Raw genomic sequence first — 140,221 nt, forward strand, 5'->3', positions numbered from 1 at the left:
AGTCATAAACTTCCCTGAATCCCTCTCTGTTGGTGTTCCTGTCCTTTATACAGAAACAAAAAGTTTAAAAAAGGGGAAATGAGTCCTTCTTTAAAGTCCCTTTTAACTTATAGTCAATCAAGTCTGTTGTATTTCAGCTTATTTGTAACAAATCTTACTTCAATGGTGTTTTAATCTGTATGTAAAAACCTAAAGAAATGGCTGGGCATGGGGGCTCACACCTGTAATCCTAACACTTTGGGAGCCCGAGGCAGGTGGATTACCTGAGGTCAGGAGTTCAAGACCAGCCTGGCCAACATGGTGAAACCCCGTCTCTACTAAAAATACAAAAATTAGCCAGGCTTGGTGGTGGGCACCTTTAATCCCAGCTACTCGGTAGGCTGAGGCGGGAGAATAGCATGAAACTGGGAGGCAGAGGTTCCAGTGAGTCGAGATTGCGCCACTGTACTCTAGCCTGGGCAACAGAATGAGATTCCATCTCAAAAAAATAAAAATAAAAAATAAAAATAAAGAAAAATTTAAAAATAAATTTTAAAAAGATTTAAAAACTAAAGAAATGAAACATTCTTGTTCTCCTACCTAAAGAATGGGACAAACTTGTTTTACTTTATTTTAGTGCTTTGTTATAGTCTAAAATAGGCCTTTCCCTCAGTATGAGAGAAATTGATGAGGAAGGTTAAATAATCTTCTTAGATTTCTTGAGTAGGATCTTTACTGAGTGAATTTTTTATTTTAATTTGGAATATTGTGAATTCCAAGAATATCAGTTGATCTACCTTTAATTTTTTTTTTTTTCCAGAGACAGGGTCTTGGAATTCAGTGGTGTGATAATAGGTCATTGCAGCCTCATACTCCTGGTCTCAAGTTATCCCCCCACTTTAACCTCCTGAGGAGCTAACACTACAGGTGCATTCAATCATGCCTAGCTAATTTTTAAAAATTGTTTGTAGAGAGGGGGGTCTCAATGTCTTGCCCAGGCTGGCCTTGAACTCCTGGCCTCAAGTGGTCCTCCTGCCTTAGCCTCACAAAGTGCTGGGATTACAGATGTGAGCCACTGTACCAACTCCAAGCATAATACTAAACGGTAAAAAGCCAAAAATAAATAAGCTATGTGCCTGCCTTTGGGAGCTCACAACTGTGTTTGGAAAACTAACAAGTAAGGAAGAAAAAGACAGAATTTCATGTTATAATGATTGTAATTGATTTATGTACAAAGTTAATAGGCAGTTATAATGAGAACTGTGCCTGAGTGAGTCAGGGGAGGGGAAGGCTTCATAAAATAGGAGATGTTTGAGCAGAGCCTTGAAAGATTCTTAAGAGTTTGGGAGGAGGGATGTTCCAGGGAGAAAGACACTGCATAATTAGTTAAAAAAAATACTGTAGTCAGTTCTCTGATTATAATTCTCTATGAGTTTAGTGTAGAACTTGGGGCTGGAAGCAAGCATGAAGCATCCCGAGTGCTATTCTAAGAGGTTTGCATTTTATCTAGGCAATGGGGAACTTTTTATGGATGTTAATCAAGAAGTTGGATGAACAGGTTTATGTTTGGGGTTGATTCAGAATAACACATATAAGAGTGAACCTGAAAGTCTGGAGAACTAAGTGGAAGAATTTTGCAACATTCCATAGGAAAGATGATAGAGGTCTTAATAAATGCAGTAACAATGGAGCTAAAGAGCTAAACACAGGAAGGACCACAATTAGGGAAATAGAATCCAGTGTCAGGTTGGAACTGAGCAATGAAAAAGGAGGAAGAGCTCTAGAATAACTCATAGGTTTTTAGATCCTATGCACAAAGTTTTGAAACACATCAGGGTCCAGCATGGTGGCTCATGCTTGTAATCTCAGCACTTTGGGAGTCCAAGGCAGAAAGATCATTTAAGCCCAGTAGTTCTAGACCAGCATGGGCAACAGAGAGAGACCTTGTCTCTCTGAAAAATTAAAAAAAAAAAAAAACCCTGGTATGGTGGCACAAGCCTATAGTCTCAGCTACTCAGGAGGCTGAGGCAAGAGGATCACTTGAACCTGGGAGTTCTAGGTTGCAGTGAATCACGATTGTGCCACTGCACTCCAGCCTGGGCAACAGAGCAAGACCCTGTCTAAAAATAATTTTTTAACACATCAGCAGCATCACTCATGTTTATTGAAGGCATACTCTGTTCCAGATACTGTATCAGGCACTGCATTTCAAATCCTTTAATAATCGTATAAGACAGTTACCATTATTATTCCAACACTACAAAATGAATGAGTACTACAAAACTCCCTTGGAAAGATCACTGAAATGTAACTAACAGTTTCAACCTTGCACTAGAATCACTTTTCAATACATTTTGATATTTACTATTATTATTTATTAGTAATATTTATTATTACTTTCCCATATCCACATGAGTTAAGGACCAGATATTAAATCCACTTTAATATATGAGGAAATGTACTGACCTGGAAAAGAAAGATAGCAATTCAGGCATAAAAGTCTTAGTCTCATTGCTGCCAAGGTGGAGAGCTTTTCTGACTGGCTCTCATTGCACTACCATTATTAGGGAAGATATTGTCTTCAACTTGGCTTTGTGCTATTTCACAAATTTACAACTCTGCAACAGAGAGTCAAGGAAATATATAGATGAGTTAGGACTGTTTGTTTCAAGTGAAAAAAAAATCATCTCCAATTTAAGTGTAATGACTAAGGTATCTTACAGAACTCAAGAATATAAATGTCACTAAAGGCAGGAACAACTGGAACTAGGCTCTCCAGAAGTGTTAGCACTCCTCCTTTCTTCTGGTTCATTTAAATCTTCTTTCTTCCCCTCTCTGAAGACTAGCTTTTGTCAATGTAAGATTTTATTTTCTCTGAGGACATTTATACATACATATGGGCACATATGTATGTGCGTGTGTGTGTATATATATGTATATATGTATATATAAAAATCCAATTATGTTATATGTAATAGATATATTTTTACACCATAAGAACAAATCATGACTACTGAGATTTTCTTAAATTAATATTCAATTCGTCAAAGTAAAATGTTCTCAAATTTAGTTTATCTTAAGCCCTTAAATTTATATACATCATATAATTCTATTTATAAATTCAGTAAAATTTAACAATTACTCTCAAATTGTTCTTTGACTAAAGTTTGAGTAACTTGGATAGCAGAATGCACTAAGCAATCAGGCTTCTTACAATTTAGTTAATTTGATTGTCTTAAACATTTTAGATAGCACTTATAAAGTTAACGTATTTGATTTACTTTTTACTTGCCTAAGTTGATAAGCAAAACTTTCCAAGGTACTTGAATCACTCTAATAAACCAGACAAATTAAATTCATAAAAATGATAATTCTAAAGTTATCTCAAAAATCCCAATACTCTCTATAATCTTAGAACAATTCTCTTAGGTTTTTCACTCTAAATAACAAGTCAAAATCAAATTTTAAGTTATAATTTTGAATGGGATTCAAAGGTCTCAACTGTCAGGTTCTCTAATAAGCCAATATGCTATGTGGCCTCCAAGATATCCCCCCATGATCCTTGTCTCCTGATATCCACACTCCTACATAACCCCCCTCCCTTGAGTGTGTGCTGGATTTAGAGACTCCCTCCCAGAGAACAGGATGCATAAGAAACCACGTCACTTCCAAGATAAGGTTACAAAACAACAACAACAACAACAACAAAACCTAGCTTCTGTCTATGGTGACCATTCATCCTCTCTTGATTGCTGGATCTAATGAAGTAAGTTGCCCTCAGAGGGCCCTTGTGGCAAAGGACTGAACGAGGCCTTCAGCAAACAACTAGTGAGAAACTGAAGCATTCAGTACAACCACTCATGAGAAACTGAATTCTACTTACAACCATAAAATGAGCTTCACAACAGATCTTTTCCCAGTTGAGTCTTCAGATGAAACTGCAGCACCAGCCAACACCTTGACTGCGGCCTTGAAGAGACACTAAGGCAGAGGCATCCAACAAATATTTTCCTTGGTTCCTGACCCACAGAAACTATGAAATAATAAAGTTTTGTTACTTTAAGTCAATACATTTTGGGGTAATTTGTTTTATAACAATAGACAACTAATGTAGATAGCTATTAAACGTTATAAATAGTATATAATGAAATATGAATATATTGCTCTTATCTTAATACCAGAGCCTTAATACTATGGATTTTATATACTTAACTATTTCTATATTTAATTCTAAGCCCCCCTCAAAAGTAAATTTTGTTAACTGAAGAAGGAAATAATATTACCATCTCAGTATGTTAAAAGTGCTTATTGACTTCTGTGATTTGGGGCAAGGATGACAGACCTGAAAGAAGGGTCATGCAGATTGATACCTCTCCTGTCACTGACAACAGGGCTCAAGACACCCCTTTACTTAATATTTTCATTGAATTTGAATAAATGAATTCTGCTATCTGAGGGTTTAGCCAACTTTTTTCACCACCTAATTGCATTTCATATTTTTTATGTTTCTTATTAGAATTAAATGACATTTACTGGATCTTGAATATATTTTATGACTAGTTCAACTTAAATATCAGACTAGTGATGACTGCCACCTTCTCTCATCCACAGGGTAGAAAACATGGTCCTAATTGTTTCCAACACTCCTATCTTTATAGCTACATTCCTGGCATATTAAAAGATAGAAACTTCCGTTTCTGAGTTTCCATTTCTAAAATTTTTCTAAGGACTCCACTTGATACATTTCAGGGATTGTGCCTGTCCCTGGACCAATGAACAGTGCCAAGAGGAAGAGATTATAGGAAAGGTCCTCTGATTCTCAGGTATGAAAATGAGGGGAAAGGTGTCAGCCAGAAAATCCCTTAGATTTCCAGTACATAGCCATTAAAACTCATGGGGTTAGATTTATTTTGCTTTAATTTAAGTTGATGAAGAAATGATATTCTAATTCTCTACTGGAAAAAAAGGAAAATTTCATAGTCATTGGACTCTTCCCAACTCCTAACCTTTCTAACCCTTCTCTTCAAGGGCTGCTCTTATATCTACATGTTGTCACAGCAATGACACCCATGTCTGCCCTTCTGGGACAGTACGTAAAGCTCCACACAAATTCTCCCTTTTCAAAAGTTGAACTTTGTAGCATGTAGGTGAAGACAGACCCACAGCTAGGGCCAGAAGAGCAAAATCCAGCCATTTCACTTTCTAAGATTGAAACAATTATTGAATTTGCATATAAGTACCTGGAAATGTTTCTAACTGTAAGCTGTATTAAGGACTCTAAAAAGCAACTTGTTGGGACAAGGTTAAAGCAAATAAGCAATAAATGTACAGATAACAATTTTAGACACCAGAGCAAGGTAAACAGGTTATATTTGGGTAAAGAACCTCTGGTAGCAATAAAGTTGGGTGTTGGAATATGACAGCTGTAGGCTGTCACCACCAGGCAAGAAAATAGTTATTTCACCTTTACAAAATACACTCAGATTTTCCTTTAGAAATATTTCTTCCCCACTGTACTGTATCCAGGAACTTTGGAAGAACTGACTCTATCTCAACTTCAAGCTATATTATTTTACCTCACTTAAAACAGATATTGGTTCCATAAGAGCTTTTTCCCAAACCCAGATCAATCAGCATTTGTCTTCTTCATGGCCACAGTGATTGGCCTAATCAGAGTAAATCTCAAGACTTTTGTTCAATGATCATAGAATGTGACACCCTTTCTCTTCTTGGATGTGAACCAAGTAACCTGTTGGCCTGGTTGCTCTGTTATTGGCAACCATTTTGTGAATATGATGGGAGCCAGAATAGAAAGGAGGGAACAGCTGAGAGAATCACAGGAAACTGAGAGACTGCCTTGATCAAAATATACCTGGACTTTTCAGATATGTGAGCCAAAAAATCTAGTTTATGGTTTATGCTAATTTAAGTTGGGAATTTGTTACTTGCAACCAAAAGTATTACTACTAATATGTTAAGTATCTACTAGGTTGGTGCAAAAGCAATTGGAGTTTTCGCCATTTGAAAGTAATGTAGTATTCATCCGGGAAATGAACACTAGAAAATAGTGAAGGTTAAACTACTTACTATCACATATTTTCATTCACTATAGCATTTCATAGCTATAAGACAATCAGATGGAAATTCACACATACATAATCAACTAATAGTTGACAAGGGTGCCATAATACACAATGGGAAAAGTATAGCCCATTCAATTAGTGGTGTTGGGAAAATTGGATATCCACAAGTAAAAGCATGAAATTGGGCCGGGTGCGGTGGCTCACGCTTGTAATACCAGCACTTTGGGAGGCTGAGGCAGGTGGTTCATGAGATCAGGAGTTCAATAATGAAACTGGACCCTTCTCTTACACCATACGCAAAAATTAAAGCCTCAAATGGAAGATTTGAAGTCACAAAACTAGAAGAAAATGTAGGGGAAAAGCTCCTTGACGTTAGTCTTGGAAATGATATTTTAGATATGACATCCAAAGCACAGGCAACAAAAGCAAAAATGAACAAGTGAGACTACATCAAACAAAAAAGCTTCTGCGCAGCAAAGGAAACAATCAACAAAATGCAAGGGCAACCTACAGAATGGGGGAAATATTTGCAAATCACAGATCTGGTAAGAAGTTAATAACCAAAATATGTAAGGAACTCACACAACTCAAAAGCGAAAATCAAGTAACCTGATTAAAAAGTGGGCAAAGGATCCAAATAGATATTTTTCCAAAGAAGACATACAAATAGCCAACAGGTATATGAAAAGGTGCTCAACATCACCCATCACTAAGGAAATGTAAATCAAAACCACAATGAAATATCACCTTGCATCTGTTAGCATGATTGTCATAGAAAAGACAAGAGATAACAAGTATTGGCAAGAACGTGGAGAAAAGGGAACCCTTGTATGCTGTTGATGGAACTGTAAATTGATACAACCGTGTGGAAAACAGTATGGATGTTCCTCAAAAAATTAAAAATAGAACTACCACATGTACCAGCAATCTCTCTTCTAGGTATATAAACAAAGGAAATAAAATTAGTATTTAGAAGATGTATCTACACTCCTGTGTTCATTCAAGTGTTATTCACAATAGATGTGCTACATAAACAATGTAAGTGTTCATTGAAAGGTAAAGAAAACGTACACACACACACACACAAAGGAATATTATTCAGCCATTAAAAAAGGAAATCTTGCCTTTTGCAACAATGTGGATGAACTTGAAGGACATTATGCTTAGTGGAATTAGCTAGGAACAGAAAGACAAATACTGCAAATACTGAATGATCTCGCTTGTATGTGGAATCTTTAAAAGTTGAATTCATAAAAGCAGAGAGTAGAATGGTGGTTGCCGGAGGCTGTAGTATAGGGAAAATGTGGACATGTTAGTCAAAAGGACAAACTTTCAGTTATAAGATGAACAAGTTCTGGGGATCTAACATACAGCATGGTGACTATAGTTAATTATTGTACCTTATTGTATATATTTGAGATTTGATAAGAGAGAATATTTTAAGTGAACCTCACCACACATTCACACACACACACAAAAGGTAGCTATGGGTGATGATGGATGTGTTTATTAATTTGATTGTGGTGATCATTATAAAATGTGTAGGGATATAAAATTATCACACTGTACACTTTGAATATATACAATTTTTGTTTGCCAATTAAATATTTTAAAGTTAAGAAAAAAAATACCAAGTGGAAAAAACTATGAGTTAATTAGGACCAAGCTCTCTTTCAATGTTGCATATATTTAGTAGCTCATTCAACTGCTTTTTATAAGGTTTTGATGCCAACTTTGAAAGCCCTTGTTAAAAAATATGCCCAGAAAGCAACACGTTTCAGGGTTGCTTAGTCTAATATTTTCTCTGTACTAATCAGCTGCTCTATTTTATAAAATACTCAATCTTAGTCATTCTTTTGAGATAAAGCTTAACAAGATGCTAATATGTAAAATTATATTCTTAGATGGGCAAGGTAGAATTTATTATTTGTTATTAAACAACTCAGCAGATATTAGTTTATCAGATTAGCTTCAACAGAGATAAGAACCTTAAGGAAATTGAATACATGTATTATTAGGTCAAGGAAGTCCTGAAAGAAAGAGTTTTCTAGAGTGTGACGACCTATAGAGGAAGCAGGTCTGAGTGGGGAACAGATGCTAAGGACAGGTGAAGGTGAAGAAAGAGTAGTAGAGTGACAAAAATTATCCCCAAACTAACCTCACTTACTTTAGTTCCCCCCATACCAGTACTGTGTAGAGTGTTTATGAATTCTGTCTTAATGCTTGGACTGTGTATTTATATGACTATGAACCCTGACACCAACACTTGGCAAAGTAACCAGAACATGTCCTAGCACAAGAAGAGCTTTCAGGCCAGAAACTTGCTACAAACAACCCGAATAGATGCCATATTTTAAACCTTACACCCCGCCTCCCTACTCTCTTTCCCTACACCCTCGCTCTACCTTATACTGTGAGTCAGTGATTTTCTTGGCAATTAGTCCTTACAAGATATTTGTATGATATTTATTCTACACTTTCCATCCAAACTGGAAATAAACCAGCTTTGTAAAAAACTTATACTTGTCTCACTGGAAACAAACAAACAAAAAAAGCAATGATTAAGCACTAGAATTGCATCCAGACATAACCAAAGCTGATTTAGCTCTTATTTAATAAACTTGGCTTCTCCTAAAGCAATAGGGCTCTTCTTTTCCCTTCCATTCTGCTATCTGTCTACTACATCTTTGGCTGTGTTTTTTCTGACATATCAAATAAAAGATTGTTTGATTTAGGAGAGGTTTCCAAACATATCAAGTAAAAGATTATTTGATTTAGGAGAGGTTTCCAAATATTTATGGAGTAGCTTGAAAGAAAATCTTTGTAAAATCACTTTGGGAAAGATGTTTTCCTCCTACAGAATAAAGGTCTTAAATGTTTTCGTTTCTTTCTGTCTGAGAGAGAAAGAAAGATATTAAATGAAGGTGTATAACTACCATTTGTTATTGATCTAGTATTTTATTATAAGAAAATGCTTTCGTGTGTAAAGTTATAATATTAAGGAAATGTAATGTTTTGCATGGCTTTTAGAAATGAAAAATCCTGTTTTATACGTCTATGATTTGATCTCAGGGAAAGAAAAGAACACCACTCAAGCCTCATTTGAAGTACAGTACCAATTTACCAGTAGATTAATGTCAAATCCTTCCATGTTTGAAATTCTGACCTTTTACTTTCATTTTATTTTATTTAATGAGGAAATATTTTCAATTATACCGTTTAGGATTCTAGGTTTCAGATTAGCTCAGTCACCAGCAGCCTGTTCTTCTCCACTGGGGTTCTGGCAAAATGGACTAAGCCTGGTAGAATACCAAAGTTTATTGAACCACAGGAACTACAGAGTCTTAATTTTCCTCATCATTCTCCACTCCACATCCCCACTCCCACCATAAAAACTAGTAATACAATCCAGAAAAGAAACTTAGAGTTACTAACTCAAATAGAGTGTAGCAAAAAATCCCAGTCTCAGAAGCAAGATCAATTTACATTTGTTTATTTGATCTCTAACAAAACATTCATAAGTATGATGCCAAAAATTAAAATTCAGAAAGTCAGCTTAAACACACAAGTCATCATTCTTATGATGGTCCCGTGGCCAGTTGACAATTATGCTTCCTTCTTATAGCCAAAGGATCAGAATCCAATTTCTGCAAAGTATGTGAAGTACTTACCAGAAAGAACTTTTAAAAATGGCATGAAGCAAACTCCAGATCTTATTTTTTATTTCTCTCTGAAAATCTCTACTTCAAAGACAGAAGCTTTGATTGCCCAAGTGACAGCCTTAGAATATTATATTTGTTAAAAATCTTAAGGGAGCAAATTCTTCAGTATGACTTCTAACCTTCAGTGTACTGGTATAGTTCTAAGAGGGGGGGCGGAAAAAAAGAAACCTACAAAACTCTGAGATTGTATGTTGAAAAAATAGAGTGAATTTAAAAGATCTACCATGTTTTATTATTTGTAGCTTTCTAGCTCCCAAACATTGGTAGACAACTTCTAAATGTTAAAAAAAAAAAAAAAAAAAAAAAAAAAGGTATAAATAGTCTGTGTAGCTCAAGTGCAAGCTTCTGATTTTGAATATAAAATGTAAGAGGAATGAAATACATATGTTGGCCAGGTGCAGTGGCTCATTCCTATAATCCCAACACTTTGGGAGGCCAAAGCAGGAAGATAGTTTGAGCCTACGGGTTCAAGGCCAGCCTAGGGAACATAGTGAGACTTCACTTCTACAAATTTTTTGTTTTAATTGGCCAGGTGTGATGGTGCATGCCTGTACTTCCAGATACTTGGGAGGCTGAGGCAAGATGATCGCTTGAGCCTGGGAGTTCAAGGCTGCAGCAAGCCATGATTGTGCCACTGCACTATATAACCTGAGTAACAGATTGAAACCCTGTCTCAAAAAAAAAGAAAAAAAAGTATACATACACACACACACGCATATAATATATGTGTATAAAACAAATATTGGGTAATCTATTAACAATATAAGCTATATATATTTATATATTGTTACTTACATTGTTAGCTCTATATATATAGCTTACATTGTTAATTAAATATATGAAGCTCACATTGTTAATAAATTATATATAGCTTACATTGTTTATATATATTATTATATTATATATACTTATGTATATAAAATATATATACTTTTATATATATATATATATATATATATATATATAGCTTACGTTGTTAATAGATTACCCAATATTCTCATGACATATTGAAACTACTTGACTCACTAGTAGAGCTAAGACTAGGACCTAAGCCTCCCCTCCCACAGGACACATCTAAAGTTCATTCTACTAGGTTACATATTGGCCAATTCCTAAGGTACCCACCTCAGTGACATAGTGCAAAGGCCTCTAAATAATAGCAGAAAGTCACACCAGTAAAGGTAACTTTCCCTCTGGGTGTGAGCTCTGTTTCTTTATGATTAAGCTAATTTTGATTTTTAAAATTAGCTCATTGCTTGGCTCTATGTAATTATTAACTCAAGAAAACTGTCTGAGCTGCTGCCTTTGGGTCTACCTTTAGATCTGGTCACTTATCTACATGGCCTTTGATCTTGCCAAGTCTTTGTATGTTTCTTCCTATAAAGACAAGAAGGAAGTCTTTATCAAAACCTTGGGAAAGACCGGGCGTGGTGGCTCATGCCTATAATCCCAGCACTTTGGGAGGCCAAGGTGGGAGGATCACAAGGTCAGGAGTTCAAGACCAACCTGGCCAATATGGTGGTGAAACCCCACCTCTACTAAAAAAAATACAAAAATTAGCCCCGCATGGTGGTGGGTGCCTGTAGTCCCAGCTACTGGAGAGGCTGAGGCAGGAGGATCACTTGAACCCAGGAAGCAGAGGTTGCAGTGAGCCAAGATCGTGCCACTGCACTGCAGCCTGGACAACAGAAGGCACTCTATCAAAAAAAAAAAAAAAAAAAAAAAAAAAAAAACAGAAAAAATGCCTTGGGGAGACCTTATCAAAATCTTGATCAGGAAGCCAGATCTGTTGGCAATGAATAGTTGGTTTTCTGTTTAAGTAATTAACTTTCCTCAATTATTTTTTAACATGGAAATTTCACTGGACTGAATCAGGATTTCCACAATTCTAGTCAAGAAACAGATGGATTCATGAGACCCAAGAGTCTAACTCAGGTCTGAGCAGAGCAAGAATTAATTATATAGAACCAAATGAATTGATGAGGGATAGCTATGGGGTTTTGTTTGGAACACTATTGGTGTTTTAAAGTTCCATTTTTCTAGATATATGAATAGCCCCTTTCTCTGAAGCAATCTATCACTCATAACAATTTAGTGGACTATATCTTAATAAACTAAAATGTACATTTACAAATAATATACTTTTCTTCCTGCCTGATTCCTCCAGAATTTGGAAACTCTGAGTATCTAAATTTCATGGCAATGTAAGTGTTTGTGTATGTTTGATTAAAAACAAAAAAAGAAAATTGAGATAGTAAAACTAATAGTAACTATTATAGGATTACTGTGAGTTTAAAAAAGAAAAAAATATATAATGCATTTAGAACAGTCTCTGAGTTTAGTAAGTACTCAATAAAGTTTATTTTATTCTTATTTTTTATTTGTATTGTTTTATTTATCCGTTCTCTGTTAGCAATTATCCCAACAGATCCAATGCTGAACTCAAAACACCGACCAGGAGTGAACAACTGGCAGGTCCCAGCCCAGCCTGCCCAAGCCTTTGCTCCCCGCTCCACCCTATCCCTTCCAAAAATGGATCAAGAAATTCTATTTTGATGGTGCTAGCAACTTTAGCCAAAGCTGAAATTATTTGAATATCCTGACTATTCCTTATGTAAATATATATAGATTGTTATGAAAATGATTCATGAACTTTTCAATTCCATAGTCAGAATATTTCCTCATGTTTAAAGATTATGTGACTAGAATGTTCCGTGATAATATAATAAATGTGTATGAATTGCTGCATACAAAAGATTATTTTTTTTTTCTTTTCATCCTTTACTTTAGAATCAGGGGTATGCATAGAGGTTTGTTACAAAGCTATATTTCATGATTCTGAGGTTTGAAGTATAAATCAATCTGTCATGGAGGTAATGAGCATAGTACCCAATAGGTAGCTTTTTCAAACTTTACCCCTCTTTTTCTCTTTATTCTCCAGTGTCTGGTGTTCCCAACAAAAGACTATTATTCAAAGGAAAGAAGCATTTTTTTTTCATAGGGTTAATGAAATTCCTTTCAATATTCTAGTTTTAAATATGGTTTCCCATATAGTGTTTAGTATATGATACTATGCTTTTAAAGTGTCCATCCAAAATTCCCATCTTTAATGTTGTTTCATTCCATTCTTTCTTCTCAAAAAACTAGTTTGTTATAGTTAAGTTGTTGATATAGCCAAGATAAAACTGCAAAATCCTCAACTATTCTTTCAGTCTTTCTTGTTTAAATGTGGATATTGAGAACAAAAGAGCAAGTCTATGAACTACTTGCATATACTTCTGTTAAGAGATAAAATCCAAAAGGCTCTAAAAATACTGTACCGAACTTTATATCAGAAGGGAAAGGTTTAATTATAAGGGGCTAACAAGTTTTGTGTAAGTATAAATCAAGTTTGCTCCAAACTGTATGTGTCTGGATGTTGCTGAATATCTGCCCTTGGGTAAGCCTTTGTAGTCTTAATTTGCTTATTCATACTCTTTCTTTTATCTTTTGGTTTTAACTCAGAACATGTTCTTCTTAATGTATTATATAGTGAAGAATTTAGGACACTAGCTGTTTGCAAATATATTGGAGTTGAGATTACTGCAGGGGCTAGAGCTATGTATAAACTCAGACTGTGGTAAATCATGTAAACATTTCAGTCTTTGTTTGAAAGAAGTCATTTTTTATTATATGGTTTTTTTTCTGGGCAGAGTGCCTCTACCTGCCCTGTTTTCTTCTCTTTTATCAGTCATTTTATTTACATAGCAGTTTCCTTCAACTTGTAACTTACAAATTAACTTGACATAAAGCTGATTCTTTCTCGATGAGAAAAATAAAATATGCCATGTATTCTTCTTTTTTTATTAAACCATCTGGACCTCTAGAAGCAAAGCCCAAACCTAACAGCCTCTCACAATATAAAACAAATATGCATTATTCTATGGAGGAAACTAAAACAGGGCTGTCTTTTCTTCCTCTACGAATGGAAAGAAGCTTAATTTACAGGGATTTCTGCGAAAGGGAGTCTGTACCACAGGAGGAGGGTATAATAGCAATTACCAAAAAAAAAAAAAAAAAAAAAGCCAGGGTTTCATTACAAAGTAATTAAACACCTCCCAGACCTTTGAAAGTTTGCTCAAGGTCCATTTGATTGTTACCAGAGGCTTTAAATATATAGGAAAGAGAGGATAAATTTCCAAATCAAAATATTCTTAATGGATGGCAACTGGAGAAAAACAATGGCAGGTTGTTTTCTCAGTCATTCGGTTAAGTGTGCATTGTGAGACTTAATAAACAAACAGTGTTTACAGCATGTAGTGGCTGTGAGAACACAGGTGGAGTGTTAAGCGTGTAAATGGCACTAGTACACACAACTAAGGTGTTCCATTTCCTAACGTGACTTCTCAAAATGACAGGGTTTTACCCTGGCATAGTGCCTCTGAACAAAAGCAATAGATAGACACTGTGAAGGCAATAGGATTTAACCTGTGTGTTCAGTCAGCTGCTATTACACAACTGGAAAAAAAAAACCTGCATTCCTAGGTAATCTGAGACTTAAAGAGACATAATACATGTTAATCATTTAGTCCACTAAATTCATGAACCTATTATCGAAGTTTCACAGAATCAGAAAGGGGAACTGAAATAGCAAGTGCTTTTGTGCTTTTCTGCTTTTCTGTCTTTATTCTAACATAGAATTATTCTCTATGAAATGACCGCATACAACACCCAAAACACAACATTTTTTACATAAAGCTAATGCATCCAACTCACGACAGATATTTTCATAAACAACAAAATAACAGTTTTACTTTGTACAAAGCAATAGATCTCTAATACATTCACATCCGCAATTGCATCATGCATAGACAAAAATGCCATTAAATTATATTTATTTGGGCAATTTTATGGTTTTCAGATTCGGACTAGAATTTTTGTGCTAGTCTATCCCCTGTTGCCTGTCATACAGAAGGTTAGTGCACACCAAAACCATCCTTGAAGATGCTATCTTCCCTTTATTAATCTCGGGGAACTGATACTCTATCTTTCCCTACCTTTCACCTCGATAGAGAGATGGGTTTCTGAATTTGTCTGTTGAATATACACTTTTACCTCCAAGGGCCTTCAGGTTACAGTGCTGCTAAAAAAGCAAAACTCAGGTTCAAGAGTGCCTATTACCATATACGTGTTAAGTTTTTGTTTGTTTGTTTGTTTGTTTTTTTCTCACCGGTATGTACAAAACCTCCCAATTGCCTATAGCTTTTCTTGATAGCTGGGGCCATGCCTGCATGGCAGGCTAAGTCTTGTACATCTGTGAGATTTTAGATCCCCTTAGGCGAGATTTCTGGAATTGGAAGCGATTTTGAGAGAGCAATTTCAAATCTTTGCTCCAAGAAAGTAGTAACATAATTTCCCACTAAAACTATAACGATTTGTATCTTTAAAGAACAAAAACCAATGGATTGTCAGCACGCTCAAAGAAAATATTGGCATTTTAAAAAAAAAAAGTCTAGTTACTTTTCAGCCCAACTCTTTCCTTTGGCAAAATCTTGTGGATCATATTTGGAACTTCTGTAGACATTTTAAACTCACAGATCCCTGTGTTTTAAATGAAGATTGCCTACATAGGCTATGGAACAAGGTTTACCTTTATCACTGGATCACTACACCACAAAATAAACATTATTCGAAGCCACACCTTTTTTGTGAGGTTGACAAAACAAGGCAGCCAGATTTGAAAGGTTATGAATTCTGCAATGGAACTTGATTCATGGCATCTAATAAAGATATTTGAATGCTCCTGCCAAGTTCAGCAACAAGACTTGCCAGAACATAGAATCTCAAGTAAGCCTACCCTTAATCTTGTGTGAGAAAACAGGCCCAACAGCAGCAGCGGCTGGATTTGAGAATTCATCCCTGCATTTTTTTTTCTCTTAATAAAGGTCAGCTGTACCACTAAGAAACAACGTATCAGTAATACCTGATACTGTTGAGAACATTCAGCAAAAAGAGAGGGCTTCTGGTCAATTAGGAATGTATCTACATTGTATGAATTACCTCCTTTTTATAGTTCTTCTTCTCACTCAATACAGGCAGCCTTCGATTATTCCAGTTAATTGGGAGTGAGAAGGATAGACGAGAGAGGACAAGATCAAAGAGATAGGTAATAAAAAACTCAACTGTAGTTGGCTTTCAATTTTGTTTTTATTCTTGCACTGGAATATGGGTGTGCCTGGCATTCTGAGAATTTGCATTTCAGAAGAAGTAATAGAAGTAGGCCATAGAGACCTGAATCGGAGAAACTGAAAGTCCTTGGAGCTCTCTGTCTGCTCAGCTTCTCCTGATCAACCCATTCCCTGCTGGAGATGGACAATCTCCATTTCTCCAAGTATTGTCTGAACTAAGTGGAGTGGAATGTTTCTTGTTTATCAACAAGAACATGAGAGGAAAATATTCTACAGAATGATGATGTAAAATGATGAATGATTTATTGTTTCCAAAGAAAATCTGTGGAATAGAATCAATGTCCTTCTCAGGAAATTGAAACTTGTCACACATTTCAGAGATATTTAGCCTAATATACTTGATAAATGCATACATTTTGCAAAATGAGATTGCTTCTGGAGATTTTGCTACCTCTCACTTCCCCACATACCCACACCCACAAACTTCCCATATCTTTAAGAAACTAACATGATCCAGTTAGTGGTCCAGAAGGATGGAAGCCCAGGAAACAGCAGAAATAGACACACCCCTGAGCAACAGAATAGTGAGAGACAGCTCAAGAACATCTTTCACCTGGAGGAGTGACCCATCCCCGGTGCCGGCTCAGTGATATTGCTACAAGTTGAAGAATATTTTAAAATTTATTTAACCTACATATTCTTCCATTTTCAAAGACCTAAACATTTACGTATTTGGCAGGCGGGATGAGCTAAATGTTCACTCATGGAGATACTGCCATTAATGTGGCTGCTAGAAAAAGTTTTAGTACATGACTTGGAAGTTTTACAATCATTTTCCTAATGCCAAGTTCTTTAAATTACTGTGATGAGCTGAACAGAGTGCACAGATGATTTAAAGTCTGGAAAGTTGTTCACCAGAAAACATTTCATTTTAGTTAGCGTTGTCTCAGTAGGACAGAACCTCTAAACAACAGTAATTCAAGGACTTGGCTAACATACTGGACATGGAGAACAGTGTTTTATCACCAACTTTTGGATACATTTGCGTAGTATCTAGAGGATTGAATTATATACATGGCAAATCCAAGTGACAAATATTAGTTACACAACTTAAATTCTAAAAAAAAATCTAATGATAGGACATTTTAAATTAAAACCAGAAATTCGTCCCTTTTTAAACATGAGTTGGAAAATTAACAAAATTTTTTATCAATCTATGCAAAAGCAACAAATGTAAACTTTTGTTAAATTAATAAACTCTACTGATTTTGTAATCGATGCTTTAAACTTACATCTTTTTTTTTTCTTAGATGGAGTCTTACTCTATCCCCCAGGCTACAGTACAGTAGTACGCTCTAGGCTCACTGCAACCTCCACCTTCCACATTCAAGCGATTCTCCTGCCTCAGAATCCCAAGTAGCTAGGACTACAGGCAAGCACCACCATGCCCAGCTAATGTTTGTATTTTTATAGAAATGGGGCTTCACCATGTTGCCCAGACTGGTCTTGAACTCCCGGCCCCAGGTGATCTACCCAAAGTGCTGCGATTACAGGCTTGAGCCACTGCACCAGCCTCAGCTTACATCTTGATTGCAAAAAAGGATAATTTAGATTAGCTAGGCACTTACAAGATCATCAGTGAAACCCAGCTTAACTCAAATTGGCATTTTAAGTCAATATGAACAAATTTTGTACTGAAGAAACACATTTTTAAAAGCTAACAGAAATGGGGAAGTATAATTGCAAATACATAAGCCAATAGTAGGTAGGAAATAAGCCAAAAAAAAAAAAAAAAAAAAAATCTTCATGCTCTTTGGCATAGTTGGCATAAATGTTGCCTGAAAGTATGAGTCATAAGTACAAAGTCAGCACAGATGGGACAGCCCATATACAAAAGACCAGTATTTATCCTATAACACACTCAGGACTAACTGTGACAGGTGTTAGAAAAACATGCAACATAAGAAAAAAGGGAGAAAATGGTCATCCTTTTTCAAAGGATTCAATCTTAGTCATCCAAAGGTTGCTCTAGACACTAGAGAATGTACACCATTTATTTATTCAAAAGACACCAACTAGAAGATTCCCTTCAGCATGATCACATTAGAATAGCTATACTTCAACAGATGTATACATTAATTGTACAAGCAGAGCCACACATAATTTCAAGTGACTCACTTTGGACCTTTGGACTTTGGAATGTCCTAAGGACTTTCAGCAGGTTCACAATCCTCATTAAACTTTATATATATATATATATACACACACACACACTTTATATATATATACTTTATATATATATACACTTTATATATATATATAGTCCATATGTCAAGGAACGTGGGAAGCCTCTAGCTGCTGACAGGCGCCCTTGACCAGCAGATAGCAAGGAACTGAATTCTGCCAAAAACAAGGATGAACTTGTAAATGGGTTTTTCCTCAGAATCTCCAGACAAAAACTAATCCCAGTCTACACTTTGATTATAGGCTTGTGAGACCCTGAACAAAGACTTCAGGAATTCCACAGGAGTTCAGAACATGCCACCAAAATATGCAGCGTGGGCATATTTGGTTATTTTGAACTCAAGGTGCTTGAAAAACAGCAGAGGCAGAAAGAGGTCTCTGAACTCCATGTTTCTACCTAAAAGCATGTCATAAAAATTCCCATGAGAATTGGAGACTGGGTGTTGATATCCACCAAAGTGGATCTGTATAAACAAACCTACTAAAATAACCCTTATCTTTCATAGTTTCCTCCATATATTTCCTAATCATTTCCCCACCCCTGGAAACTTAACTCCCTTTTTATTTGTCTTGTTTCTTCTGCACAGATTCATCATTCTTTGTTTTTAAAAAGCTATATAAGTTCTCAATTCCAACTTAACTATAAGTTTTGTTGACTTCTTTCTTTCCTAATCTGAAAACTTTATCTTATTACCACTTTTTCAGTTTTGTTACCAATAAAAGGAAATACCCTGCTCCTATTTTCAAAAAAATATTAAAAAAAAACTTTTACCTGTACTAAGAATCTCATCTTCATCTGTTTCTTCTTCATCCTTATTTTATGAATTATCTCTTCGATATCAGGTGAATTCTTCCCTAATGGCTGTTTCCAAGCAACTGTTCTGTCCTAGTTTTATGCTGTCTGAATAGTATTCCTCACTCTCCCTCACAAGTTTCACTTTATTATTTTGACTCTTCAATGATGAATTTCTCAGGAGGAGTTTTACTTGCATTACCACTTTACATTGTCTACCTTAGTGCCTTCACAGCTAAACACCCTCTGTTTCACATTCTTCTGCATAAACCGCTCTGACCTTTATATTGAGCTTTGTCAGAGAAAGCAACTCTGCTACCTTAGCCAAAACCAGGAAGGATGGGGAACCTAAAGTACCACCTCAAGATGGAGTAACTTCTAGACTACTCTTCAGACTTTCTACTACTTCTTGTGTTTATTCTGGTAATCTGTGTCATCTGAGGAACTTGTCCATTAATCAAACTTACCAAACGTATTGTCATCACATTGTTCATGTTCCCTTGTTATTCTTTAAATGTTGATAGGATCTAGACTGATGACTTTTCCTTTATTTCTTATGTAATAGTCTGTTGTCGCACTGCTAAAAGACATACCTGAGACTGGGTAATTTATGAAGGAAAGAGGTTTAAGTGGCTCATAGTTCTAGTTCTGTGGGCTGTACAGGCTTCTGCTTCTGGAGAGACCTCAGGAAACTTACAATCATGGACGAAGGCAAAGGAGAAGCAGGCATATCTTCACATGACTGGCAGGAAAGAGAGAGAGTGAAGGAAGAAGTGCTACATGCTTTCAAACAACCAACTCTCATGACAACTTTATCATGAAACAGTACTCTAATCGCCTCATGAGAACTTTATCACAAGACCATTAGAAACCACACCCATGATTCAGTCACCTCCCACTGTCACCTGTGGAGGGTGTCCAGGTTCTTGGCGTCTTGAACAAAGAATTGGACAAAATGCACAAACAAAGCAAGGAAGAAATTAAGGGATTTATTGAAAATCAAAGTATACTCCATGGTGTGGGAGTGAGCCCAAGCATAGGGGCTCAAGGGCCCCCTTACGGTATTTTGGAGAGTTTACCCTCTAGAGGATTCCACTGGTTACTTCAGGTACACCTTATATAAGTGGAGAGGATGAAGAACAGTTCCAAAGTTATTTACTTTGCATATGCCCTACAGAGAAGATATTTCCTGTCATAGCTGAAGTGTGAATTGGCCTTATGTTCCCTGCATCCAGACCCTGTTTTCCTGCCTCACCACCAGGCCCCTCCTCCAACACTGGGGTTTATAATTCAGCATGAGATTTGGGTGAAGACAAAGAGCCAAACTGTATCATATGATACTGACAATTTGTCTCTCTCTCTCTTTTTTTTTTCTTTTTTTTTGAGACAGAGATTCACTCTCTGTTGCCCAGTCTTGAGTGCAATGATATAATCACGGCTCACTGCAGCTTCAAGCTGCCAGACTCAAGCAATCCTTCCGTCTCAACTTCCTGAGCAGCTAAGACTACAGGCACGCACCACCACACATGGCTAAATATTTAATTTTTTGTAGAGACAGGACCTTGCTCTGTTGCCCAGAATGGTCTCACGGCTCACTGCAGCTTCAAGCTGCCAGACTCAAGCAATCTCAACTTCCTGAGCAGCTAAGACTACAGGCACGCACCACCACACATGGCTAAATATTTAATTTTTTGTAGAGACAGGACCTTGCTCTGTTGCCCAGAATGGTCTCAAACTCCTAAGCTTAAGTGACCCTACTGCCTTTGACTCTGAAGTACTAGGATTACAGGTGTGTTGTTTTTATTGATCTTTTTAATGAAGTATTTCTACTCTCGGTATTTGGAAACTTAAAGCCTCTCAGTGCTATATGAGTTCCAGAAATTTATCAGCTCCCTAGTAATTCTTTGCCTGGCCACATAGTTTCACCCTATCAATCCACAGATTATAATTCATCAGCAGAATTCAGGGGACCATTAGGCAAATTTCTGTAGCTCTTTTTTCTGCATAGCTACATCCTCACTGAGTGCTTTCCCACATAAATTGAAAATCCTCACTCTCTGTGTTTTCTGAGTCTGGTTCCTCAGTGGAATCTGTGAAACTATTACTTCTGCTTGGATTCCCCTTCCTGTGAATCAACCTTGAAAGGGCCTCCAGGTGGAAAGTCAAGATGAACAAATCAGGTGAGGCCTGATTTGTTCCCTTTCTCTTAAGAATCACTGTCCTGTGCTGCCTGTTAGCCAATGTGTGAAAAAAGGCGTTTAAGATATTTTGCCAGTAGGGGGTCATGATCAGGACTGATTTATCAATTTGGAGAAACAAAATTCTTTTAACTCAAGGCTCCCTCTATCACCTACGGTCACCTTGCCCAGCCTTGCTGCAAGTATATTTCCCCTGTTGTCAGAATCTGGCTACAGTTGTGCGGATTGAATGGGACTCAGTTAGCATTCTTCCTAACAGTGATGCATTCAAGGAAACAGCCTGGATGTTGAAAGAGCAATGGCAATTGAAGTGACTGATTTTACCAGTCTTCCACTCTTGCTTAACGATGGTAAGAATGGAATGTTAAGTTACTACCTTTTAAATGGCAAATTCTCTATGAGTAGTAATTCATTCCATAATTCTTGATTATGAAAGAGGTGGCCAAATTGATTTCTTTACACAGAAGGCACAGCGTAAAATGTTTAGGCCTGGAGGAAAAAATGTCCACAGAAAAGGGAAGTGAGGGCTAAGAATACATGTCATTGTAAAGCTCAGGAGTTTTTCTCCTCTGTGGAGCCAGCCAGCTTTCTGCCCTTCTTCACTCACCCTGAGGTCAATTCAACCTCTCATTTTCCAGTAAACCATGTAGGTCCAGGGAAATCCCTTCCCTACAGCTTCGGATAAACTTTTCAAAAAGCAAGGTGATAAAGAAATGAGGCTCCAAAGACCAGGTGAATAAACCATAGAAATCTTTTAGGAAATAAGAAATGACTATTCCTTAACAACACAACATTATACTACAAAGAAGTATCATGGTTCTAAGGAGAAAATGTGAGTAGCTGCTTTCTTCCTCATGCCTTCAGCAAGCCAGTTATGTGCATTTAAGATTTTCATTCTTTGCAATATTATCGATGCAGTTAAATAACATAGTTTCTATGATTTTTTTCTATTGCTAATACAATATATAAATTTTCTTAATAATAAAATAAATATTGTAATTCTATAATACAATATCAGGAGGAAAAGTTCTAAAATGTGTTCTACATATCATACATATAGTTCAACACACAATGATACTAACATAAATGAGCCGGGTTATCACCCTATACCATTATTAAGCATTATAGAGGATTGTTGGCACTTCTAAGAGTTTAAATGTGAATGGAAGCTACACAGCCACCTGCCAAGTTTCTCGAATTTCTAAAGAAATGAATAAAGAAGTCTGTCGGTAAGGAGTACAATGCCATAGCAAACAATATGATAATAACTGGGCTTTATTTTCTAATCATTATTTCTAGCTTTCATTGCCAAAGTTAGTGGCTTTATTTCTACAATGTGTAGGGTATGGTCGAACTTGAAAACATATTCAATTAATGAAGAGAAAGAGGAGGAAGAGTGATGGATGTAGAAGTGGGAGGGAGAGGAGGACAGCAGGAAGAAGAAGAAAAGAAGGAGAGAGAGGAGAGGAGGAAGACAAGGAGATGGAAATAAAGGAGGAAGGTGACGTGCAGGAGGGAAGAGGAAAGAGGAAGATGAAATTAAAGAGTAAATAGGAGAAAAAATGTTCTTTTATGTGTTCTTTTGGCACACTCCCAGAGAGTCCTAGGTTCAAACGACAAATAAAATGGTACCAGCCAGACCTCTGGTTTAGCTAACCATTATATAGATTCAGAGTTATTTTCTAGGTGCTGCCAAAATCTTCTATTACATCTGCCTCTAGCTCTGATTAACAAGCTTGTGTAAACTAGAAAAACAAACCGTGAATATTCTGAAGCTCTGTGTTATCTCTTCTTTATAATTATCAGTTTGTTAGTTTGAAAATATAGTATTATTATATATAATATAATATGACAAACACTCTTTATGGAACTCTGTATCAGGCATTGTTACATTATGAACCTATCGAAGGCACAGAACATACTCTATTGGACAGTGACCCCCTAGCAGAGGTGAGACAAGCATGAACCCAAATCTGTGTTATAAACACATTATGTTTACAGCTACATATATCAGATTAGAAATGGTGTGATGGGAAAACATTAATGAATTGTGGGGAATGTGGAAATTGCAAGAATAAGATTTAGACTGGAAAAGAAAACTGCAGTTGGCCGGGCGCGGTGGCTCAAGCCTGTAATCCCAGCACTTTGGGAGGCCGAGACGGGCGGATCACGAGGTCAGGAGATCGAGACCATCCTGGCTAACACGGTGAAACCCCGTCTCTACTAAAAAAATACAAAAAACTAGCCGGGCGCGGTGGCGGGCGCCTGTAGTCCCAACTACTCGGGAGGCTGAGGCAGGAGAATGGCGTGAACCCGGGAGGCGGAGCTTGCAGTGAGCTGAGATCCGGCCACTGCCCTCCAGCCTGGGCGACAGAGCGAGACTCCGTCTCAAAAAAAAAAAAAAAAAAAAAAAAAGAAAACTGCAGTTGATATGGTTTGGCTGTGTCCCCACCCAAATCTCAACTTGAATTATATCTCCCAGAATTCCCACGTGTTGTGGGAAGGACCCAGGGGGAGGTAATTGAGTCACGGGCCAGTCTTTCCCATGCTATTCTTGTGATAGTGAATAAGTCTCACGAGATTTGATGGGTTTATCAGAGGTTCTGCTTTTGCTTCTTCCTCATTTTCTCTTGCCACTGCCATGTAAGAAGTGCCCTTTGCTTCCCACCATGATTCTGAGGCCTCCACAGCCATGTAGAACTGTAAGTCCAATTATACCTCTTTTTCTTCCAAGTCTTGGGTATGTCTTTATCAGCAGTGTGAAAATGGACTAATACAGTATAAATTGGTACCAGTAGAGTGGGGCGTTGCTGAAATGATACCTGAAAATGTGGAAGCGACATTGGAACTGGGTAACAGGCAGAGATTGAACAGTTTGAAGGGTTTGGAAGAAGACAAGAAAATGTGGGAAAGTTTTGAACTTCCTAGAGACTTGTTGAATGGCTTTGCCCAAAATGCTGATACTGATATGGACAATAAAATTCAGGCTGAGGTCTTCTCAGATGGACATGAGGAACTTGTTGGGAACTGGAGCAAAAGTGACTCTTGTTATGTTTTAGCAAAGAGACTGGTGGCATTTTACTCCTGTCTAGAGATCTTTGGAGCTTTGGGTATTTGGTAGAAGAAATTCTAAGCAGCAAAGCATTCAAGAGGTGACTTGGGTGCTCTGTTAAAGGCATTCAGTTTTATAAGGGAAGCAGAGCATAAAAGTTTGGAAAATTTGCACTCTGACTGTGGGATAGAAAAAAAAAAATACATTTTCTGGGGAGAAATTCAAGCCAGCTGTAGAAATTTGCATAAGTAACAAGGAGCCTAATGTTAATTTCCAAGACCATGGGGAAAATGTCTCCAGGCCATGTCAGAGAACTTCATGGCAGCACCTCCCATCTCAGGCCCAGAGGCCCAGAAAGAAAAAGTGATTTCGAGGACTTGGCCCAGTGTCCTCATGTTGTATGCAGTCTAGGGACTTACTGCCCTGTGTCCCAGCAGCTCCAGCCATGGCTGAAAGAAGCCACTGTATAGCTCAGGCTGTGGCTTCAGAGGGTGGAAGCCCCAAGCCTTGGCAGTTTCCATGTGGTGTTGAGTCTGTGGATGCACAGAAGTCAAGAATTGAGGTTTGGGAACCTCCACCTAGATTTCAGAAGATGTACGGAAATGGCTGCATGCCCAGGCAAAAGTTTGCTGCAGGGGTGGGATTCTCATGGAGAACCTCTGCTAGAACAGTGCAAAAGGCAAATGTGGGGTCAGAGCCTCCATACAGAGTCCGTACTGGGGCATTTCATAGTGGAGCTGTGAGAAGAAGGCCACCATCCTCCAGACTCCAGAACTGTAGATCCACTAACAGTTTGCACTATGTGTCTGGAAAAGCCACAGACAATGCCAGCTGGTGAAAGCAGCTGGGATGGAGGCTTTACCTTGCAAAGCCACAGGGGCAGAGCTGCCCAAGACCATGGGAACACACCTCTTGCATCAGCATGACCTGAATGTGAGATGTGGAGTCAAAGAACATCATCTTGAAGCTTTAAAATTCGACCACCACGCTGGATTTCAGACTTGCATGGGCCCTGTAACCCCTTTGTTTTGGCCAATTTCTCCCATTGGGATGGCTATATTTACCCAATTCCTATACCCCCATTGTATCTAGGAAGTAACTAGCTTGCATTTGATTTTACAGTCTCATACGCAGAAGGTATTTACCTTTTCTCAGATGAGACTTTGGACTGTGGAGTTTTGAGTTAATGCTGAAATGAGTTAAGACTTTGGGGGACCGTGGGAAGGCATGATTGGTTTTGAAATGTGAGGACATGGGATTTGGGAAGGACCAGGAGTGGAATTATATGGTTTGGTTGTGTCCCCACCCAAATCTCAACTTGAATTGTATCTCCCAGAATTCCCAGGTGTTGTGGGAAGGACTCAGGGGGAAGTAATTAAATCACGGGGCCCAGTCTTTCCTGTATTATTCTTGTGATAGTGAATAACTCTCATGAGATCTTATGGGTTTATCAGGGGCTTCTGCTTTTGCTTTTTCCTCATTTTCTCTTGCCACCACCATGTAAGAAGTGCCTTTTGCCTCCCACCATGATTCTGAGGCCTCCCAGCCAAGTGGAACTGTAAGTCCAATTAAACCTCTTTTTCTTCCCAGTCTTGGGTATGTCTTTATCAGCAGCATGAAAATAGACTAATACAAGATAATGACAAAAACCTTCTTTTTTTATTTTATGACGGAGTCTCATTCTGCCACCCAGGCTGGAGTGCAATGGCGTGATCTCAACTCACTGCAACCTCCATTCCCTGGGCTCAAGCAATTCTTCTGCCTTACCCTCCTGAGTATCTGGGATTACAGGTGCCTGCCACTAATGCCTAGCTAATTTTTGCATTTTTAGTAGAAATGGGGTTCCACCATGTTGGCGAGGCTGGTCTTGAACTCCTGACCTCAAGTGATCCACCCACCTCAGCCTCCCCAAAGTGCTAGGATTACAGGCATGAGCCACTGCGCCCAGCCTAAAGCTTCTTAAAAGAGGTATGGCTCAAGCAGAAATTTTAAAAGATAAAATAAGATTCAGAGTAGTCATTCTAATGGGGGTAAATTACTTTTATCAGGAATTAGTAAAAAAGAAAAAAGAAGATAATAGAAAAAAGGAAATTTGATTGCCATTTCCAGTAATAGAAAAGAGATAAGCACATTGAATGTTGAGTCACCATGCACCCAAAATATATAAGGCCATGATGCTCCGGCTCTGTGACTTGTTAATACCTAGTATGCTAAAAATGTTTTTTTTTTTTTTTTTTTTTTGTCCAACCAGTAAGCTAAGACATGTGTTTTTGCTTCAAGACTTCTCAGGCCCTTTAATATATAACAAATATACTGTATTAAACCATGTTCCCTGAGTATACTTGACCTGTGGTATGCTGAATCCAGCTCTTATCAGCTTATAGAAGCCAAATGTTAAAGTTTTGTGAACTAGGAAAGCCACTAGTTAAACAGCCATCATACAAATTATAAAAATTTACAATTGGATAAATTATATCAAACCAAATCAATAAATACTCAACATTCATCATTTCCTAAACATGTGACTACATGTACTAATATCTATGTATCTGTATATGTCTCCTGTATAGCTGTGATGGAAATATTATAAAATGATGTACTACTCAGCATTTCTTCCCAACAAATGTTACAAATAAGGACTTTGTATTTTTTCAAGGAAGCCAGTTGTTAAACATTTACCAGCATACCGTGGAAACTATTTTCTCTGAGCAACAGATAGGACCACTGTTCTCAGAGCACACTTTAGGAAATGCCAACCCACAGGAAAAAAGTTCCTTTCAACTCTATCTCCTAATAGCTCCTGTATTTATCTTTTGCTGCATCCAACAGAAATGCAGTCAACTTACCTGTTTTCCTTGACACCTACTGATTCTTTTAAGTCTCATCTTGGACATTGTCTTTTTTTGTGAAACCTCTGATGTCTCCATGCCGAAATAAGAAGATCCTAGATGCCTCCGCTGAAGCTTGAATGTGCCTCTATTAGAATATTATTGTCCTACACAAAGGCATAAGAATGATACAATGGACTTTGGGGACTTTAGAGGAAGAGTGGGAGGGGGTCGAGGGATAAAAGACTACAAATATGGTGCAGTGTATACTGCTCAGGTAATGGGTGCACCAAAATCTCACAAATCACCACTAAAGAACTTACTCATGTAACCAAATACCACCTGTACCTGAATAACTTATGGAAAAAAATAAAAATATAAAATAAGTATTTAGGAATCATCCTGATCCTGTTTTTAGGGTAAAGTTTTAGGGATTCAATCCTACAGGTGTTCTTTTGCCAGAATGGACCCAAAGCCAATTCTTGATGGAAATGCTGACTCAGCTCTAGGAATTCCTGAGTTTGCCTTATATGCCAATGAGATGCTCCACCACTGAAGTCAAAATCTGTGATCAGCTCCTTAATGTCCATACTGAAAAATCACCCTTACTTGATAATCCTTTACTTAATTGGTATCTATATCCCATGGGTACATATTAAGTCCGTGCAAAAGGCATCATGGTTTTTGCATTGTTGGAATTTGCCCTTGATATTAGAATACATTCTTAAATAAATATAGTTATGCTATACATTAAAAAGAATATTATTGCCCTAGCCATAATTCATTAATTTATTTGACAAGTACCTGTTTTACCCCACAATGTGTAGATGCTAGGAATAACATTGAATAGATACCAATAGTACCTGGTGAGAGAGACAAAAACAGGTTAATTAATTACTATTTTGACAAGGGCCAAGAAAAAAGTATAATTGTCCACACATCTATTTCATCTTCAAAACTGTGATTCACTTCAATGATAAAGGCTCTTTTAAATTTTGTTTTCTCTTTAAAGATGGGACTCACTATGTTGACCAAGTTAATCTTGAACTCCTGGTTTCAAGCAATCCTCCTCTCTCAGCCTCCCAAAGGGCTAGGAATACAGGTGTGGGCCACCATGCGCAGCCAAAGGCTCCTTTTAAATCATCTTATTCTTCTTAATATCAAGGGTCTTGTAGAGCATATGTGTTGAACAAATTTACTGAGATAGAGGATATGCATAAGGAGAGAGAAAAAATGAAATATTTACTTACAGGTTATGTAACTGATAAGCACAAAAGGATGATGAAAAAAAATATATGTATGTATGAGCAAGAATGCATGAAGAAGATAATTCCTACTCTTCAGTGTAAGGGAGGTATCTATAAAATACCTGTGTGAAGAATGAGTTAGACATGTTGATTGTGGTAGAAGATAAGAATAGTAATGAAGGAGACAGAGATGTTGCTGACCGTCTAGAATTTCACAACCTTAGAGCGATGGCTTCAGTCTTTGCAGAGATAACAATCACTGACATTGTTGTTGTTGCCTAGAAAGAGAAGTATGAAGACATTTGCATGGGAATGTGCATGAAAGGCGTTCTAGGGCTGAACAGAAAAGATTAAAAGATTAAATGATTAAATTGGGAATAATTCAACATTTCCCTGACCACCAGATGGACCACCATTCATTTCACTGCATCCTCCAAATGAAAAACTGTTATATTTTCCCATGTGTATAATGATAAGAATTCCCCAGCTTTCCAAACACAGACAAGTTCCAAGTGTTCCAATGGCAAACTCCCACTGAGAATAACATAAGCATTCAGAAACTTCAAGGAAACTCCCCTATTGCCTGCCAAAATCTTTTTTTTTTTTTTCAAAAGCCATGTACAGTTTCTGGAATGATTTCATGATTTCAAGATGATGTGTTTAATTGGGTTTGCAAACAAAAATACGAGCTGTACATATTGGAATGTCATGGTTTGCCCTCTTAAGTACATTTTTATTTAAAACATTAACACATTGTGAGAAGTTAGAGTACCCGCATGTCTGCAAAATGAATGACTCAACAATTCTTCAGGAGTTCTCACACACACAAAAAATGGAGGCATATAATCTGAACTAAAGACAAATGAAGAGATTTAAAAGTAACAGGATTCTAAATGCATTCTGATACAAAGACATCATGGATTGCCCTCTTATATTTATTTACATCTCTCTGAAGATTGACTTGGGGGCTAGGTGTTTCGAAATCTGATAACAATTCATACTTGGAAATTACACTGGGCAAGGAGCTTTTCTTGTTACATAACCACACTTAATCCTAAAAATACTTGAAATCCTAGGTATTTATTAGGTGGTATATTCTATTTTTTTTTTATTTGTTTGTTGTCAATAATTTTTGATCACAGACTTCTTTAAAATTCTGATATTGTCTCTGAACCTCCTGCTTAGAAAAGTGCATGTGTTCCACGTGTGGTGCAGAAGTTTATTTTGCCAACTCCTTGAAACCTATTCATGAATGATGGGACTGGTGGGAGGATGGGGGGTTCCACAGAGCCCAGGTCAACTATCTCAGATCTGGTCCAAATACCTATCTTACCTGTTAAAGAAGAAATGAAACCCAGAGGCTAAGAAGTGATTTGTTGAAAGTTCACTCAACAAATGAGTAGCAGAGCCACCAGTGAAAGTCAAACTTTCTTGCTAACTCATGGTCCTATATTTTCCCATTACCTGCTGTGAATTTCAATAACCACTAATAATCAAGGTTTTGGTTATCTCCCCTCACTCTTTACCCCTCACCAGCCAGCCTATACAGTCATAGTCAAGAGATAGTAAAGTCAGAAGTTGGAGAAACCTGACTTTATTTCTGATTGACTATTGATTGATTATTGATTGAAGCTATTGCATGACTGGACATAAAAATACTCTGCATCCATCTTTTTACACATAAAGTAGAAACAATTGTTTGTGGTTAATGCTAATTACTTAGGAGTACTGCAAGAATAAATGAGATAATGTATATAGTATATGAGAATCAAATCAAAAACATTTAATAAAAACTTCCTCAAAACAACAAAATAACTAACAACCTGTGCTTTCCAAAACATTACAACCTAGGAATAAGTGTGAAGTCATGATTTTGGTAACAAATAAATTTTCCCTAATTCTCAGGTTCACTGGAAAAATGACTGAGATGCTACACTTGTCATTACTAAAAGTCTCAAGCTGCATTCGCTATTGTCCTTATAGGCAAGAATGTCTCCATGGCAACTCCAGGGAACTAAGCTAATGGCAAGGAGATCAGTAAGGAGACTGTCATGGTAATTCAAATGAGATATAGTGATAGCATACTTAAAAGCTTCCATAGTAGAGACGGAGAGAAGTGAATAGATTCCAGGATACTTAGGAGGGATAGTAGTGATGGACTGGAGATCATGGTAAAAGAATACCACACAGCTTCCTGGCTTTAGGCCCCGGGTTCATGGTGGAACCATTCACTCTCACTGGGAGCAAAGAGAGAGCAGCTAGAGGAGGTGAAGAAGGTGAAACAGGTTGCAATGAGCGAGGCCTCTACTTCCCAGAAGGAAGTGGGCAATAAACAGCTGCATATGTAAGTATGCATTGGAATTAAAGCAAATGTCCAAAGGCTGTAGGTCAGAGAAGGAGATATTCAGGTAAAATGGAGGGAGCTGATATGTGCCAGAAGAAGTAGAAGCTCACCAGTTTGCCATTCTCACTTTTTTCCACCACAAACCAAGACAAGTAAATTTGTGCTGGTGGCTGCACCTTCATCATGGCAAGAAGTGTTTTGGAAAATCTGAACCAACTTGAATCTATTAGTACAGTAAAGTTTTAGTAGCAATGTTAATAAGGTAAAGAGAAAGAGGAAATTGATTTAGAGGAAACAGTTTAGGATTTGTCTGCCAGGGAAGGGAAGAGAGAACTAAACCTCTGAGTAAAAGTGGCTTTGTGACTAATGGGAGGCTTGGAGGTAAATTGATTGTGGTATTTGCTAAAGGTCCCTAACAGAAGATGAGAAAGAAATAAGAACTCATGCTTTTGATTTCACAACCTTCTTTTCATTGTCCAAATCTTTTTTTCTAACCCCATTGCTGCTTTACTTTTTAGATCTCAGATACCTAGAGTCACAGAATCATAGGATTGAATAAACCCTCTAACCACTGAAAGCCTGCCTCATATCTCAACATCCTAATATAGCAATCTTCTGTATCACATCACTGTCCAAAAATAAATTGTATTTTTCTTTTTATCAGAAATCAGTGAAGTATCACTTTGGGGTACATCACAATAACTCATTTACTTATAGTTGTTGTTTATTGACAATGTGCATTCTTCACTGTATGTCCAAGGTGAAACGAATGATCATCATTCATCAAGGGTCTAACATGTCCAGTGAAATAGCCATTGGCTATCTAACAGGAGAACTGTTCCACAGATGGCTTAGTTACAATGTAGAGTAGGGAAATTGATAAGAATTAGGTCCCGAAGTAATCTAGGCAAAGCAGAGGTTTTCAAAGCTGAACCTTAAAAACACCTGGAGTGTTTTAAAAGGTAGTTGCCCAGGTCCTATTTCAAACAAATTAAATCAGAATCTCTGGGGACAAGACCCAGGTATTCGTATTTTTTAAGACTCTCAGGTTGTTTCAAAGGGCAACCTCAGTCATGAGCTTACATGAATTGGACGTTAATGGCTGACCCAGTGTGCTCCCATTATAGAGTTCAAGCCATGTGGATTCTAACTACATTCCCCAGTGAAGGATTGAGCTGTGAATTCATGTGCTTAAAGGCTTCAGAGTCTCTTTTTGCACACCCAGCAGCCACAGGAAACCATTTCAAGTGTGTGTGTGGGTAGTCAGGGCAAATGTTAAAGATGACTTTTGTCTGGCAAAACAATTTTCGTATTTTGTTACTAGGCCAGGCATGGTGGCTGATGCCTGTAATCCCAGCACTTTGGGAGGTCAAGGTGGGAAGATTGCTTAAACCCAGAAGTTAGAAACTAGACTGAACAACAGAATAGGACCCCGATTCTACAAAAAATACAAAAATTAACCAGGTGTTGTTATGCATATCTGTAGTTTCAGCTACTTTTGGAGCTGAGGTGGAGGATCGCTTGAGCCCAGGAGACAGAGGATGCCGTGAGTTGTGATCACGTGATTGTACTCCAGCCTGAGTGACAGAATAAGACTCCATCTCAAAAAAAAAAAAAAAAAAAAAAAAAAAAAATCTTACTAAAACTTGGTGGTCTCAAACTCCTGGGCTCAAGCAATCCTTCTGCCTCCACCTCCCAAGGTGCTGGGATTCTGGGATTACAGGTGTGAGCCACTGTGCCCAGTCCAAAACTTAAATTCTTAACCATGCAGCTAAACTGCCTCCAAATAAGAGCACTATAAAACAAAGCAAAACAAATCCCCATTTTTATAGTAACAGGGATAAAAGTTATCAAAAGAACTATATTGATGAATGGCATTTGGAATAAAAATGAGTATCTGTGCATTAATCAAAGCTAGGAGTCATGTTTCTATAGACTGAGCAACGTGTTACCTCCTTTGAAAGAAAAAACATTCACAAATGTACTGTGCTGACTTAAGTATGCAAAAACATAGAAATAGATAGAAAACATATTCTTATAGCTCTCATAAAAGTATGAGACCAAAGTAAATTTATAAACAAAACCCAAAGAAGTGTATTAACAACATTAATATAGCAGATGATGCTGTTGTCCTAAAATGAAATCAGCAGTGTCAATATGAATATCATACTGATAATCCAAACTGTGTTCACACAATAAATCATTACGTGATTTGGCCCTTACATGATGCACTTTTAAAATACTAAACTTCCTCTGTTATCCTCATATTGGCCTTTGACAATTAAAAGAGTTGCCTATTTGGGAGGCCAAGGCAGATGGATCATGAGGTCAAGAGATTGAGACCATCCTGGCTAACATGATGAAACCCCATCTCTAGTAAAAATACAAAAACTAGTTGGGTGTGGTGGCGCAAGCCTGTAGTCCCAGCTACTCGGGAGGCTGAGGCAGGAGAATCACTTGAATCCTGGAGGTTGCAGCAAGCCAAGATCGTGCCACTGCACTCTAGCCTGGCAACAGAGCGAGACCTCATCTCAAAAATAAAAGAAAAAAAGAAGAAAGAAAAAAGGTTGCCTATGCATTAGAGAACCTGTTAAATAAGCTCACCCAGATATCTCTACAAAAAATAAGTCTATTACAAAACTGCCTCCTCCTAATTTAGCACACGGTGCTACTTTAACATGTCTCCTTTCTCCCTGAAAATGACTCTTCTTGAGATTTATTTCTTTAATAACTAGGTTTATTATGACTTACAAGATAAAGACAACAATAAAGGATATTTGTTTCCTTTGGGATTTCCAACACTAATTCCCCTGTTGTCTTTCAGGAGAATCTCCCATGGGGGAGATATGGAAGGGATGCATCGCTCCTTCCAAAGGCAGAAAACACATGACCCAAGTTTGGTCAATGAGACTGTCCCACTATTTTTAATGTGGACCAAATGAGCCAATGACCAGAGATTATTAGAATTAATGATGCAAAAGTCAGACTCAATGGCACTAGTAATGATCTGGTGGCAGTATTAGTGCCCACCAGCAACTTTGGACTGTAGTTCCAGCTCAGACTGACCCTGTAGCTTTTATTTCTTCTTGCAGTCTGTCCTCAGTTCTGTGAATCCCTTATATAATTCCAGAAAATCCCAATGTTGCTATGACAGAAAGATTTGACTTCACTTTTATAAGCAAAAATCCTAACAAATACAGTTATTAATAATAGGAAGAGGTTTGTAAGAAATGAAAATATGGAGAATCTAGGATTTATTATCTAGCTATTGGAGACTATAGGTAGACAGTCTCATGAATATTCCCCAATAGGAATCAGAAGTCCATGGGAAACCATGATGAAGCAGCTAAATAAGTACACCTCTACTGTTTCAAAGTAGGCAAATCTGTGCAAACCTACACCAATGTCCGAGGAAGCTGAGAGGCCGAAGAAAGAGGCTGACATATCCTGTTTCTTAGAAACAAACGTTTAATAGGGACTTAAGGAACAGAAGCCATGCCTGTGTCTTGGGTGGTGGCAAGACAAGATGGCAGATCCTGGCACCATTACCTCTCTGATCCAGGGCTTACATACCATAGTGAAGTTAGTGGCTCAGATGGAATTTGTAGGCCAGTTGAAGTGTGATAACATCAAGGTTGTTTGAGCTGAGGCCAGGATTTAAAGTTAAGTACCTTTTCTTACACAAGGAACAACAGATAAATGGAAATCTTAGAGGCCTTCCAGATATTGGAATTAATCAGTGAAGCCAGCATGGCAGATTAGCTTCTAAGGTGGAGCTGCTTTAGCCTACCATCCAAAATGGAGTTGCTTTAGCTTCCATATATATTTAATATGCTTCCCCATAATTTCACTTCATTTCTAAACATTTTCCTGCTAAATGAAAAACCATTATATGACATTTTTCCATTAATTTTGATGGACCAAATTATGATTCATTTCATCCGATCCAAAATACTCAGTTTCCAATGGATAGAAAACTATATCAATTGAACAAAGAAAATAAGTTTATATAATTAAGAACAACAATTCAAAGTAATAAATACAGCTTACACAGAAAATTAAGTGCCATGAAGATTTACTGTCTTCACTGAAAAAGAATGAGGAGATTAGAACGTAGAAAATAGTCACTGGAGAAAGAGAAAGACCTCAAGGGCTCAAGGCAGTTATTCTTTGGAAAATAAGTTCTTTTTTTTTTTTTTTTTTGAGAAAGGGTCTTCCTCTACTGCCCAGGCTGGAGTGAGTGGGTGGGAACATTGCTCACTGTAGCCTTGGCCTCATGGGCTCAAGTGACCCTCCTGAGTAGCTGGGGCCACAGGTGCACGCAGGTATGCTCTTCTTTTGCACCATTTTATTCATCAATTTTCCACCACAAACTGCACTTAAAACTAGCATTATAACATAGAAACCACTTTTTTTTTCAGTGGACACTTTTATTGTTTATTTAATGGATCATCAATTTTGTCTCCCTACCTACAAATGGAATTTCATCTTATTTCCATGCTGAGTAGTGAAACAGTGACAAAGCTAATCATAATAGCCTACATCAAAAGAGAACTAACATAGCTCACTTGTTTTAACAGGCAAAATAGAAATATATGCACTCTAGAATGCACAATGTTTAGTCACTAAGAAATTCAAATGGGATCTTCAAGAATGTAGGCAAATCCAGGGTGTAGTAAAGATGAGCTGAGATGCTGTGCAACTGCTTAAGGGTTCCTGGCACTGCATCTCTTGGCCACTAGCTGAACCTTGACATGGAAGGTTTTAGTTAATGCCAAGTGGAGTTGCAGAAAATGCTAAGTTGACTTAGGGGCTGTGCACAGGAACTAAAAGGCAGGAAAGTACTAAATATTGCTGAGAGCATCCACCCCAGGAAGGACTTTACCTTCCAGGAGCTCCAAACTGGCACCACCTCCAGTGCTCACATGGCTGACTTTATCCTCCATGTTCCATTTGGCACAGCAAGTGGCAGTGTCTCCACCACCTATGATGGTGATGCAGCCCCTAGAAGTGGCTTTCACCACCTCATCCATGGGGGCTTTGGTTCCCCGGGCAAAAGCTTCCCATTCAAATACCCCCACAGGACCATTCTACACAATCTGCTTAGCCCGAGTCACAGCCTCAGCATACTTCTTGCTGCTTTCAGGACCACAGTCCAACCCCATCCAGCCAGCAGGTATGCCAGAAGCCACAATGGCTTGACCAGTCTTGGCATTCTCATCAAACTTGTCAGCAGTGACAAAGTCAACAGGCAAGGTAATCTTCACACCATTCTTCTCAGCTTTGGACATTAGGTCTTTGACAGTCTTGGCTCCCTCTTCATTAAACAGAGAAGTGCCAATCTCCATGTTGCTGAGCACCTTAAGGAAGGTAAAAGCCATTCCACTACCAATAATCATCTCATTGACTTTGTCCAGTATATTATTGATCAGCTGGATCTTGTCTGCAACTTTAGTTCCGCCCAGGATGACCAGGAAGGGTTGCTCTGGGCTCTCCAAGGCCTTGGCAAAGTAGTTCAGCTCCTTCTTCATCCAGCAGCCTTCTGTGGCAGATCGACTCCTACCAGGGAGCTGTGGGCTCTGTGAGCAGTGCCAAAAGCATCATTGACGTAGACATCCCCTAGCTTGGAAAGTGAAGTCAGAAAGGTTCTATTTTGACTGGCTTGGCTTTAACCTTGTTCCCAGAAGCATCTTTTCCCTTCCCTTCTTCCTCCACATGAAAGCAGAGGTTCTCCAGCAGGATGACAGACTCAGCAGCTGGGTTGGCACAGGCTTTCTCCACTTCTGGGCCTACACAGTCCTTCAAGAACAGAGCATCCTTGCCCAGCAGAGATTTGAGTTCTACAGCAACTGGCTCTAAGGAGTACTTGTCAGGCATAGGGACACCATCAGGCTGGCCTAGGTGACTCATAAGGACTACCGACTTGGCTCCATTGTCCAAGCAGAATTTGATGCTTGGGACAGCAGCCTTAATCCTCTGGTTGTTTGTTATCTGGTTGTTCTTCATAGGAACTTTGAAGTCGACTCTCATAACGACCCGCTTCCCTTTAACGTCCAGCTTGTCCAGCGTCAGTTTGTTACAAAGCGACATTTTGGAAATATGGCTGGGGAGAGAGGTCGGTGATTCGGACAACCAGGGAGCTGGTTGCAGACGTGCGTTCCGGAGACGAGAAGAATGCCGAACCGAAACCACTTTTAGGGTGAAAAACGTTTGTACACAAGAGACTTTAAAATATGTAAATAGTGCAGGCACAAAACAGACTCAAAAGTCATAGAAGGCGCACCCTTTTCATGCCTTTTCACTTGGCATGCATATACAAAACATAATTTCTTATTCATCCAAGCATTGTTTTATATAATATTGTCTGACCATAAACTGTGTGTCAAGTCTATTGATGAGGATGTCTTTGCTTAGAAACATGTTAAAATATTATATTGTATATCTCTTTAAAATATCATATCTTACATATCTTTAGAAATATATCTTAAATATCTTTAGGTTATAAAGTCATTATACTGAAAAAGAAAAGAGTCATTCACAAAGAGGTAAACGTTTCAAGAGATGCTAAAACAAAAGGTCATAAGTAAATGGTCATGAAGGAGGAAAATCTGTGCTGTATATCGTCTTCTAGAATAAAATATCCTCTAGGGTGAGGCTTTCGGTGACCATGTTGCCCAGCCCATAGGCTGTGTAAAGGACGTGAATAAAAAGACCAGAGTGTGAGAAAGGTTAATCTGTTGGCATTTTATATAGACATATATTAAAGAGAATGTGGACGCTGCATAATGGAGACATGAATGAGTTTACAGCCTGCCTCTCTCAAATACAAGTCAATTGCCATCTTCTTTTTTCTAAGCAGGGCAGTTTCAGCAGCCGGTACGGTACAAACATGGCTTCTGTGTTTCCAAGATCTTGATGGGCAAAATGAATGCAACACTTAGTTGCTTTTGTACCAGGAGGGAACTTTGAGACCTGACTGGAGCCTGGACTTCTTGGGACTCCTGGAGAGACGTAGGCCCTCAGAGCTTCATAGATGTATACAGAGATGTGTAAGAGATTATTCACCAAACTGTTAATGTTACCTTAAGGTAAAGAGCTTTCATTTTATTTTAACTTTCTTACTAACATCTATCTATCATGGCCATTTTTTTCCAGCAAACCTGTATTAATTCTGTAATGAAAAATATCATAAACATACTCCGTTGTGAAATATAATTAGAACAGAAAAAGTATTAACTTATTAAAAAGTTCAAAATTCTAAATTCTTGGCTCAAGTCAAATACATTTAAAAACCCAGGGACTTTCTAAAATCATGTGAAATAATTATTTAGCTCAGGCAGCTGCAGGGCTGATGTGGCCAAAGGCTCATGCTGTAAGTTGTCCATCTGCACCAGTTACACCATCTGTTGAATGCCAAGCCTCACCAAGTCTCACAATAATAGTCCTGGCTAACACTTAGAAAATGCTCTATTCAAGACACTATACTAAGTGCTATATTTATATTATCATACTTAATATTCAGAAAAACCCTATTAAGTAAGTACTATTGTCTTCCGTGTTTCACGGGTTAGGAAACTAAGGCATAAAGAAGTTAAACAAATTCTCATAGGTCAAATAGCTGGTAGTATTGCAGCAAGGATGAAAACAATTAGACTGATTCCACCATCCATATGCTTGATTGCACATCGTGCAGCATACTGGTCAGGAGTGAACAAGCACTAGAGAATTGAAATGAGATATGTGGAGAATTTCGAGTTCTGCATGTACCCAGAAATCCTGAAACTCCAACCACCCTCTGAGCCTCCCTGGTCCATGGGATCATAGTTTAGACCTTTATTAGGATGTTCTCCTGTTTGAAAGTGTTGCTGCATCCTGATCTGAAGAAGTCACCCTGTAAGAAAAAGTCAGTTCTCATGATGAACCCCTCCCTGCTTCTGCTCAATGGTGCAATTAATTAGCCAAAACAAACTTCTCAGCTTCCCAGGATCCCAGGATACCACTGTGCTTCCTTTTTGTCTCCTCACCCTTTAAATATTGGAGTCTCTCACAACACTGTCTTTAGTTCTTTTCCCTTTATTATCTACACTCACTCCCTAAGGGATCCCTATCTCCTGCCATTAAATACTATCAGCATGTTTAACTGCAAACCCATGTACCCAGACCCAAAACTTCCTGCCTGACATTTCCTATTTTTCCGTTTGAGATGAGGTCTTACTCTGCCATGCAGGTTGGAGTGCAGTGGTGCAATCTTGGCTCACTGAAGCATCTGTCCCCCAGGCTGAAGTGATCCTCCCACCTAGCCCTCCCTTCGAGTAGATGGGACTTAGACCCAGCTAATTTTTAAATTTTTTGTAGAGACAGGATCTCCCTGTGTTGCCTAGGCTGGTCTTGATCTCCTGGGCTCAAGCAATCCTCCCACATAGGCCTTCCAGAGCACTGGGATTATAGATGTGAGCCACCACACCCCACAGTGACATTTCCTTATCCAGCAGGCATCTCAAACCTAGTATGTCCAAATCCGAACTGATAATTCCTACTAAAGTAGCTCCTCATACAGTCTTCCCCTTCTCAGTAAATAAATTCATCCTTTTTTAAGTTCCTTAGTCAATTTGAAGTCATTTTTGACTCCTCTCTTGCTATTACATCTCACATGGGAATTCTATTTTCAATACATATCCAGAATCTGGCACTTCTAATCACCTTCCTTGCCATCATACTGGTTCAGGACACCACAATATCTTTATAGAATTATTGTGATAACCTCCCAATGGTCTCCACAATCCTGAGCGTGGCCTAATTTACTGCCTCTCCAGTTCCCTCCACCATTCCAAACACACTAGCCTCAGAAGAGTAGCCAGAATGATGATCCTGAGAGATATAAATGAGACGATGCCACTCCCCTACTCAAAACATTTTTGTGTCTTCCCATCTCAAGGGGAATATAAGCTAAAGTCCTTATCAGCACCTACAAGCCCTTACATGCCCTGGTCCCCATTAGCTTTCGAACTTCATGTCCTATTATTTCTCTTTCACTCTTTTTACTTAAAGCACATTGGCCTGTTTAATGTTTTCTTAAATTACTCAGGGACTTTGCATATGAATTTTCCTCTACCTGGGATGTTCTTTTCTCAGATATGTGTATGGCTAATTACCTTGCTTCTTTCCTTTTTTTTTTTTTTTAACTCAAAACTCCCATTCTCTCAGTGAGAGCTTTTCTGACCACTCCATGGAAAGTATCACACATATATCCCTCACATGTTCCTTCCATGCATTACTCCTGCACTTCACAGATATGTGTTGAATATATAAATGTATTCTACAGAAGACCAATTACAAAACCAAAATTGGGAAGGGAAAGACTATACACCCAAAACACCATAGGACTTCGGTCATTTATAAATGCATACATCTTGTGAACAGGTAAAGAAGTTAATTTTGAGAATGCTCACGAAAGGAAGAGGAATACTAGGAGTTAAGTATTTATTACATAGTTGGACTATCTTAATTAGGAAGACACATTTAATAAACTAAAACATTCACATGAGTAAGTACAAATCTCTTTGATGAATGACAAGATGAAAACTATGCCTACAAACGGAAACTTAAGTAATTACTGTAGTGAATTCTTATAATGTTATGTTGCATCAGAATCCTTTCTAAATATCAGTTGGACTTATACTAGAAGCAGAGCTTAGTCACCCCCAACACAGTTTCCCATTGTCCACTTTCTCCTAATTCTTTAGTGTGGTTGATCCAGGTATCTACCTTGCACAGCCACCTCCTGGAGAACACCTTCCTGTAGGATAGCTAGATACAACCTACTTGACTTGCTCTCTAACCCTCACACCCCGCCTGGACTGTTCATATGTATATGGCACAATGGCCATCTCTCAGTCACAGTGTAGACTACATGGAGCTCATGCCTGCTTACTCTAAAACCACAATCCAAGAACTCTATCCCACGTTCTATGGGAAATCTAGTACCCTTATGAAGATGTCTGAGAATTCCTTGGGGTTCATATCTTCACGGTTACCCGTGCTCTGCCTGCCTGCCTCCACTGGACTACTGATGTCATTGACATCTGATCCCCTATAACTATTCTCCTGTCCTCTGCTCTGTGACAACCAGGACATGAAAAGCAACCTTATTCCTCTGAATAACCCTATAAATGGCTCACCCATAATATTTGTTCATGTATTACATTTATCTTACGATTTGAAATGATACATAAATGTATTTACATGGCCTCTAAAAATTTAAAATTTAGTATTATACTTTCTCATTATTTACATTTATTTGACCTGCTTTCAATAATCTCTTACTGTTCATTTTCCTCCATGGATATTTCCTCTGCTATATTACTTGGCCATTCTTTCTCCTCTCTTCTCTCTCACTCGTTTTACAAATTTTTTTTTTTTTTTTGAGTCGGTGTCTCACTCTGTTCCCCAGGCTGGAGTGCAGTGGCGCAATCACGGCTCACTGCAACCTCTGTCTCCCAGGTTCAAGCGATTCTCCAGTCTCAGCCTCCTCAGTAGCTGGGATTACAGGCGTATGCCACCAAGCCCAGCTATTTTTGTAGTTTTAGTAGAGACAGGGTTTTGCCATGTTGCCCAGCCTGGTCTTGAAATCCTGACCTCAAGTGATCCACCTGCCTCGGGCCCCCAAAGTGCTGGGATTACAGGAGTGAGCCACCGTGCCCAGCTACTACTCTTTTTCTAATATTTGTTCATCACTTTTACAAAGAATATAGCTTTTCTTCATTTTTATTTTCTTAGAACCCATGCTGTTAAGTTTTCACATTATATTGAAATTTAGTTTCTCACGTTATTTTACAAACAAGACGATTCCTCCTCGTTAAAGGAACTCTTAAGCCAGATGGTAAAAGTCTTTGCAACCCAGAGTCCTGAGCCGTTGAGGTATATGAATGACAGCTGCCTAAATCCAAATCTCCTCAAACAACCTCTAAGCAACAAGAATAAAACCACACAAAATTCTCACCTTTGGCATAATTAGAAGACAGAAAAATATTATAAGTGAAAATTACCCATAGGTATAAAAATCAGCACCAAATTCCAGCATAGCCAACTTTTGAAGCTCTTCTGCAGTCATTCCCACAGAGAAAAGGGGTTCTGAAAAAATGCACAAGAAAGATAAGGGACAATTGAGTTAAAGTCACCCCCAGGAAGAGAAAGCTCAAAGAATCCTGATAATAATCCTGGCGATGGATTATTATTAATCGTTGAGTTATATAAGAATCAATTAACCCATCCAAATCTAAATAAATGAACAAAAACTAAATTAGTAGTGGGGGAATCTCATCCCTTTAAGTGGAAAGTCAACTAATAAATATAGAAGGGATGGTAGACTTAGAAAATCACCATTTTTGAACTATTATAATAAAAACTGATGTAAGCAAAAATTATCAATGAGTACTTAAATGAGTAGGTCAAAGTTTGATGAATAAAGAATATTTAGGTGTCTTCAAAGTATCTCTCCACAAATTAATTACAAATGACTAAGAGGAAATAATAAATTTGCAGTGGAAAAACCTAGCAGAACCATCTTAGCCAATAAATCATAGCTGACATCACCAATCACGGGACAGGCCAACATCATGTGCTTCCTGATGTGATGTGCTGAGAAGAGGAAAATCTCATGTTTGTTTCCCTATCTGACATGCACGACCTGGTTCTAAACAGAGGAAATGTCAGACAGACTCAAACTGAGTGACATTCCACAAAATAACAGGTACTCTACAAGCTGCCAAGGTTATAAGAGAAAAGACTGAGGATTTAATCTAGATTTTAAAACATTCCAGGGACATGATTATTAAGCACAATTATTAACACTGAGTAAAATTTTAGACCAGGAAAAAAAATATAGGACATTGTTGGGATAATGTACTAAATTTGAATATTGCCTCTGGATGAAGCATTCCTATTGTATAAATGATATATATATTTTTTACTGTGGTCATTTTACTAGTTATTCAAGAGAATGTGTTCTTAGGAAACACACACTGTTCACATGGTTAAAAAAAGTTTATTAAGAGAGTAAATGATAAAACAACTAGAGCAAAAATGTTAATAATTTGTGAATCTAGGTAAAGAATAAAATGAGTATCATTTTTTCTATTCAGATAATCTTGAAATTATGTAGAACTTGAAATTATGATAAAATAAAATGTTTAAAAAATTCTTGTTCTACTTTATTAAAAACAGAAAATTCTGATATTTTCCCTTTTAAAAAATAATCCCTGAAGTTAGATAACTGGAAACCGATTTACAAAACTTCCCCACAGATACTTACATAAGTAAGTTTGTGGTAGAATTAAAAATATCCAAGTAACTCAATCTTTTGCTTTTAAGCCAAATTAATTGAGCCAAAAATAATAGAGAGCTCTTAAAACATTGTGTTGATTTTTGATAAATTAAGTTGTCCCCGTATTGCCAAAATGTTTACAACAATAATACAGCAAAACTGGCCAGGCACAGGGACTCACACCTGTAATCCCAGAGCTTTGGGAGGCCAAAGTGGGAGGATCACTTGAGCCCAGGAGTTCAAGACCAGCCTGGGCAACATAGTGAGACCCTGCTGTGATTGCACCACTGCGTTCCAGTCTGAGCAACAGAGTAAAACCCTGTCTCCAAAAAAAAAAAAAAAGAAAAAAAAAATCATAAAACTAATACTCTTGAGTCATTATATGATTTTCATTATTGAAGTTTTATATTCACTAAAATACCTGTTTTTATTGATACATCTAGTTTTAATAGGTGTACCTGCATCATGTTCTTTTGTTTGTGAGCACTAAAATATGGCAGAAACTACTATAAATTGAGGATTTACTTATGATAGGTATGGTGTAAGGAAAATTTTAAAAATAGCATTCTGTTTTTTTGATCTTCAAAAATCCTACAGGTTTGATTAGTTCTTTATCTTTTATAAGTAAGGAACTGAAGATAAAGAAGATGAAGAACTTAGACCTCACTTCACACAGTTTGTGTGTGAGGTAAGGTTCTAAACCTAGTCAACACAGCTAGAAAGCTAGTAAGTTTCTTAGTACTCTATGTAGTACATATGCTCTCTAGTACAATTAGTAATTCCAATGATTTTTATTTTGTGAGTTGGCAAAATCTCTCAGGATAAATTATTCAAAATCATCAATTGTTAAGTAATTTTCCTAGATGAATTCTTGGAATCAAGATGATAGTCTGCTTAGCATACGATTCCATTATCTTACCATGTTGGACTATAGCCTGGAAAGGGGACACTGCTCTGTTGAAAAATAATTTTTAAATATACTTTTATTAATCTTGAAGAAACTGCAATATAGGAGATCCAGAAATAGATAATATTAATTTATTTTGAAAAAGTAAAAGAATGGACTTGAGTAACAGACAAAATTTCCAAATAAGCAGATCTTGATTTTGAAGTTCAGGTTTTTATTCTATTTTAATTAAAAATCTCACAACAAAATCAAAAGACCCAGAAACAAAATCCTTGCAAATATTTTTTGTTTTGAATTTCTTTTTTATTACTATTATAATTTTGTTGTTGTTTTTACATGCAGAGATAGGGTCTTGCTAGGCTGCCCAGGGTGGTCTCAAGATTCTGGGCTCAAATGATCCTCCCACGTCAGCCTCTCAAAGTACTGGGATTGCCGGCGTGAGCCACCACACCCAGCCTGTTTTGAAATTCTTTAAGTTTTCATATTGAGCTGTCAAAAAGGTATCTAGCTACCCATTGCTTTCAGACACAGTAGCTCTGTTTACGTGGCCACTGCCAACGCATGAGTCACTGAGTCAGACTGTGACATGCCTACAGCATATCCCATTATTTAACTCATTGACTCAAGGAACACATAAGAAAAAATACACAGTCTACAAATTAATCACTTTAGCAAAACTGGCTTTACACATATTCCAGGATACATGCATGATTTAGCAAGTTATATTTGTGTCAGCAGAGAACTATAAATAAAATGTTTATTTAGAGTCATCTTATCTAGGGAGATGTCCAATTTTTGTTGAATTTACATCTTCAGATGTTGGACTCACCAGAAAAGCAGACAGGACATGCAGTTTTGTTTTATCTTTCACCACCAGCCCCAATGCCAAATGTCACATAACACACACACATACACACACATACACACACACGCAAAAAGTTTATATTTCTCAGGTAGTCAGAATAGCAATAGCAAATTCAATGGTTCTATGAATGTCTGGATCATGTTTTGAGAAGAAATAACACTTCTGTAGAAATTGTGTTTCCCTCTTTATCTTAAATTCAAAGAGCTCGCAAACTGCCAAACCAGAAATTCTGAAAACTGGAAGTGCAAATTGTGTTATTTGTTTTGTAATCTTTAACATGTGTCATTTCAATGATTCACAAAGAGCACTATGAATCAAAATTAAAACTAAAAATGCAGGTTTTTATAAAATAGGATTCAATGGAAGTGTAAAATTACATTTTAGCACAGTGTCCACCACTGAATATGTTTCCTTCTTTCCCTCCTCCTCTTTTCAGTTTAGGCTCACACAGGTTTTAGATTTTGTCTGAGGTTTGAGAGGAAAGTGTTGCATTCCTTCAGAAAAGCTTTTGCCTTATTTCCAATTGTTTCAATGCAATATTAGATAAGATTCCAAATAAGTATGATTTATGGGTATTGTTACATTTATCTGGAAAAAATGCAAACTTAAAAGTGTTTTGACAGGGCTCACCACATGAGAAACATCTAGACCCTTCTAGCTTGTCAAAGAAATGGAGAACAATTGAAAGAGTTTGTAGTAAAGCATGGAAAGGACCAATTTAATGATTTTGTTAAAAATAAATGAAAACAGTTATGTTATTATAACATAACTACTATAATGTTATATGTTATATGTTGTTATAACATTAAAAAGTCAAAATCTTTAATCATTCATTTTTGAAATTAACTTCTGTCGTATAATTGAACATTTGTTTTTGCTTCCTTTTTTCCTCCAAATATTTGGGTTTAGTTGAGGTTCTGGAAAAAAACTTAGTAGTTTACTTTAGACTAAATAAGCTTAAAATTCACTCAATATCAGCATAAAATCTTTTACCAAAACATTTTGCATAGGAACATATTCCTGTTTTCCATAAATTTAATCTACTAAAATCTAAGAGCCAGATCAGAATTGTTTTTTGGCAGGTGAGCTTACAGAAAAATTCAAGCAATCAGTTTGTTTTCTTAAGTCTCTATAAGCATACCTCCTCTGCACAGTGAATTTAAAATCCTTTTGCTTCCACATCTGATAAATAATACAATTAGTAACTAATAATTTTTATTTTTGATGAAATGAAAATGCAGTCATCGCTTTGTGATTTTTTTTTTTTTTTTTTTTTTTTTTTTTTGAGACAGGATCTTGCTCTGTCCACCAGGCTGGAGTGCAGTGGCACAATCTCAGTTCACTGCAACCTCCGCCTTCTGGGTTCAAGCGATTCTCCTGCCTCAGCCTCTCGAGTAGCTGGGACTACAGGCATATGCCATGACGCCAGTTAATTTTTGTATTTTTAGTAGAGACTTTCACCATGTTGGCCAGGCTGGTCTCAAACTCCTGACTTCCAGTGTTCCACCACCTCAGCCTCCCAAAGTGCTGGGATTACAGGCATGAGCCACTGCACCCTTCCGCTTTGTGAAATAATTTAAGCGAATTCACGTGCATGCAACTTCTCCCATGTGTGAAGTAAGTCAAACACAAGAAACATGATCTCCACATTCTACAACAGTAAGTGGAATGTGAATATGGAATGAACAAATGTAATTAAACACTTACTCATTGGAAATGGACATATAATGACAAATATAAAAAGAAAAACTATGTAAGAAGAATATATCTGTACTCAAACTTGTCCTCCAGGCAATATTGTGAGAAATTTCTCCACTAAACCCAATGAAGAAACTGAACAAAGTAAAATATTAACACCCAATTTTCTTATGAGTTGATTAAACAAACATTTACTAAATTCCATACAAAGTTTAAAATAACAATTCCTGCAGTCCTAGAGCTTTCATGGTACAGGAGAGAGAAATGTATACAGAAATTTCCTAGTGTGGTGAATATCACAACTGAGATGTTGACAGAGTACAATGGGATCACAAAAGTGGAAATATGTAATCATGCACACAGACATCACAGAATATTTCACAAAGAAGGTAAATTTTTAGTTGAGTGACATATAATTACAAGGAACTCCCTAAACAGTTGCAGGGGAAAGCAGTTGCAAAGATATGGAAGGAAAAAAGACCATATTGTACTGTCAATTTCTAAATGTTTTAGTACAGGTGGAATAACTGGAGTATAAACAGGGAGGGAATAACTGCCCATTCAAATAAGGAATTGAGAAGCCACCATCATTTTTATTGTTTTTTGGGGGTTTTGCTGTCAAATTAATTTTTCATCTATGGAAATTTGAAAATGGGGAAAACATAGAGAAGAAAAGTAAACTTACTTCAGATTCTATCAGCAAAGAATTGTGTGACTTGACTACCTGCTTTATTCCACAGCCCTGATTCTAACAGCCTTGCAGTGATACTGATCTGAGGTCATGGGCAGCAAATGAGACTGTGCCGCAACTCAGTTGGGACCAACCATATTTCTCCTAACTCTCACCAGAATGTTCTCCACTCATTTTCCACAATGATGCATTCTTTTCTCCGTCTTGGTGCCTTCTGGATAATTAAATTTTCCCTAGACTTGGCTGATATTTCCTTGATTTTATGGTATGTGACTGTCGTTTTCTATTCTTGGCACTAACAAAGATAGTTTTCTTTTTTATTATTATTATTTCCTATTGTTTTTATCCTAGCATATGACCACTTGTTGAAAAGGGGTTTTGCTCTTAAAGGAAGCTTTGCCAGAAATCCAGAGCACATTTTCTCCCTTTAATTCAGGATTGTACATGTAAGTGGCACTGCTGGGTCAAGCAAGAAGTACTATTGAAAGGGTTTGGTATAGAGGCAAGTTGCTTTCTGAAAAAAATGTCAATTTTCATGCCTATGATGACATGTGAGATGCCATTTTCTAGCATGCTTACTGACACTGGGTGTTATATTTTATCTTTGCAAACAGTTGAGGGATTTTGAAGAATCATGGTGATAAAATCACCATTTAGCTTTCTTGCTGTCACTCTACCTGCAGCGTAAAGTGTATGTTGAGCATACAGGGTATGGTGTAGTTTGCAGGCCAAAAGATAAGGTAGGTGGTTTGTGAAATAATCTAGATGAGAAAACATAACCAGGGAAGTGGCAGGAGGAAGAAGAAAGAAGGAAAAGAATTTGAGAGACACGAAGGAAGTATAAATATTGTAACCAAGAACATGTTGCTAAGTGGGGCAATAAAAATAATTTTGAAAATTGCTGGTCTCTACAAAGCACTTTATATATATTAGTTCATATAATTCTCCCAAATTTAGAAGATAAGTGTTACTATTATGATTTTTCAGATTTGTAAAATAGGTTAAAGTAGACATTTAGAAAGTTGCATTAAAATGATTGTACCCACTTGTAAATAGGAAGCAAGATAATACATATAGCTATGCATTGAGTGCGAACTGCTTGTGAGACATAATTGTATAGCTAAGTAGATTCAGGGAAATGTGAGTTTGGAATTTAAGGCAGAGAGAGGAATCATAAAATTTAAAATGTGACAGTCATTAGGATATCTTGTTCCCCCAATAAATCTAAGTCCTAAAGTAAGGCAAACCTTATTTATGAGTTTTATACATCAGATATATTCTATGAATATAGCATGTCTCTTTCTGTCAAATAAGTAAACTGCCTTAAAAAAAAAGATAGTATCTAATCTACATACTATGTGAAGAGCAATACTGTTTATGCAGGAAAAGGATAGAAGGGAGAAAGCAGAGAACAATACCACAAAGGACAGATGTTCGCAATATGTAAACTGAGTAAAGTTTCTTGAAGGAGTGAGATTGAAAAATATGTATCTGGGGCCAGGCACAGTGGCTCATGCCTGGAATCCCAGCATTTGGGAGACCAAGGCAGGCAGATCACTTGAGCTCAGGAGTTCAAGTCCAGCTTGACTCTAACTTGGGCAACACTGGGAAAGCCCATCTGTACAAAAAATGCAAAAATTAGCCAGGCATGTGGCATGTGTCTATGGTCCCAGCTACTTAAGAGTCTGAGGTGGGAGGATTGCTTGAGCCTGGGAGGTGGCGGTTGCAGTGAGCTGATATCATACCACTGCACTCTACCCTGGGTGACAAGAATAAGACCCTCTCTCAAAAAAATTAAATATATATAATATATAGACTTTATATTATATATAAAAAACTATGCTATATATAATATATAGACTTTACATTATATATAAAATGTAAGACTATATATAGAGATTTTGTTATGTTTAGAATATGTGGTCAAAAAAGAAAAAGAAAGAAAGGCTCTCTTTATGCATGATGTGTCAGAATTTAGCTATTGTGTCTTCACTAGCCAAAAACAACATAGTCAATTGAATGCATTCACAAATATAGGCAAAAGGTCATGGTTCCTAAAAATCTAGGTTCCAGCAATGTTTACATACTTTTTAATGAATCAGTGATCCTTATTAGGTCAATGATAATACAGTAAATTTTTCTTACCCCAAATCTTTAGTAATAGCTAAATCTTTAGCTTTTCCAGATCGGGACATTTCTTAATAGTTATAGAAATGACAACTCACCCTCATTTGTGATTTATGATATAATTTAGCTTTCTTTCAATCTTGCTACTTTCTTTTATGATATTGCATCATTTTTTAGCACATTTCCTCAAATATGACTTAAAATATGCAGAAATACGCCAATCAGACCTTATTTTGTTATCAGTTAGCATCTCTTAAATAGAAAGAGAGTACTAATGGTTAAAATTTGTAGATTCTTTTCATGTCTATGAAAATAACAAATAAATTAACCCAATCTTAGTAGTCAGAGATGCAGTAATTTAATGTTATCTTGGAAAATAAATTAACAATAATCTAATGAGTTATGCTCAAATTATTTCCTAGTTTTTATGTATGCTAAATTTTTATGAAATTTCTTCACTTCATATTTCCATGTGTTTTTGTTCTTATTTTCACTTAAAGAACTCTTTCTGATAATAGACATTAAAAACCACATCTGTACTTTTCTTACTTTCAAGCTTGCATGAGATCTATGTAAAATATTTTTTAAATGAATTGTAGGATTGCAGTAATGTTCCAAATATTAAGATGGTGTACATCCAAGGGTATATCTCCTCTCATTTTCTCTTTGTTTTGGACATATTTTCTTTTCTTTTCATTCCTAATTCTTGTAAACCACTATAACGTTCATGGTTTGAATACTACAGTGATGATTCCTGCCTCCTTCAAGTGGATGGGCAGATCAACAACATCAATAGGAGAAACAAATTTAAATATTCAAATAAATTGATATTTATTTTATACTTTTCGCTATGCTTATAAAAAGAAACTAAATTATATTATGAGTTACATCTGATATTCTATTGATATTTTCATTACATAAAATTCAGCAATCAGAATTTGGGTAATCACATGAATACTGTCCAAGTGGTATCCATCTGAGAGTGTGGGGTCACTTAATTAATGGGACAACAGTATCAACAGGGCCTGTCACAGGCAAACAGGATTTACTTTGTGTTCACTAGGATCTCAATCTTCAGGATTTTTCTCCTAGAAGGAAGTCAAAAGGTAATAATAATTATATTGTCTGTCAGCAATCCATATATAGAATATGTAACTCAAAAATTGCAGTTTTGATTTCCTGCAGTTGATTTTGTTAGATTTACTATGTAGCTTATCGCATCCTCTCTGCTGTCTCTTCCTTTCTTATACTTACAAGACTCACTGCTTTTTCCCATCTCTGCATTGGTCATGATATTCAGTCTCACGCCAAATAGTAGTGATAGTAGGCATCATTGTCTTTTTCTGATCTCAAAAGAAAACCTCCATTCAGGACGAAAGTTGATATTCATTTTACTGTGTTCATATTATTAAAATCCAATTATAATTATTAATGGATCCATTTTCTAATAATTTTGTCAGCTACCACCTTATAAATACTTTTGGAGTCTCTGCAATTAAGGTCATATGCATTTGTGATTATTTCGTTTCCTTGATTTATTTTTTATTAATATGTAGCATCTCTCCCCTCAAGGTATATTTTATCTCAAATTCTACCTTGTCTATTATTATTGATGAGTTTAACTCATTTAGATACTCATTTAGAATTTATATATATGCTCCTATTTTATAGTTTTTACTTACCATACCCCCATACTTCCGTTTTTTTATTCTCTTTTTTTTTTTCTTTGAGATGGAGTTTCACTCTTGTTGCCCAGGCTGGAGTGCAATGGCACAATCTTGGCTTTGATGATCTTAAATTTCACAAGTATGTGTCAGTGTATAGGGATGTTTCTGTTCAGTATTTTCTTCTTATCTAGCTTGTACTATAATCTGTGAATTCTTTTGATTGTAGGGTCTTGTCTTTGTTCTGAAAAAAATATTTTATTTCTTCAAATATTTTCTGTCTTCTGTAATTTTTCTATATTTTTAATTGAGATAGAACTTACATACAATAATATTCAAACTTCTTGGTGTATACTTCTATGAGTTTTGACAAACACATACAGTTACATAACCACCACAATCAAAATATGGAACAGTTCCATCCCCACAAATAATTCCCTCATGCCACTCTATAATGAGCCACTCTCAACATCCCCAAACCTGGCAACTCATGATCTATTTTCTATCCTTGTAGTTTTGCCTTTTCAGAATGTCATATAGTGATATCATACAGTATGTAGCCTTTTAAAATTGGCTTGTTTCACTCAGCAAAATAAATTTGAGATGTAGTTATGCAGCCGTGATGTCATATTTATCAGTAGTTTGTTCCTTTTTGTTGCTGAGTAGTATTCCATGGCATAGATTTACCACACTTTTAAGTATTCACCAGTTGGTGTTGTTTCTAGTGTTGATCTATTATAAATATAAGCACTACAAACACTGTTATACAGGCATTTGCAGGAGCGTAAGTCTTCATTTTAATTGGGTAAATCCCTAGGAATGAGACTTACTGCTGGGTCATAGAAGTGTAAGTTTAATTTTTTAAGAAATTGCCAAACTATTTTCCAAACTATCTCTACCACTTTGCATATTGCCAGCAATGAATGAGTTTCAGTTATTCTATATTCTCACCAGTACTTGGTATGGTCAGATTTTTGTTTTCTTCTTTATAATGTAGTCATTTTATTGAGTACCCAATGATAGTTCCTGTTGCTTTAATTTAAATGGTACTAATGATGAATGATCTTGAATATCTTCGTGAAGTAATGTACTTAGTGAAGTATCTATTCAAATATTTTGTCCCTATTTTAATTGACTTGATTGGTTTCTCATTATTGAGTTTTGGGTGGATGTAAGATATTCTGAATAAAAATCTTTTACGAGATACGTGTTTCACAAATGCTTGTCTTTTAGTTTTTTTTGACAGTTTATTTTGAAGAATAAAAGTGTACAATTTTGGTAAAGTCCAATTTATATACTTCTTTTCTTTTATGCATCCTACTTTTGCTGTCATAGCCACGAAAATTTTGTTTAACACAAGATCACAAAGATTTTCGAATTTCTCTTCTAGAAGTAGTATACATTTTATGTTTACACTGAGGTAAATTAACCATTTTAGTTAATCTTTCTGTATGGTGTCAGGTATGGATCAAGGTTCTTTATCTCATGAATTTGTCCAGTTTTTCCAGTATCACTTTTTAAAAGAATAGTCTTTCTTTGTTCAATTAGATTGGCAACTTTGTCAAAAAGTTAATTGACCAAAGGAAAATTAATTGACCATATAGAGCTGGGTATATTTCTAGATTCTCTGATCTCTTCCATTGATCTTTATGTCTGTCTTTTGGCCAAAATATTACCATAGCTTTATAACAAATTTTTAAATCAGGTAATGTGAGTTTTCAAACTTTGAACATCCTCAAAATTATTTTGGCTCGTCTAGTTCCTTTGCCTCTCCATATAAATTTTAGAATCACTTTGTAAATTTCTATTTAAAATTCTGCTAAAATTTTTATTGGGATTGCATAGAATCTATAAATCAACTTAGGGAGAATTGATACATTAATAATATTAAATATCCTAACATAAGAACACAATATATCTCTCCATTCATTTAGGTCTTCTTTGATACATTTCATTAGTAATATTTTTAGTTTTCTACATACAGACCACAGACATAATAGAACTTTTATTATTTCAGTTTTCAATTATTCATTGCTAGTGATTTTTTATATATGAACATGCAGTTGATTTTTATATTAATCTTGTGTTCTGTAAACTTGCTAACCTCACTTTATAGTTTTAGTCATTTTTTGTACATTCTTTGGAATTTTCTACAGACACAATCACATAACTTATGAAGACAACTTCATTTCCAGTCTGAATGCTTTTTATTTTATTTTATTTTATTCCCTTATTGAATTGACTAGGACAATGATGAATAGGAGAGGTGACAGCCAACAGCTTTGTGTTAGTCCCAGTCTTAAGGGAAGAGTCTTTCACTATTAAATGTGATGGCAACTGAATGTTTTTCAAAGATGCCCTCTATCATAGTAAGGAAGTTTCTGCTTATTCTTACTTTATTGAGAGCTTATATCATGAATGAATCCTTAATTATGTCAATTACTTTTACTGCATCTGTTGAGATGATTGTATGGCTTTTCTTTTTTAGTATTTTATGTTGAATGATATGTTGAATAATATCAATTCATTTTCAAACTTCAAACCAAACTTGCATTTCTAGAATAAACTGAATTTGGTCATGATATATTATCATTTTTACATATTTCTGCACTCAATTTGCTAATGTTTAGTGGAGGGTTATACTGTCAATGTAAATGTAGGGTTTTGATACGCAGTTTTCTTATAATGACTTTGGCTAGTTTGGGTATACAGTAATGCCAGCCTAATTGAATGAGTGATAAAGTTTCCTCTTTTCCATTTTCCTCCCTCCCTCCTTCTCTTCCTTCCTTTTTTTTTTTTCTTTTCTTTTTTTTTTTTTTTTGAGACTAGGTCTCACTCTGTCACATATGCTGAAGTGCAGTGGCATAATCATGGCTCACTACAGCCTCCCCTCCCAGACTCAAGCCATCCTCCCATTTCAGCCTCCCAAGTAGCTGGGACCTCAGGCACATACCATCATGCCCAGCTAATTATTTTTATTTCTAGTAGACACAGGAGTCTTTCTATGTTGCCCAGCCTGGTCTCAAACACTTGGGCTAAAGCAATCCTCCCATCTTGACCTCTCAAGGTGCTGGAATTACAAGCATGAGCCTCTATGCCTGGCCTCTTCTTTTTTAATTTTCCACAAGAGCTTGCATAGAATTAGCATTATTTCTTCCTTAAATGTTAAGTAGAATTTATTAGTGAACCACAGAATTTTTTTGCTGGAAGGTTTTAACCACAAATTCAATTTCTTTAATAGGTATAGGACAATTAAGGTTATCTATTTCTCTTTGAGTGAGCATTGGCAGTGTGTGTCCTTTAAGGAACTTGCCTATTTATCTAAAGGTTTTCAATTTATGACATAAAGTTGTCTATAAATTGCATTGATTTTTGTAAAGAACCAGTTTTTGGTTTTACTCATTTTTTTCTAGTGTTTTTCTGATTTTAATTTAATTAATTTATTCTCTTTATTTTTAATCTTTATTGTCTCCTTCTGCTTGTTTTGAATTAAATTACTCTTTTCTTTCTTAAGGCAAAACTTATATCATTGATATAAGGAATTTGTTCCTTTCTAAAATATCCCTTACTGCTATGAGTTTTCCTTTAAGTGTAGCTATAGCTGCACCCCACATAATGTGCTTGCATTGTCATTCAATTCAGAATACTTTTTAATTTTTCTTTCTATTTGAACCATGAAATATTGTAGAAGTGCCTTGTTCAACTTTCAAATTGTGAAGATATTCCAGATTATTTTCCATTTTTTATTTCATTATCTTCAAAGAATATACTTGTATGATTTCCATTCTTTTACATTTGTCAAAATTTGTGTATTTTGATGACCACTTCATGTGTACCTGAGGTGATATATTCTGATATTAGTGGTTGAATATTCTATCTATATCTTAGGTCATATTGGTTGATAGCATTTTTCAAGTCTTCTCTATCCTTATTGATTTCTATCTACTTGCTCTATCAATTACTGAGAGAGGAATGTTGAAGTCTCAAACTATACTTGGGCACTAACTATGCCCTTCTTTGAGAGTTTAAGGGGGAAGAGTAGAAATAGAGGAAACATTTCAGGGCACAGAGTCTTTAGTGTAGTGCTATCCAATAGAAGCTTTTGCAACAGTGGAATGTTCTATATTTGTGATGTCTGCATGTGACTCTTTAGCACTTGAAATGTGACTAGTGTGGTTGAGAAACTGAATTCTTAGTTTATTTTATTTAACAGCCACAGGTGACTCGTGACTACCACATTGGACTACACAGCTTTAGTACATGGTTGGACTTTACCATCTTATATAGGGTCTTATTTCCTAGCAACAAAGACTGAGATGAAGATTCTGGTTTATGTGACTTGTTGAGTACTTTCAGGAAAAATTGAGTGAGGAAAGCTGGATATACAGGGGAAAGGAAACAAAATAAGAAGGAAGTCTCAGCTGAAAATTACTTTTAGTCTGATCCCTTGGGAAAGAAAATTCTACCAGAGAGGTAGACTGACCTTGAGGCTGAGCCAGCCTTTTATACTTCCATGCAGGGTGGAGGTTAGGTTGGTGCTTTCCTGGTAGGCAGGTCTTGTCAAGGGCAATTATTATTATTATTTTTTAAGACAGGGTCTAGCTCTGTAGCTTAGGCTAGTGTGCCGTGACATGATCTTGCCTCAATGCAGCCTCGACCTCCGGGGCTCAAGCGATTCTGCCCCCTCGGCCTCCCAAGTAGCTGAGACCACAGATGTAGGCCACCATGTGCGACTAATTTGTTTTAGTTTTTGTATTGTTTATGGAGACAGTGTTTCCCCATGTTGCCTGGGCTGGTCTTGAACTACTGAACTCAGGTGATCCGCCCACCTTGGCCTCCCAAAGTGCTGGGATTACAGGCGTGAGATACTGAGCCAAGCCTGCCAAGGGCAATTCTTTAAAGGAAGGGGCTATTAGAATAAGGGCTATTATCAGCCAATACTAGAGCAAATGAGTGATAGGCGCATTGTCTGGTATAAAAGAATCTAGGCCAGCCGCCGGGGCTCACGCCCGTAATCCCAGCACTTTGGGAGGCCGAGGCCCAAGGGATCAGACTGAAAGCAATTTTCAGCTGAGACTTCAGTCTTGTTTTGTTTCCTTTCAAACTGCAGAGGAAAATGGGTCAGAATTATAGCTTTAAAATCCAGCCTCAGCTGTATACAAATGATTTTAATAAAGCAACATAAAAACCCTGGCAGCCTATCTGCCCCTGCCACCAAAAAAAAAAAAAAGGCCGGGCGCGGTGGCTCAAGCCTGTAATCCCAGCACTTTGGGAGGCCGAGGTGGGCGGATCACAAGGTCAGGAGATCGAGACCACAGTGAAACCCCGTCTCTACTAAAAATACAAAAAAAATTAGCCGGGCGTGGTGGCGGGCGCCTGTAGTCCTAGCTACTCAGGAGGCTGAGGCAGGAGAATGGCGTGAACCCAGGAGGCGGAGCTTGCAGTGAGCCGAGATCGCGCCACTGCACTCCAGCCTGGGCAACAGCGTGAGACTCCGTCTCAAAAAAAAAAAAAAAAAAAAAAAAAAATTCTATCACATCACTATGTACCAAAAGACTAAAGCAAATGCTTAGTCCTATAAATCTGTACCTCAGCCTTTAAGGTTAATAATGAAAGGCTTTGGTAATGAAATAACTTAGTAGTGATTTGGAATGTTGATGTTAAGTTTGCTAATCTAATCAGTGAATACCAATATGCTCTTCAGAATCAGGCTGATGCCTTCTTCTACATTAAAAATTTACATTCTTGGCTGGGTGTGGTGGCTCACACCTGTAATCCCAGCACTTTGGGAGGCCAAGGTGGGTGGATCACAAGGTCAGGAGTTTGAGATCAGCCTGGTTAACACGGTGAAACCCCGTCACTACTAAAAATACAAAAACTGGCCTGGCGTGTTGGCAGGTGCCTGTAATTCCAACTACTCCAGAGGTTGAGGCAACAGAATTGCTTGAACCCAGGAGGTGGAAGTTGCAGTGAGCCGAGACTGCGACACTGCACTCCAGTGTGGGTGACAGAGCAAGACTCTGTCTCAAAAAAAAATAATAAAATTTACATTCTTATTTCTTCTTTCCAAAAATTGTTCATTATAATCAGTAATTCAGGTATTTGACTTGCCTTTTAATAATTTTTAAAATTCTCATTTTATATGTAAGAATATGTAAAATAAAACCCATACAAGTCTGTGTTCTCTTTATTGACAATTTATTCTGATTCAAATCAGTTTTATCAAAAGTAGTGCACGAAAACATGTTTCAATGTATCTGAGGCTTGGAATGGCAGCTCATTGTACCCAATACCTTTTGTGAAATATTCATTTCTTTAAAAATATAGATACTCAGTGTAGGTAATTATGTTCTCAGAATAACTAAAATATACCATTATAAGAATTTCCAAATTAAATCAGTATATATAATTTTAGGGAAAATAAAATATTTTTAATTGTAGATTTAAGGAGAAATAGCCATTCTGACTGATGTGAGATAGTATTTCACTGTGGTTTTGATCTGCATTTTTCTAATGATTAGTGATGTAAAGTATTTTTTATGTTTGATGGCCAGCATATGTCTTCTTTTGAAAAGTGTCTGTTCATTTTATAAGTACCACCTCCCTGAAGTTTACTAAAGAAGATAGGAGGCCCAAGTCCCTTTCATCCAATGTTCAGTTAATTAGAATTACTCCAAAATTAGGCCATCTGGTTAGAAAACATTTGCATTTTCCATTTTATTTTCTAGAATTACTTCCATGACTCTATCCATTGGGAAAGAAAAGAAAGTGTGGACAAAATCAAAGTAACATTCAACCCTTTTTTTTTTTTTTTTTTTTTTTTTTTTCTGTCTGATAATCCAGTTGAAGTTCTCTGGGGTTTCTACTTCTATGTATAAGAGCTTGATTAGTGTTTACTAAAGTGGCCAGTCTTCACCAAATGCACATACCTGTGGAATTTGTCACCTCTCAATTCTTCAATGGTGGTCCCTAACTTTCCAGTCTGATCAAAATAGTTTCAAAATCTCTCAATTGGTTCAACCTGGAAAGTCACTGAGGTTTTGACTCTGGTCCCACTGGGAGGCAGGATTTGTCCAAGTAGAGCATATTCCTGGCACTTCCTAGGCTCAACGATGACATCCGTGGTTGCCCTGATGCAACACTTCGTGTGTGGTGGAGAACATATCTTCTCTTTCTCTAGACCTGCCAGAAATGTGTCAAGGCTAATTTTGTTCTCATTAGTATAACACATCTGCTTAATTTATACCACAAACTTTTTCACTTTACTCAGAATGGGACATTTGCATAGTTTTGCACCCTTTGACTGTTTACCATAATGCTCAATAGTATTACTCAGAAAGTTGAAAATACTTTTGCCACGAAAATGTGTAACAACTGTACAAATATGTTCACAAAGTTCTGATTTCAAACATCTTGTAAACAATACAATCTAAACCAGGTCTATATTAAGGAAATGATGCATCAAAATAAATGTTATGCCTGACTTAAATCTTCTATGATGTTTGATGAACAATGAAAATGACATAAAAATTGAATATTGCTGTAATACTTAGTATACTTTCTCAATATTTACTTTTACCCACATGTATTCTAGAATAAAAGATTGGAACATTTCCTTCAAAACTTCAATGTCTTCAGTCATTCATTTCCTACTGATTCATAAGTATATATCATGTTTGAGCCTCTCCTATATTAAAAAATAAATTGTCTACTGCACATTCCCACCCAGCTATCCTCCCACTTCTCATTCTCTTCAACTAAAATTCTTGAAAAAGTTGTCCATTTTAACCCTCATTCACTTTTAAAAATTTTTAAATTTTATTTTAAGTTCAGGGGTACATGTGCAGATTTCTCCTATAAATAAACTGTGTGTCACTGGGGTTTAGTGTACAGGTCATTTTGCCACCCAGGTAATAAGCATAGTACTCTACAGGTGATTTTTTCAATCTTTATTCTCCTCCCTCTCTCAACCCTCAAGTAGGCCCCTGTGTCTGTTGTTCCCTTCTTTGTGTCCATGTGTACTCAATGTTTAGCTCCCACTTCTAAATGAGAAGATGTGGTATTTGGTTTTCTGTCGCTGTGTTAGTTCACTTAGGATAATGACCTCCAGCTCCATCCACGTTATTGCAAAGGACATGATCTTGTTCTTTTTTTATGGTTGTGTAGTATTCCATGGTGTATATATACCACATTTTCTTTATCCAGTCTATCATTGATGGGCATTTAGGATGGTTCTATGTGTTTGCTATTGTGGATAGTGCTGCAATGAACATACATGTGCATGTGTCTTTATGGCAGAACAATTTATATTCCTTTGGGTATATACCCAGCAATGGGATTGCTAGATCAAATAATAACTCTGCTTTGAGTTCTTTGAGATAGCACCAGACTACTTTCTACAATGCCTGGACTAATTTACACTCCCACCAGCAGTGTACATGTGTTCCCTTTTCTTTGCAACCTTGCCAGCATGTTACTTTTTTTTTTTTTTTTACTTTTCATTAATTATCATTGACTGATGTGAGATAGTATTTCACTGTGGTTTTGATCTGCATTTCTCTAATGATTAGTGATGTCGAGTGTTTTTTATATATTTGATGGCCAGCATATGTCTTCTTTTGAAAAGTGTCTGTTCATACCCTTTGACCACTTTTTAATGGAGGTTTTGGTTTTTTGCTTGTTGATTTAAGTTTCTTATAAATTGTGGATATTTTGTTACACACATAGTTTGCACATAGTTTGCAAATATTTTCTCCCATTTTGTTGGTTGTCTGTTTACTCTGTTGATAGTTTTGTTTTTTTTTTCCTATGCAAAGCTCTTTATTTTAAGAAGGTCCCATTTTTAAATTTTTGTTTGCTGCAATTGCCTTTGGCATCTTTGTTTTTGGCATCTTTGTCATCCTTGTTCCCTTTTATCCCACTCCTTCTTCAACCCACTGCAATACAGCTTTCTCCCCTGCCTTGCCACTGAAACTGCTATTGTCAGGATTACTGGTGAAATTTTTCATAGATCTGGTGGGGAATTTTCACCACTTGTTGATCCACTCATTCCTCAAACACATTTTCCTGCTGATTTCCTTAATTCTAACCTCATTTCCTTTCAGATATTTTTTATAGGTCCTCTTCTGCTTGCCTTTGAAAGAGAAAATATTTCCTCAAGGTATAGTCCAAGCCACCTTCTTTTTTGCAGTGCACACACTCCACCAGTGATTTATCAACTTCCATGGAAATAAAACTCAAATCATTAGGCTAGATTTCTCTGTTGAGCCCCAGCCTTGTGTGCATACTTGTCTATTGGGCACAGCTACTTTGATGGCTTCTGGACATTTAAAGCTCAACATGTCCAAAACTGAACTCACCATCTTCACCTTTTTTCCAAGCAGCTTCTCCCTAGGTGTTCCCTTTCCTAGTGAACAACATCACTCTCCAACCAATTACTCAAGCTGGAAACCTGAGTTTTCCCTCACTCTTTTCTCTCCCTCACTCTCATATTTAGCCAAAAATCAAATTTTGTTTAACTTATCTCCTAATCATTTTTTAGATGTGTCTCTTTCCAACACCCCACACCACTGCCCTATTCTGAGTCATCCTATTTGCTCACCTGGGTTATCACCGCACTTGCTTACCTCCATTTTATACCCCAGGTTATTCACTACAATGCAGCCAACAGCTTTAATGTGCCACTGTGGTCCATACTGAACTGTATTACAAAGATCCCTAGGAGCCATGTTTTAATTATTTTGACATCTCTCCCCGTTTCCAGAACACTCTTAGCTGTCTTCATTGCCTGGGCAGCTTCTGTTCATCCATTGGTTTTTAGCTTTTACATATATATACACACACATACATATATATACACACACATATATACATATATATCTTCCACCAGAAATTTTTTCCTGATTCAATTCAGGAAATTCAACCTCCTCCCTCAGATGATGCTTGGTGTGTGAAGTGAGATTGGCAGAAGGTGATACTTGACAGATAGAAGAATCATATGAGCCATCCGTGAGCTCTCAAGAGCATCAAAAAGGTATCAACATGTTAGAAACAAGGTTACAGAAGAACACAGTGGCACATTAAAGCTCTTGGACTTTAAACTATCAATTAGGATGACAGTTTAGAAATTCAATGTTTTTGCTACCTCCCTGGGAATTGAAAGAGAAGAGAAGGGAGGGCAAGGGAGGGGAGAGGAGGGGAGGAAAGGGAAGAACAGGGGAGGGGAGGAGAGGGGGAGGAAGAAGAGGGGAGGAAAGCTGAGGAGAGGGGGAGGAAGAGGAGGGGAGGAGAGGGGAAGGAAGAGAAGGGGAGAGGGAAGAGAAGGGGAGAAGGGAGGGAAGAGGAGGGTAGGAGAGAGGAGGGAATAGGAGGGAAGGAGAGGGGAGGGAAGGGGAAGGGAGGAGAGGGGAGGGGTGGGGTCACACATTTTAAGCTGAGAAACATCATTAAAGAGAGAAAGCAAAAACAAAACCAACTGCTACCTTGAATATTGGCTATTGAAGACAGAAAACCTTCTGGCCTAGACCGTGATACAGTGAATGAGTATGATTTGAGATTTCCCTGCAACAGTTGTGAGCACTTACATTATCTGGGAACATAAATTCTTTATAATCTCCTAGCAGTCACCAGTTAATAGAAATTACATTAAAAGATTCTAATTTTACTAGCAATATGGGTTGGAAAATTACATGTCAATTTCCAAGTCTGTCTGGGCAGGAGTTCATCTTAGACAATGTGGTCTTAATGGCGTTTATAAGAACATCTTGGAAAGATAACTTTGTTTTGATGAATTAAAAATTCTCAGCTGAGCTCCTATAAACAAACATGTAACAGACTACAGAAATCCCAGGGAGTTTTATCAAATAATACTATCACTCACACCCTGTCTTCTGGGCTTTGTCTTTGATACAAATTTACTCAAACTCTATTTCAAATTAATTATTCGTTAGAATTCTAAGGTAAAGGTGGCTTTGCTGTAATGAATGTATTTTTACAACTTGTTCCTGGGATTAATTGTTGATTAACAAGCTTGCTTTGATCTTTGTAAATCTTCTTTGTTTCATTATTATAGATACTTAGGAAACATTTACCAAAGAATTATTGTGCTTAAGGGAAAATTTCATGTCAGGTGGTTCTCTTTGTCAGCAATGCATAATAGAATGTGTATAATCATAGCAAACAAATAGCCACTGTTAATGTATTTGCTGACTTGAATCAATTTCCCAATTACTCTTAACTCTTGTATAATTCAGATCCAAGATCAGGCCTCTCTGACTCCTGAAAAAATTAACAGTCTTGACTCAACCCCTCCATTTCATAACCTCACAATCCAAAGCCTTCGTCAAAATCTGTGAATTCCTAAGGGCCTATCCAGACAGGCATTTTAACATCAAAGCTGTATTTTTTTCCTCAGAAGAATTATCATGTCAGTTACTAAGACTGTATTTTGTTACTGAGATCTTTTGGATGACTCTATTAATCTTAAACCCCTACTGTCCAATAAAGACTTAAGATCTCAGTGAAACATTTTAATAAATAAAAGTTTATTCTTCTGAATACCCAAATCACAAAAGGATAAAGATTCATTTGCTCCATTTCTGAGTCTACTCCTCTAGCTTAAGATCAGATTAGGCAGAAAATTATTATTATTTTTTTCACAGCCAGGAACCTGCACACCTAACTCTTTTATTTTAGAAGTAAGGCACAAAAATGACAATGTGGGTACTGCTACTACCCAGAGGAAAGGGATCCGGGACAGAGCATGCACTATTCCAAGCTCCGGTCACAACATAAAAGCAGAGCTTCGCAGCTCTGCAGCTCAGAGAAGGCACGAGCCCAGCAACACTATGTAGCAAAAAGTAGTGGACAGCCTCCCTGCTGTGCCTCACACACTCCATGCTGCCCGCTCTTCTTAGAACACCCTTACCCTGGACCACCTTCACCTCCATCCATCCTTACTCAAATCGTACCTCAGTGACGGCCGACAACCACTGTGAAAACTTCCCTCCCGTCCCCCTCCCCTGGCAGTCCCAATCTCCCTTACTCTGCTCTCCTCTCCCCTTTTCCTCATACTGCTAAGTAATCTTCTCCTTTATTATTTTTATTGTTTACTGATGGTTTTTCTGATGGCATGTGAGCTCCACAAGGTCAGGGATCTGTTATTTCATAAGCCATTCTCTCTGCTTCCTCTTTTCACTCAATGATTTTTCTATCTAGCCATGACTTTCTGACCTAGCATTTCCCATTCCCTCATGTTACTGATCTTGCTCCTCCCCTAGTGTGAGGGCCAGCCCCTTAATCCCACCACTTTATCAAGCTCATTAGTACCTTTACCACTTCATCACCTCACTGTTCAGCCTGAGACACATGATCAGCAACTTTAAGTTGTTTGGAGTCCCCGGCAGCTTCCATCCTTTAATTTTCAGTTCTGCTAATCCCTAGCCATGGGAAACCTACTTTCTACAGTTCCACCCTCAGCCCCCAAACATTAAAATAAAAGTCACACAATTATGCATCAGAGAAGCACTGAAACATTTGCTACCTAACTTTACAGCAGCTCCCCCTTCTCTTATTAACCCTCTCTGGATCTCTCCCTCCAGCCCCTGCTTGGATCTTTTTGCTCAGTCCTTAGCTACTCAGTCTCACCACTCAGCCTGGGTCTTGCCACTATAATGACTAAGAAGACAAATTCCTTGTCACAAAATCCTTCATATACTTTCCTCCACCTCAAACCAGCTATGCATCCACAGAACTCTAAATATCTCTGTATTTTCAGGTGCCTACTCTTCCTTTACTCCTTTTTCAGAGGAAGAGGTGCCCACCTTCCCCTTGCCTGAATCAGCCTCTCTAGCTGTGTTAAGCGTATTCCCCATCTTCCAACTCTTCTGGAACTTCATGCCATCAGACAAATCCTTCTTCACAAATCTTCAATCTCTTGCTTTTCTTCTCCTCTGCCTGTAATTGTTCTTACAGCCTGCACAATTCTATACACCTTATCTCTTATTCCTATTTATCTTCGAACTACCTACATTCAATATTTTCTCTTTTGTATCCATCTTTTAATAGATAATTTACTTTAATCAATGTACTTTAAATCTTTTAATACAAAGACTCTTCCTGTCCAATCTCATTATCAAATCCCATTGCCGTTTCCCAATTCCCATCCGCCTTGACGTCTGTGGCATTTGCCACATTTAATCAGTCCTTCTTCAGCCCCTCCTCTTGTCTCTGTCCCAGGCCTTTTCCTATTCTTCTGCTTCAATACCCACTTCTTTGTGGGTGTCCTTTGTGGTTTCTCTTCTTTCTTCCACACCACATATCAAGAGGTAGCACAAAGCTTAATCATTGATATCCTGATCCCTGTCATCATTTTTTCTCTCAGGGATCTTAAATGTTCTCAGTGCTTACAAATCCATTCTTCAGCAAGCCACATTTCTCCTGAGCTTATCTGATGGTAGTAGACTATCAGAGCTGGAAAGGATGTTGGGGGTTACCTTGTCCAAAATTCCCTTTTGAGATTGTCTGAGATGACTGAACCCACCATCACCAAAGAACAAGGAACAAAAATTCAGGATTTCTCATGTGCTAGTAGCATAAAAAGAAGGAATTTATCTTTTAGTCCCACTTCTATAACCAACTCGTTTGGTGGCATTTGCAAAATTATTAAATCTCTTGGAAACTTATCTTCCACTATGTCTAAGATGAAAAAATTTTAACACAATAATTGCCTCTAAAATCCCTTCAAGTATTAATTGTTCATGGATCTACGATTCTTTGATGCCTGATGCAGGATATCACCACATGATGACAGTCAATCGTGTCCAGACAAAATCATTTATTTTCCTTTTCAGTAAAATGATGTCCACTTTCCTTGGGATTTTCTTATCCTGGTGAATGGCACCATGATTCTCTCAGGAACTGACTATACCTGACCCAGTTTTGTAATTCTCCAGATTCACTGGCCCATAGTTTTCCGGTGATCCTCCAGAATGAACACTTGGCACCTGCCATGTTCTTGTAACCACAGAGAGGAAACTGATTCTCTCTGGAAAGAGATTCTTTGGGCAATGTTACCTCCTCCATGAGAGAGGCTGGGTCCTTAGAGCCCCATCTTCCAGTTGCATTGAAATTTTCTTTGAAGATGTGTCTTCCTATACAACCGCACTATAAACTCTTTGAAGACAAATGTTTTATACCCTTTTGTTTTCCCATGGCTAACAGAATGTTTGCTCAAAATAAATACTCAGACTTTTCCTTCCTTTTTATTAAAAAAAAAAAAAAATGTCATGTAGTGGCCCTAAAGGTTAGGAAGAGTAGAAAGGTAATGCTTACATAAACTCCATTTCTAAATTTCTGAAAGACAGGAGAATTTGGTTTATCATTTTTAGGCTCTGCCAACGTGTATATAAAATTTTCAACTCCTTATTGAGTTGGAAATAAATTGGTAAAATGAGGTTGATTGAATTATGAATAATAAAAAAAACCACCAAACACCAAGCACTAGTGATTTTTTCACATCATTCAAGAAAAGATTATTACCGACTGGAGAGAAATATAACAAAAACTTAACTACAAGTAGGTAAAAGAGTTATGGATGATTTTAATTCTTTGAATTTTAGAATTGTTTCAAAATGTCTACAATTAACAAATATTTCCTTTACGGTTCAAAAACTAACTGTTGTTTTCAAAAGAGAGGAGCATTTAAATGTGTTTCCACTGGCCAGGTGCAGTGGCTCACAACTGTAATCCCAGATCTTTGGTAGGCCGAGGCAGGCAGACTGCTTGAGGCCAGGAGTTTGAGACCAGTTGGTCAACATGGCAAAATCCCGTCTCTACCAAAAATACAAAAACTAGCCTAGCATGGTGGTGCATACCTGTAATTCTGGCTTATTGGGAGGCTAAAGCACAAGAATCGCTTGAACCCAGGAAGGAGAAATTGCAGTGAGCTGGGATCATGCCTTGCACCCCAGCCTGAGTGACAGAAACCAGAAACTCAAAAGAATGCAACCATTTGTCTCTTATCTACCTATGACCTGGAAGCTCCCTCCCCACTTCGAGTTGTTTCGTCTTTGCCTTAAGTTGTCCCACTTCTCCAGACTGAACCAATGTACATCTTATACATACTGACTGATGTCTCATGCCTCCCTAAAATGCATAAAACCAAGCTGAGCCCTGACCACCTTGGACATATGTCATCAGGACCTCCTGAGTCTGTGTCATGGCATGCATCCTCAACCTTGGCAAAATAAACTTTCTAAGTTAACTGGGACCTGTCTCAGATTTTCTGGGTTCATACTCACAAAGACCTGTGAATTAATATTAAAGTGTCTAAGGCCTTAAGGTTCTGGGAGCCAACTGATGACTCATAATCTGTAATAAACAGATGGTGCTAATAAAACATCAGTTCCTTGGAGTTGTACATACTGAAGCAACACACAGTCAGAATGAACCAGAATTAAAAATACAGACTGGGACTATATAGGCACACAGTTCTCATAAAAGCCATGTCAGCAATGTTCTAATCCAGTTGTCCTTTGTGTCCTGGATGAATTTTTAAAGACTCATATCAGACTTGGGGAGGACTTCAAATTCATGGAACTAATTGCATGTTTTTAAATGACCATTGCACGAGTAAGATTAACTGGAATTGGTCATGAAAGCTACATGAAAACTCAAGATTTACAATCCCATCTATGTGGTAGGCAGAATAATAGCTTTCTAAAGATATCTACATCCTAATCCCTGGAAACTGTGAATATGCTATGTTACATGACAAGAAGGAATTAAGGTTGCAGATGGAATTAAAATTGTTAATAAATTAATGTTGAGAAGGTGTATTAGCCCATTTTCATGCTGCTGATAAAGACATACCCAAGACTGGGTAACTTATGAAGTAAAAGAGGTTTAATGAACTCTCAGTTCCACATGGCTAGGAGGCCTCACAATCATGGCAGAAGGCAAAAGCCACATCTCACATGGCGGTAGGCAAGAGAGAGACTGAGAACCAAGCAAAAGGGATTTTCCTTTTTAAAACTATTAGATCTTGTGAGACTTATTCACTACCATGAGAACAGTATGGAGGAACAACCCCCATGATTCAATTATCTCCCACTGGGTCCCTCCCACAACATGTGGGAATTATGGGAGCTACAATTAAAGATGAGATTTGGTTAGGGACATAGGCAAACCATATCAGATGGGGAGACTGTCCTGGATTTTCTAGTGGGTAATAGGTAATTATATGAGTCCTTATAAGTGAAAGAGGAGTCAGAAGACTGAATGTCAGAGTAATATGCTGTGAAAAAGACTAGACTGTTCATTGCTGGCTTTGAAGACAGGAGAGGGCTAGCATGAAGCAAAAAGTGCAGGTGGCCTCTAGAAGCTGGAAAAAGTAAGAGAATGAATTCTCTTGGTGCCCATAGAAAAAAACACACCCGACCAACTCCTTGATTTTAGCCTGGTTGGGACTCATTTTGACTTCTGACTTCAGAACTATAAAATAATAGATTTGTGATGTTTAAAATCACTAATTTTTGGTACTTTGTTACAACAGCAATAAGAAACTAATATAATCAGCAAATATTTTCAATCCCTGAATGATTTCGTTTGAATGCCTGCTTTCTACTTACTATTACATAACAGTTTAACTCTGTTTACAACTTCATCTGCAAATACTGCCACACTTCTTCAGGGACAAGGGTCACGATTTATTTAGTTTTGTATCCTTAACAACTAATGCATATCCTGGTTCATAGAAGTTAAATAAAGTAGCCTTTTCTTACCTTACATGGCAATAATGTGACTGTTAGCTGCCAGTCATGGACAGCTGCATCCTTAGGGTACTTGAGACACAACATGAGAGAGTTTGAGTGTAATAATTTGCCTCAAGCATTACCTCATTTCTCTCTGGTTTTTACTCTAATCATAAAATTTTAAAGATGGACAATGGTAAGTTATGTCCACTGCTTTCATTTTAGATGAGGCACAGATTGGTGAATTATTCTCATAATCTCAACAAGCATTAAGTCCTGAATCAATCTTTTTTCCAAAACAAAATGCTGATTGGAGGCATTCAAAATTACCTTCATTGGTAAGTGAGAGAACACTAGTAATACTTCATGTCCTGACAGCAAACTACCAAAGTGACCTAGCTAGTATTAAGAAAAGAACAACCTTTTCATCTGAAAGGAACAGCCCCTTGGTAGTGGGGTGGAGGAGACATTTTCTTAATACAACATAGCAAAATGCCTGAAGTTAGTATTTTTATACAAAGAAGGAATAAAAATATTTTACATATAATTTGCTTATATAAAACAAATCATCCTCCAAGTGATTTGTTTTAAAAATATTTATTTTCAAAATGATTGTACTACTTTTCCTGATTCAATCTTCAAGCTGTGGAAAAACAGAAATTATTTTCAAATGTCTGGCTGCTCACCAGTAAACTATTTGAAAAAGACAAAGACAACAGGCTGTTTAGATTTACCGTCAAAAATGCCTTCGGGATGAAGTGTGCTTTGTCCGGGTCAACATCAAATAGAACTTCCTTATATTGGTACATCTTTACCACCAGAATGTTCTTAGTTTGTATACATAGTTACAAACTATGTATATATAGTTATACATAATATAACTATGTATATATAGTTATACATATAGTTATACATTGTTATATTTACTTATATTATTATTGTCTTTGTACTTTTATTTTATAAAATTTTATATAATTATTAACTTTGTAGTCAATCTTGAATTCAATGTTCTGTTCTTAGGTTGAGTCAGGAAGAACAAAATACATTCACAATGTGTTACATGGGGTCAAAGATTCTTTTTCAGAAAATAAAGTAAGTATTCAACTGGTCTTAGAATATTATCATCAACTTGAAATTTCTACATATTTTTCTCCTTTCTTTCTCTCTCAGTTTCTTAGATCCTTTGTCTTCTCTGTTGGCTGCTTCTGCCTCCCCACCTTCTCACCCATCATTTCATCAAGCATTAGCAACTTTTTGTTACTGATAAAGTCTGAAGAGGGTTGAGTTGACAAATGTTGTGCCTTTAATAGTCAAAAAATACAAGAACAATTTAATCCTGAAACATGGTGATATGGAAGAAGATGGAGGTTTGAGAAGCTGTTTTTATTTAGATCAGTGCAGGCAGATTGTTCCTTGTTTTAAATATAATGCCTAGAATTTTTTTTAACTCATGCTCATCTTTACCACCAGAATGTTCTTAGTTTGTATACATACAGCCAATTATCTTATATTTATTTATCTTATTATTACTGTCTTTGTACTTTTTATAATTATTAACTGCCATCCAGTGACTTTTCTTTAAATGTAGTGAAAAGCATTTCACTACAATATTTCCATTACATCTATTCATTGCAATAGTTCAATTGCATTAAAAACAAAACAAATTCCACTAAATTTCAGATAGATAGGCAGCAAATATATAACTTGACAAAATCCTAAATACTCTGAGTCAATTCAGTGGAGGAGGAGGGCAATCTTTAATGAGTTAAAATAAGAGCATTATATTTTACAGTTGTTGGTAGCCACCAAGGTCATCTAGTCAAACTACATTGATTCATAATTTTGAAAACTAAGGTCCTGTATATATTAACTGTCTTTGCTGACCACAGTGGTATGAAACTAAAAAACAAGAACAGGAGGAATCATGGAAAATGAACAAATATGTGGAAATTAAATAACATGTCCCTGAACAACTGTTGGGTTAAAGAAGAAATTAAAGGAGAAATTTTTAAAATCTTGAGACAAATGAAAATGGAAACACAACATCCCAGACTTATGGGATATGGTAAAAGCTGTTCTAAGAGATAAGTTTATGGCAATAAGCATCTACATCAAAAAAAGAAGAAAGATCTCAAATAAACAACCTAATATTATACTTTAAGGAACTAGAAAAAGAAGTATGACTAAGCCCAAGGTTAGCAGAAGAAAGGAATAACAAAGATCAGAGCAGAAATAAATAAAACAGAGACTAGAAAACCAATAGAAAAGATGAATAAAATTAAGAAATTGGTTTTTAGAAAAGCTGAATAAAACTGACAAGCCCTTAGCTAGATTAAGGAAAAAGAAAAAAAAACCAAATAAATAAAATTTAAAATAAAAAAGGAGACATTACAACTGATGAGAAAGCATCATGAGACTACTATGAGCAATTATGCACTAAGGAATTGAACAACCTAGAAAAAAAAAATAAATTCCTAGAAGCATATAACCTACCAAGCTGAATCATGAAGAAACTGGAAATCTAAACAGACCAATAATGAGTCAGAGTATTAAATCAGGCCTTTTAAATCACCTAAAGAAAAACCCAGAACCAGATGGCTTCATAACTGAACTCTATGAAATATTTTTTTAAAACTAATACCAGTTCTGCTCAAACTGTTCCAGAGAATTGAAGAAGAAAGAATACTTCCAAATTCATTTTATTAGGCCGCATTACTCTGCCACTAAAACTGGACAAAGACACTATGAAAAAAGAAAACTACAGGCCAATATCACTGACAAACAGATGCAGAATTTCACAACAAGATACTAGCAAACCATATTCAACAATACTTTAAAAGGATCACTCACCATGATTAAGTGGGATTTATCTCTGGAATGCAAGTTTGGTTCTACATATACAAACCAATAAATGTGATTCACCATATTAACAGAATGAAGGACAAAAAGTGCATGATTTCTCAGTTGAAATAGAGAAAGCACTTGACAAAATCCAGCTTCCTTTTATGATAAAATTAGGTGTAGAAGGAATGTTCCTCCAAACAACTAAGGTCATGTATTAAAAGCCCACAGCTAACATTGTACTTAATAGTGAAAAATTGAAAGCTTTTCCTCTAAGATCAGAAACAAGACAAGGATGCCCACTCTCACCACCTCTGTTCAACACAGTACTGGAAATCCAAGCCAGAACAATTAGGCAAGAAAAGAAAAGGCATCTGCATAGGAAAGGAAGAAGTGAAATTGTATTTTTGCTGACATGATATTTTACATAGAAAATTCAGAAGACTTCACCAAAAACCTGTTAGAACTAATGAACTAATTCAGCAAAGTTGCAGAACACAAAATTAACATACCAAAAAAAGTAGTGTTTCCACATATTAATAACAAACTATGTGAAAAATAAATTAAGAAAACAATCCCATTTGTAATAGTGTCAAAAATAGATAAATAAAATGCTTATGAGTAAATTTAACCAAAGAGATGGAAGATCTGTATACTGAAAACTATAAAACATTGATGAAGGTAATTGAAGATTACACAAATAAAAGAAAACATACCCTGTGTTCATGGATTTGAAGGATTAATATTGTTAAAATGTTATACTACCAAAGCAGTCTTCAGATTCAATGCAACCTCTATCAAAGTTCTAATGTCATTTTTCACAGAAACAGAAAAAACAATTGTAAAACTCATATGGGTCCACAAGAGACCCCAATAGCCAAACCATTCTTAACCAAAAAGAACAAAGCTAAAGATATCACACAACTGGATTTCAAAACATATTGCAAAGCTACAGTAATCAAAACAGAATGTACTGGCATAAAAACAGACACATTGACCAATGGAATGGTACAGAGTGCCCAGAAATAAACCTACACATCTATAGTCAATTTTGACAGAGGTTCCAAGAAGACAAAATGAGGAAAGGGCAGTCTCTTCAATAAATGGGAAAACTGGATATCCACATGAAAAAGGATGAAAAGTACCTTTATTTCACTCTTATACAAGAATAAAGCCAAAATGGATTAAAGACTTAAATGTAAGACATGACACTGTAAAGCCACTAGAAGAAAACAGGGGGGAAGTTCCATGACAGAGTCTGGAACAATGACTTTTCAGATATAATCCCAGAAACACAGGCAACAAAAGCAAAATAGACAAATATAATTGTATTGAACTAAAAAGTTTCTGGGCAGCAAAAGAAACAATAGAGTGAAGAGATAATGCACAGATTGGGAGAAAATATTTGCAAATTATACATCAGATAAGGGGGCTAATATTCAAAATATACAAGGACACAAATTACTCAGTAACAAGAAAACAAATAAACCTATTTAAAAATGGACAAAAAACCTGAATAGATATTGCTCAAAAGAAGACAGAAGTAGTTAACAGATATAAGAAAAAACTGCTCAACCTCACTAATCATTAGAGAAATGCAAATCAAAACCACAATGAAATATCACCTCATACCTACTTGTTCAGTTGGATAAAAAAAAAAAACAAAGTTAAGTGTTGGCAAGGATGTGGAGAAAAAGAAACCCTTGTATACTGGTGGTGATATTATAAATTAATACAGCCATTTTGGAATACAGTATTGAGCTTCCTCAAAAAAACTATAAAAAGAATTACAATATAATCCAGCAATCCCACTTTGGGGTACAGTATATACCCAAAGGAATTGAAATCAGTATTTTGAAGAGATATCTGCACTCCCACCTTCACTGAAGGATTTTTCACAAGAGCCAAGATATGGAAAAAACCCAAGTGTCTACTGAAGCATGAATTGATATTTTAAATGTCATATATATACACAATAGGATACTCTTAGGACTTCACATACACACACACACACACACACACACACACAGTGAGAAAGAGAGAGAGGAAATTCTGGCATTTGTGACAACGTGGATGAACCTAGAGGACATTAGGCTAAATGAAATAAGCCAGGCACCGAGAGACAAATGCCATATGATTTCACTTTTATGTGAAATCTAAAAAAGTCAAATTCATTCAAGTAGAGAGTAGAATGGATCAGAGGCTGGCAATGATTGGGGCGCAGGAGTAGACAAGAAAAGGGGAGATGATGGTGAAAGGGTACATAGTTTCAGTTAGACATAAGGAACATAAGGAACATGATCTACTGCATAGCATGGTGACTATAGTTAATAATAATGTATTATACATTTTAAAAGTTAAAAGAGGATATCAAATGTTCTGTGAGGGATATGTTAACTCACCTAATTTGATTATCCTACCATGTATACATGTATGAAAATACTACATTGGACCTCATAAATATATACAATTATTATTTGCCAATTAAAAAAGAAACTAAGGTCCATATAATTTAAATGAGGAGCATAAAGCTACAAAACTAGTTGGAGGCAGAAATGGCTCTGAACCCTTTTCCCTTTACTCTCAGACCAATGGAACATTGAGCACAGAATATTAATCACTGTCTTTGCTGCTATGAAGCCAGTATTCTTGGTTTCCCAAAGCACAGGGAATAGAAAAATAGAATTCCAGTTCCCCAGAATGTAATTCCAAAGGAAAAATGTCATGGTGTTAGCACAGTTTTACTTGACTTTGGATGCCCCAGTAAACCTGTGAAATCATGTTAAATAATCTAAAGGCATGCAAATTCCACTCCGAATTGTGGGAATGAACTGGAAAAAAAAAAAAAAAAAAATTCTACAAGTCTGAGCATTCCAAAATAATGGCCTAGCTATTTGAAGGATAAAAAACTCAAAAAAATTATGACCAAATAAGAAGATCACAGAGGTGGTATTCTTAATACAGCAAAAATCAAGTTAGAATTTTATGGTGCCTCTGGGGTACCAGAATATAGTGCTGTGCCAGAAATAGGCTTCTCAACTTTTCGGTTCATAAATGGACTGAAGTGCCATATACATACAGTGCCATATACATACAGATTGTACTACATTTGGAGTGTCCTTGTGAGTTCCTCCCATACAGAATATAATTTGGAGTGTCCCTGTGAATACATTTGGTGTCCCCCAGACATTTGGTGTCCTCCAGAATACATCTGGAGTGGCCCTCTGAGTTCTTCCCATGCAGAATATCAGAAAACATTATAACTGGTTACTCAAGCTATGCTCCTGGCTATGTAGACCAGAGGAAAGACAATTTATATACAATGATATACAAAAGAAAGAACAGGGGATAGCCATACCTGGATCTGACCCATGGAGACCCCTGAATTCTACCTGACAAGGGCATAAAGTAGCGAATATCAAACTTTTTTCTTTAAAAGGCCATATACTGGAAATTTTAGGCTGTGTTAAAAAGTACACAATCCTGCCATTGTAATACAAAGCAGCATGAATGAATGTGACTGTGATCAATAAAACTTTATGGACACTGAAATTTGAATTTCAAATACTTTTCATGTGTCATGAAATGTTATTCTTCTAATTTCTTCTTAGCCATTAAAAAATATAAAAACAATTCTAAGTTCATAGGTCATTCAAAAACAGCATTATCTCAAATTTATGCTTCAACAATTATAAATCATTTCAAACTCGTTTGTATTTTCAGCATGCATAGCCACTTTGATAATAAGGTCTACATACTTACTTTCTAGTGTGATACACAGTAGGGATCAGAAAGTAACTCTGTTGGCTTGGAAGGCTGAGATTTGGTAGATAAGTTCCACCCTGACTTTGGAGTGTGGTGATGTAGTATAATGATTAAACACATGTGGCTGACCTTTTCGGGGGGTCAGTTGGATGTATCCCAGAGATCACCCCAGGAATCCATTTTCTGGTTCCGACCAACCTCTTCTTCTAAAACACCCCTTTGAAGACGTTGCTTTAGTAAATCCTAATAAAACACACTGTGTGGAAGGTAAGAGAAGAAAATAAATAGGGATATAGCAATGCTAGGGCTAACATATCACTTACAAGTTTCTGAATAGGTTATCAGATCATGGGTTAATTATTTGTGAATATTTGTAAATAAAAAGTATTTATAAATATATGTATATTTTTACAAATATATATACACAAATATTTATTTATTTATTTATTTACTTTAGGACAGGGTCTCACTCTGTCACCCAGACTGGAGTGCAGTGGCATGATCACTGCCCACTGAAGCCTCAACCTCCTGGGCTCTGGTGATCCTCCCACCTCAGCCTCCCAGGCAACTGAAACTATAAGTATGTGCCACCATGCCCAGATAATTTTTGTATTTTTGGTAGAGATGGGATTTTGCCCTGTTGCCCAGGTTGGTTTAGCACTCCTGGGCTCAAGCAACCTTCCTGCCTTGACATTTCAAAGCACTGGGATTAGTCGTGAGCCACCAAGCCTAGACAAATATACTTTTAATATAAAGAACGATTATATAGAACTTTCAATAGCAATCCCCAAAAATTCTGCTTGAGACTAACTAGAATATAGATTGTTATTTTATTTTATAGTTTTTTCTTACCAGTGACTATCACAAGTAGAAAATTGAAATTAAAATCTCTTGCTAATTTCTGTTTATTCTATGATCTCCTGAAGTGTGAGTTTAAAATGTTTCTTTCAGTTCAGATTTGATTGAACATTCTGTGCAGCACCCACTCACTGCAGATAAAAGGTGAAAACGCTTCCTTCCATTCAGGTTGCTCAGAGGGCAGACACGCCTCATTTTAGTCATCCACTGTGAACTGAGTGACAACTTATTGCTATAAATATCTCCAGATCTCCTGTTCCTCTCTGCCCCAACCATAGTTCCTGCCCCTATATCCTCAGCATTTCCCCAGTGCCCTATGAATTCATTTCCGCAGTGTCTCTAACTTTATTTAAATCTCTCATGAATTCCCAAAGCCCATGTTACAAGGAGGAAGATTCAGCTGGGCAGGATCCCAGGAGATCTAGGGCTGGTTCTAAACTGATGACCTTTTAGCACATGTCTCTTACTTCTGCACTCAGACCCAAAATAACACCCTAGGAGGAGAGAACGCATAGAGCAGGCGTTAGATACAAAATAAAGAAACATCACCCACCAGTGACTGTTATCTGAAATTGTATAAGTTTATGCAAGTAGGGGATGATTTTGGCCAATTTATCTCATTTGAAGGAAGATAAACCTTCACTACAGTTCTGATTGAAGATTCCCATTGAAATCATAACCTGAACTAAACAACATCAAGGAATAAATATCTAGTTCCAAGGGATTCAATTTTCTCCATTTTTCTGAGCAAAGAGTCTATTGAAACTTTTATCTCATAGCAGCTGCTACGCTGGTCCCCAGGAGGAACTGAAGGACTCTACTTTTGAAGTGTCATACACAACTTTTCCTTGCTATGAAGAAACATATACTTTCCAGCCACTACAAAAGTAAAAAATTTCCCCCGACTCTCCCTGGAGAATACATGCACAGAAAACTGAATTCATCTGTTCTGGCGCTGCTTGGAGGTATGAAAAATAAAGTAAAAAAGAAAAAGAAAACTGTATTCAAAAGGAAAACAATAACCCATTATTTTCTAAGCCAATGGTATATTTGCTTCTTAAAAAGTCAATAGTAAATTCTTAGGAGAAATAGTTGTTACTTTATTTTATTGAAACTACCGGTAAGATCAAGTTTAGCCGGAACGGTGAATTGGATCTTTACCTTCAGCACTGGCCCAGCCTCCTCTCTGTGTCTCTCACATCTGTTTTGGCAACCCCATTCCTCTGAAGCACTTAGAGCTTCATGGTCTTCTTCCAACCCCCAAAGAGCTGCCAAGCCTTTAAAAAGAGAATAGTCATTGATGGATTGTATAAAATTGAAAGTCAAATTCACTTTGACCCTGGTAATATCATAATTCATTTATTCTGGAAAGAAAAAAAATAATAGTAATTTGTTGCTTACTGTTGTGGAGCTGGGAAGTTCAAGCTAAAGCTCCCAGCAGATTTGTGTCTGGATAGAGCTCATTCCTCATAGATGTTGCTTTCTAGGTGTCCTCACATGGAAACGGGGCAGACTCCCTCAAGCCTCTTTTATAAGGGCATTAGTCCCATTCATGAGGGTGGAGCCCTCATGACCTAATCACCTCCCAAAGTCTCTACCTCTTAATACTCTTGCATTGGAGATTAGGTTTCAACATTTGAATTTTGGTGGGACACAAACATTCATATTGTAGCAAGAGGCACACATAAAATAAAGCTAAAGCACATACAAATCTGTGACTTACATAGAAAAACATATACTAACTTATAAAAACCAAAATTGCTATATATAGTTACATTAATGTCAAACAAAATAGACATTATAACAAATGACCTAGTGCTACAGGTGTTAATATGGTTGATTCTTACAAATATAATATCAAGTTACAGAAAAATACATACAGAAAAAATGTATTTATATAAAGTTAAAGAATATACGAAATTATTACATAATGTTTGGCAATGTTTATATATGTCATGAAGTAATAGGTGAGGAAACACAAACAGCCTTGGAAGTTTTTGCCTGGCCATGCGTATTCATGGTATTATTTTCTATATTCTTTGGTACATTTTATATTAATTAATTTCCTCTGTATTATACATTGGTATACCTGGTATATATATGTGTGTGTGTGTGTGTGTGTGTGTATACACACACACACACACACATATATGCATAATATATCTTTTAAATAAATAAATGGAAGTAAAAAATGTTAACATTTTGATTTGTTTTAAAAGTTATGACTATGTTTTTAAACCAGAGGAGCTTTCTGGCAATGTCATCTAGAAATAAAACTCACTTGCCAGCTGCCTTTAAATTATCCTGCTCATTTTCTCTATCTTTCAGACTTGTAATCAGAGACAGATCTGGACATGTGAGTTTTACTTTTCCACTGTACACTTATAATTACTACCAAAATAGTTATACTCTCTGATGGGCTCCAAACGCATTGCCTAAAGCTTATTGCTTAGTGGGTTTACTTTCTAAATTGTTTGCTCCAACTGATCCTCTAAGAGTCAAAGACACAGGGATCCAAAAGATGAAATAACCAAAAATTATCTGCTTGAGTATTTCCTGAGCCAAGTCAATCAGTGCCTCTCTCTCTCTTTCTGCCTCTCTCCTTTTTCTTCCTCATGCTCTCTCTCTCTCTCTCTCTCTCTCTCTCCTTTTCTTAACATAGAAAAGAGAATGAAGAAAGAGGAACTATGTGGCCCTGGTCCCCCTGGCACCCTTTCCACAATGCAGTCCTTAGCTCATCTGTCTTGTGTTTTACCATGAGGACTCTGGGAGCAAACTGATCACTGCATGCTTCCTGTATGCTCCAGTCAGGATCTAGCCAAAAATGGAATCACAATTCACAGCTAATGTACAGGTGCTATTTTTCCTATCAGATGTCCTATAAATTGTAGTTTATTTTCCCAGTAGATTTATACAAGTTGAACTTTATTATTATTGTTTTTAAGTGGTTTGAGTACATATGTTTTAATAAGTCATTTGGTCATAAGCAGTCCATACCTTGTGAACCAAACCACATGGTGAAACAGGTTATGCAAACCTAATTAGTCCTACTGGGAGTTTGAGGATGCATAATTGACTCCCTAGATGCCTCAGTGTAGCATCGTTATGTGGCATTTTTCTATGATGTGGTTGGAAAGGTAACATATATTTTACTCTTTTCCATGATTAGGAAAATGGCAACAGGGGTCAATTTTAAGTCATCTCAATTCATTACATATTTCCCAATTAATTTGAAGAAAGCAGTTCATGATACACTCAAACATTTACCTGTTTTTGCAACTGTGTTTGTTAAATTGTGTAGCTATGTTTGCAATATTTTTTAAAAATTAAAAGAACTTGGCCCGGCGCGGTGGCTCACGCCTATAATCCCAGCACTTTGGGAGGCCGAGGTGGGTGGATCACGAGGTCAGGAGATCGAGACCATCCTGCCTAACACAGTGAAACCTCGTCTCTACCGAAAATACAAAAAATTAGCTGGGCGTGGTAGCGGGCGCCTGTAGTCCCAGCTACTCGGGAGGCTGAGGCAGGAGAATGGCGTGAACCCGGAAGGCAGAGCTTGCAGTGAGCCGAGATCGCACTACTGCACTCCAGCCTGGGTGACAGAACGAGACTTCGTCTCAAAAAAAAAAAAAAAAAAAAATTAAAAGAACTTGAACATCCAAAAATGGGGGCTTTATTAAGTAAAGTAAGGCATATTCATGTAATAGAACACCCTTTTAAAATAATGTTTTAAAATAATATTTACTGGCAAAGAAGCAGGTTCATAATACATTGCTAAACAAAAGAAGCATGATGTCTTTATGTTTACAAATAACAATAATATGAAATCTGAAGAATGTACAGTAAGATGAAGATAACAGTGATTACTTCCAGGCTGTTGTTGGTATAAGTGACTTTTTAATTCTATTTTACTTACCTATATCTTTCAATTATTTCTGAACAATCATATATTCAAATATTACCTGTGTAAAAAAAAAATACAAAGAAATCTACTTGATTGAAAAACACTTACATTAAAATATGGAATGGGACATTCAAGCATAAAGAAAGTTCTGATTTTTAAAGATGGAATAGCACTTCAGAATGTAAAACCTCAATTTTCTTCCTGCATTAGGTACATGAGAAAAGGGATCACTGATGATATGATTTGGCTGTGTCCTCACCCAAATTTCATCTTGAACTGTAGTTCCCATAATCCCCACATGTCATGGGAGGGTCCTGGTGGGAGTAATTGAATCATGGGGGTGGTTACCCCCATGCTGTTCTCATGATAGTGAGTTCTCATGAGATCTGATGGTTTTATAAGGGGCTTTTCTCACTTTGCTTGGCACTTCTCCTTCTTGTTGCCATGTGAAGAAGGATGTGTTTGCTTCCCCTTCTGCCATGATTGTAAGTTTCCTGAGGCCTCCCCAGCCTTGCTAAACTGTGAGTCAATTAAACCTCTTTCCTTTATAAATTACCGAGTCTCAGGTAGGTCTCTATTAGCAGCATGAGATAGAACTAATACAATTGGTAACAAGAAGCAAAATGACTAGAAAACTTTGAGTCAGCCATTTCCTTAAGTAAGATTTACAAGATAGTACCAGCTGAAGTAGGGACTAGAAGAGATTAGTCAAATCAAGCAGCTACTAATTAATTCAAGGGCCAAATATCCTTATTATGCTGATTTACCAACCATCCAGATAAGGTATATTCAAAGAACTTCATAAATTGTGACAGTTGTTAACAATCGGATTGGACACTTGGGAATGCCCAAGGTAAGGATGGAGCCTCCAGCTTGAGAAAGAATGGTGATATACCTCTTAGTATAGAATTATTTTTATGGATTTTCGCTTACTGAAAGAGCACATGGCCTTAGGCAATGCACTTTGATACATGTGGTAAAAATAACTATTATAATTTTTTTTTTAATTTCTTGGATTAGGTGGTTCTTCCTCTGAAAAGAGATGAGAAATTTTAAAAGATAGTGGTTTGTATTCAAAATGGGTTAGCATTTATAAAAATGAGATTTGCCTTTCTTCTAACATTATTATATTAGTAGCATGGTCATCTAGGTGCCTTGGAATAGTGGTAAACTCTACAGATATAAATATACATATAAATAAATAAATATTTATATAAATATATATATAAATATATACTAAGGATTATCATAAATATTTTCTTAAAATCTGAGTATTTTCAATCAGTTTTTGCATTTACCTAATAGTCTCTGAAAGATCTCTAAGCTTTAATAGTTCACTTACTTTGGCTGAGTGAACTTCTGAAATGCACTTCAAACTTTTGAAAACACCAATATGATCCTGTCCCTCACACCAACTACCTATGCTTAAAAAACATAACTGACTCTCCATTATTAAAACAGAAATTCTTAACTTTATGGTGAGGTTGCAGATTTACTCACACAACATTCAGATATGTTAAAAAAAAAAACTAATAAAATAAAAATATAAAAAACTCCTTTATTTTCTATTTACTGTTCTGGTCTTCAAATACCTCATCAGTAAAAGACCTCATTTACTTAAAAGACCTCATCTTCAGAAGTATCAGAGGAAAAAGAATCTGGTAAGTCAAAAGATGGAGAAATTTTGATGCATGCTCATTTAAACAGTCTCTAAGTAACTTAGGCTGTTTAAATGAGCCAGGAAAATCCCAAATCAGAGTTTTTACCCTCTCTTAACCTTCCTCCTAGATGACAATGAAGTTTATGAGAAAAGTAAAGATAACACAAGATCTCATGCTGCTGGAGGATGGAGAAATAAGACTGTTTGAAACCCCTCAGAGTTCTGTGGGTCCTGGCTGACCTGTGCATGAAGTGGTTGTTACAGGACTCTCCCAGTAGTTATCATAAAGTGCTACTGTTCCCATCATCCTTCTTTTCTGCTAGCCTTGAGCATACCAAATCCCCAAGTACCATGCCCTCTTTGCTACATGCTAGACTCTCCAGGTCTCCCAGTTCACCTTGTACCCTCAATATCAAGATAGCAGGCTGAGCATTGTGGCTCATGCCTGTAATCCCAGCACTTTGGGAGGCCAAGGAGGGTGGATGACCTTAGGTCAGGAGTTCAAGACCAACCTGAGCAACATGGTGAAACCCTGTCTCTACTAAAAAATACAAAAATTACCAGGCAAGGTGGTGGGCACCCATAGTCCCAGCTACTTGGGAGGCTGAGGCAAGAGAATTGTTTGAACCTAGGAAGCAGAGGTTGCTATGAGCTGAGATTGCACCACTGAACTCCAGCCTGGGTGACAGAATCAGACTCTGTCTCAAATAATAATAATAAAAATGATAATCAAAATAACATAAGGATGCTTCTGTATCTCTTTTATGTCACATCCCCTGCTCCAAGTAAACAGGTGCCTTATGGTGGCATCTACACATTGTGTATATGAAAAGGCAAAGAGAAAAAGATGCATTAATATTTTTCAGATTGGAAAATCTTCTGGCTGCTACTCTACTCCTCTGGTCTCATCTGGCAGCATGTAATTCTAGCCACATAGGTGTTTTATCAGTCTTTCAAACTTCCACTTCCTGCCATCATGGAATAACAGGGACTTAATTTACCCTTCCATGTGAAACAACCACAAAAGTGAACAAGACATAAAACAATGGTTTGTAGACACTGGTAGCACAGGATTGCAATTCCTGTGACAAGGAAAGCAACCAAGGTGAGCCCTGTAGTTGGATCAGTTCACTGCCTGAAGAGTTTCCAGGCTGCAGTATAGGGAGGGTGCAATGGTTTGAATGTGTCCTCTCCAAAATGTAGGTGTTAAAACTTACTGGCCAATGTGAAAGTATTAAAAGGTGGAGCTTTTAACATGCAATTAGACCATAAGAGCTCCTCCCCTGTGAGTGGGATTATGGCCCTTATAAAAGATGCTTCACACTTGCCCCTCCACCTTCTACCATGCATGTAAGAAGACAGTTTTCCTCCCCTCAGAGAATGCCCTTCCACCTTCTACTTCTACCACGCATGTGAGAAGACAGTTTTCCTCCCCTCAGAGAATGCAGCAATCAAGCACTATCTTGGAAGCTGAGAGCAACCCTTACCAGACAATAAACTTGCTAGTGCCTCGATCTTGGATTTTTCAGCTTCCGGAACTGTGAGAAAATTAATTTTTTTCTTTATAAATTACCCAGTCTCTTGTATGTTGTTATAGCAGGACAAAATAAAAAAAGATGAAGAACCTAGAAGTCCATTGACTTCCCTGAGTTGAGGAGATGGAGCTGAGAGTTCAAGGAGGCCAAGGAAGCAAGAGTTCACAAGGCTGTCAAAGCTGTCAGAATCAAAATGGAGTTACTTGTGTCATGCGCTGACAAAATGGACCTGAGGAAGGCCATGAAGGGAGGGCTCTCATGCATGTTTGTCTGATAACAACAACTAGAAAAACAGACTGCAAAAACCACAACCTTGCACAAAGGTCACCACAACCTTGTCCAGTAAATGCTTCTGCAAGGGCGTCTGCCCAGCAACTTTCTGTTTAACCTTGGACTGATTTGCCCTTTTTATTGATCTTTGTAGCCAAGGATGATTGATTTAAAAACAAACAAACAAATAAAAAAACCTAGGTAATCCTCCTCATTTGCCTTTAAAAACTCCGCATTGCCTCAACCTCTTTGAATATGCACAAATTTACATAGTGTGCATGCGCTGACAAAATGGACCTGAGGAAGGCCATGAAGGGAGGGCTCTCATGCATGTTTGTCTGATCCCCCTTGGGTATTCAGGCAAATATTGATCAGGATATGCATGTGAGTAAATTATCCAAGGCTGGAAAAAGAAACACCCAAAGGATCAGGGGAAATAACCCCTAGGGCTCACCCAGAGCTGAGAATAGCTTGTGTGCCCACCGGTGAGACTGGAAACCCTCTTAATTCAAGGGGCATTGGATAGAATACAAAAAACATTACTACCTTACTAAAAGGTCAAAATTGGCTACTGAAGGCTACTCTGGTCCCACTTAACAAATCTTAAGAACAAAAAACAGAAGCAAACTGTTTCTATGTAATTTAACAGCATCCTAGGGCAAAATTCAAGAATATGCATAGAAATACAAAAATATGCAACTCCCAAAAAGGTAAAATTCACATTTTCTAGCATAAAATTAAAACTTACCATCGTTACAAAGAAGCAGGAATATATAGCCCATAATAAAGAGGAAAATCAATCAATAAAAATAGACTTAGAAACAATACAGATTTAGTAGACAAGAACATCAAATCAGTTAGTATAACTACATGCCATATATTCAAGAAGATTTACGCATGCAAAGACATGGGAGATAATGGAAAAGGACTCAAATCAAACTTCGAGAGCTGAAAAATGCAATGTCTGCATATCATCTGAACACAAGTCCTTAACACATACTGTTGTCTCTGCCTGGACACTTCATTTGCTAAATTCTTACAGTGTCTCCCCTCCCACTTCATTTGCTAAAAGTAAACCTTCAGATTTCATCTCTATCATCACTCTCTCAAGGAAAGTTTGTCTGGTCTGCAAGTTATATATCACATCCCTTGGCTAAATGATGATGTGGCTCCAAATACCACATACTGTCCTTATCACAAATATAATTTTACATTATTAGTGTAATCTCTGTCTCCATCACTATTCAAGCACCATGGTGACACAATTCATGTTCAGTTTTCTTCACTATTGTCTAGTGCTTAGCATAGTGCTTGTAAATCCAAAATTGCAGAGTTTTAAATTTGTCAGCTCAACTCTATGAGTCTTGATATTTCAAACTACGAACATCTGTATATATTAAAAAAAAATGTAGTCAGCCTTTTGGATGCAGAGAACTAACAGGTTTCCCCTCTCAATAGCTCCTTTAGTTAAGAAAACACAAAGTTTTTGCATTTCCTTAGCTGCCATACCCAAGAGATACATAGAATTATACCTTTGGTTCTAAAGCAGATAGCCCTAATCTTTAATCCTATTTCATCCTATATTTAAATTTTAATTTAAATGTAATCTTTTAAATTGTGGGGAAGGATTAATGGTATTAAATGTCTTTCATGTTTCTATATTAATGATTTGCACTTGGAGTTTTCTGAAATATTAGAAACATTTGCTGCAATGAACTAAGCCGGAGATAAATGCAAGTGTTACCGAAGGCCAAAAGAGAAAGTTCTATTTAATAGTTAAAGGGAAATCACTTCCAGCTGGTATGACTGGAACAAAACTATTCAAAAAAAAATTTTTTTAACAATGAATCAGTGGGATACTTTCAAGTAGTAGATCCTCTCTTCCTCCTTTGATTTTAATTGGGACCTCAGATGGTGAAGCAGAATGCTGGTGGGGACTCTACAATGCACTATTTACAGCAATGAAAATGACTGATTATATTCCTAATTATTGAGTGTCATAGAAGCTGCAATCTTGCAAACATCACAGTACAGAGAGGAAGGTGGGCTGTCCTGCGGCAACATGAAGTAGGGCCAGTTTCTTCCTCTTATGCTGTTTCTTTGAGCAATTGCTTTCTTGGAAGATAATTTTAGTAGGCCCAATAATTGTCAAACATTAATTTTTGAAGGGAATATTTAAATGTTTTATTTAACACGAGTTGCATATTCAAATGGAATGAGCCTAATTGATTTTAAGGTGCATTTTCTGTTGAGATAATGCAACGGCTGCCAGTGTTGAATCTTTAAAATGCAGCAGAAGGATTCAAATGCTTAAACATTTCAATGTTAAACATGTGAACTGGAAGTTTAAAAATGTGTTTAAATTAAGCTAAGATAATTAATATTCTGTGTAGCCCTAGTGTGCTCTAAGTGAAAATGGCATCAGTTAGCACCCTAAAATTCTATGTAAGTGGCCACCTTGTCCTCTTACAATGGGCCAGTTGCTCTAATTTGTCTGTCTTTTAAAAAATTATAGACCTCCCAGCTAGAAAGATGTGTCAGCCTCCTCCTCTTCCCCAGCTAGAAAGACGACCCAGGACTGAGAGTCCATGACCGTCAGAATATACCTTTAGATCTTTTTCACACTAGGAGGATAAAATTGTGGATATTTGAACAGTTAAAGCGTGTTGTGGTATATCCTGTGTAAAACCTTTGTATTAGCTGAGTAGGCTGCTATGTTAAAATGGCAAACATTACACATCTGCTATGTTAAAATGGCAAACATTACACATCATTCCCACACACAACCATTGACCAAAACAAATCACAAGGTCCTGCATAATTGCAAGGAAGTTGAGAAATATGGACAGCAACGGAATGTTCAGTGAACACCACTATCTTTAGCACAAACATTAACTCTGTCTTTAAGGATGTGAGACTTGCAAAGAGGAATGCCAACATTTAAGTGTGCCTGGGTGTGTGTTTGTGTGTAACTGTTCATTTGCTCCTATTGAATCACTCTCATGGTGCCACAGAAACCAGGGGCAAGGTCTCACAAGAAAGGAATAGTGCCTTGATGGTACTTATTAAAAGCAATCTTGAAATATTTGAACAAATTCTATTTTCTTTTAAATTCATGATTTTGAAAGAAAAAATCTAAAATAAGCTCAAAATAAATAATCACACCTTACCTTATTTTACTTTTTAATTTTACTTTTTAAACTTTCCCTTCTATAAATACATGTATTTTATATTTTTTACAAAAAATAGACACAAAAATTCTCAGTCGTGCAAGCACACATGCATAATATTCAAAATTCCTCCTTGGATAATTGGAAGTCCTTATTCTATAAGAATTTTAGTAAATGGAAAAAATATGCCTATAATTTTGACTTATTTCTGATATCAGCTTTTTCTAGGGGAGGAGAAACAGCTTGTATATTTTCCTACCAGAATCTAAAAAACAAATTTGAAAGTTTAGCTATTCAAAAACTCCAAATAAAATTACTTTCATGATTCTCTTGCTGTTTGTACTCCAGTTAACCCTATGGCTTTTTCTCTAATCATCTATTAGTCAGACTCACATTTCTTCCCAATTCCCTGCATGCGTTAACAGTTCAATGTTAAAAATAAGATACTCTTCATTTTCAAGTATAATACAATAGCCTCAAACTGCTCAGGCAGTTTTAATGAACATTTCATATGCAACTGCCCCTAAAAGTTTCCCACAACACAGGAAGAGAGAGCTTGTGTGTGTGTGCATGTGTCGGGGGTAGGGAGAGGGTGATAGGTGTGGAGTATACTTGGTTAGGACTAAATGTTTTCATAGGGTGTGTGTATGTATTCTAGAGATAAAACAGAAATGGAATTACCTCTCCCCAGCCTCCCCTGCTCCTTAAAGATGAAGTGTACAGAAAAGAATGAGTAGATTCTCTGTTACCTCTAAGACCTCATATCTAGAGATTGCAGACAAGCTTCACAAAGGATTTCCTTTAACCAATAGGAGAAGCGGGGAAGACAGACTTGGAAAGAATTTATCCAGTCAAGATAGAAACAGTCTATCAAAAACAGACCATTAGCCCAGACAGTAATTATCTTGGAAAAACAAAAACAAAAACAAACCATTAGGATTTCTTCAGGCAACTTGGACCTGACATTGACACTGAAAGACGACTTTTTGATTTTAGGACTGACGTATGGGAGGAACAACTTGGACTCCTGTGTTCACCTGTGCCCTCTTCACTCATTACAAATTTACTTGGATGACGACTTTCACTTAATATAGGTAGGTTTTTCCATGTGAGATACATGCGAAAGTTTCTATGTAGGTAGCTTGGAAATGGTACTTTATTAATTAAAAGTTTTTAAGTTAATGGGTTTTATTCATTAAGAAGTCCTATCCAAGAAAGAACCCTCAACCTAAATGATAGGTTTCCAAGAACAGTAAATTAAGTTAAATTTTCCTGAACTGGCAATGTTATTGATTGAATTGTGTCCCCTTAAAATTCATATGTTGAAGTCCTAACTCCCAGTACCTCAGAATGTGACCTTATTTGGAAATAGTGTGATTGCAGATTTAATTACTTAAGATGAAATCACAATGGAGGAGAGTAGGTCCCTCATCCAATATGCCCAGTGTTATTACAAAAAGTGGAAATTTTGACACAGGCACACAGGCAGGCAGAATGCCATATGAAGATGAAGGCAGACACGGGGTGATGCTTCTACAAGCCAAAGATTGTGGGCAAACCACCAGAAGCTAGGAGAGAGGCATGGAAGATTCTCCATAATCTTCAGAAGGTAACAACCTTGCTGACACCTTCGTCTTAGACATCCAGGCTCTGGACCTCCAACACAATAAATTATCATTGTTTAATCCATCCAGTCTGTAGTATCTTGTTAAGGCAGCCCTAGCAAGCGAATACAGGCACTGAGAACAAATATACTTTACCCCATGAACGCTCATATGGTAAGTGCATATCTCCATAATAACCCAGGACATCAACAACATTTTTAAAAACAGGCTAGGTGCGGTGACTCATGCCTGTAATCCCAGCCCTTTGGGAGGCCAAGGCAGGTGGATCACCTGAGGTCAGGAGTTCAGGACCAGCATGGCCAACATGGTGAAACCCTGTCTCTATTAAAAATGCAAAAATTATCCAGGCATGATGGTGGGCACCTGTAATCCCAGCTACTTGGGAGGCTGAGGCAGGAGAATTGCTTGAACCTGGGAGGCAGAGGTGGCAGTGAGCCTAGAACACACCACTGCACTCCAGTCTGGGCAACAAGAGGAAGACTTCATCTCAAAAAAAAACAAGACAATATTTTAAATATTGCCTTTATCCTATGTTATCCATAATTTTCATCACAGAGTGCAGCCACAACAGCTAATAGTCAAAAGGAAATACGTCACCCACTGGTTTTCTTTGGTCTCATAATACATCTCACGATAGGTTTCCTTATATTAGTATCATATGCTAGAGATCTAACAAGGATGTCGTGGGGAAAAAAAAAGACAATTTTCTGAGATGTCATTTTCAAAAAGAAAAACATTTAATGAAAGGAAAACTGAAAGACTCTTAGAAGAAAAGAGATTGTGCCCGTGTTTACTTCACTAGGCCCTTGTACCTTTCCACATATTTTTCTCCACCAGTGACCTAAGTCTCAGTAGGGAACAGACCCCTTCTCATATTCATTTGCCCACCTTTACTCTGCTTTCATTCATAACTTTATCAACTTGCTACCTACTTCGTTCTTCCCATATTCTCTTCATCTTCCCCCCATGACTCTCTTAGACATAATGCTGGAGACACAACTGCCATAACTTCATTGGAGGTTAAAGTGTGTGCAAAGTGGCTGTTGGGTTAGTTTTGCTGATCCCATTTAGCTACCACTTAGAGGACGTGATGAACAAGATTTAAAGCTTGGTTTCTGGCAAAAATTCCAACCAAAAATCCTTGCTGGACTTGGGGGTGTAGGGAGCAGCATGAGTCCAAAAGCCAGGCTTGGAGCAAGCCATGGAAGATTGCAATTAGACCTAAAAGGATGATGGTAAGAAGTAGAAGGGTGAGGAATGGAAACTACTAAAGATGAGAATACCAGTAATAATAGCAATAACAATAATGACACTAAAATTCATGAACACTCATATGCTAAGTGCATTATCTCCCTAAGAACCCAGGACATCAGCAAATATTTTTAAAACAATGGCAATATTTTAAAAATACTTATCTACAACTTTCAAAAAATGCTTTGAATGTGGACAACAGATTATTTTATTTTGCTGATTGTTCAATAAACATGTGCTGAACAATGTTTTTTAAATATTGAACTTCTCTAGAGAAATCTTTTTTAAAAAACCCACTCATTGGACAAAATGGTTTAAAATTCCAAGGATTATCCTATCATTATTATTTCGATTGAAATACTTTGATGTGCTTCTTCATGTTAATACAAACAGGATACTGAAGTCATCTCATTTTCAAAAGTTTATTTCAAATTACTTAACTGGAAGATGCAGAAGTTGGTGGTGTGGTTTCTGGAAGTTACCATCTATCAACCTCTGCCTCTTCCAGGCACTCCTAGCTATGTCAGAATTCTCCCACCACAGTGACTTTGTGGTTGACTGCTGTGGTCACAAGGATCTGGACTAACTAGGGACATCTGGAAAAGGGGGTGTTTGACCAAGCTGAGAATTCCAGGATAATTACTGAGAAAGAATGAGTTAAATGCTCATTAATTCAGACAACATTTATCAGTCACCAACTTTCTGGAAGATTCTCCGTTATGCTCCCAGCCCTTCAATAACTGACACCTGTGTAGGAGAATTATAGCCTAGAAGGGAAGGGCTATGAGCCCTATGGCACCCTCCCAATAACCCCTTGAAAATAGTTCTAAAAAAAAATGTTGATTTTTCTACTGAGGGTCCAGCATTTTGTGTTTCAATTTTTCAATTTCTCTCTCTCTCTCTTTTTTTTAAGACAGGATCTCACTCTGTTGCCCAGGCTGGAGAGCAGTGGTGCAGTCTCAGCTCACTGCAGCCTCAACCTCTGTGGCTCGAGTAATTCTCTCACCTTAGCCTCCTAAGTAGCTGGTACTACAGGTTTGCATCATCACACCTGACTAATTTTTGTATTATTTGGTAGAGATGTGGTGATGGGGGGTAGGTTCACCATGTTGTCTAGGCTAGTCTCAAACTTCTGGTCTAAAGCTATCTGCCCACCTCGGCCTCCCAAAGTGCTGGGATTACAGGTATGAGCCACTGTGCCTCGCTATTTCAATTTCTCACAATTAAAGAAAGTTAGTTAGAAATTATCTAGAAAAAACGTAAGCTAATTTTCTGGACATATTATCTCTTTTTAATTTTTTCTTGGCAAACACATTGCTCTCATTATGTGCCAAGCACTGTTATAGTAACTTTTTAAAAATTAACTGATTATTTATTATAACAACCCTATGACGTATGTATGATTGCTATTTACCCCATTTTTAGATGAGAAAATTGAGACCCAGAGCTGGTAAGTAACCCACCAAGGTTTACATAGCTAGCAAGTGGGTAATCTTTCAGTAAGGTGATAAAAAAACAAAATAAATTATATCAAAATAAAAAGGAAAATAAACCATATTCCATGTCCAGAGACTAATTAAATTAGAATAGGATTCCTTAAAAATTGATAATGCCAGCTACAGTGAGACCAGAAGAATCAGTCCTGGTGTTCTATCACACAATAGAGTGACTATAGCAAACACCAATGTAGCATATACTTCAAGGTAGCTAGAAGAGAAGATTCTAAATATTATCACCACATGGAACTGATCAACATCTAAAGTGATAGATAAGGTCATTACCCTGATTTGGTCATTATATAATATATTAAAACATCACATTGTACCCCATGAATATTTGCAATTATTATGTGTCAATTATACACTTTAAAAATTAATTAATAAAATAAAATAAGTGGAATGATACTTCTAAAAATCTTGAAGTTCATACTTTAAATGAGTGAATTGTGTGGTATAGAAGTAATACCACAATAAAGCTGCTATTAAAAAAAGAAAAAAATATTTAATTTCATACTAATTCAGACAAAAGATAGCTAAGAATATGTGTAGCTGAAAAAAAATATGGTAAGATAAAATATTCCCAAAGAAAATTGGGCTATCCTATTACCACCTTCAGACTGGGTAAAGAGCAATAAATTAATCTAGGTGAATATACATTGGATGTATTTAAGTGTTTGACCTATGCAGCCTCTTTTGGGTAAAACATTTCTTCCCAAGCTCAAGTGATAAATACTACTGAGCTTTAGTTTCCACCCTTAAAAATATAGTAATAATGACAGTACCTATCTTGTAAGCTTATGAAAGGACTTCTCCCACGTGGTGGCATGGTGTCCAGATAGGATTCCTGAATACTCAAAGCAAATGCTCACCAATCAATACACCCCTCAAAATGGTCCTTATGCTTTGCTGTGAATAAAACATAGCTATAAAGAGAGAGAAGACTTCAATATCCACACAATTTAAAAGTAAATGCAAGCATGTAAATCAGTCAATATACCCAGGTAGAGCCAGTTTCCTTAACTTCCTCAGCCCACCAAAAAAGTTTACTTTTCTTAGGTTAGCAAACTGGCTTCCTTATTCCTCTGCTATCAGAGGTTTTAAAAATGTCAAAACTTCTATGTATCAATGCAATATGAGACAACGTGCTATTCAGTTTGGAGGACTTTATGGAACTCATTTATGTACTGACCTCTTGGTAAATAACTTATTAGATGAGAGATCGGGCTACAAAATAGAGAAACAATCAACCCAGGAATCACATCTGTGAGGAAAGCTCAAGCTTTAAACTTTATTATATTTTGAAATAGAAAATCAAAACCATTCACAAATCTGATTATGATGCATGAATAATATATTATAAATTATAATTACATATAATTATGTGATATTATTCACTATCTATTGAATAATAATCTACTAGTACCTAAAGAACAATAATTATTGATATTACCATATAGTTGTAATATATGACATAATGATAATTATAATCTGTATGATTACAAAGTATAGTAATAAATAAGCTCTAATTAACAAGCTTCACTTTGAGTAAGAGTTCTTAATTCCATTCACCTAGTATAGTTTAGGAGGCGAGGCTATAAACTGAATCCTCTAGTGGAACAATTAGAGGCTCCCTTGAGCTCACACCAAAGTGAATTTAATCTAGACCAAGACGCCTCAAGAATTATTGTATGAGCAGATTCAACTGACAACCCATGGACTCACAGGATTCCCCAAGCCCATGGAAATAAATTTTTAATGTTATGAAGCTGAGACTTCTCATCAGACTTTACCACTGGCTATGTAGAAAGACCAATTCATGAATTTCAGGTGGGATGTCTACCTTCTTTCTTGTGAATCCCCCTGCTACTTATTTCTGGTTCAACCTTAGGCCTTCAGAGAGATTCCCCTTTTGATTATGGTGCTTGTCCTCCAGTAATTTCAAATTCTAGGAGAGCAAAGACTATCTTGTTCACTAACAAACATAACTTTTTATCATACTGCCTGACACAAAGCATACATATAATGAGTATACATATAAATTCACATGCAAACACATAGATAGATATATGTATGTGCCTGTATGTATGCGTATCTGTATTGAGACATAGAGGGATAGTACGATGGATAGAAATGGAAGAAGTAAGCTGACTTACCTATTATAGAGGCCAATAAGAATGAGAAAATACTCTATGTTTAAGCGCTTCTCAAAATCTCATGTACATAAAAAAATATTTGGAGGATCTTGTTACATTACAGGTCTCTGGTCAATAGGCCTAGGCCAGAAACTATGATTGACATTCTGTAGATCTAACCAGCTCCTAGATGAGGCCAGTGCTGCTATTCCTCTGATCACACTCCAAATGGCAAAGCCCTAAATAACCTGGACCCAGGTGCTGGCCAAAAATGAGTAATTTAGCAATATATGCCTCAAAAACCATGCACTATGTAAGAGACAATAAGTTACTTCATGACAAGTACTATGATAAGTACCTTAGATAAATTTTCCCATTTGATCCCTTCTGCAACCTAGTAAATATTAGTATACAAATTTAATAATGTAGCGAGAAGGAAATTGAGACATAAAGAAGCTACATGGCTTTTGCATCTTATATCTAGCAGATATGCCTAACTCTAAAGCTATATTGCCTCTCAAACAGAGACTGGATCCTGAAATGCCAAGGTCTCCATACCCTAGAAAACAGCAAATAAGGAATGGCTTTTGGGATGATTATTAGTGGGTTCATATCTCTGGGTTAGAAGATTTTCAGTTGAGTTCACGTCCTAATTTAAAGGTCAGTATTCACAGTGGAAACAGCTAAGCCTTCAGGCAAACGTATCAGGGCTTAAAATCTTGTTCCGCTTGCTCCAAGCTGTGTGACCTAAGTCACCTCACCTTGCTGAATCCAGTTTCCTCATGTGTAAAAACAATGTTGCATCATATAGTTGCAAAGATTTGCTGATAAAATCATTTTACAGTGCGTAGCACATTGGTAATCATGGACTCGTAATTAAAATGATTCAGTATTTTTTTTTCAGCTACCTTACTTGATTTCCACTCAGTTGTGAAGTTGGTAGCACAGATTAATTATCTGCTCACAAAAGTAAATGCCACTGATTTTGGTGTGGCAAACACTTCTGGAAAGTATTGGTGACAGTCTCCTACAGTATATTCTGTGCTTTAATGTTGTCATTAATAAAAATGGATTTTCTACCTCTTGCTTCTTTGCAGAGACGGCCAAGATGAGATGAATATGTGAAGCTGAATATCTGAGACAGGTCTCAGTTAATTTAGAAAGCTTATTTTGCCATGGTTGAGGATGCATGCCCGTGACACAGCCTCAGGAGATTCTGATGACATGTGCCCAATGTGGTTGGGTCACATTTTGATTTTACACATTTTAGGGAGATATGAGACATCAGTCAATATATGTAAGATTTACACTGGTTTCGTCTGGAAAGGCGGGACAACTCTAGCAGAAAGGGGGCTTCCAAGTAACAGGTAGGTAACAGACAAACAGTTGCATTCTTCTGAGTTTCTGATTAGCCTTTTCAAAGGAGGCAATCAGAAATGTGTTTTACCTCAGTGAGGAGAGAGGCAGAATTGTCCTAAGCAGTTCCCAGCTTGACTTTTCCCTTTAGCTTAGTGACTTTTGGCGCCCCAAGATTTCTTTTCCTATTACATTTCCCCCCTCCTTTCCTTTTAAAAATATTTTGGAGAAAGCATTTTAAAAGAAAATGAGTCTCTGGTGTCAGGTTTTGTCTGATCTCTCATGGTTACAATGGTTTATTGCTAGATGGCTGGTCCCAAGCTATTAGGAAACCCCATTTTTAGAAGGTTGAGAAGTTGCATGTCCTATGAAGAGAAAATAGGGAGAAGAAGAGAGAAAAACAACATCAAACAAATAAACAATCCTGGAAAATCCATATAGGCCACATTCCTTGGAAGTCCATACATTAGTAGGCAGGTAGGACAGTGGCTTATGTAGGTAAATAGATTGCTATTACTTTCTTCTGAAGATTAAGTTGTCTAGTAGGTTCAGTTCATGGGGCTTTAAGAAAGCATAGCTACATCCTTGTGACTACTCATTAGCAAAAATGCAGGGGAAAAGAAAAAGAAAGAAGAAAAATTGAAAACATTATTTTGGAGACTTGAAGTCAGGAAAAATTAGAATTTAGTCCAAATTGTAGAAAACGGTAAAAACTGAAAAACATTAGGCAAGACTAGAATCTAACAACAGGTATACTATAGTTTTTGAAACATAATTTTTCTCTCTGCAGTTTCCCAGGTTTACTAAAGACAAATCATGGTAGGACCCATTTGCTTCATTATGCCTGGCCAGATTATTTGTATAAAGTGCAGCAAGAATAATTATTTTTCATACAGGCATTTTAAATTAACTTTGATGGGAGGGGCACAGTGGCTCATGCTTGTAATCCCAGCACTTTGGGAGGCTGAGGTAGGAAGATCACCTGAGATCAGGAGTTCAAGACCAGCCTGGCCAACATGGTGAAACCCTGTCTCTACTAAAAGTACAAAAATTAGCTGGATGTGGTAATGGGCACCTGTAGTGCCACTTACTTGGGAGACTGAGGCAGAAGAATTGCTTGAACCCAGGAGGCAGAAGTTGCAGAGAGCCAATATTGTTTCATTGCATTCCAGCCTGGGTGACAAGGGTAAAACTCCATCTCAATAAATAAATAAATAAATAAATAAGTAAATGGCTTTAAGGGAGGTTGTTCTATAGAAGGAATCTCAGATAAGATTTTTTTAAAGCCAAGCCCAGCCATGGATGTGTACCATCAAATATCTATGAGTTGGGTGAATTCTTCTCCTCTTGAGGTCCCAAGACAACTTGGGGCTCTTGGGTCTGTCAGAAAGTGACATTCTTTACTTACCATAGGTCAGGAATTCTCTACAGGGATGGCGTAGACAAGATATGAGGCCAGTTTTCCCAAGGGGGTTTTATTGGCTGTATAAGTAAAGTTTGATTCCTGAAAGTAAAGCACACCATTCCAGTCAAAGCTTTGGTAAAATAACCAGTTTCTCTAATTGTGTCCTGTTACAAATGAAAATAGATTCTTCTTGCACTCATGCAAATAACTATATTGCCATATATTAAGAATACTCATAAATGGTTTCTAAATTCTGGAGAAATAAGGTAGAGACAAACAAATATGCTCCAAATTTTGTTCATAGGAGTAGAGTATACTTAATTGTTAAAAGCTGTCAATAGCTCAAAAGAAACGTTTCTTTTACTCTGAAAAATAAAACATAGAACCAGTAACATTTTAAGGAAAAAGTAAAAAAGATTATTTCAGTCTTCTATTAGTTCAGTCCATGCAGTTAATTCCTGTTCTGCTTGATATTTATGAACATTTCAGCTTTCCATAAGTCCTGAAAGTTTTTTCTCTATTCTGATATCAGTCTCCAAAGTTATCAGAAACCTGCCTTCAAGAGTACCTGTCAGGGTTTTATAGCTGATTATAAAATCATCTTCTAAAGAGGACCAAAACAAGACAAAAATGTCCATGGATGACAAATATTTTAGGGCAGCCATAGTCAAAAGACATAATTGAGAAGGAAATTTGTTACCTCTGTGGCACACAATAATTTAACATAGCAATTATTATTACTGATAATGTACACTGAGTAATATCAGAATTATAGGAGTTTCCCATAATTTTGGAACATATACCAATAACACATTTATATAAATACAGCCCAAAGAAAAGCAAACACCATTTCATATTTAACAATGCTTCATATATAATATTGATAGCAAATAAGCCAAATTATGTCATTTTGGACGTTAGGGAATCTAATATCTTAAAGTATTAATTAGGTCAGAAAAAGACATAGTTTGTAATTTGCTTTTGGATAGTTTGTCAAATATCAAAGGTTTGAAACACTTAATATCACAAAATAGGATCACAGATCATTGTAAAATAAGTTATTCATTTAATCAAAGGGATAACTCAAGGATTTCAAAAAAAAGGTGGAAACCTTCATTATTTAAGAGAGGAGAGCGAATTTTCCACATAATTAGCCCTAATAAAAACAGCATGAAACCAATTAAATTAGGTTTCTGAAATTTTCTAAACAATCTATAAGATTTTAATCTTGACTATAAGATATAACTTCCATTAGCCTTTTATAACCTTTAGAACTTTTATTAAGGAGTTGGATAATGCTTCAAGAAAACCTTGTTAATCTGACACAGGGCATACACTGGTCTTGCATCAGTGTGCCTTTGACATTAATGGTTAACTTATAGAGAAACTGAACATAATTTTCTCTCAAAATTGGCCCTTACAATCCCACATGCCCACCTGTTCCACAATAGTCCCTGGGCCTTGAGCAGTTGAATAGCTTTAATTTCTGGCCCTGTGTCTCAGGAATGCAGTTTATTTTGATTGGCATCTTCTAGGTGCCTAAAGATGAGGCAATTGAAGCTTCATCTTCAATGTTTATGCTTTACCAGGATTTGGTCCCCTTTTTAGACCCAGGAGTCAAAGCCCTGTAAGTCGATGTCACAAGGACTTTAAAAGCACATACAGAAAGATCCACAGATGTAATAACCTTAATTTAAATTTTTTTTTTTTTACGCAGTTTTTTCTTTTTTTTCTCTTTTTTCTCTCTTTTTTTTTTTTTTTCCTTTTTGAGACAGAGTCTCACTCTGTCACCCAGACTGGAATACAATGGGCACAGTCTCAACTCACTGCAACCTCCACCTCCCAGGTTCAACCAATTCTCCTGCCTCAGCCTCCGGAGTAGCTGGGATTACAGGTGTGTGCCACCATGCCTGGCTAATTTTTGTATTTTTAGTAGAGATGGGGTTTCGCCATGTTGACCAGGTTGGTTGCAAACTCCTGACCTCAGGTGATCCTCCCACCTCGGCCTCACAAAGTGCTGGGATTACAGGCATGAGTCACCGCACCTGGCCTTAACTCAGTTTTTTTTTTTTTTTTTTTAAGGAAACTATACTTAATAAAAATGGCATAGGAATTATTTTGATAAAATGTAAAATCTGTCAGACCAGTTACCAAAAAGCAAAAGGAAAGACCTTCTGCAGTCCACAGGATATTATGTTGGAAGAAAACATTTCCTTTACACCCTTAAGAAACCATTGTTAACATCAGGACACAACAAATGGAACTTGAGGGGAAAAAAAACTTACATAAGCTGAAAATGAATTGAAGGAGAGCATTAATATTAATATTTTGTGCCTCTTAAAAGGGAAGAGAAACTGAAAACCACGAGATGCAATAAAAGTTGAACTTTGGTTTTAAAAAAATTACAGTATCTTATAATTTACTAAGAGTAAATCAATCCCTTCAGAAAATTTCACTTTTCTAATTATTTCTTTCATGTAAAAGTGTTTTTTACATCAAAACTAATCTCTAGAAAGAGCATTGTAATTTTCTTTTAATTATAGACAACATGATCATGTAAAAGTTTTCTGTTTTTTTATAAGCACTCTATGACTTACACAAACCATTCATGATATACTTGGAGTTTCTGGTTTGTCCTGAACATCTGTCTTTCTTAAACAACCAGTCATTTTATTCTAGGACTAAATTTACCATATAAGATTCTTTCTCATATAAAATTATTTTTCTTTAAGCTTTCTTACCAAAAAATACCTCCTTATTTCTACAACTTTCTTTACATCTCTTTTATTTCCTGGTTCCCTTTAACCTTGTTTTATACATACCATTCATATAAGCTTTGAAATACACAAAAATTGTTCACCTTTTTAAAAAGGACACATTTTCTTTTTAGAAAGAATGTTTTCCTACAGTATATTTTGGTTGGAAAATACCAAAATAATAAAATATCTATTATTTAATTTAACTTTAGATTCTAAATTATGATGAGTTTGTCTACATGTGTTTATCCCATTACATTTACCTATTTTACTCATTTATCTAGGTTGTTTATGAAAACTGCAATAGTCATAATTTACAGTTACAAAATTCACCATTGCAAAATTCTAACTGAGACAGTGAAAAAGATACGACCTAACTGACTCCATCTTGCTTTTAACCTCCAAGCTGTCCTTGTTCATTCCTGGACTTTTGGAGGAACTTACTTTATAGCTTGGCTTTGAAACAAAGATGATAACAACAACAAAATGAAGACCTTTTAAATACACACACATGCACATATACACACATGCATCTTGGATGTTAGCTTTTAATTAAGCTGACTTTTAACCATTGAGCTCCTTTAAAAAAATCTTTTGAATTCTCATTACCATGTTTCAGCTAGAACAAATTGGTGCTATTTCAGAAGTATCAAGTATCAAACCAGAAAGGGTTTGATTTAGGAACCAAATCCAGGCTGTCATGGTGGAAAAAAAGAAGGTAGAACCCTTAGCTATGGAAATGCAAAATGGGGCAATAGCAATTGCTCTTTCAGTTTGGCTTGGCTAGCAAAAAGGTGGCCTTGTTATGTAATAAAAAGCCCCTTAAGTATTCAAAAATTTTAAAAAAATTCTTTTTTTTCTTTTGCTGGCCATTTGTCTCCCCACACCACAACACCTTTTTTTTCTTTTCTCTCTTTTTTTTTTTTTGTGGGAATTTAGCCACTTCAGAGGTCTTGTTCCCCATAATTTGGAACTTTCCTTCAGATTTGATCAAATCAGATAGAGTTAATCGAACCCAATGGGGAAAAGACCCAAACAACAACAAAAAAAATAGTTAAGTAAAACAAATGATGGCACAACTTATACAGTTACTGAATGCTCTGATGGTGAGGAGAAATTAAGTCCAGCTGGTTGTTCATCTTCACTTTGGCCAAGAAAAATCCCAATTCTTGGCCGGGTGCGGTGGCTCAAGCCTGTAATCCCAGCACTTTGGGAGGCCAAGGTGGGTGGATCACGAGGTCAGGAGATCGAGACCATCCTGGCTAACACAGTGAAACCCCGTCTCTACTAAAAAAATACAAAAAAACTAGCCGGGCGAGGTGGTGGGCGCCTGTAGTCCCAGCTACTCGGGAGGCTGAGGCAGGAGAATGGCCTGAACCCGGGAGGCGGAGCTTGCAGTGAGCTGAGATCCGGCCACTGCACTCCAGCAAGGGGGACAGAGTGAGACTCCGTCTCAAAAAAAAAAAAAAAAAAAAAAAAAAAAAGAAAAATCCCAATTCAGTTACTTACCTAGGGACAGGTCTCAGGCTAAAACTGCTCTCTACTAACCTAGAAGCAGGAAAATCTCAAATTCATCTTACCTGTTGGAAGTGAGTTCAAACTCCATAAAGGAGTTACCTGCCTTCCATCGTCATGGAAGCAGAAAAAACTTGCCTTTCTTGTGTTGGAAGCAAGTAAAACTCCAAAACAATTAGTTGTATGGCAAAATAAACTTTAGATCTCGACCAAATTTTAGGAGATCAAGGATTCTCTGGAGGGGTGCTTCCAGGTCTCAGCACATTCTTCTGTTGGTTTGAGCCATAAAGATAGCTCAAGCTGGTACCAAGCACCAATAGGAGATTTCTCAAAGGTCAGGGGCACCTCCATGCAGAATCCCTTTGTGGTCACCCAAATAAGAACCCCAAATATCTGAGACAGGTATCAGTTAATTTAGAAAGTTTATTTTGCCAGGGTTGAGGATGTGTGCCCATAACGCAGCCTCAGGAGGTCCTGATGACATGTACCCAAGGTGATCAGGGCACACCTTGGCTTTTTTTCTTCTCTTTTTTTGAGACAGAGTCTCGCTCTTGTCACCCAGGAACAGTGCTAAGCTTTTTCATGGCATCATCACAGTCAAATCACACAATGATACAATGAATTATTATCCCAACCTCACTGTAGTTGTCTCATTACAGACATTCTGCTCTATCCTCATTGCCCTGCAGCCATAAGGTTTAGAAGACAGACTAAAAACTGGACCTTTTGGCTGTAAATTGTTTTGATGCCTGATTCACATGGAAATCTGCTTTGACAATCCTATTATGAATATTCAGCAGGAATTTTGAATGTGACTCTTCCACCTGGGTAGTGCCAGACCTAATATCCATTGTTTTATTTTATATGACATTAGGATGACACAAAAGAACAGTAACACATGCAAATATACGCCTCATCCTTGATGATAATATATATTTAGAATGAGATGCATCAATGAGGTTAAGCTGTGAAGAAAAGCATAGGATCTCTTCAAACTTGCTATTAAAGTCAATGTCTCAATTTGCTCCTGGCAAGTAAATTTTATGAAAAATGCAACAGGTTGTATGGAGGTTTTCTCTCAGCTTTGTAAAGATAAAAAGACATTAAGTCTCTTACCCATCACATTTCCAAATATGATATATTCTGTCTCCTACAGAGGAGAATCTATCATTCTCCTCATATTCTGACATTTTAATATACATTTAAAAGAGGAAGACTATTTTCCAAATAAGAAATGAAGAGCAGTTGAATTTTGTGTAATTAATTATTAGTGGGAGGAAACAGAAAAATAAAGGAGTTGTTTAGAGTTTCTGAAAGCCAGTAAAATTTTGAACCAGAAAATCCCACATGCCATTACAACACTCAATGCCAAACTCCTTTTTTCTCTAGAATTGTCCATCTCGTCTCAGACTGTTAGCCCAAGGTTTATGTTTATAAGGTTTTACTCTGCATATGATCCCTTAGAGTGTGTGTTACTTATTGCTTTAACTTATACCAATATTATTTCTTAATGATTGGATTTGCAGCTTAAACCTTGCCAATCAGCAATAATATCTATCATTACAGACTTTTTAATTTGCTAAGAGCAGAACCAAATTAGTTCCTTATTTTCTCAGCTTTTCAAAAAAAAACAGGCAAATGAACAAAAAACCCAAGCCTTTACTGCCACCCAGTGGTTGCTCAGAATTAAAAAAAAAAAAATTTGCCAAGTCATGACTAACATTTTAAAGGACATTTTTATTCTTGAATTGCTTGAATGTTTCAGACATTTTAATATGAAGCAACTAGAGACAAAAACTTTTAAAAAATAGCCACACATATCTACTATGAGCACACTATGAATTATATTATTTTAAACGTTGCAACAAAATGATGAATACAATAACAACTCATTCCCATTTTACTTTGACGGGTAATTTCTTTAACTCTTTGTTTGAAATAATTATAGATAAATACGAAGTTACAAAAATGGTACATATATTTCTATTAAAAAAGTGCCAAACTACTTCCCAAGTGGTTCTATTATTTTTGATTCCCACAAAGTAAAAGATATCCAGTTTCTCAGCATTCTCATCAGCATTTGGTGTTATCGCTCTTTTTTTTTTTTTTTTTTTTTTTTTTTTAAGACGGAGTTTTGCTCTGTCACCCAGGCTGGATTGCTGTTGCATGTGATCTCAGCTTACTGCAACCTCCGCCTTCTGGGTTCAAGCAATTCTCCTGCCTCAGCCTCCCGAGTAGCTGGGACTGCAGGCATGTGCCACTGCGCCAAGCTGATTTTTGCATTTTTAGTAGAGACAGGGTGTCACTATGCTGACCAGGCTGGTCTTGAACTCCTGACCTTGTGATCCGCCTGCCTTTGCCTCCCAAAGTGCCAGGATTTCAGGTGTAAGCCACCATGCCTGGCCCACTATTTTTAATTTTAGCCATCCTGATAGGTTTACGGTGGTATCTCACTGTAGCGTGAATGTGCATTTTCCTAATGACAAATGATTCTGAACACCTTTTCTTGCACTTATTTGTCATCCACACCTTCTCTTTGGAAACGTGTCTTTTGATCATTTTGTATTTTTAAAACTGTTGACTTTCAAGAATTATTTATATATTCTATATACAATCCCTTTGTTCTATATGGGCTTTAAAAATATTGTCTCTCACTGTATAGCTTGCCTTTTCATTCTCTTCACAGGGTTTTTCACAAACACTTTTTATTTTTATGAGGTCTGATATGGTTTGGCTGTGTCTCCACCCAAATCTCATCTTGAATTCCCATGTGTTGTGTGAGAGGCCTGGTGGGAGGTAACTGAATCATGAGGGTGAGTCTTTCCCATGCTGTTCTCATGATAATAAGTCTCATGAGATCTGATGATTCTATGAGGGGGAGTTCCCCTACACAAGCTTTTTCTTTGCCTGTTGCAATCCATGTAAGATGTGACTTGCTCCTCCTTGCCTTCCACCATGATTGTGAGGCCTCCCCAGCCACATGGAACTGTAAGTTCATTAAACCTCCCTTTCTTTTGTAAATTGCCCAGTCTCTGATATGCCTTTATTAGCAGTGTGAACATGGACTAACACAAGGTCCAATTTATTAAAAAAAAAAAAAAAAAAAAAAAAAAAAAAAAAAAAACCTTTTTCTATATATCACGCTTTGTGTGTCATCAATAAGAACTCTTTGCCTAGCTCTAAGTCCTGAAGATATTCTCTATTGTTTTCTAAATGTTTTATATTCTTATACTTTGGAATGCCCAATTGCTCCCACACCATTTGTTGAAAGGAAGATCCTTCCTCCATGGAATTGTCTCTGTACCTTTGTTAAAAATCAGTTGAGTGTGTTTGTGTGTAACATGTGGCTTTTATTTTATCTTTTAGTTAAACACATTGCATGATTAATCTCAACAACAGTCTTTTGATGACAGTAATGTAAAAATATTGATAAGATAATTTTATCAAAATGAAAACTAACATTAAATGTCTTTGGCTAGGAAAACACAGAAAATTATTCAAAATGGGAAATGAAATCTTAAACAGTCTTCACGTCATGTGCTGGGTTAAAACCTAATTTTAAATAAACGGCTGTATAACAAATCAGCAGAAAGCCACACCACTGAAGAGACTTCATGGTTTAAATTCTGGCAAGGTATTTTAGCAGCTAGCTACAGGACCTCTGAGGCCTGGCTACTAAACCCCTCAATGTCTGCATTTTTCATCTCCAAAACACAAGTAATAATCTACCTCCCTCTTCATGTTGCTGTGAAGATAAGTTAATTAACACTTAGAACAATACTTAACATATTAAGAACCCAATTTATGTTATCTATCATCAATCAATCTGATACAAAAAGTCTGATAATGCCAGTGACAGCTCAAATCACACCTATCTTTTAAGATGAAATATATTTATCCTAAGCCTTGGGCAAGTTTCCTAGTCTAAGTCCATTTCCTCATCTGTAAAATAGGATTATTATGAGGAACAAGTGAGCTAAAGTATTAGGAGGATTTATCACAGTTCTCAGTTACATAGGAAATACTCCTCTAGTAAATACTACTCTTCTAAAATTAAAAAAATTACTTACAATATTGTACCATTGTTAATGTCATATATTTGTGAAGCTCAAACATATATACAGACAGTCCCAGACAGGATGGTTCAACTTATGACTTTTTGAATTTACAATGATGCAAAAGCAATACACATTCAGTAGAAACTATAGTTGAAATTTTGACTTTTGATCTTTTCCCAGGCTAGTGATATGCAGTATGACACTCTCTAGATGCTGGGCAACAGCAGTGAGCCATAGCCCTGAGTCAGCCAGGTGATAATGAGGGTAAACCAGTACTATACTACACAGTGTAATATAGTCAATAAATTACATGAGATATTCAACACTTTATTATAAAACAGGCTTTGTGTTAGATGATTTTGCCCAACTGTAGGCTAATGTAAGTGTTCTGAGCATGTTTAAAGTAGGCTAGGCTAAGCTATGATGTCTAGTAGGTTAGATACATTAAATGTATTCTGACTTATAATATTTTCAACTTATGATGGGTTTATTGTGACAGTCTCATTGTAAATTGAGAAGCATCTGCAAAATATGCTATGTTAGATGCTAGGATTGAAAAGCAATAAAGGCAGTCCTTGTGCTAGATTGCATTTTATAGTCTACAAGCAAAATTAGGACATGCAAAATAGAAATGGGAGAGAAACTGTTGCTACCAGAGGCATTTGAGACTAAACAGATTCAATCTCCATAATGACCAACCATAGTTTGAATGCTGGAGAATTTCAACACCAACAACTCAGTTGACCTAACTCTTAAAGACAGAGCAAAAATATTTAGCAAACCCATGAAAATTAAGTTTATTTGATATGTTAAGAGAAAGAAACACAGATTAGGCAAATATTCTATGGAAGAATAGCAGAGTTTTACCAACTTAATTAGCATATGTAAGAGACTATTATCTGCACAGAAAATTCTGTATGGAAGCTTAAAGCACGGTGGTTACTTATCAATTATGAATATAATAGTCTAATTCATATTTTTTTCAACTTTTATTTTAGATTCAGGGGTACATGTACAAGTTTGTTTCCGAGTTATATTCTATGATGCTTAGGTTTGGGGTATGAATGATCCTGTCACCAAAGTACTGAGTATAGTACCCAATAATTTTTCAATGATTGTTTATCTCCCTTTTTGCCCCCTCTAGTAGTCTCCAGTTTCTATTGTTCCCATCTTTACATCCATGAGTACCCAATGTTTAGCTCCCACTTACGAGTGAGGCCGTGGTATTTGGTTTTCTGTTCCTGGTTAATTTGCTTAGGATAATGGCCTCAAGTTGCAACTATGTTGCTGCAAAGGACATGATTTCATTATTTTGCATAGTTGTGTAGTATTGCATGGTGTATATGTATCACAGTTTCTTTATTCAGTCCACTGTTGATGGACAGCTAGGTTGATTCCATGTCTTTTTTATTGTGAATAGTGTCGCAATGAACAGGTGAGTGCATGATGTGCCTTTTTGGTAGAATAATTTGTTTTCTTTTGGATATATATCCAGTAAGGGGATTTCTGGGTCAAATGGTAACTCTGTTTTATTTGAAACATCTCCAAACTGCTTTCCACTGTAGCTAAACTGTTGATTTTCCCACCAACAGAGTATAAGTATCCCTTTTTCCACATGCTCACCAACTTCTGTTGCTTTTTAAATTTTTAATAGTTATTCTGACTGGTGTGAGATGGTATCTCATTGTGGTTTTGATTCATGATGTGGAGCATTTTTTCAAATGTCAGTTGGCCTCTTGAATCTTCTTTTGAGAAGTGTCTGTTCATGACTTTCACCCATTTTTTGAGGGGGTTATTTGTTTTTTGCTTGTTCAGTTGTTTAAGTTTCCTCTGGATGCTGAATACCAGACTTTCCCTGGATTCATCATTTGTGAATATTTTCTCCCAATCTGTAAGTAATCTGCTTAATTACTCTGTTGATATTTTCTTTTGATGTGCAGAAGCTTTTTAGTTTAATTAGGTCCCACATGCCAATTTATTTTTGTTGCCATTGATTTTGAGCACTTAGTCATAAATTCTTTCCCAAAGTCAATGTCTAGAATGCCCTATGTTTTCTTCTTGGATTATCATAGTTCGAGATCTTACATTTAAATCTTTTATCTGTCATGAGTTTTTTTGTTTGTTTTTTTGTTTTTTTTTGTCTGTTGCCCAGGCTGGAGTGCAGTGGCACCATCTTGGCTCACTGCAACCTCCACCTCCCAGGTTCAAGAGATTCTCCTGCCTCAGCCTCCTGAGTAGATGGGATTACAGGCATCTGCAACTATGCCCAGCTAATTTCTGTATTTTCAGTAGAGTCAGGGTTTCTCCTTGTTGACCAGGTTGGTCTTGAACTCTTGACTTCAGGTGATCCGCCCTCCTCAGCCTCCCAAAGTGTTGGGATTACAGGTGTGAGCCACTGCACCCAGCCAAGTTAATTTTTATATAAATTTTTATATATAATGAAAATTAGGGGTCCAGTTTCATTCTTCTGCCTATGGCTAGCCAGCTTTCTTAGCACCACTTATTGGGTGGGGAGTCAATTCCCCATTGCTTATTTTTGTCCAATTTGTTGAAGATCAGATGGCTGTAGGTGTGTGACTTTATTGCTGGCTTCCCTATTCTGTTTCATTGGTGTATATATCTGGTTTTTTTTTTTTTTTTTTTTTTTACCAGAACCATGCTGTTTTGGTTACTGCAGCTCTGTAGTATAGCTTGAAGTTGGGTAATGTGATACCCCCAGTTTTGTTCTTTTAGCTTAGTATTGCCTTGGCTATTTGGGCTCTATTTTGGTTCCATATGAATTTAAGGGTTGTTTTTTCTAATTCTGTGAAAAATGATATTGGGAGGAATTGCATGGAATCTACAGATGGATGACCATACTTTGGGCAGTATGGTCATTTTAACAACATTGATTCTTGTATCCATGAGCATGGAATGTTTTCCCATTTGTTTGTGTCATCGGTAATTTCATTTAGCAATGTTTTGTGGTTCTCCTTGTAGAGATGTTCCACGTCCTTGGTTAGATATGTTCCCACATAATTTTTTGTATATGGCTGGCTATTGTAAAGGGAATTGCATTCTTGATTTGGCACTCAGCTTGAATGTTATTGGTTTGTAGAAATGCTACTAATTTTTGTACAGTTATTTTGTATCCTGAAATTTTATTGAAGTCATTTATCAGTTCCAGGAGCCTTTTGGTGAAGTCTTTAGGGTTTTCTAGGTATAGAATCATATCCATGAAGACATATAGTTTGACTTATTTTCCTACTTCGATGTCGTTTGTTTTTTTCTCTTGCCTGATTGTTTTGACTAGGACTTCCAGTACTGTGCTGAATAGGAATGATGACAGTGAACATCCTTGTCTTGTTTCAGTTTGAAGGGAATTCTTCCAGTTTTTGCCTGTTCAGTATGATGTTGGCTATGGATTTTTCATAGATTGCTCTTATTATTTTGAGGTATATTCCTTCGATGACTAGTTTATTGAGGATTTTCTTCATGAAGGGATGCTGGATTTTATTGAAAGCTTTTTCCATGTTCATAATATTTTTAATATATCATTATTTTGAAAGAAAAATAGAACACACCATGTATCTACTATATTAACCTCTGTTAACAATCCTAGGGTGAGCTGAATCACTGGCTCTCATACCACTGCCACCTTCTGAAAACTCATCAATTTAAAGCATAAACAGTGACACCATATTGATTCAGCCCACATCACTGACAGCAAATACCTCACTTGTCCAGAGAAGCAAGATGACTCAAAGAAGCCAACTGAAACCAAACACCAAAGGAAGTAGTTCTCAGAGCAAAGCCATAAGTAGCTTAGTAGGTTTAATATTCTTTAAAGCTGTTTATATATATGCAATAAGTAAATAGATCCCCCTTTAAAATCAAAGTCTTCCCTTGACAACATGACATCACTTTCTCCATCCTAGTCTGATAGCTTTTTCTGAAAAATAATTACAACATTGTACTGTGCCTCTTTTTCCTATTAATTATTTTGTTGTATATTTTGAAGACAAGCAATCTTAGAACTGTGTAACTCACATACACCTACACATATATATATCTCTTTTCAGGATCATGTCTACATTTTCTCAAAAGTGAGAGTCTTAATAACACAGCTGTCTTAGTCTGTTTTCTGTGGCTTATAATAGAACACCTGAAACTGGGTAATTTATAAAGAAAAGAAATTTCTTACAATTCTGGTGGCTTGGAAGTCCAAGGGCATGGCTCGGTGTCTGGTGAGAGCCTTCCTCCTGGTGAGGATTATGCAGAGTCCTGAGGCAGTGCAGACCATCACACGGTGAGGGGGCTGAGCATGCTACCATGCTAGCTCAGGCCTCTCTTCCTCTTAGAAAGCCACCAGTTCCACTCCTATGATTGCCCATTAATCCATTAACCCATCAATTTATTAAGTCATGAGAAGATTAATCCACTCAGGAGGGCAGAGCACTCATGAACCACTCACTTCTTAAACGTTCCACCTCTCAATACTGCCACATAGGAAATTTGGAAACCCATGCATGAAATTCAGGGGGGCACATTCATAACATAGCAGTAACGAGGGCCTGAATAGCTTGCCAACGCTGAACCATTTCCTGCATGGGAGCAGGAAAGAAAATTTACTCACGGAAGTGGTGAAAACCCTGGGATGTCGTGAAATTCTCTAGGACTAACCTGAAAAGCCCTTGTATCTGTTTTGTTGTTGCTGCTGCTGTTGTTGACCAGTGACAGCTTGTCTCTCCTTGTCCTTCATGCCTAAATATAGTGGACCAAACTGAAGTAGGATCATAACCAATTTGGAGAGAAAAAGAATGAATTTGGTCTAGGATCACTATTGCTCTGTGGAAATGAAGGGGAATTATTAGTTTCTGATATTTTGAAAATAGCTAATAAAAATAGGAGTGTCTGTACAAAGATTTATGGTAAATAATGTACTCTCAGACATACTACGTAACTCTCACCACAACCTAAATATGACAAAGAAAAAATATTTATTTACCGGGAAAATAAAAAACATAGTGAGGTTTTTGGTTTGGTTTGATTTTCTAGGAATTTCAGAGTAATTTTTAAAACAGCGTTGTCATTCTCTCAGGTAACACAAGAGATAATTTTATGTACTGGAAAATTTCCTCTGAAAGTGTCACAGAATATTTAAAAGACACCGAAGTTGCATAACATTTTACTGAGGTATCAACACAGTTAAAAGTTGCCTGTGTAAGTAAGGCTTACCTTACTTCAGCAGGCTCTGTGTGAATGTGAACTCCCTTCACACCTCCAATTCCAATTACAGAGACTACCTGAAAAGGAATCAGGGACTTGTAGCATAACTCAGTATGGAGGTCACAATTGGGGAGAGGAGGAAATGGCCAAAATGAAAGGCAATGTCGTTGAATGCAGGAAGAATTTTTTTTTCTTTTTTTTTTTTTTGTGACTGGGTCTTGTTCTCTTACCCAGGGTGGAGTGCAGTGGTATGACCATAGCTCACTGCAGCTTTGAACGTCTGGGCTCAAGCAGTCCTTTCACCTCAGCCTCACAAGTAGCTGGGACTGCAGGTACATGTCACCAAGCACAGCTAATTTTAAAAAAAAATTGTAGAGATAGGATCTCACTATGTTGCCCAGGATGGTCTTGAACTCCTGGCTGCAAGTATGAATTAAATGTTAAGAATGGCAATACTTGACTTTGTAGTTGAAGTCTCAAAGAGTAGAACTGTGAATTTTAAAAACAGAACTTTAAAAATAGCTGTGAAAGAATGGAACAAAAATAGTTTTATAAGGCAGCTCCACTTTCAGAATATTGTGTCAGTGTGATCTCCAATAGAGTAATTTTATTTTTCTTTTCTGAAGACAATGTAGGTGAGAGTAATAATCCACAAGGATGTATTTGATTTAGAAAAAGGCAAGACTGTTAGTACAAAACAAAGATTGGGGATATTATTGGTTTACACCTAAGGATTTAAACTGAAGAATTTCATTAGATGTGCAGGAGAGAAAAAGTAGTATCTTTTTCACACCAATTGTGAAGTTGACAATCAGTGGCTGACACCTATAACAAAAGGCAGATTAACAAGAGAAAGGCATAACAAAATTTTTTAACCAACATTTTATGTGACACGGGAAACTTCAGAAATGACGACCCAAAGACTTAGGAAAAGCTGTGTATTTTTATGCCTAGGTTTGCTAAAGAATGGACAGTCACATAGAAGTCTGATTGTCCAGCCTGGACAACATGGTGAAACCGCATCTCTACTAAAAATACAAAAATTAGCCAGGCGTGGTGGTGGGTACCTGTAATCCCAGCTACTTGGAAGGCTGAGGCAGGAGAATTGCTTGAACCCAGGAGGCAGAGGTTGAGGTAAGCTGAGATCATGCCACTGCACACTCTAGCCTGGGCAACAGAGTGAGACTCCATCTCAAAACAAACAAACAAACAAAATTGATTGATCAAAAAGGATATGATCAATAAACTAAGGGGAACTTAGCAAGGCCTGTTGACCTGTTTGTTCAGATTCTGCTCTGGCTGTATGTATATTCATTCCTTTTCTCTGGGTACAAGGTGTCCCAAAAGGTCTTCATTCTCCACATGGAGGGATAGAGAATGATTTTTATGGCCTGAGGAGAGAAGGTTGGAGAAAGAGAGTGAGCTTTCTGCTTATGCCAAGGTGCCATATTTTGGGGTATCATGTTCTAAGCCCTGATATATATTAAAAATAATTGCCCGCTTATGGAGCCAACTTTGAAACAATGTGAACTATTTTCTGATGTCCTTACAAATTGGTGTAACATGCCATATGAGAGTTCATCTAACCCTTGGTGGTTTACATAAACCTGGAATTAACCTCATATTTCCATTTGCTACAGAAGTCTAGAGCCATTCCATGATCGTTGGCTAATTTCTGGACAGCTTACTATCTCCTAACTTCCTCTGCTTCTTGGGCTCTTGTTTCTTGTTTACATCAGGGTCAGCATGAGGTGCTACCAGATATTAAACAGCTCCTTTATTGTGTTTGCCAAAAATTGAAACAAAGCATTTATAAGCACAATAGACTTTCCTGATGACTAGAGAGACAAGGGGCAAAAGCTCATCACTTATTATACTGTCCTGTCCCCCAAGTCCATTTTTAACACTCACCACCAGAAGTTTCTCTCCTGGCTCTTTCTCTGCAGCACCTGCTTTTTTATTTTGCTGGCCTGTCTCTTCTCTGCTCCCACCCTTTATTCCACTCCCCTCCCCAGTCCTTCTCAGTAGCAAAACAACACATTCCTCCTTTTACCTCATGCATAGTGGCTTCCCCTTTCCTCTGGAGTCACCAGCTGACACACTCCTAGCATTTATGAACACGGATTCTGAACAGAAACAGTTCACAGAGAGGAATTCTGGACTGAATATTAGAATAATATGTTCTTAACAGCATTACATTATGCCTGTTTTTGAGTAAGACAAATTTAGTGTGATCATGGTTGGTGAAAATTGTTGGGATGAAAAAAATGACTTCTCAAAATTGTATCTCATTAGTCCTCAGCAAGCAAGCAAGTAATCTTTCTCTCTACTTTACAGATGGCAATAAAATGTCAGAAAATTTCCCTAAGATGACTCCAGGAATAAGGGAGGAATAAGGGATGGAACCTGTAAAAACACTCTTTGGGAGGCTGAGGCAGATGGATCATGTGAGGTCAGGAGTTTGAGACCAGCCTGGCCAACCTGGTGAAACCCTGTCTCTACTAAAATTACAAAAATTAGCTGGGCGTGGTGGTGGACACCTGTAGTCCCAGTGCCTTGGGAGGCTGAGGCAGGAGAATCACTTGAACCTGGAGGCGGAGGTTGCAGTGAGCCAAGATCGCGCCATTGCACTCCATCCTGGGTGACAGAGCAAAACTCTGTCTCAAAAAGAAAAAAAAAAAGAACAAAAAAACTCAGTTCTAATTGGCTTCTACTCATACATGTTTTACAAGGCCTTCTATGCTAACAAAAATCAACACAACACAATTCTCTGAACATCTATAATACACATAGTTGAAACTTGACTATATTCTGTTTTGGATTATTTTTTGTGAGTCTTTTCTTCTTAACAAGACAATAAGTTCTTTCAGGACCAACACTAATCAAGGAACATCTTTCCTATCCTCACGATTAATAACCAGCCACCATATTGAACAAACAATTTGGGGTTTAATTCAATAATTTTCTTATGCTAATTTTATAATTCTGTGAATATGATCAAACCACCTCATATAGCTCTTAGAATAAAGGCACCTTTATTGATATTGTTAAAAAATAAAATTACAGCAAGTTTGGTTTTAAGATGTAATTGGCTGTTATTAGTGATTCTAGAACTGGGCACTATCTCATTCTTAAAACAGAATGCATGCTCCATTTTATAGGTTGGCTTTATAGGCAGAAAAGGGCTGAAGAAAGCAGAAACAAGGAACAAAAGCAGATTGGTCGTTTCAAAGTTACTTTACTTGTAGGGTTAACACAGAAGGGGCTTCCTTATCATGCTGGCTCAGGTAAAGTGAGCCCCTTCTGCTTAGCTGCTGTGAATCTTCTGATTTCTGGAAAACTTGCCTGTTTCAAAGTTTAGTGTAATCGTGCATGACACCTAGCATGAGTGACATTGTCTGCTGGAGCCCAGTGTAGGAGCTTGGTCTAAACAATGAAATCGCCTCCCATAAACTTTGCCTAATAATCCCTTTAAACTCTCAGGAACCAGGATTAAAATGAGATGATAGGGTGTCAATTTTAGATCTTTCCAGCTTTCTCTTATGGGCATTTAGTGCTATAAATTTCCCTCTACACATTGCTTTAAATGTGTCCCAGAGATTCTGGTATGTTGTATCTTTGTTCTCATTGGTTTCAAAGAACATCTTTATTTCTGCCTTTATTTCGTTATGTACCCAGCAGTCATTCAGGAACAGGTTGTTCGGTTTCCATGTAGTTGAGCGGTTTTGATTGATTTTCCTAGTTCTGAGTTCTAGTTTGATCGCACTGTGGTCTGAGAGACAGTTTGTTATAATTTCTGTTGTTTTACATTTGCTGAGGAGTGTTTTACTTCCAACTATGTGGTCAATTTTGGAATAAGTGCAATGTGGTACTGAGAAGAATGTATATTCTGTTGATTTGGGGTGGAGAGTTCTGTAGATGTCTATTAGGTCTGCTTGGTGCAGAGTTGCCCTCAGAAATAATACCACACATCTACAGCCATCTGATCTTTGACAAACCTGACAAAAACAAGAAATGGGGAAAGGATTCCCTATTTAATAAATGGTGCTGGGAAAACTGGCTAGCCATAAGTAGAAAGCTGAAACTGGATCCTTTCCTTACTCTTTATACGAAAATTAATTCAAGATGGATTAGAGACTTAAATGTTAGACCTAAAACCATAAAAACCCTAGAAGAAAACCTAGGTAATACTATTCAGGACATAGGCATGGGCAAGGACTTCATGTCTAAAACACCAAAAGCAACAGCAACAAAAGCCAAAACTGACAAATGGGATCTCATTAAACTAAAGAGCTTCTGCAGAGCAAAAGAAACTTTCATCAGAGTGAACAGGCAACCTACAGAAAGGGAGAAAATTTTTGCAATCTACTCATCTGACAAAGGGCTAATATCCAGAACCTACAAAGAACTCAAACAAATTTACAAGAAGAAAACAAACAACCCCATCAAAAAGTGGGCAAAGGATATGAGCAGACATTTCTCAAAAGAAGACATGCATATAGCCAACAGATACATGAAAAAATGCTCGTCATCACTGGCCATCAGAGAAATGCAAATCAAAACCACAATGAGATACCATCTCACACCAGTTAGAATGGCAATCATTAAAAAGTCAGTAAACAACAGGTGCTGGAGAGGATGTGGAGAAATAGGAACACTTTTACACTGTTGGTTGGATTGTAAACTGGTTCAACCATTGTGGAAAACAGTATGGCGATTCCTCAAGGATCTGGAACTAGAAATACCATATGACCCAGCCATCCCATTACTGGGTATATACCCAAAGGATTATAAAGCATGCTGCTATAAAGACACATGCACACGTATGTTTATTGCGGCACTATTCACAATAGCAAAGACTTGGAATCAACCCAAATGTCCATCAGTGACAGACTGGATTAAGAAAATGTGGCACATATACACCATAGAATACTATGCAGCCATAAAAACGGATGAGTTTGTGTCCTTTGTAGGGACATGGATGCAGCTGGAAACCATCATTCTTAGCAAACTATTGCAAGAACAGAAAACCAAACACTGCATGTTCTCACTCATAGGTGGGAATTGAACAATGAGATCACTTGGACACAGGGAGGGGATCATCACTCACTGGGTCCTATTATGGGGAGGGGGGAGGAGGGAGGGATGGCATTGGGAGTCATACCTGATGTAAATGATGAGTTGATGGGTGCTGACGAGTTGATGGGTGCAGCACACCAACATGGCACAAGTATACAGTATACATATCTAACAAACCTGCATGTTGTGCACGTGTACCCTAGAACTTAAAGTATAATAAAAAAGAAAAAAAAAAACGAGATGAACATTTAAGCAAATTATTTGGGTGCATCATCACTCAGAACTAGGCTTTAGCAAATGCTGTGAAATGTAGTTTTACAGACTTAAATCCAGAAAATTTCATTTACCCCTTATGTTGTTTTAGGTTTCCCCAGGAGCTTTTTTTCCCAAATTGTTTACTTTGATTCTTCTTTCTGGAGCCTAGAGGCCTCTCCTTCTACCTATCTAAGAATTTAGTCAAGTAAAGCCACTTAGTTATAAAGGAAGAAGAAAAAAATAATAATACAGGTTTAAGATAACAGCTATAAACCCCTAATGGTGGTACCTGTTTCTTTTCTTTCTGGCTGGGAAAAGGAAAGGAAGGAGACATAGTGTTTAAGAGGATGCTGAGACTATTATGTTACCGCTAGTGAGTTATTCTTTGACTTTTATTATGACTTTTTGCACCCCGCTCCCCGCCTCCCTGGAACTGTAGCTTTAAAGCTTCTTTTTTCAGAATGAAGACATTGTAGTGCATTTACATCTTCCTCTGCTATACTGCAAGCTTCTAGCACTATTAATTGGTCATTCAAATACATTTGTGGAATAATGGATGAATAAGTACCAATTCTGTTACAATGAAATTATTGAAGGAGATATCTTGGTTTTCGTCTATAATTTGTATTCTAACATTCAGTCAAAGTAGTTTGTTAAATAAATTGGAAAGAATTGATCTTCAACCATGGTAATTAACATCTAGCTCTACATGAAGGATTTCTGTCTGCCAATGTTACATCGTTTCATTAAGTTTTATCAACATATCACCAAAGAATGTGAACCCTCATTTTTTGTGCAGGTTGAATATCCCTTATCTGAAGCACTTGCAGCCAGAAGTGTTTTGGATTTCAGATTTTTTCGGATTTTGGAATACTTTCATATACATAACGAGATTTCTTGGGGAGGAGACCCAATTCTAAACATAAAATTCATTTATATTTCATATACACTGTATACATATAGACTGAAGGTAACTTTATACAATATTTTAAATAATTTTGTTGGCGCTCAAAATGTTTCCATTTTGAAAGATTTCAGATTTCAAATCTTTGGATTAGGGATGCTCAACCTGTAACAACTTTTCTCTGGCAATCTGGCATATGCTCCCATAGCCACAAAAGCCAGCCATGTTAGTTGGATTAGAGTAACTTATTTTAACAATTGTCTTCTTGACATGTAGCCCAGAGAAGTAAAGTGAGCTGCCTAGCTCATCACACGGTTATTATAAAAATAATGCTTAGCTTTTCTTGAAAGAGTATCTGGGTGCCAGTCTGAGTGTCTGGAACACAGGTGATGATTAATAAATATGTGAGTGAATAAATAAAAGCCACAATTGGCTGTAGGTTTTAACATACAAACAGTTTTTCACCCATTGTAGCCACCAGCATCACCAGTCTGAAATAGCATTAAGAATCCATCCAAGTCAACCAGAAGCAACCAAAACTCTTTAGCTCTGCAGGACAGAAATAAGTACTTCTTTAAGTAACTTCCTTCCTAAAACACACACATACACTCACACACACACACAAGCACCCACACGCACACACACAAACAATATCTGGTTCTTACATTTTTCTGGTCACTTTCACTAATTTATAATTTTTAGTTGCAGCCAGGTTTCTTCATTTTAACTCCAGGTTTCTTATCAGGGAACACTTGCCAATAAGTCTCCCTCATGGAGAGATCGCGGTTATTAAGTTTCCTCAGAGGGGACCTGAACATTCTCCAGCATTCTTCAGGGCAACTAACAACACCCTGGACATTCAGATGTTCCATGCAAGATCACAAGGAGGTTTCTTATCCACCACCTAGTTTTCTGGGCTAAATTACAAGGGATGCAGTATGGTTGATGAAAATAGAAAAGCTGTCAATTAGAATTTTCAGAAACAAACCTCACAGCACAAGGCAAAACACACTCTCCAAGCATCGTTGCCTTTCTCTAAGGGTGCAGCCAGCACTCTCCAGGGTGCTTAGGGAGAGCACCTCTCTCAGAAGACTACTAAGAAGGAAAAAACCGTAGTAGGATCCTGAAGTTGATTTAGTTATCACTGAACTTGAATACCTCTTTTCAATGCTGGAAAAGATAATTGTGATACAAGGATAAATTCTCCTCAGGGCTTTTCCCGGTAGAAGGCAAATTGCTACTCTTCTCTTCCCACAGTCTGCCTAATCCCTACATCTATTTTTTAAGGTACAGAATGACACTGATTATTCTCCTGCCTTGGGATATTCCTAATAGATACACAATCATAATAGGCAAAACTGGAGACAAACATTTGGAAATGCTCAGAGAAGGCAATTTATGATAGGTAATTAACAACTCTGGCTGTTGGCAGAGGCTAAAAAGTTCAAATGCAGAGACCTGTTGTAGGATGATGTCCTGTCTGCCTTTGCCACAGAGAGGATTATACAGAGCCTGCAGGGGAAAAAAGTGTTGTATCTATATGGCCTCAGTTGCACACTACAGCAGATTGAGACATATGGGCAGCACATCAGCACCTCGAACAACTGGTCTCCAAATGTATCCTTTTCACAGATACTATGGCTCAAAAAGCTTAAGCTTTACACACTTCTTTAAGAATAGATCTATTATGATCTTGAAGTGGAACATCGGAAAGACATCAATTTTATGTCTCTCACTTACCTGGAGTTCAAAGTATTGCAATAGTTCCCTTTACTGTAAGAAATTGCTGCAGGTCGACCCTAAGGTTTCCTTACATGAAGTAAATTTAACAGGTAGGAGTTTAGATTTAGCTCATGAACTAGATGTTCATGTTAACCATTGTATCGAGTTGGAATTACTTGCTGCTGGAAAATAAACTGTTCTAACAGTTCAGAGCTAATAATGAGATTTGTCAAAAATCTGTCCCATCAATGACAATGAAAATCACAGTAAGAAGTCACTCTGCTTCTGGTTTTGCAGATGTGGTTTTCTGCATATCATAAAATAAATCTATGGAAGTCATCAAGGAATATTTAATACTCCGATGAAATTAAGAGATCATTTAAAAATTATTAACTGATTTTGTTTTGCTAGATTTTAATCAAAAAGTGTTCTAACCTGCTTAGTTGGTAATTAAAATAATCTGTTTTGGCTTAACTCTCTAATTTCATTCTCTAAAACAAGGCACATGATTTTCTCTGTAAACGTACAATTACCAGTTGGAACTGCATTAAGCTTTTAAGCTAATGAATTTAATTTGGTGCTTTGATATAGTTATTTACTAAGCAGTTTAACATCAAGCTACGGAAACATGATGACACCTGTAACAAGTCCATAGTAATAGCAAAGCTACCCCAAACTGATCTGAAAATATCAGCTCCTGTTTATTCAAAACTAACGTATTTTCACACCTGGAGTTAAATTGCCTGTTTTATGTCCATCTTACTGAATTAAATATGAGCAAGGGGAGAGGGCTGCATTTTAATGAAAGAGGCCATCAAACAGAGCCCAAACCCTGAGGTTCCTTCAACTTTTCATCACACAGTGTTCCTTCAACACAAATGGCAATCAGATTTTTAAAAAATCAGGAGAGGGAATTGAAAGAACCGTACCTAAGGCAACAGGATTTTTGAACAATAGAGAGAAATCACCTGGGAAACATTAGATCCTTGTTGTCGGAATCTGGGGGTCACAAAGGAAGCTGTATAAAAGAAGTCTATCGGGACACATGGATAAAGTAGAATAGAAAGAACATATGGGAAGTGTGTGAGAGGAATCAGTCTGTCTCAATTAATTACTGTCATTTTATGTACGCAGATGGACAAAAGAACAATAGAAGACTGGTTACTCTGATATGCAAAAAGTCTCCTACAAAGTTGTAATAGTTGCCAAGCTTCTTGATTACCATTATGGTGTTGAGTTGAAATATTTCACTTCAAAAATATTTTCCTACTCTCAAATCTGTTGTGTAAAGAGGTGGCAAAAAAAAAAAAAAAAAAAGAGAGAGAGAGAGAAAAAAAAAAATAACGAAACAGCAAGCTAGGCCACTAGGGAACAAATTTGAATGAGATCTAGCCTATATGGGAGGAATTCACAGTCTTAGGAGGAAAATATTACATAGAAAGATAAATTAAGATATGACATGGTAAATGCTATTACAGAGATGTGAACAAAATACCAATGGAGGACAGATGGAGCAAGAATGGATCTTGAGGGAGGTCGGAATTCTCAGAGCACTTGAAATGGATACTGAAGAAATAGCAATTTTCCAGGAAAAAAAAAAAATCAGGTGTGGTATTCCAGTCTGGAAGGTCAGTCCCAATGTCTGGCATTTGCAAGATGAGATAGTCAATAAGAAAATAACATAAAGTGCAAGAGACATACAAATGCAGGAGAGGCAGTGTAGTAGCAGCCTGAACAAACAGGTTCATCTACTAGCCAGCTGGGGCAGTGGTTCTCCCACTTTGGTGTGAATCGGAATCACCTGAACTAAAGTGTTTGGGCTTCAGTAGCTCTGAGATGGGATCAAAGGTTTTGTTTTGCTAGCCAGTTCCCAGGAAATGTTGATTCTCCTGATCCAGGGACCACCCTGTGAGATCCTGAAATAGGGTGCTGGAGCTTCATCTTGGAAACAACAGAGAAATGATAGAGAACTTAATGGGATAGATATCCATATCATTGGCTTTGGTTTACAGTGTGAGATATGACTAGTGTATGGGACACTAGTAACAGGAAAATCAACTAGGGACTATTATATTTTCTAATTGAGAGAAAAAGGAGGGCTTCCTATCACAATCACTGCTTTGAAGAAGAAGAATCGCTGAGAACTATTTCTCAGGTAGAAGCTACAGGACAGGATTTGCCGTCCTCCTGTATTTGAGAGTTGAGAAAAAGAAAGAAGTGAGAAATGACATAGTACCATACAATGGCATTAACTGATGTGTAGAATGTAACACACTGGAGCAGTTCTCAAGAAGGAGTTGTACAACTTCCAGTTCTGGCAATATTTTCTTACATAGAGCTTTAAAAACATTTGTGTACAATGCTGAACTCTTTAAAAAAAAAAATCTTCTTGACACACAGGTGTGGCATAGTGTCAAATGCTAACCAGAGGTTAAATAACATGAATAATTAAAACATGTTGGATTTGGGCTGCAAGAGGTCATTGTCTTCCTAATTAAAAGAGTTTCCTTCAATGGTGATAAAATAAATCAAATTCTAATCAGCTGGAGATTGCATGGGAATTAAGAAAGTAGACACATCAAGTGTGACTGCCCTCTTAAGAAATGTGATAAGGAACAGGAAGGACACAGGAACTTGATATAATGGTTGGAGCAAAAGAAATTGGTGGTTTCTGTTTGAGGATAAGTGGGACTTTTAACATGTTTCAAGGCAAATGCCTGTGCAAAAAAAGATTCAAAAAATTTTTTTCAAAATTATTAAAATTAGATATCACTGATCAAGCAAGATCATAAATAGGCATGAGGTATAAACAATATGTCATCTGGTTCTCTAGATTCCTCCTGTCTGGACAGGGCATTTCTGAAAGAAAGGCGGCATCACCAGTCAGGGGCTGATAGATAAAACTCCCATCTCCCTAGGACAGAGCACTTGGGGGAAGGGGCAGCTGTGGGCACAGCCTCAGCAGACTTAAATGTTCCTTCTTGCCAGCTCTGAAGAGAGCAGCAGATCTCCCAGCACAGTGCCTGAGCTCTGCTAAGGGACAGACTGCCTTCTCAAGTGGGTCCCTGACCCTCGTGCCTCCTCACTGGGACATACCTCCCAGCAGGGGTCAACAGATACTTCATACAGGAGAGTTCCAGCTGGCATCTGGCAGGTGCCCCTCTGGGATGAAACTTCCAGAGGAAAGAGCAGCCAGCAATCTTTGCTTTTCTGCAGCCTCCACTGGTGATAACCAGGCAAACAGGGTCTGTAGAGGACCTCCAGCAAACTCCAGCAGACCTGCAGAAGAGGGGCCTGACTATAGAAGGAAAACTAACCAACAGAAAGCAATAATATCAACATCAACAAAAAGGATGCCCATGCAAAAACCGCATCCAAAGGTCATCAGCATCAAAGATCAAAGGTAGGTAAATCCAAGAAGATGAGGAAAAGCCAGTGCAAAAATGCTGAAAATTCAAAAAACCAGAATGCCTCTTCTCCTCCAAAGGATCACAACTCCTCACCAGCAAGGGAACGAAACTGGATGGAGAATGACTTTCACAAATTGACAGAAGTAGGCTTCAGAAGGTGGGTAATAACAAACTCCTCTGAGCTAAAGGAACATGTTCTAACCCAACGCAAGGAAGCTAAGAACCTTGATAAAAGGTTACAGGAACTGCTAACTAGAACACTCAGTTTAGAGAAGAACATAAATGACCTGATGGAGCTGAAAAACACAGCACGTGAACTTCGTGAAGCATACACAAGTATCAATAGCCGAATCAATCAACTGGAAGAAAGGATATCAGGGAGTGAGGATCAACTTAATAAAATAAAGCATGAAGACAAGATCAGAGAAAAAAGAATGAAAAGGAGCAAACAAAGCCTCCAAGAACTATGGGACTATGTGAAAAGACCAAACCTACGATTGATTGGTGTACCTGAAAGTGATGGGCAGAATGGAACCAAGTTGGAAAACACACTTCAGGATTTTTATCCAGGAGAACTTCCCCAACCTAGCGAGACAGGCCAACACTCAAATTCAGGAAATACAGAGAACACAACTAAGATACTCCTCAAGAAGAGGAACCCCAAGACACATAATCGTCAGATTCACCAAGGTTGAAACGAAGGAACAAATGTTAAGAGCAGCCATAGAGAAAGGTAGGTTAAGGTTACCCAAAAAGGAAAGCCCATCAGACTAACAGTGGATCTCTCTGGAGAAACCCTACAAGCCAGTAGAGAGTGGGGTCAATATTCAGCATTCTTGAAGAAAAGAATTTCCAACCCAGAATTTCATATTCAGCCAAACTAAGCTTCATAAATTAAGGAGAAATAAAACCCTTTACAGACAAGCAAATGCTGAGGGATTTTTGTCACCACCAGGCTTGCCTTACAAGAGCTCCTGAAGGAAGCACTAAATATGGAAAGGAACAACTAGTACCAGTCACTCCAAAAAACATACCAAAATATAAAGACAAACAACACTATGAAGAAACTACATCAACTAATGTGTAAAATAACCAGCTAGCATCATAATGACAGGATCAAATTCACATGTAACAGTATGAAACTTGAATATAAATGGGCTAAATGCCCCAATTAAAAGACACAGACTGGCAAATTGGATAAAGAGTCAAGACCCATTGGTGTGTGATATTCAGGAGACCCATGTCATGTGCAAAGACACACATAGGCTCAAAATAAAGGGATGGAGGAATATTTACCAAGCAAATGGAAAGAAAAAAAAATGTAGTAGTTGCAATCCTAGTCTCTGATAAAACAGACTTCAAACCAACAAAGATAAAAAAAAGACAAAGAAGGGCATTACATAATGGTAAGTGATCAATGCAATCAGAAAAGCTAACTATCGTAAATATGTATGCACCCAATACAATACAGGAGCACTCAGGTTTATAAAGCAAGTTCTTAGAGAACTACAAAGAGACTTAGACTCCCACACAATAATAGTCAGAGACTTTAACACCCCACTGTCAATATTAGACAGATCAACGAGATAGAAAATTAACAAGGATATTCAGGACTTGAACTCAGCTCTGGACCAAGTGGACCTTATAGACATATACAGAACTCTACACCTCAAATCAACAGAATATACATTCTTCTCAGCACCACATCACACTTCTTCTAAAATTGACCACATAATTGGAAGTAAAACACTCCTCAGCAAATGTAAAAGAACAGAAATTGTAACAAACAGTCTCTCAGATCACAGTACAATCAAATTAGAACTGAGCATTAACAAACTCACTCAAAACCGCACAACCACATGGAAACTGAACAACCTGTTCCTGAATGACTACTGGGTAAATAACGAAATTAAGGCAGAAATAGATAAGTTCTATGAAACCATTGAGAACAAAGACACAATGTACCAGAATCTCTGGGACACAGCTAAAGCAGTGTTTTGGGGGAAATTTATAGCACTAAATGCCCACGTGAGAAAGCAGGGAAGACCTAAAATAGGCACCCTAGCATCACAATTAAAATAACTAGAGAAGCAAGAGCAAACAAATTCAAAAGCTAGCAGAAGAAAAGAACTAAGATCAGAGCAGAACTGAAGGAGATAGAGACATGAAAAACTCTTCAAAAAATCAATGAATCCAGGAGTGGTTTTTTGAGAAGATTGACAAAATAGACCACTATCCAGACTAATGAAGAAGAAAACAGAAGAATCAAATAGATACAATAAAAAATGATAAAGGGGATATCACCACTGATTCCACAGAAATACAAACTACCATCAGAGAATACATTAAACACCTCTATGCAAATAAACTGGAAAATCTAGAAGAAATGGACATGGACACATGAACACCCTCCCAACCTCCCAAGGCTAAACAAGGAAGAAGTCAAATCCCTGAATACACCACTAACAAGCTCTGAAATTGAGGTAGTAATTAATAGCCTACCAACCAAAAAAAAGCCCATGTCCAGACAGATTCACAGCCAAATTTTACCAGAGGTACAAAGAGGAGCTGGTACCATTCCTTCTGAAATTATTCCAAACAACAGAAAAAGAGGGATTCCTCCCTAACTTATTTTATGAGTCCAGCATCATCCTGATACCAAAACCTGGCAGAGACACACACACACACACAAGAAAATTTTAGGCCAATATCCTCGATGAACATCGATGCGAAAATCCTCAATAATACACTAGCAAACTGAATCCAGCAGCACATCAAAAAGCTTATCCACCATGATCAAGTGGGCTTCATCCCTGGGATGCAAGGCTGGTCCAACATACACAAATCAATAAACGTAATCTATCACATAAACAGAACCAATGACAAAAACCACATGATTATCTCAATAGCTGTAGAAAAGGCCTTCAATAAAATTCAACACCCTTTCATGCTAAAAACACTCAATAAACTAGGTATTGATGGAACATATTTCAAAATAATAAGAGCTATTTATGACAAACCCACAGCCAATATCCTACTGAATGGGCAAAAGCTGGAAGCATTCCCTTTGAAAACTGGCACAAGGGCTGGGCGCAGTGGCTCACACCTGTAATCCCAGCACTTTGGGAGGCCGAGGCAGGTGGATCACAAGGTCAGGAGGTCAAGACTAACCTGGCCAACACGGTGAAACCCCATCTCTACTAAAAATACAAAAAAGTAGCTGAGCGTAGTGGCAAGTATCTGTAATCCCAGCGACTCAGGAGGCTGAGGCAGGAGAATTGCTTGAACCCTGGAGGTGGAAGTTGCAGTGAGCCGAGATCACGCCATTTCACTCCAGCCTGGGCAACAGAGTAAGACTCTGTCTTAAAAAAAAAAAGGAATTTTAAAATATGTATCACTCTTTTTAACCAATGGCTCTGGACCAACTGGCATGCAAGTGCAAACAAATGAACCTACACATAAACCTTTCACTCTTTGCAGAAAACTCATAATGGATGAGAGACCTAAATGTAAAACACAAAATTATAAAGATCCTAGAAGATAACATAGGAGAAAATCTAGTTGATCTTGGGTTTGGTGATGAGTTTTCATCTACAACCCCAAAGGCACAATTCATGAAAGAAAGAACTGATAAGCTCGACTTGATTAAAATTTAAAATGTCTGCTCTATTAAAGACACTGCCAAGAAAATGAAGGTAAGCCACAGACTGGAAAAAAATATTTGCAGAAGACATACCTAACAACAGGCTGTTACCAAAAATATACAAGAACTCTTAATGTTCAAAAATATGAAAAGAAACATTAAAAATGGGACAAAGGCCTTAATGGACATCTTACCAAAGAAGACATACAGATAGTAAATAAGCATAAGAAAAGATGCCTCACAGTATAAGCCATCAGGAAAATGCAAATGAAATCAACAACGAGATACACACGTATTAGAATAGCCAAAATTCAGAACACTGACAAGACCAAATGCTGAAAAGTTTATAAAGTAATAGGAACTCTCATTCATTGCTGGTGGGAATGTAAAATGGGACAGATGCTTTCAAAGGTAGTTTGATAGTTTCTTACAAAACTAAACATGTGGTTACCATACAATCTGCAATCATGCTCCTCGGTATTTAGCCAAAAAAGTTAAAAACTTATATCCACATGAGAACCTATGCATGGATGCTTATAGCTGGTTTATTTATAATTGCCAAAACTTGGAAGCAATTAAGATGTCCTTCAGTAGATGATGGATAAATAAACTGCAGTACCTCCAGATAATAGAATATTATTCAGTGCTAAAAAGAAAGAAACTATCAGGCCATGAAAAGACATAGAAGAAATTTAGATGGATATCATTAAGTTAAAAAAAAAAAGCCAATCTGAAAAGGCTACACACTGTATGATTCGATTCCATACTATATGTTACCAATATATCATTTTGGTAAAGGCAAAATTATAGAGACAGTAAAAATAGTTGTTGTCAAGGGGTTTGGGGAAGGAGGGATGAATAAGTGGAGCACAGAGGATTTCTAGGACAGTGAAAATACTCTGTATGATACTATAATAATGGATACATGTTATTTAATACATTTGTCCAAACTCATAGAATGTCAGTACCAAAAACAAAACAAAAAATCACCCCAATGTAAAGTATTGACTCTGAGTGACAATGACGTATCAATGCAGTTCCATCAGTTGTAATAAATGTACTACTTTGGTGGAGGACTTTGATAATGAGGGAGCTATCATGTGTGGGGGCAGGAGGTATATGGGATATCTCTGTACCTTCATCTCAATTTTGCTGTGAAGCTTAAACTGCTCTAAAAATGGTCTATAATTTTAAAAACATTAAAAAAATAAAAATTTATTCCCTTTGATTCAGCTATTCTATTTCTGAGAATTTAACTGTGATTGTCTTTTGACGTGTTAACCTGGCTAGACTACAGTTCCCATGGACTCACAAACACTTAGGTAGGTGATGCTATGAAGATATTTTTTAGCTGTGATAAAGGTTTATAATCAATCGGCTCTAGTAAGGGAAATTATTGACTATCATAGGTAATATGTGTGAGTCTTATTCAATCAGTTAAAATGGCTTAAATGCGGAGTTAGGCTTCTTTGAAGAAGCATTTCTGCCTTTAGGTACCAGTTTCCTTCCTTCTTTTCCTTCCTTTCCTTCCCTCCCTCCCTCCCTCCCTCCCTCCCTCCTTCCCTCCTTCCCTCCTTCCCTCCTTCCCTCCTTCCCTCCCTCCTTCCCTCCCTCCCTCCCTCCCTCCCTCCCTCCCTCCCTTCCTTCCTTCCTTCCTTCCTTCCTTCCTTCCTTCCTTCCTTCCTTCCTTCCTTCCTTCCTTCCTTCCTTCCTTTTTCTGTACAGAGTCTGGCTTTGTTGACCAAACTGGCCTGGAACTCCTGGCTTCAAGCAATCCTCCTGACATGGCTCCCAAAGTGCTGGGATTACAGGCATGAGCCACCTCACCTGGCCTTAGCCAGTAGTTTCAGCCTATACATGAGAATTCCAGACTGCCCTTTCTGACATCCTCCCTGTGGATTTCACGCTTGCCCAGCTAGCCTCAACAATCATGTAAGCCAGTTCCTCGCAATAAATCTCCTAATATATATCTCTAGCCACTAAGGTAGTGAACCTAATACTCTAACTAAATGAAATAATCTGAAATTTGGGAAACAGCTTCATGTAGTAAGAGATTTGCTGGAGTAGTTTTATAATAGCAAACTTAAGGTGCAATATTACAGGATTAACTGAAGTAATTATGGCACAGTCACTTGTATTTTTGAATTATATGTATGGAATTTTTATAGTATTATAGGAAAAATATGTTTAATTCTAAGTTTAAAATGCAGGATAGAAACTGTGCAGAGTCACGCCTATGTAAACATGCCTCCTAAAATAAAGGCCTAGAAGAAAATATCTGTTAAGAGTGGTCATCTTTAGGGAATGGAACTATTTATTACATTTTAGAGCAGAAAAAAAAATAGAGCAAATTTTACTCTTTAAAAAAAGCCAGCAGCTTTTCTTAATACAGCACATTTGTTCAGAATTGAGGGTGCTTCCAAATATACATAATTTTAAAACTAATGCTTTTGAATATACTGATAATTTTTTAAAGAAACTTGTGCTTTAAGAGTTTATGCAATCATAATATATTCTTACATAATGCATAAACTTAAGTAACTTTATTGCAAATGTATTGAACTACTCCAGATGCAATGGCATAAATGAGATGAAGTCAGATATTATAAAGGAAAAGATAAGCACTCTGAATTTTCAAATACTTTTTGGTACTAAGGTCTAATAACTTGCCTTTACTCAAGTTACAGTTTGTGAAACATTAGATAGAGTGACTGGTAAATGCTTACCATAACTAGCACAATCAGTCAGCAAAATAAATACAAAGAAAGCACAGATTAGATAGTTACTATGATTCTGCTTGGTGAACAATTGCCTGAAATTAGATTTTCAGCAGAATTTTTTTCTATCAAAATGAACCATAATTTTAGTGGTTATAATAGGCATATATTTTAATGCTTGTATATCTAACTTCTATGCAAAACAAATTATCAGTGCTTCTCACTACCCCATTACTCCTTCATCACTCCGCCATTTGTGAGTGTTCTGGTAAGTCTTTGCATATGCATCTGAACATATCTTCCTTCTCTCCTAAGCTATCAGAGAAGTCAGGGAAAAAAAAGGTATAGATGAAATAACAGCTATATACTTATGAGATTATTTAAGTAGTTAAATCAATATGGAGTATGTACAGAGAAAGGTATGAAATGAATTCCCCACTTTCTTCTATGATTTGTTCAATGAAGACAAAAACTTGGTAATACACCTTAGTCCTAGCTGCCACATTCAGTTGCTTAATATCTAACCTATTATTACTTCTTAAAACATATTTTATAATGCCATTTATAGACACATCAAATCTAAAGCAAATAACAGCAGAAACCATTGTTTTATGTTTTGTAAGAATTATACTACCCTTCTTTATTAAAAGATTTACTGTGCAAATATGTGTATATGCATAGGAATATTGATATATCTCAATAGGTCAAATCCACAAGTATGAAATTTAAAGGCACAAGAATCTTGATACCAAAGATTCACAACACAGCATCAGTGTTTGGTATCCAGATACCAAATTCTGCTTGCCTTGTGTCTCTGGATCATGGAGTGACTACAGATTTTCAGATTTGGAAGGAGTAAAAGTCTGGAAGATTCTGAGATCATAAAGCAGGGTTTAGGCTAACAATGTCATGCAATGCATCTGTATGCCTCCCTCCCCCAGTGCTCCTGGGGGCACCAGCTCCTTTGAAAGGGCATCATCCTGGTGAGGTATGCTCTTTGGTAAGCAATCCTGAACTCTGTGAGATCATAATCATAATTTTATACAAAAATTCTGGAAGAAGTCAATAAACTTTGGCAATGTACTATGGGCATATGAGCTTATTAGACAGAATGTAGTGATTGTGAAGGGCTGATGACAATTCTGAATCCTCTTCTTTAAGGCCATCTGTTTTCGTTTATATTCAGTTGTTCATCTGTTATTCATTCAAGAAGGTTTATTAGTAGCCTAGACATATTTAAGTAGTTGAGTCATTGAATCTACATAGAAAGTTAATAATATATTCAATGATCAGTGCTATGGTTTGGCTATGTCCCCACCTAAATTTCATCTTAAATTGTAGTTTCCATAATTCCCACATGTTGTGGGAGGAATGTGGTGGGAGGTAATTGAATCATGGGGACGGTTACCTCCATACTGTTCTTGTGATAGTGAGTTCTTACAAGAGCTGTTGGTTTTATAATGGGCTTTTCCCCTCCTTCACTTTGCACTTCTCCTTGCTACTACCATGTGAAGAAGGACATGCCTGCTTTCCCTTCTGCCATGATTGTTAAGTTTCCTGAGGCCTTCCTAGCCATGCTGAACTGTGAGCGAATTAACCTCTTTGGTTTATAAATTACTCAGTCTTTATTATGTCTTTATTAGCTGCATGAGACAAGACTAATAGAGTCAGAAAAGATTAAAGCTAAAAGCTAAAAGATTTTATATATATATATATATTATTCTTATTATATATTCTGCATACATATATGTGTGTGTACTAGAACTGGAACATTTTGTTATAGTATCATAAATGGATAAAGACAGCGAGGATATGGAACAATTAGACTCTCACATGCTGCTGATAGGAATTATATGACTACTTTCAGAAACAGCTTGGCAGTTTCTTTGAGAATTGAGTATACACTTACCTCCTGGAAATTTACTCAAGAGACACCAAAACATATGTCCACACAGAAATTTGCAAACTTCAAACCAAAAATAAAATTCCAAGCCCCCCAACCATTCTGAATGGACCTCTCCTCTCAGCCAAGGGCATTCCAAAGGTAACCTGTAAAACTAGTTCAGGCCATGATGGGAAGGAGAAGTCAGACATGCCTCATTACCATTAACATCAACACAGACCTTAAGACTGATAGAAAAGGCTCTTTAAGTCTGACAAGAAACATTTACAATCTAATCTCTCTGAAGCCTGCTACCTGGAGGCTTCACCTGCATGACAAAACCTTCGTCTCCACAACTGTTTATTGTAACCCAGACATTTCTTTCTACTGATTTCAGGTCTTCATTTTAATTTTACTTTTCTTAAAACTCCCATGACAGATTAGAATCCAGGTCTTTATATAATAACTCAACCAACTGCCAATCAGAAAAATCTTTGAATCTGCCTATGAGCTGGAAACCTCCACATCCTGTTGTCCTACCTTTTGGGACCAAACCAATGCACATCTTACATGTACTGATTGATGTTTTTGTTTCCCAGAAATGTGTAAAATCCAGTTGTAGCCTATCACTTTGGGCACATGTCATCAGGACTTTCTGAGGCTGTGTCATGGGCATGTCCTTAACCTTGGCAAAATAAACTTCTAAATTGATTACGAATTATCTCAGATACTTTTTGGTTTACAATAGCAATGTTCACAGCAGGTTTATTTCTAAAAATCAAAAATTGGAAACAATCCAAATGTCATCAACAAGTGTATGGATAAACAAATTATGGTACATCCATGTGTGATGTACTATTTGGCAATAAAAAGAAAAAGATATTAATGCAATCAACAATGTGGATAAATCTCCACATCATTATGCTGAGTACACATTGTATGATTTCATTTATACAAAACTCAAGAAAATGAAAAGTAATCTATAGTGACAGAAATTAGATCAGCATTTGCCTCAGGATGCAGCTAGAGAGAGAAATCAATTTAAAAGGAGCTTGAAGATACTTTTGGGATGATAGAATTGATTATCTTGATGGTTGCAATGGTTCTAAAACAGACCAAACTTTATACATTCAATATGTAAAGTTTGATTACATCTCAAATAAGCCATTTTTTAAAAAAGACTCCAAGTTTAAGCCCTGCTGACTGGAAGCACTGTAGTGCTATATGTAGAAATAAGAGGTTAGTATAACAGGAGAAAATGTTGACTTGGTGGTAAATTTGCTTTCCATTTCAAACATTTTGAATTTGAAGTGGCCATCTGCAGCAAGGAGAAATGTAAATCTAGAGAATGGGAAAGAGTTCAAAGCTCAAAGAAAAGATGTACTAGCAATACTCATAGAAGCACACAAGCTTAGGGTTGGCTGGGCACTGTGGCTCACGCCTGTAATCCCAGAACTTTGGGAGCTGAGATGGGCGGATCACGAGGTAAGGAGATGGAGACCATCCTGGGCAATATGGTGAAACCCCGTCTCTACTAAAAATACAAAAATTAGCTGGGCATGGAGGCGTGTGCCTGTAATCCTAGCTACTTGGGAGGCTGAGGCAGGAGAATCGCTTGAACCAGGGAGTTGGAGGTTTTGGTGAGCTGAGATTGCAACACTGCACTCAAGCCTGGTGACAGCTAGATGCCATCTCAAAACAAAACAAAACAAACAAACAAACAAAAAAACTTAGGGTTGGCCGGGCACAGTGGCTCATGCCTGTAATCCCAGCACTTTGGGAGGCCAAGGCGGGCAGATCACAAGGTCAGGAGATCAAGACCATCCTGGCTAACACAGTGAAACCCCGTCTCTACTAAAAATACAAAATATTAGCCAGGCATGCCAGGCGCCGGTAGTACCAGCTACTCGGAAGGCTAAGGCAGGAGAATCACTTGAACCCAGGAGGCGGAGGTTACAGTGAACCAACATGGTGCTACTGCACTCCAGCCTGGGCAGCAGAGTGAGACTCAGTTTCAAATAAATAAATAAAAATTTTAAAAAAGGCGGCTTAGGGAGGAGGGAGATAAGAACTGAAAAAGAGATTGAATTCCAAATATTAGGACCATCAAGTTAGAAAAGTACAAGGAAAAACAAACCTTTAGGAAACTGAGAAAGGTGTTAGGCCAGTGGCAAAATCAGGAAACCACTATTTCACGAAAGCCATGGGAGAAGAGGGATGCAACAAGAAAGACGAGGTGGCCAACATCAGGCAAGCAGTGCAAACAACATGAAGATGAGGACTGACAAACAGCAGTGGGTTTGGTGATTAGAAAGCCACTAACAATTCCCTTGGGAAATATTTTTTTTTAAAACAGACAAAAAGTTATCAAAAAGTATGTTAATCTCACTATTTTTTATAAAATCAAAAATTAAAAACAACTGAAAAGTCTAATAAGAGAGGAAACAAATTATGTCACATTTGTACCAAGAAATATTTTGTAGCAATTAAAATATTTATGAAGAATTTTTTGTGATATGGAATTAATGATAAGGTAAAATTTAGGAATCAAAATTGTGTATGTATGTGTTTGTATATGTGTAGGTGTGCATTTGCACATATAATGATATATGGAAAAGAATGAGGGTAATATGAGAAAATGATAACAGTACTTCATAGTAGTGAGATTATAAATGATTGTTTCACATATATTTTTATTTTTTCTGTATTTTCTGCAAATGTTATAATTATATTTTTTAATAAACTATTCTATCATTATAATACAAACGTTTGATATATCAAAAAATATGTCTGAATTTGGCTGGGTGCAGTGGCTCAGACCTGTAATCCCAGCACTTTGGGAGGCCGAGGAGGGCAGATCACCTGAGGTCAGAAGTTCAAGACCAGCCTGACCAACGTGGTGAAACCCCCTGTGTACTAAAATACAAAAATTAGCTGGGCATGGTGGTGGTCGACTGTAATCCCAGCTAGTTGGGAAGGTGAAGCAGGAGAATCGCTTGAATCTGGGAGGCAGAGGTTGCAGTGGGCCAAGATTGCACCACTGCACTCCAGTCTGGGCAACAGAGCAAGACTCCATCTCAAACAAACATATATACATATATATATGTATATATGTGTGTGTGTATATATATATTTTTGAATTATCTGAAACAAATTCAGTATATAATTTTTGTTTCAGTAAAATATCAAAGAAAAGTGGGTTAATTTTAGAAAACAGAAAAATATGTAAATATTTAAAAGAAAAAGAAACTCATATTCTCATGTCCCAGAATAACATGTTGGTATATGTCTGTAGGCTTTTAACATGTTATTCTATATTCTATATAAAGTATTCAAGTCTAGCTTTTGCCTTACTACTGTAGCAATTATCCTTTATACACATGGTTTGAGTGACTGCAGTTCCCTTGTTGCTTAATAGAATGTTTTCTTTATTCCTCTGTTATCAATAGGTCTGCAGCGCATACCTAAGTATATCTAGTTATGTCCTTTATTCAGAATATTTCCTATGCCAGGATATCAGGTTTTAATAATACGAACATTTTTAAGCCAGCAGTGTATATTGCAGCACATTATTATATGAATAAGTTAAATAAATTAAGTATTGAGAAGACACTTAAATGATGCTTGACCTTTAATAAGTGACACATACACATTTGGTAGAAATCTACAAGATATACACAGCCAGACATGGTGACTTAATCCTGTAATTCCAACACTTTGGGTCGCTGAGATGGGAGGATTTCTAGAGATCAGGATCGAGACCAGTCTGGATAACAGAGTGAGACACTGTCTCTAAAAAAAAAATAAAAAATGAGCGGGGCATGGTGGCATTCCTGTAGTCCCAGCTACTCCAGAGGCTGAGACAGGAGGATTGCTGTAGCCCATGAGTTCAAGGCTGCAGAGAGCTATGATCACTCCACTGTGCTACAGCTTGGGTGACAAAGCAAGGCTCTGTCTCAAAAAAAAAAAAAAAAAAAAAAAAAAAATTAAAAAAAGATATACACAACAATAAATAATAAATAAGGTACCTATTTGTGAAAATACAAAGAACCGGGGGTTAAAGAACAGGTTTCTAGACAGATTGACGAATTGAAAAATCCAATCTGCAGTCATTCCCTATTTTTACCAAATGGCTCTGGAAAGACTGAATTTTTTTTTTTTTTTTTTTTTTTTGAGACTGTTCTTCCATTCTGACTGCTAACATCAAGAAGTAGGGAATCAAAAGCAAAAGCACTTGGACTCGGAGAAAATAGTTGTTGTGTTGGTAACTTTTATCATTGCCTAAGATCCAGTGCCGACTCCTGAGGTCCGTAACTCTCCAAAATACACAGTACAGGAACCACTAAAGGGCATGGCAATGAATAAAAGAAGAAAGAAGAATTCTACTTCAGCTCATTTTTTTTTTTTTCTTAATCAAAAAGAAAAGTAGAAGTCCAAGATGAAAAAAAAAAAAAAAAAATGCTCACTAGGACCAAGGTATAGGGAAAGGAAATTTGAGGTAAGAAGCAGCTAACCATATTTCCAATTTTAAAAGCCTGGGTCCTAGAAGTATTTCATGTCAATGCCCCAGGCTCACAGATTTAGGGAATGTGGAGATATTAAAAGCTAACTTACTGAGCATGAATAAGACTTGACTTAAATGTGCGGTTAAATAATCGAGGGAAAAACCATAGTCATCTGGGATCCAAACTGAAAACCAATACCTATAAGGCAATCCTGATGATTCCAGAGCCATTGATGTCAGTAAATAAAACTGAACCTGGACTAAACAGACTCAGCGTTGGTTAAAATGATGGGAAGGGAACTGAATGTATGAAAGGGTATTTGATAACTCATTTCGTTTATTTGGTTTCCATTGCCTGGCCCAAATGCTACTCTCAGTCTCCACATTTAGCTTCCAATGCTAGAGACCATTCTGAAGAGATGAGTTAGTAAGTGAGTAAGTCATTAGTTGGAGTCTCAGATCTGACATCCTTCCTTGTCCAAGAGACTTGATGAACTCTTGAGACTCGTGGAGAGTCTACAAGATTCTGGTCTAGACCCATTAGATTTTGCAGAGATTATTTAACAATTTGCAGTTTGCACATTCGAAGTTACTAATACCATTTTAAAGAGAATTTACAATTAGAAATTGGTATGGTTCCTTAGCATTAAGGGGAGGAAGAGGTTGAGGGTTAACATTGACATTTGAAACATGATGCTGAATTATGCAGTGTAATGGCCTCAAACTGCATGGATTTGAATTCAATTCGTTTATTTATTAACTGTGTGATCTTTGGCAAGTCATGACACATCTCCTAGAATCAGAAACAAATGTGAAAATACTCACAATGACACTCCTCTCGAAAAGTGGAGTCTTTTTCCCCATACTTTGAACCTGGTAGGAGTCATGACTTGCTTTGACCAACAGAATGCATCAAAAATGAGGTTATGCTAGTGCCATGCCTGGGCCTCAAGAGGTCTTGTAGTTTCCATTTGAGAGCTTTTGGAACTGTGAGACTGCCACATGAACAAGCCAGGGCTAGTAGGCTAGAGAATGAGAAACTGTGTGGGGAGAGGCCCTGCTGGAGTAGGACCTAGCTAAGGTTTTTATAGACCAGTCAGGCCCCAACTGGCTCACCAGCTGATCACAGGTTCATAGAGCTCAGCCAAGATCACCTATTCCTGGCTAACTAAGACCAAGAACAAGCCAGCTAAGCCCCACCCAAGCCATCAACCCACAGAATCTTGAGTTAAATGATGCGTTGATATTTTAAGCCACTAATTTTAGAGGTAGTGCATTAATCACAAGAGAATTGACAGATATCTCATCCATAAAATGAGATAACAAAAGTACCTACCTAATAGGAATGTTGGGAGATTCAAATGAGATAATATATGTAAACCACTTTGTGCCTGGCCAGAGTAATTAAAGTACTCAAACATGTTAGCAATGACTATTATTATTTATTATTGATAAAGATGACCTTGTGAAGGGACTTTTTTCAAAAGTATGACAGGTTACGTAGCTAACATGTTATCTAGTAGGCTATAAAATTTCCACTCTGATAACATATTTACATCATGAGCTACAGTGCTGCTTGCTCTCCTACTACACTGTCTCAAAATCGCTCTTTTTGACAGGGAAGCTGGAGGTGCTCCTCTAGATAACTGCTGTTAAATGTAAACATATTACCCAAGAAGAGAGGAGGAAACCTTATCGTTCTTCTCCGTACTAATCTATCAGCTTTCATTCTTCTATCAAATAAGCTTTTACTCTTGTGTGGCATCAAGTTGGACCAAACAGATGTAAGGAAGGGAGGAAGGAGAGCATGAGAACAGTGTCATTAAAAAGACAGAGGTAACAGGAGGACCACATAGAGCTTGAGGAGAATATTTTGTTCATTTTTGTTTCACCATTAGATAGGACTCTTAGCCACATTCCATTAAATATTACTATGAACAAAATGCTCATTTACATATAAGATTTAGAATTTTATTCCAGTGAATCTTCTCATTATGCTCCCAAACCCTAAAATTTGAAGGATATATTCCTAAAAATATATTATTAAAAAATACATCCCTAAAACTATAAATGCTGATCAAACACTACCCTTTTTAATCTTCCCTTTATTTTTTGCACAATTTTCTAATTTTTTTACAAGGCTTTTCCAGCAATGCATTAACTTTTACACTAACAAGTATTAATGTAGTTCCTGTCTTTCCCCAAAAGGACTATAAAACTGCAAGGCTTTTAGGATTTAAGGCTGGGACAGAAATATTCAACCCAGGTGTTTCTAAATCACCTTCCACAATCTCAAACGATGCTATACTTGAAGAGCTCTGACAAAATGTCTTAAATTGTATTCTGTGTTTGTACCAAGTTATGTTATATCCAGAATAAATGCATAAAATAAAGCAAAACCTGCTGACATATTTATTTTCAGAATAGTTCTGTCACATGAACTTTATAATCATATTTGAAAATCCAGCTGTGGAAAGGTATGCATACTAGATAAATGACTATTGGGCCTTTGCCAAACCACAAAATTGAATCATATAAAGAAAAATTCTAAACCAATGTTAGAGCAATTCATCCTTTTATGCTCTCTAATTAACCACCTAATTTCTGTCAATATCAATATAACAATCCTTTTTATGCCTATTAAAAATTACAAAAAGTTGACAACATTTTTCTGAAAATGCCCACTAAAAGTGATTTCTGGCTTTTAAAATTCTTCTCTTATCTAAAATGTTTCTATAAATATAAATGTCCTATGTGCCCAATGTAATCAGTTTTCCATTTTCAGTAAATTCCAAAGAACTCTTAAAATGTGGGCTCAACATCCTGGTGGATTGTTTCTATTAGAAAATGTGTTAGTTAGAAAGGAATGTCTCTATGTTTTCTAGCCCTCAAACCCAGGAAGGTTAACAGCCTAAGTTAACCTTCAAGCCTAAGCATCATATCCCCCCAACTAGGAACAAACTTGTGTTTATTACCCCCAAAATATACTGCTTGAGCCAGAGTTTATGGATATGCTTAACTTGAATAATTTTTTCTTTAGCCTAAGGCACACTCTGAGTCTAACCCCATGTACTGAGCAAGTATCTGAACCAGGTCAGTAAGTGGTTGTGGTTAATGTATGCTATGCCTGAGATCTCTGGCAGTTCAGATGTGAAGCCCATAAAACATCTGCCACTTTAAGATATGGACCATTTGGGAAGACATTTTCCACTTTAAATATGTTCATACAAATTGAAGTGAATTTTATGTGATGAAAATTATATGAAAAAAATTATATGTTGTCAATTTAAGGAGTCAATAAATGCAACAAATAAAGCCAAGGCCTATTACATATGGCCTATAGAAATGTGTTTTATAAGATGTAGTTGATACAATTAATAGAATGAGTCTAGAATGCTGTCAGTGTTGCACAGTCAGAGAATGAGCAAATGCTATCCCCATTATTTTCTCTTCTTTCCATTGCCACTGCATATGTAATCAACAGAGAAATAGAGGTCTTAGGTATGAGGGACTTAATTTATTTTTCTTCATATTGCTCTAGCTAATATGGAACACTGTACATTTAGCCTACTGTACCAACTGTACAAAAGATGGCCTTTGCCTTGCCCAGCTCTTTCCCTGTTACTTTCACTGTTGGGCTATATATTAACCTCTACTTCCCTCAGCCACTGTTGGACTCTTTCGCCATTCTGGATTTGTAACAGTTTACCTATGTGTGGTCTTAATAGGCATTGGGAATAAAGGAAGAATGGTCTACCTCAGCACTTCTGTAATCTTTGACTTTCTCTCTACTGATCTCGTACTAACTTTGTACATTTTCTAGAGCTGATAAAAATATTTAAGTTAATGAAGGAGAGCTTCTGTTTTTTTTTTTGTTTTTTTTTTTTGAGACGGAGTCTCGCTCTGTCGCCCGGGCTGGAGTGCAGTGGCCGGATCTCAGCTCACTGCAAGCTCCGCCTCCCGGGTTTACGCCATTCTCCTGCCTCAGCCTCCCAAGTAACTGGGATTACAGGCGCCCGCCATCTCGCCCGGCTAGTTTTTTGTATTTTTTAGTAGAGACGGGGTTTCACCGTGTTCGCCAGGATGGTCTCGATCTCCTGACCTCGTGATCCACCTGTCTCGGCCTCCCAAAGTGCTGGGATTACAGGCTTGAGCCACCGCGCCCGGCCGAGAGCTTCTGTTTTAAGAAAGCATGTGTTTTCTCACCTTCCACAGCCCCCATTTGCAATAATAAAGAAATATGAAAACTATAAACCCACATGAAAAATATGAGTGAGGGGCTATCAGCAGACATTTTGAGAAATTTCTGGAAAATAGAAATTAGACGAACAATTAAGTGTTACCCATGTAGCAGGAAGGAAAAAGTCATCGGTTTGGATGTACCCACTAAAAGCGCTGGAGCTGAGGAGGAAGCTGGTTTCCAGGCAGAATTCTGGACTTCGTGGATGAGCTTCACTGAAACATCAGAGTACAGCAGGAAAAGGTAAGCACAGGATCCAAGAAACAGAGATTACATGCAGGAGAGAGGCCAAGCAAAGTGCTGTGATGAAAGGTATGAAGTATGCCCATGGAGCAGCCAGCTGAGACTAGAACAAAAGGATGGAACACTCCATGCAGGAAAATTCTAGAAAGGAAATACAAAATTATACATTAAAATATGATCTAAATACATTAGCAGAATGGGTAGATAGGAATTAGAGCAGTGTCCGAGTGCTATTAATATTTCCTCCTCTTCCATGATTATTTTCAGGTACTCTGAAAATAATGCCTAAAGAAGACCAAGCAAACAAAGAGAAACGACAATCATATTATTTAGAAATATGTTGTTAGATACCAGAACAAACAGCTAAATGTTCAGAGATTTTTTTTTCCTCAATGGTGAGGAGTGATGGCAATAAGAAATCTATGCAATTGTCTTAGTTTAATTTAAAATTGTAATAAATATAATTATGAGATAACATAATTTATGTACTAATTAAAAATGAAAATACTCCACTGTGATGAGCATACACTTAAACAACAATTCCTATAGAAAAGTATATCTTCTATGGATGTAAAGCCATCAGTAGATATCAAGTGCCTTAACCACTGCATATCCTGAAAGCACATCCTAAGAAAATAATAATACATATCATCAAAGATTTACATGTACATATGTTTACCATGGTACTTTTTATATTAAGGAACTTTATAAATCAGCAAAATATGCAATAGGAAAATGATTTAAAAGATTATGGTAAATATTTTTAGTAGATTAATGAAGAGGTTGAGAATGAATACTGAGAATCCCTGACTATTAGATTATTGAGTTGCCTCTAGTTCCCTTGATCAAAGAGAAACAGGCTTTCATGTGCATACTTGGCATAATCCCTGGAGAGAAGTATGTTAAGAAAACATTTTGAAATGTTTCCTTTTAATTTAAAAAACATGTTATAATAAAAAAGATTATGGTGTTATGCCTGGCACATTGAAGATTAAATGTTTGTTGAACTTCTAGGAAAGAATATTTTGTAGTTATTAAAATCCATATTTTGCATTTGAAAATATATTTAATGATATGGAAAATATTCATGATTTCCACGAAAGAATAAAAATTACATGTACCACATAATTTTTTTTTTTTTTTTTTTTTTTTGAGATGAAGTCTTGCTCTGTTGCCTAGGCTGGAGTATAGTGGCATGATCTCGACTCACTGCAACCTCCATCTCCCAGGTTCAAGCAATCCTCCTGCCTCAGCCCCGCTAGTAGCTGGGATTACAGGCACGCACCACCATGCCTAGCTAATTTTTGTATTTTTAGTAGAGACAGGGTTTTGCCATGTTGGCCAGGCTGGTCTCGAACTCCTGACCTCAGGTGGTCCACCCACTTTGGCCTCCCAAAGTGCTGGGATTACAGGCCTGAGCCTAGTCAATCGTCATTTTTAATAAACACAAAATCTACATAAATATACATATAGATAGAAAAATAATAAGATACATCAAAATATTAACAAAGTTTATTTCTGGGTACAACTCAATCTTTCACTTTTAAAGAAAATTTTAATGATAATAAAATGAATGTGTGTTACTTTGAACAATTAAAAAATGAACATGTGTTACAAATTCAGAACATATTCTGACAAAAACATTAAAAATATTGTATTTTCTTATGCAATCGTTTTAATAAGAAGTATGAAAGTTGAAACTGTAATAAGTATTCCTATCTAAAATATTTTGGTTTACATATTCTTTTTGACCTAAGGGTAGAGGATGTTATTTGCAACTCATCCAAACTCATCTTTAAAAAATGAGAAGACAGTTCAGTAGTCTATTTTTACCATAAATCTATCTTGAGAAAGAATGATGATAGCCTGAAGGTTAACATATATTCATTAATATTTTTTTTTACTAAATTAGAGAACAACATAATCCAAACAGTCTTATCCTTTCTCTAAACCTAAAAAAAAAAAGTTATGAAATACCTTTTGAACTTTTCCCCTTTGGTTTCTCAAACCATAACATTTTTAGTTCCCATGAGTAAAGTACATTCTTAAAGCTATAAAGTGTGAGAACATTATCCTGGAAGCAAGATAATGCTAAAGTACCAAATATATTTCAACACTGACAACTTTATAACTTTTATAACTTTGAAGGCATATCAAAACAATTTAAAAACATGTTTCCTTAACATTTACAATGTAAAATCAGCTAAAACTGTACTAAGAGGGTAAGGGCTAACAACTTTTCTAAAAATTCTTATAATTAACTCTTATTAAAATGAGTGTGTATGTGTCTGTGTGTGTGCCTGTGTTTGAGCAAAGGGCTTTCCCATGATACTTTCCTATTCATCTTGAATAACCTTCCTAATAAAATGGAAAAGCATAGGGCCAGCCTGGTGGCTCATGCCTGTAATCTCAACACTTTCAGAGGATGAGGCAGGAAGACTGCTTGAGGACAGGAGTCTGAGACTAGCCTGGGCAACATAGTGAGATCCCCACTCTGAAAAAATACCAATAAAAAAAATACAGGTGCAGTGGCACACATCTGTAGTTCTGGCTACTCACGTGGCTGCTATGAGAGGATTGCTTGAGCCAAGGAGTTCTAGGTTGCAATGAACTATGATTGTGTCACTGTACTCCTGCCTGGGTGACAGAGAGAGACTCTGTCTTAAAAGTAAAAAAAAAAAAAAAAGGAGAAGTATCATTGCCATTACTCTTGTACACACTAATCTTAAATGCTAATGGTTTATCCTAAGTTTTTCTAGGTAACTTCAGAATAGAAACCTATTTTAATTTATATTGTTAAACGATGATTTAGGCTTGAAAAGTTAAACATAAATTGATACCTTCTATGCAGAATTTAATTAACCTGGGTTGTAAATTAGCAATATCTTTTATGTATGTCAAAGTATTGTGGTTAAAAAATCATATTTATTGAGATTCTTTGCCAAGAGGAAAACAAATGAAAGAAATAAGTTTGAGTTGCTCCTAAAACTTACAATTTTCTGGATACACCGTAAGACTGTAATAACAATGCCTCATGCAACTGAAAAGTTCATAGGTAGGCCTGGCTTTGACTGAAGCTTCCTCCAGCATTTCAAACACTGTCTTACAATTATACTGTTCGAAATATTGGCT

The 140,221-nt window shown here is 37.0% G+C and overlaps 1 long non-coding RNA gene and 1 pseudogene across 6 annotated transcripts; both read right to left on the bottom strand.

Annotated features, from left to right (window-relative positions):
- Positions 1-35,380: 35,380 nt before the first annotated feature.
- LOC126955641 (phosphoglycerate kinase 1-like) lies at positions 35,381-36,857 on the bottom strand (annotated as a pseudogene). The gene has a single exon (XR_007726008.1). The product of XR_007726008.1 is annotated as a phosphoglycerate kinase 1-like (transcript).
- Positions 36,858-49,808: 12,951 nt separating this feature from the next.
- On the bottom strand, positions 49,809-115,878 carry LOC126955655 (uncharacterized). Of its 5 annotated transcripts, XR_007726017.1 has the most exons (10): positions 109,766-115,878; positions 108,500-108,567; positions 107,945-108,109; positions 94,957-95,052; positions 90,843-90,966; positions 79,063-79,108; positions 76,308-76,423; positions 74,286-74,544; positions 57,861-58,113; positions 49,809-51,175 (listed from the first exon to the last, which is right to left on the bottom strand). It is a non-coding gene; the product is annotated as an uncharacterized LOC126955655 (long non-coding RNA). The 5 variants fall into 5 exon arrangements; XR_007726018.1 differs by having other exon boundaries at positions 107,945-109,881; positions 110,544-115,878; XR_007726015.1 differs by having other exon boundaries at positions 107,945-108,567.
- Positions 115,879-140,221: the final 24,343 nt, after the last annotated feature.

Source organism: Macaca thibetana, chromosome 5, assembly GCF_024542745.1.
Source record: "Macaca thibetana thibetana isolate TM-01 chromosome 5, ASM2454274v1, whole genome shotgun sequence".
NCBI lineage: Eukaryota > Metazoa > Chordata > Mammalia > Primates > Cercopithecidae > Macaca > Macaca thibetana.